Source organism: Malaclemys terrapin, chromosome 2 (genome assembly GCF_027887155.1).
Source record: "Malaclemys terrapin pileata isolate rMalTer1 chromosome 2, rMalTer1.hap1, whole genome shotgun sequence".
NCBI lineage: Eukaryota > Metazoa > Chordata > Testudines > Emydidae > Malaclemys > Malaclemys terrapin.
The window spans coordinates 55,188,859-55,333,037 of NC_071506.1; the positions used below are offsets into that span (position 1 = coordinate 55,188,859).

General features: G+C 42.1%; 1 protein-coding gene across 1 annotated transcript; it reads right to left on the reverse strand.

Moving 5' to 3' along the window:
* Window positions 1–32,030: 32,030 nt before the first annotated feature.
* On the reverse strand, window positions 32,031–91,716 carry CRISPLD1 (cysteine rich secretory protein LCCL domain containing 1). The gene is given in 16 exon segments (XM_054021030.1): window positions 32,031–33,527; window positions 33,530–33,546; window positions 35,736–35,866; window positions 45,132–45,207; window positions 47,459–47,531; window positions 47,620–47,663; window positions 52,550–52,680; window positions 53,677–53,743; window positions 53,867–53,927; window positions 54,029–54,208; window positions 56,121–56,221; window positions 56,925–57,040; window positions 61,107–61,239; window positions 61,389–61,507; window positions 89,699–90,021; window positions 91,398–91,716. Coding segments are annotated over 15 exon segments (1,560 nt in total). The 5' UTR covers window positions 89,957–90,021; window positions 91,398–91,716; the 3' UTR covers window positions 32,031–33,474.
* Window positions 91,717–144,179: the final 52,463 nt, after the last annotated feature.

Below are 144,179 nucleotides of genomic sequence, written 5' to 3' on the forward strand. Positions count from 1 at the left end.
AAGAAAGAAATCTAACAAAATGCCCCAGTTTGCTTCCATATATAAATAAAAAATGGAGAAAACTGTTCTGTATATTTATAGGGTCAAACCTTGAGATATACTGAGCATCCACAACTCCCACTGCGGATAACTTTTAGGATTTGACCCAAAGTCATTATCCAGACCCTTAACAGACTTACAAGAAAAGAACAAAAGTAGCCTTTGTGAGAGTAAAACTGCTATTAGCATTACTGAGGTTGTAGCAGTATGAAAATTTCAGTTTGATTCTCCGTCTGGTTCTGTGGGATGCCTGCATGGTAAGGAGCCCCTGTTGTTTAAAACACCAAGTAGAATGTAATGCATTCCAAAACCCTGGTTTTTTTAAAGTGAGCTATTTACATACAGTAAGATAAGCATTTTTATACACATTCCTCTAAAGAGGGGGATGACTTTGGCAGATCACCAGTGCAGAAAAACAATGTTAAAAAATGCCAGTGAAATGCATGCTCCCACTAAGTGTATTCCAACTCAAAATAGGACTAAGCCACATATGTGTCTATCTTACCAAATGCCTCATTCGCAATCAGACCACTGAAATATAAAAAGAAAACAAGAGACCACCCCCCAATATTACCCTCCCAAACAAAACACCGAAAAACAATGTTTAGTTTGCCATCAGAAATCTCACTTCATTTGAGATCCTCATTCTGTATCCCTTTCATAAATCTGAAAGTCTTAGAAACAACTAAAGTGTCATCTATTCCTAGAGGGAAAAAACAAAAAACATGAAGGTATGGACATAAGCAGATGAAATCAAAATAATGGCAGTAAGGAATTCAAGTGGAAAGCGCTGAGTGGAGTGAGGGCATGGCTAAGGTAACTGTGGATGTGTTCATTCAGTTCGTCGCCATTCTAGCCTCCACCAGTTGGGCTTTTATGCAGAAATTAAAGCTTCCTCCCTTAGGGAGAAATGCTGAAGAAGACTAGGAGACATAAATGTATCAGCCTCCCAGGTGATACAGGGAAATGCCATTTCAGCTTTCCTGTGTTCTGTAAAAGAGAATCTGACCTTAAGTCTTGCTTTTTCATGGCTAGAACGAGTGGGGGAAAGACTGTGTCTACTGGACAGTTGTGTACCAGAGTGAAAACAGTGCACATTTGATCTCATAAGAAACCCCTGAAAGTGTGGGGCATCTATTCTATGAAAATAGAAATGGTGTTAGCTTCTTAAAGAGATGCCAAATCCTTCATACAGAACACACTAATGAGAACAGTAAGTTAGCATGGACTAATAGTTGGACTTCAAAACAATGCATGAAGGTCATAATTACTTGTGGATTAACATTAGCTATAGGTCAGTTCATGCGAGGCAGCTTTCTCCATGATCACAAACAGCTGCCAGCTCTCTCTGAGTCCAGGCCAGATCTGCACACCCACTACTCTCCATTCAGCTACTGGATGAGGAATAGGCAAAGTCTTGGCAAGTCGGTGGAATGCAGTATTCTCTTACGGTCAAGGACCAGCAATAGACTATTACCCCACTGGAGCAAATGAGTTGCAAGGAAGGAATCATGCCTCTGAATCGTATAGTCTCATCAAGCTCCCCAGCCCTTTACCAGGGCAGATAGATTTGCTTAGGCTAGGTCTACACATTGTGGCGGGAGGGGGTTGACCTAAGATACGCAACTTCAGCTACACGAATATTGTAGCTGAAGTCGGCATATCTTAGGTCAATTTACCTGGCCGTGAGGACGGCAGTGAGTCGACCACTGCCACTCCCCCATCGACTCCGCTTCCACCTCTCGCCGTGGTGGAGTTCCGGAGTCGATGGCAGAGCAATCGGGGATCGATTTTATCACGGCTACACTAGACATGATAAATCGATCCCCGATAGATCGATCACCACCCGCCGATCCAGCGGGTAGTGTAGACATACCCTTAGACTATCCAACTTAAAAGATTCAGATAAATTGCCTCAGAGCTGTGCTAACAATAACATGCAAGTGATTGAGCTGCATCTAAGTTGGTTAATAAAAGTGAAAGGGGACAACTAAATATTTAAATGAAAAAGGGATATTGAAGCGGGAAAAGTTGACATAATGCATTTAAGCATTTAACAATAAATATAATAAATATACATACATGCAGCAGATTATTAATAATTAATATTTTAAATTCCTGTAATATATGTATCCCTTTAATATTGAAGTACAGATTCTCAGTTGTCCTAAGCACTGCTCCAGGGCAACTGGGGGGACTAAAAGGTGGCCTTTCATGACCTTTCCATCACTCTGATCTCTGGGAATGCAAAGGGAGGTGGTAAGTACAGCCTCCAGTCAACTTACAGCAGCCTGAGCCATAAAACAAGTGTGTTACAGAATGGGGAACCAGCATCCCTCTACTAGATTGGGGCACTGAACTTGAACTCAGGAGACCTGTGTTCGTTTCCTGATTATTCCACTAGAGACACCATTATAAAATGTAAAATTGTATATACAAAATAAATGACTTATGTATTTGGAAAAAAAAGAGTACATTGGTGAAATTATGCAGTTATCAACTGCCTACTTACATTAGTATCAGTCCTTAGCCCAGACAGAGACTAAGGACCTCACCATTTGAGCAACTGCTTGCAAAATTCCTAAGAAATAGGAAACGTGTAAGTCTTATTTATGTTGAAAGATGTAGCTTCCTGACACAATATAGAACAGAGGCCATGACTTTTTTGCTCTGTGGACCACTCAATTCAGAGAATAATTTCAGAATGCCTCTCAAGAAAGAGACTGCACTTTTGAACTAATACTTAAAATGAATTGCAGTTCTGTGAATTAGTTCTGTCTGTCCGTGCAGCCAGTTTTTTAATGTTTAGATCAGAGGTGGGTAAACTACAGCCCGCGGGCCACATCTGGCCTGCGGGACCATCCTGCCTGGCCCTTGAGCTCCCGGCCAGGGATGCTAGTCCCCGACTCCTCCCCTGCTGTCCCCCTTCCCCACAGCCACGCCAAGGGGGCAGGGAACGGGGGTGGGGGGGTGTTGGATAAGGGGCAGAGGGTCCTGAGGGGCAGTCAGGGGACAGGAAGCAGGGGGCAGTTGGATGGGGTGGAGGTTCTGGGAAGGGGAGGAGAGGGGACAGGGAGCAGGGGGCAGTTGAATAGGGTGGAGGTTCTGGGAGGGGGGGTCAGGGGATGGGGAATGGGGGGGTTGGATAAGCATGGGAGTCCCGGGGAGCCTGTCAGGGGGCGGGGATGTGGCTAGGGGTCAGGGCAGTCAGGGAACAGGGATTGGGGGGGTTGGATTGGGGGTTGGGTCGGGGGGGGGCAGTTAGGGGCGCGGGGTCCCGGGAGGGGGCAGTCAGGGGACAAGGAGAAGGGGGGGTTGGATGGGCTGGGGGTTCTGAGGGAGGCAGTCAGAGGGCAGGAAGTGGGAGGGGGCAAATAGGGGGCAGGGGCTAGGCTGTTTGGGGGGGCACAGCCTTCCCTACCCAGCCCTCCATACAGTTTCGCAACCCCGATATGGCCCTCAAGCTAAAAAGTTTGCCCATCCCTGGTTTAGATCAATTTAAATCAGAGTGCCATAACATGCCATGAGATTTTAAAAAGAACTCCTGTTGAAATTTTGTTTTTAATGCATGCCATGCTTCTTAGCCAGAAATCTAAGTAGTTTGCCCTATCAGACAATTATTTATTAACTGAAATTAAGTTGGCATCATCTGTTTGTCTAGAGCAATTTGTTTGGGATAGATCATACTACTATTTGCTTGTTTAAAAGAAAATATGAAATTGCCTTTTAAAAACAAGCTACAGAGTCTAATTTTACCAATGGGTACAGAGAGGGGCCAGGGCAAAGCTCTTGCACCATTTAAATCCCACTTAAGTTCTCAAACAACAACAAGAACAACAACCCAGCTTTAGTGGTCCATAACTCTTGTACCCTTGTAGGCAGGGGTGAATTTCACCCACTGAGTACTGAGCTGAAAATGAAGTAGTTTTCCCCAGTGAAAACATTGAACATAGCCTGGAAATATTCACCAAGAGACTCCCCAAAATCAAACAGCTTCTTCAGTTAAAGAACTTAATTTAATATCAGTATTTACTAGCAATCCAACTTGAGGCACAGGCATCCACTCCAGGAACATGCTGGTTTAGATATGAAAGAAAATAATATCAGAAACAAGCAAATGAAATGATGACAGGAGCTGAAAGACGGAAGTGGGTTTTTGTTTTTTCCTCCTCCCAGATAATACAAGTGTTTTGCGAACATCAAAAGCATGCAGATAAATGGGGTTTCAGGGATGGAGGAGTTATTGGTAAGGATTTATACTGGAAGACATAACCAGAGTCATAAAGAGTTTCAGATTAAAGGTGCTTGAATAAATAGGTTTAATATATTACTCCTAACATTTTTGCTTTTCCCCACTAAAATTTGTTTCCTTAATCAAAGTAATACAAAAAAGATCACTGGCAACTGATTTTGTACCATTGGGACTGCACGACAGGGAATCAAATATAGTTGTATTATGTGTTTTAGCATTACCATCAGTATATAAGGGGTCAAGAAGAAAGCAAAACATTTTACCTTCCTTCATAAGTACTCCAAAGTGGCCTTTCCCCACCTTTACATTCCTCCTTTGTAATCAGAGTTTTACAATTGCTCTTCCCATTGTAAAATGCTATCCAATTGCTATGGGACAAATTCTGTCACTGTTGCTCATATGGGGGTGAAATTCACCCCTGTGCAGAGGGTCAGCATGAAGCGTATGCATAATTCTCACTTACATCCTCAAAATAGGTGGTACAAGTGATACACATTTTATGTTTGCTGTCTTTCTAGGGCCATGAGTAACAGTGGCAGAATCTGGTTCTTTGTATTACTACATTTAAGAACAAGAAACACCTTAACTCAACCTAATTATACTAGCACCACTGAGTTGTGTTCAAAATCAGTCATTTCTAATAATGGTATCCACATGTCTTCTAGAAAAAACATCTTTAATTTCAGATCTGCATTAACCCTATGTAAGGTTAAGATTCTATCAGGGACAGGTCACAAGCAATAAATAAAGATTCACAGAAGCCAGTGACCTGTCCCTGACTTTTACTAAAAATACCCTGGGATGGGGGACAAATAGTCAGAGCTCTGCCAGGTGCTTTCAGGTGCTCCAGCCCCTCCGCTGCTCCTGTGTCAGAAGCTGACCTCACTCCAACTGCTGCTCCAACCATGGGGTCACTGCTTCGGTGGCCCCATGGCTGACAGCTACTCCAGTCTTGCCCCAGGAGTAGTCCTGGAGGTCCCTGAAAGTCACAGAATCCAAGACCTCCATGACAGAATCATATCTTTAACCATATGTAACATTTTGGAGTACAAGTCAGATGAATGAGAGGTTGTGTCACTGCCTGTCCTGTACCCCTGGGTGCCTTAAATGTTCTGCTGCTGGGGCTCACAGCTCAGATACCAACAGCCAGCAGATAAGTATGAAGTTCCCACAACACATATGCTATGCAGCCATGGTTCAGCACTCTGACCCCAGCAACCTGCCTACAACATAACCGCACCCTGGTCTCCATCAGCCTCAGTTACTACTTGCAGAATGATCAACATACCTGCAGTCCCAATTTCCCCCCAAATGATCTGCCCTGACATGTCCAGCCCTTTCCTGGAACAGAGAATTAATAAGGTTTGTTGCTCCTTTAGAGAGACAAAAAGCACAACTTATTACTTTAACTGGAGCATTGCATCAATTCAAACATAGCACTGGGTGGGTTTAGATTAAAAGCAAAACTTGTTGATTTAATCAGAGAGGTTAAGTGAATACAAGAGATAAAGACAAAAGTGGTTACGAGCAAATAAAAGTAAAATACACATTCTAGTGGCTAAGACTAACAAGCTACAGCCTTGGTTCAAGGTGAATTTCTTACCAATCTCTTTTTTTCTCCTGACTTAGTTAGGACCTTCTAGAGAAGCACAAGGTGCTGGTTTCCCTCCTCATCCTAAGTGAAAAGTTTTTGCCTAAGCAGGTTTCTCATATATATTTTCAGTTCCCAGAGATTCCAAACCCATTGGTTGAAGGGTCCCTCTTTCTCAGGCTGCAAGAACTCTGTTCCCTTGTATCTATCCCATGATGGATGCCAAGATTGCCTCTTCTTATATCTTCCCAAATTCAATATTTTGTCCCCAGATTCAGGATGGCCTCATGCTGTTCTTCCATTTCTGGGGGCTTCCCATCCCCCTGATGATTTGGACGTAAATAAGACTTCCATTATTTTTGGTCACACCTTGCCTTGCTTAATTTCATTATAGATAGCTCCCTTCCCTCCTGTTTGGGGGGAAAAACTGTTTATCTGTGTTTGGTCAAAGACTTTAAAGCATATATTATTAAATATCCATTATTTCTCAAATATATCTCACTGTAAAATGTGTACATTCGTACTATTAGTCACTAGTGTGTCATTAGCTTTCATAAAATACCTTACTCGATACATTTATAATATAGTAATATTGTATACAATCAGTTGATTCAGCCACTTATCACTTGAGGTTCAGACCCCCACAAGAGGCATCTCCCCCAACTCACTCAGTTGATGGGTTTGTTTACCTTTTATGTAAATATACCTTTGCTGTGTCTGCCCAACAACCAGCAGGCTACTCAGACAAATACATTCCATTGTCTAAAGGCAGACTGTGCATATGTATTGCTTGCCAAACACATTAAGATCATAATGCTAGCACATATTTATAACTTTGTAAACATGCTGTATACAAAGTCACACAAAGATACTAATGATCAGTGACTTAGTTTTCCAGGGATCTTACATAACACCTTTTATATAAAGATTATAACTGTCAGATATAGTGAATATATCAGGCCTCACAGGAGTTGCTGACAGTAGTAAACCACTAAAGGGCTTCTCTGCCACACTATAACACAATTTAAAGATATAGATGCCATAGAACTTAATTTGGAAACCATAATTTCTGTTAAATTTACCGTCCCCCTGCAGCTTTATATCAATGGCTTCAAAGTTTATGTAGCTTCCATTAAATTTTGTTACTTTCACCTGAAGTTTGCAAAGTAATGATACAGCTACTAAATGAAGCTCTCTACAAAACAAAGAACGTTCTAGATAGATGCTCTGCAATGAAGCATAGAGACACTTTAGGGAATAATACTTTCTATTTTCTAATAAAGTGTCAGAAGAATGAGACTCCTTCTATGGTTCTTTACCATTGTGAAATGACTTTTCACTAAGGGCAGGTCTTCACTACAGGGGGGGGTTCGATTTAATATACGCAAATTCAGCTACGCGAATAGTGTAGCTGAATTCGACCTATCGGAGCCGATTTACCCCGCTGTGAGGACAGCGGCAAAATCGACCTCCACGGCTCCCCGTCGACGGCGCTTACTCCCACCTCTGCTGGTGGAGTAAGAGCATTGATTCGGGGATCGATTGTCACGTCCTGACGAGACACGATAATTCGATCCCCGAGAGATCGATTTCTACCCGCCAAGTCAGGAGGGTAGTGTAGACCTAGCCTAAGATAGAATAGAAAGAATCAGTTTTCAAAGGCAGCCCCTTCCTTTGCTTCAGATTGATTTCCAGGGAGAGTGTGGGAAAGCAGCACCAGAGGGCACTGGAAAGAAAAAGTCCAACCAAGACAAAAGCTGCCAAACCTGTCCTCAAAACAAGGAAGTTTTTACACTAAGGGGTGGGGTTGCCTGCAATAGCAGGGGATTGGGCTCAGTGACCCAGGAGGTCCCTTTAATCCTATGTTCATTTAGAGCTAGTTGGAAAATGCCAATTATTCTTCCCACATGAACACTCAGAAAATAATTTTATTTTTCTGCAAAAAAAAAAAAAAAAAAAAAAGTGTTTCAGTTTTTCAATTCAGAACTGAAACACCAAACATTTTTCTTTTTGAAAAATTTTTGGTTAACATTTTTGTTTTTGAAGATTGAAAGTTACCCCCCAAAATTGGTTATTCATTGAAAAGCCAGAAAAAAATGTTAAAAATAAATTGTTGTTTTCCTGTAAACATTTTCATTTTGACAAAAAAACATTTTTCAGTCAATTAAAAACATTTCTACCAGCTGTAGGAGGTCTTTGGTGTTTACTTTACAGCCACTTGGGCTGCCCATCAGTGTGCCTACTATTCTGTGCACTCCAGCTTCCATCATAATCCCTTGTATAACATGCTGGGAAGCAAAATATGGCAACAGGGAATATGTTGCAAGGGAATAGAAGATGGCAGTAGCAGTCTCTTTGCCAGATGCCCATATAGTGGTAAGGTTCATCTACACGGGAAAGTTACACAAATATAAGGTAGGGTGTGAATTTAAAGTCACTATATTTACTGGTATAAGTCACCTTCTGGTTTAGTTTGTTGTTTTAAAGTAGTTTAAGGTAAGCTGAAAATGTCACTTTTTTCAGATTTTTTTTTAAAGTGTCCTCACACGTTATACCAATGTAACTATAGCTGTTTAACTATGCCAGTATAACTGGAAAAATCTCCTGAGAACCGCTATGCCAGAGAACAGCTACTCAAAAAGGTGGGTGAGAAGAGAGGCAGAACCACCAATAACTTGGAGGAGGAGTTTGGAGAAACAGGAAAGATGGAGAATCCAGAAACTTGGTGACAATAAGAAGAGGGCACATGGATGAGGATTGATATTTGGGAGAGTGAATGGTGTGGTGGGGCCATTCAAGTATTGTAATGTCACTTGGTGCTTAGAGTGCCATCTGAATACTGTTATGGTCTCTGGTATTCTACTACTTTGTCATGTTTCAGCTAATTAGTTAATCATACAGCACTTTTAGAATGTAAAGCATTATGTAAGTTTCAACTAGCAATACTAGTGCACTAACATTTTACTACTCTATTTTTAAATTGAGTCTCAAAGTTCTTTTCTTTGGACATAGAATTTTAAATTGAATAACCACTAATGCTATTTTAACTATAACAGATTTATTTTTTGTTCTATGAAAGATTTCAGCTTTTATACAGTTTGTAATAAAACAACCATATTTTTGGTTTCCTGAAACCTTTTTAGAGATTTATCTTGCCATATTGGCAAATGATTTTGCTTACATTGGAATATACTTATTTACTTTTACCATTCACATTAAGAAGGCTATTTTTGCTGTGTACACACAGTTTGTAGTTTTGATTATACTTTCATTGAGCCTGCCAAAAACAAAATCTAAATTAAATTAGATTGCTTCATATCTAAATAAAATATGGAAGTCTCACCTACAGGGACAGAAATAATTGCAAATAATTCAGACTAACCCTTTAAAAAGCCCCAAGCTATTCAGTGTGCTAACAGTCAAAGATGCACTCAAATGACTCCAAAGGAAGTGGTAAGCAGATGGATCTTTCAGATGAGGAAGGAGAGAGAGAGAGAGAGAGAGTGTGTGTGTACCATTCCTAAAGCACTGTTACCAAGCAGGAGTCTGTAATAGGAAGTATAGGACCTAAGTTTCTTTCATACCAGTGAAGATCAGTGAAGTCAATAGAATCACTTCACTGTAAAACCAATGTAAATGAGAGCAAGACCTCAAGAAGCAGAGTGCAAGGAAAAAGGGGAGTGGGGGTGGTCTCCTACATAGCAATTAATGCTACTGGTGTATCACATAGCAAGCTAAGAAGTCAGCCTGGCTTATATATGTTTAAATTATTCTTTGAGCCTTGAGAGCCCACTCAGGTCATATTTTTCTAAACAGCTAGAACTCCTCCTCACCCCTTTTGTTTTCCTAAAAAGAAAGCTGAGATTCACACAGTCACTTGACTTGAGAAGCTGGGGCTTAAGGAGAATGCCAAATACCAGAAGATTTGCAGTCAGATTGCTAGAACTGGCAACACTTAACCTACAAACTGTCAGCATTGGAATTACCTCCTGAAATTAGAGTAAGCTCCTGATTTCTAACTTGGGGCAATCTTCTGATTATAAAAAGCTTCCAGGATGTACTGAACTCTCAAATTGAAGAGAGTCTCTTAGGGCTGGAACCGGCTTCTGTCTCAGCTGAACTCCCAAACTGAAATGAGCGCCACCAGACTAGAATAGCAGGTGCTGTAGTCTCTTAGCCCCACCCCAGCCAGCCCCCTTCACTTGACTCAAAATAGAATCTCATCTCCAGCAGCAGACACTGCAGCTTCTCCTAGCTCCAAGATAACATCACTACTGTGTTCCCCAAACCTCTATCATTTCAAAACAAGTTCAACTCAAAAGAGGAAAATTGAGATCAACCCTGCACACATTGCAGTCAGCTTCTACTTTCCTGTCTCTCCTTGGGACTCAATAGAGAACCTTGATATAAATAACAGTCATACAGTTCAAGGCCAGGAAGGACCATCAGATCATCTAGTTTGACCTGCTATGTATCACAGGCCACCACCTAGTACCCACACACTTAAGCCCAACAGCTGAAGTTAGTCTGCTGTGGGCTGTAATACTTTGCTCTAAATCAGTGGTGGGCAACCTGTGGCCAATGGGCTGCACGTGGCCCATCAGGGTAATCCGCTGCCGGGCCATGAGAAAGTTCACATTGACCGTCCGCAGGCATGGCCACCTGCAGCCTGCCGCAGGTTGCCCACCACTGCTCTAAACTGTTCATGTGTGGCAGGCATAGAATAGGAGGAATAGAGGTGTACCAATGCTCTAACCCCCTTGCAATGGCAGGGAATTGATGATGAGAGATATACCCAGATAATCCCGGCAAGAAGCCTGCACTCCACCCAGCAGAGGAAGGCAAACCCCACTCTCTCAAGGTCACACCAATCTGATCCAGGGAAATTCCTTCCTGAACCCACATATGGGGATCAGTTAGATCTGAACATGTGAGCAAGAACCAGCCAGCCAAGCACCTGAGAGAGAGGAAATGCTCAGTACCGCTCCTGAGCGCCAGCCCACCCCATCCAGTGTCCCATCTCTGAGGAAAAAAAAAAACACAAAAAAACCCAGAAGACATTGGGGGCAGGAAGCAATTCCTTCCTGACCCCTGCAACGTGACTGGCTGAAGCATGAAATTTGAGGAATTTTAGACATGAACCAGAAGGGACTCTCAGGCTGACGAGCCCTGCCCACTACCATCACAAGCAACCCCATCATGCAACTCATAAATTTATTAATCTCTCTCAAAATATGTTAGATTTGTGAAAGGCTTAAATGGGTGTCAGTCAGAATAGCAAAACATGTCCAGATAATATCCATCTGCATTTTTTAAAGGAAGTGTATAAGGAATTCCATGAATTCATTACTATTTAAAAGTTCACTAGATTGAGGAAAGATGTGTGAGGATTGAGAACAGGCATCTCTCTTTTAAAACGGGATCAAGAAACAAGTCATGGGTTTATTCTACTCACCCTGATATCAATAGCAAATCTCCCAGTTTGATCTATAGTTTCCTGTTGTGTTCCTCATAAATATTCACTTCAGAGCACTCTCCTAGCATCTGGGATACTATTGGGCCAAGCAAAATACAATGAGAAACTCAAACATCAATCCCTTTTGTCTGTGAAATAATAAAAACAGTTCCAATTAGCTTGTTACATACTGCTCTAAACAATTGGCCTTCTACGTCATCCATGATTTTTATGCTTTGTAGGTTAAATCTTGGCCTAGTGATCAGAGCAAAAGAACCAGGCTCTATGCCAGGGGCACTGCAGGGACCAGCAAAAGGAATTCTTCGCCACAGGCAGAGAAAAGACAGCAGAATTGCTGCATTGTGCAGCCCTGATACTGCAGTAGTGCCTACAATTCCTGTCCCATATGCTGAAAATCCAATTCTCCGCCACTTCATTCCCAAACATCTCCACAGATGGAATTCTCAAAGAGCTGTCCTCCATGGCACTCTGTGTCCCCATACATTTATGCAGAAATCATTTGTTTCACCAACAACAAAATTTGAAAAATACTTACTGTCACGGTGCCAAGAGTGGTTTACAGCTGAGAAAGCCCCAGCTTGGGACAGACTGCCAGAAAATAGAGCAGACACCCCAAACTGGTGACATAGTCTATCATTAGATTTCACCATGCCAGTAATAAAAGGGTACTCTTAGATCACTATACTAATTTACCACAGAGTACAGACAGTCCCCTGGACATTCCGGCTCCTGCTTACCATCCAGACAAACTGGACTTCTGTGACATAAGGTTATTAAAACCAAAAACACCACACATTAGGTTCTTCCAGTCCCAAAAGATCAGTCACTCACTCCAGGTCACTGGATATTTCAGGATCTCACCAAAAATAACACTGTTAGCCAATCCATAGTATCTAAAAAGCTAAAGATTTATTAAGAAAATGAAAGTTAAGAGATTGAAGCAAACAACATATATTAGAGGTTGTAGTCCAGGTGATCACTCAGATGTAGAGTCTTTTCATAAATCCTTCAGGGGATTTCCCAAAGTAAACTTTTGGGGATCTCACTCCAATGGCTTGAAACTCTTCCTGTTTAGAGTTCAGCAGATTAGAGATTAAAAAAATAATCCTTCCCAAAACCCCTTTTATAGTTGAAACAGGCTTGGTGAGTGTTGCTAGCACAGCATGGGTTTTCCTCTGGGGAAGAATAAGTAATCCAGACAGTGTGTGATCTTCCATTGTTAGATAAAGGACCCTTGCTTTGAAGTAACTACCTACTTCCCATGCATACACAAATAATTCATTTATACTGATTTACATTAGGCAATTGCCAGTCCTTCATTAAAACTGGTTTGGACAATACAGGAAAGATTCTTTAGTTTCATGCAGTGTATACTCATCTTTGATCTTAAGACTAATTGAGTACAGGATACAGACAGAAGTCAACATACAAACAACATTTCCCTTGATTTCTTATCAACACAATGTGTGTTAATTGTCAGCCCAATGAACATCTCTTTAATATCCACACACAGTAAATTATGCTGATTGGAATTGCAGTGCCTCTCCATATGCCTGTAAGGGTCATATTCAGGTGACCTGGTCTGTTAGTTTTAACCTGAGCTGGTTTGCCAGCATCACACTTACACAATCTATTTAAAGAAAATCTCATTCACTGTTTGCATCCTATATCCCCACACTGAATGGGACAAGACAATAAGACCTGCTTACCTTGCAATGACTATGCATGATCAGTAAGTGAACCATGGAACCTGGGCACAAGAAATCACATAATCCGTAATTTGTAGATGACAGTTTATGAAGCCCAATGAAAGTTCCTATAACTGAGTCCACTCATCACTTGGTGCCCCCTCACGACCAGGGACAGAATAGTACCTCCTGTTGACAGTTGCCATGTTGGTTTCTCTTTCAGGTAACTTGGTCCTCCAACCTTTAGGCCACCCCTTCCGAGGTCCTAAATGTCTAAACTGAAGTCCAAAACTGCCTTTAACAGAAACAAAAAGATTGTCTCTCTGGGCTCTTTCTCAGCCTAATCCTCAGTTCAGTCTGCTGGGCTCAACTACCCTTGTATGGAGCCAGTAAGGGATCCCAGTCCCATCCTCAAGTCTGGGTTCAGCCCAGGGTCTTTCACTACACAGCTAGGTCAGATCCTTTAACCATATTTAAATTTTCCCTGGGCTACTTCCTACCTTGCCATTTTACTTCCCCTCCAGGTCTCCCAAACTCTTCTCCAGTTAGTCAGAGTCTCTACCAGGCCTCCCTGCCTCATCACTGTCTCCTTACATGGTCAGGGTGCCTACCTGGAGAACTTGCCTCCTAGCTCTTTGCTTGCTTGCGTGCTTGCCTCCCATTCCTGTTCCCATTCCACACTACTGACTCAGCGCCCTGCAACTTTTTCCCTAGCTGGACACTTGCAGCACTTAAATCTAGCTTCCTTTATACAGGAGTCACCTGATTCCTCACGGGAATGGCTTGTCCTGTAATCACGTTTGGCTTAGGCCCTTGCCAAACAAGGGCAAGCCATCCTGTTACAGTTCCTTTAAAGAGATCTTGTCGTTATTTGTTCTCTTTTGGAATGTTGTATTTTTAAAAACCAAGGGCCAGACCCTCAGCTGGTCTAAACGAGCCAATCTCCATGCCTGTTTACACCATCTGAAAATATGGCATCAGTTCTTGAGAAATTAATCAGTGTTTTTAAATTTAAACGAAAGCCAGGCTCCCTTATTAACATACAGACAATATGGAAGCAAATGTGCTGAATTAGAATGGTATTTTTAAATACTTCAGAGACCAATTCCATACTGTGTTCCTAGAAAAATTTCCTGGTCTTTTTCATGTGTCTTTGATCCATGCCAAGGATACAATTCCCCAATCATTCCACCACAGTGTCTGTCTAGTGTAATTTGCTCCATCAAGTGCTATCCAATAAATAAAGCAAAGTAAAGGGAATTTTGTTACATCAGTTCATTCACCATATTCCTGACGCTTTCATTGTATCTAAAATGGTTGTTTACAGAGCCAGTTTAGAAAGGGTTCACTCTCTGTGGATTTTCACCTCCTATCTTGGTGCTCCAAAGACTCCTCACTTTTACTCTGTCTTTTACTCCCTAAAGCCATTGGGCCAAATCTGCAACTGATGTAAATTAGCATAAATAAAGCTATGCAGGGTTTTAATTGGAGAAAATAGTAGTGGAAGTCTCCGAGGCTCTGGCCACTTGAAAAGTCAAAATGAGATGTCACTTATAGCAGATAGTGAAGATTTCCACACTACATGCTGGTCTTCACTGGGTTCTCCTTCAACAGGGTTCTGATAATCCAGCTGTGAATACCCATGTAAGGCACAGGCATGACCGGCACATGCTTAAGTCTCTTTGTGGTACATTGCAAAGCCTAAGTCCCTTTGTGGATCCCACGCCTACCCTCTCTGTGCCATCTCTAAAATGGGGATGATGATGCTTCCCTACCTCATAGGGGATAAATCCATTAAAGATTGTGAAGAGCTTTGAGATCTACTGATGAAGAAATAGGTATTCTGATTCTGCAGCCAGCCTCCAGCAGAAGGAAGAGCAGCAACCACTACTTCCAGGGATGAAACTCTCAGGCCCCACACTGACCACTATGGCAGACTAATCTAATGTAGGGGGATGACACTAAGATTCCAACAGGGTTGTACAGGATTAGAATATCCTTATAAAATGTGGATGCCCCTCTGGGCAATATGGGATTGGATCCTCCTTCAAAGAGTTCAGAGGTCCTCTGGGCTTCATTCCTCCCCTCAGGCCTTTTGAGTCCATGGGGGAAAAATGTTGGTCTTCTCCCAAATACCATCCATTTGTGGCAGCAAGATGAGATGCCACTCATGGTAGATAGTGCATATTTGTGATCCTCCCAGTCCTTTCTTACGTGCTTTGAAAACAGTGAAATGGTTAACAATATTGACATATTTGGGCACCTAAATTAATACTTATTGAGATGAATGGACAATTCACTCCCTCAGAGCTACAATACAGTATAATACGTGATTTGTTAAACTTCATTGTGCATGAACATTTCCATTTTCTTTAGTTGTTCTACTCTGCAGTAGGTTCCCCTTTTTATCACACTTTTTCATACCTGATCATGGAACTGAAGAGTTCCCCCCCCTCTTTTTGATGTCATATGAATATGACTGAGCCCTGCAAGGAGTCTGCCATCCCTCTAGCCCTGCTGAGCTGAGTAGTAACTCTTAAGATTTTCTTTCACTTTATAACTCCCACCTCTGACTAAGAGGAAGATAGGCATTTATGCTCTTGCTGAGACTCAAAGCAGATGGGCTAGGTGGGAGGAGGGACAGTACTGCTATTTCAGAGTCATATCTGTGAGGCCACATGAGGTATGAGAGTGACAGTAGGATAGCAGCTTCAACTGTATAGGTTTCAGAGTGGTAGCCGTATTACTGAGTAGCTCCAAGGTCAAACCCACAAGATATACTGCTTCACCACTTTGGTGCTGTTGTCAGCTGAATGATGCCATGTAGCCAGTAGATTTAGAGAAATTAAATTATTTCCTCTTCCTGAGTTTGCTGGGAGCACAAACTTGATTTCCCATCAATAGATTATCTTCCCAGTTGTGAGGTGAATGCAAAATTCACAAAAACTTACAATCTGTAAAATCTCTCAACTCTTGTTGCTAGCAAGCAATCTGATTTACACTACTGAAACCATCGCAGCTGGGAGTTTATACATGTGGGGCATATCATGGGTTTTTGCTAACTAATGAGCTGGTAGAAAAAATAGTGATCTGTGGCTTGTAAGGATGGCTTTTTTCATGAACATGGCTTGTAAAGGACAAACAAAGGGTACAGTGCTGAGTTTAGTGGACTAGTGGGCAATTAATTCATTTTTAATTCTTGAGAATTGAATAAAATAAAAATTACCTTGGCACCTTTATAGTTATCAAACTTATGTGGAGAACTATTTATGTCCTCCAGGCCGAAACAGACCCAGGTGACGGCCCTGTATAGAAAACCTCACAAAATAATTCAAGAAATATATTTATAACGGTCTAAACAACCCTGGTAACAACTGCGGCAAAAAAAACCCACCTTCAGTTTACTAGGGAATTTTGCCCCTTCCTCTGTGTGAGCATTTGTCCACATTGATCCACACATTCATCATCTCCAGACTGGGGTACTGTAACACTGTCCCTGGAGCTGAAAGAAGTCCAGCTGTTGCAGAATGCAGCTGGCCATTTCCACAGTGGCTTTGGTTGCATGAGCTGGTAGTGTAGTTCTAGATCAGTGGCAGCTCCCAAACATAGAGCTGCTCCTATGGGTATGTCTACACAGCAACTAGACACCCATGGCTGGCCTGTGCCAGCCGACTCAGGCCGGTGGGGCTCAGGATCTGGGGCTGTTTCATTGTTGTGTAGATTTCCAGACTTGGGCCAGAGCCGGCTCTAGGACTCTGGATTCCAGAGCTTGGGCTCCAGCCTGAGCCTAGAAGTCTACACAGCAATGAAACAGCCCCGCGGCCCAAACCCCATGAGCACGAGTTGGCTGGTACGGGCCAGTTGCAGGTTTTTCTTTGCTGTGTACATACCCTTAGAGACAAAATCCAACCATAAAGGTCCCGACTTATTATTTACAAAAGTGTATGTGTTATTGCAGGCTAGGATTATCCCCAATCAATGTTGTGAGCCATGTTTTCAAATCAGCCTTGACCCAGCCTCCTGACACTGTGCATAGAAAGGTTACATTTACACACAAGAATTGAATAGACATCCAGTTAAGTGATTTGCCTGCACAAATGACAAGTCTCCTGGACAAAATTTGCATATGGAGTATTGGTGCCTCTAATTGAAAGTTAAAATCACCTCAGCATAACATTCCAACATAACTAAAGTCCAACAATATCTTTCAATAAACTCATATCTGGCAACCCGGAAAATTACAGTTGAAAACCACCCTTCTACTACAACATTCAATTTCCACTTGATTCTCCTGTTTTCAAATATCTAGAAGAAAACCTGCATATTCCAGCATGCCCTGAAGGTCATTAGATTTGGACTAGTAGCCAGAAACTTTTAGCATCGTAAGATTCATCTTTTTTATTACTTATTATTTGAATTACAGTAACACCTAGGGGCCTCAGTCATGGATCAAGGTCCCATTGTACTAGGTGCTGTACAAACACAGAACATCTGTTTTCGAATACATCATAGCATCCTTCTCAGTAGATAAAAGGCATTTTTCTTATTCTTGGAGCCCCCAGTTAAATTAGCCTTCAGCATATGTTCTTGCCCTTCTAATTAAAGGCCTGATCCCATGACATGCACTAGGAATTAAGGATGATTAGTACACTGCAGGAGGTGCTCAGTACTTCACTGGAACATGCCTTATTTTCTTACATGAGTCAAATTAGCAGTCGGGGTAAAACAGATTTTCTGGGCATCATAGATCTCAGTTTATAGAGCTGGTTCTCAGTTGCAGCTTCGCCATAGTCTAACACAAAACTGCAGCTGAATGCCTTCCAAGAGTGGAGATTATGTTTTTCCTTCGTTAGATTATGACAGCATATTTGGGGGAGATGGGTGATTAGGATCCTCATGAAAACTACAATTTGAAATTGAAGTTTTGCTAGTGCTAAATTAAGCTGGAAATTTTAATAGTCATAAGAACATAAGAACGGTCGTACTGGATCAGATCAAAGGTCCATCCAACCCTGTATCTTGTCTACTGACAGTGGCCAATGCCAGGTGCTCCAGAGGGAGCGAACCTAACAGGTAATGATCAAGTGATCTCTCTCCTGCCATCCATCACCACCCTCTGACAAACAGAGTCTAGGGACACCATTCCTTACCCATCCTTATTGTTTACTAGGTGCCAAATAGCATATCCTCAGATCTTATGCTCATCATACTCTAGGTATGATTTCATCATTCCTAGCACAGGTCTTTCCACATTGCTGAAACAACTGACTTGAAACTAATGGGAAATTTCCCCTAAACCATGTTGACGTTGTACCGGGAAGCTTCCAATGACTAGTGCCAATTGATCTTACATCAGTGTTTAGCCATAATGTCAAATTTATTAAAATCATTGACAGATAATCCATAGACCATAGAATATATTTTACATACCATACTTGAACCCTGATGACAGGGCAAGGCTTTATCCTAACCCCACTGTCAAGTGATTGCTTTATAAAAAATGCAGAATGATCTAATTTAGCCCATAATTCTTACTAGATGAATGAGAGGGGATCAGAGTATTTCACTAAGCCATTTCTTTAGCTGTTGGATCAATTATAGCTGTGCCAGGGTAGGAATATCACCTCCAGTGCAGCAAGCACTAAATCAACTCATACAATACCAATCTTTGTGCACTGAATTGGGCTAAATCCAAAACTCTGAGATTAAGTCCTTTTGCATAAAACGATTGCTCTGTTTCTGTGCTTAGAGCAGCCTGCTGCCCAAAAAGGTTTTGGAGCTGTTCTGACACAATAATAGAAATGTTTTTTCAGAAGACATGATCTTTCAAAAGAAAACAAAAACTCAAAACCCCAGAAACAGATGGATTTTAACAGATAAACAAGGAATGAAGACTGGGGACTAAAGAGAGATTTATTTAGTGAATGCTTCTGATTTATCTTTGAGATGCCGTACAGTAGCAGCAATTCATGACAAATCAGAAACAACTTGCTATTTACAGTGTTGTGAGGGGGAAGTAACCTTAAGTAAATAATTAAACAACTGAAGTACTAGCTTTTCAAACTCTAGGTTAAATTTGAAAGGCTAGAAGTCTCTGCAGCAGTTTTTGTTTCTTTGCTAATGTTTGCAAAATATAACACCAAAACTTAAAATAAAGTAAGGGTTGTCTATACAATGCAGTACTGCATGTCAAGTGGGGTATGGATTCTAATGCACACCAATGTGTCAAACACCAACTAGCCCATGTAGACCCTGCTGGCATGCATGAGAAATTCCCTAGTGCATATTAACATAGTTCTGCTTGAAATGGTACTATGGTAAAGTGCACTAGGGAACTTTTTCTGCACATCAGCAAGGTCTACATGGGCCAGTTAGTGTGCAACACATTGGTGAGAACTAAAATTCACACCCCACTGATATGCACTATTGCACCAGGTAGACCAGCCCTAATATTGCTAAAAAACCTTGCAGAATCTTTCAATCCTTGCAAATGCTATATAATATATAGACGCAAGTTAATTTAATATAATTTGAATGAGTATTTAAGATATTTTCTCTGAAATCCATTTAAGTCTAGACCCTTATTGAGGACATTGTTTCATAAACAAAGTCTGTAGTACAGTATGTACAAATCCTCGTGATATCTGTGGTGAAGTAGATAAGCCGCTCACCGGCACGGAAGGAGTTAAAGTGAGCCTTTGGGCCCAGCTAGCCCCTCCCTGTTATACCTGCAGCCAATGCCAGGCCTGGAGGGGAGAGAAAAGGAGGGAGCCTGGCTCAGTTCAGGGCTGACTGGCAAAGAAGCAGGAGCTAGCTGCCTCCCTACCTGAGAGGAAGGATCACCAGGTCAGCAACCAGGAACCAAGCAGAATCCTCCTGGCCAAAGGAGACTGAGAAAGATGCCTAGGAACACCCAGCCTAGAAGGAACCCGGGTGATTGAAGCTCGGAGAACTTGTGAGGTTCCAACACTGCCAAACTTATGGCTGCCTTGCCTAGAGGAACCTGGGACTGTAGTAGAATGCAGACAAGCCACCACAGGAACTTGAACTATACAGGCCATGCCCAAACTACAACCATTAGGCTGCCTGGTCCTCCAAACCCCCATTACAATGTCATTTGTAGTGTTTCATGAATACAGCTTTGTTAGATATTGTCTAAAAACCAATCCACATGTAATTATTATCCAGGGTTTTCTGAACCCAAAGAAGTAGTAGCATAACTGTTTCTCTCCAGGTGGTGACAGGATTAAATCAATGAGGACACAGCTTCTCCGTCTGATAAATGATTGATACAAACCAGAATGCCTTACCTAAAACTACTTTTTATTAGGTCTTAAGCACACACGCATATATGCTGTAGCAGTAGGTTTAGAGCATTCCAAACATTTATATTTACCCAAAGTCTAAAATGGTTTTGAGTGATCAGCAACCGGCCTTCCAGGGCCCTCCTTTCATCCAGCTGCTGGGGAGTACAGGTGTCAGCTCCTTCCCCAAAGAAAAACTTCCTTGAATTGCTCCAAAGTGTATCCTTTTCCTTAATCTTTTATAGCTAACGTAAACAAAGCACCAGAGGGGTAGCCGTGTTCTTGCATCTGAAGAAGTGAGGTTCTTACCCACGAAAGCTTATGCTCCCAATACTTCTGTTAGTCTTAAAGGTGCCACAGGACCCTCTGTTGCTTTAAACAAAGCACATAATTCATAATGACTCCTATTGGGTCACCATTATAACCCCTAGTAGGCCATCAATTCTCCTAGTTTCAGCAAACTATTCATTATCTCTTATCATCAAAGCATTTCTAGTATTTCTAGTCATAACAACAATGATACTTATACGTCAGGTTGACTGTCCAAATATTCCTTCCATTATCATGGTACGTTAACTCTCTGTCCCAGCCTCCCATTCTGATTAGCAGAACTGCAAACATGCAGCCGCACAGCCTTGCCTCTCAGGTCCTAAGATTATTCCTAGCTATGGGGTATTTTGTTTCCAGCTAGCAGTGGCTATACACACAAAAACGGCTGACCTGGGGTTACATGCAGTAATATTACATATCAAGACCTGGGGTTACATGCAGTAACATTAAATTGTGGGGTTACACTCCCTTCCTTGCAGCTCACATATTTTTAATATTAAGATCTATACACATGTACACAACCAGTTTAGTGGGTTGCTAGTGAGGCCCAGCATGGGCTTAAGGTTCTCGACCGAGACTGAGAAATAATCTTCTCACTGGCACTCTCAGTTTTCATTTTGCCTTGTTAGAGACCAGACTTCATGTAAATTCCCTTGTAACTGATAAATTCCTCCTGCAACTGATTGATCTTCCTCCAGATCCAGCATGTCAGTGCCAGGAACAAAACAACCACCAATATCTGAAAGACCAAAACTACCACAATTGGATGTAAAGCCAGATTAAAAATCTGTGGGGGCCCATCCCAACATGACTCCTACCATTTGTGTTCCAAATCTTTGCTAACCCTCTCAATTACTTGTTTTAATTTTATTCGTAGAGTGATGGACAGTGATCAAGATTTTAAATGCTTTCTTTTTAGCAGCATGTAAATAATTCCTTAAAACAGAATGCTGAAGCAATATCTGTAAAACAATTACATTTATTACAATGGGTACAGGGATGATATTTGAATATAATGTGAATTTCACTTTTAATTGGCTATATTTCAGCTCAGGCACTTGAAATTTAAACTTGCATCCTTCAATAGCTACAATATGGCAAAAACATGTTGTGTTCATGGGGTTTATGAGGTACATGATATACTTAATTGTGAGCACTGGGCACCAGCTTTTAAGACATATGCGATTATCACCCACATATACAATCACAAATTTATTTTCAAATGGATTAATGGCATAATGACATTTTCCCTGTTATTTCTAAACACACATCCTGTGGCTGCAAGGTATTTTTGGTGCATTCATATCCAATCCCAGGTTCTTCTAAGCAGGCTCCCAATTCTACTCTCTTCTACCCCGGACCTCTTTTGTTACCCATACCCTGTGGCCTATGGGCTCCATCACTATTTGATTAACATAAAGGCCCAATGCTACAATGGGGGGAACCCACTTTATTTCTGCTTCTGACATTAGTAAGACAAACACAGTGATTTTTCCAGACTCTGATAAAATTTACCATTTTTCCAACAGGATTGCAAATCTCTTTCTGTCTGGGTGGAATTTTTCCAAATAATGCTCCTAATTTCCAATGGGAGTATCTCACTCATACTATCTCGAATCATGTCCTTTACCACATCAGTAATTCACATCTGCATTTGCATGCATGCCAGAGCCAAGGAAACATTACCCTTGAGAGCACCAATAACCTTCAAGAGGTGGAGGTGGTCCTTTTCTTGGGTTTGCTCCTATTCCACCCCATCCTGAATGGAGCTTAGCTGATCTAATGATACCTTTAGGTGTTGCTACACTGCATTCATTTTATTCTCAACCACCTCCTCATTGATACTATTAAAAACCCCTACCCCTGTGCCAAATGTTCCCAATATGTCCCTTTTTGCTCAGTCCTTGCGGGATCTGGGAGCATCATGAACATTAATTCAATTTTTCCAACCCTCATATAACTTTTCAAAGTGGGTTTTTATTGCCAAGATGTTTGCTAAAGTAAAATCTACAATAACCTTTTTCAGGGTGTGGGTTCGATTAATTACCAGTTGCTTCTTTACATTGGTTTGAACTACATATGCCTCAACCAAATTAATTACAGATGGTTCCAAAATCCACACTTCTATACCTTTTACTCCATGGGGTGGATCTCTGCTGGAGCCATTTTCCTGTTGGGCCTGGGGTGGAGGGAAGGGGTTGTCCCGGGCCCCGCACCCTCCTAGGGACGGCCTTGCTTATACAAATGGGAGCATTCTAATCAAGGAACTGAGGACCTTCCAACCTTTTGGAAGCAACCAGAGACTTGACTTAAGCCAGCAGTTTATTTAATCACTTCTTCAAGCCTAATACAAGAACTTTGCAATTATTGTATGTGTTTGTTTCCTCTGACCATTTTAACTCTCCTCTTTCTTTTCTCTTACAAATAAACTTTTAGATATTAGCTACTAAAGGATTAGCAACAGCGTGATTATTGGGTAAGATCTGGGTTATATATTGACCTGGGTATGTGTCTGGTCCTTTGGGATCAGAAGAACCCTTTAGTTGATGGAATTGGTTTTAAATAACCACTCATCATTGTCTAGTATCTTTAGCCAATGTGGTGAGACTGAAGTTTATTTTTGTTACTGGTATGATATATTTTATGGAAGAATAACCACCAGTTTTGGAGTATGTCTGCCCTATTTCTTAGCAGTTTGTCCTGAATCTGATCATCTCAGTTGTGATCCACCGAGGCACAGTGACACCTAGCAAAAAACATTCCAATCTGGGTAGCTTTCAATCCACTCCACTAACAAGTCTGCTCCCACCTCTAGCCCCTTGTGTATACATGAGCATGGTGATATTGCCACCAAAGTGACAGGGATTCCATAGCCACCAGCATAGACCATTTGCAACCCAAATAAGTATACATTGCCAGTTCTCACACACATTCCCACACTAATATTTATCAAGTCCAAGCCTTTCAATTTTACTGAAGTGAGATCATATCCCTCCAGGGGACCTAAAAGAGTGATTTGTTCTTCTGGGAGGTTGGGATAGGTAGTGATGTTGAGGGTATTGTTCACTTTACATTACACTGTTATCCATGGGAAGTTTCCCCATGCCTCGAACACAACAGGTTCCGGATTCACACCACCAAAGGAGCAGGTCTGCAATCAAAATTCCAGCAAAAGCAGCACACAGAAGTGGATCATCTCCAAGGTCTTCCAGCATCCACACAGTTAATAACCTAAAACGCAAAGCAGAACAAACCTTTCCTCTCTCTATATAGAAAGAGGTATCACTAGACATTTAAGCTAAACTTACTAACTTTTATTCCGAGCCATTAGGGTCTGAGTTCCTCCCCTCCCTCCCACTTTCTCTGGGAGGGGGCTCTTGAACTTTTAACTGAGCTTTGAGCAACCACTTCGGGCTCAGCAAATTCATCAGCCCTCATCTGCTCAGGACTTGCTGGGGCTGAACACATGGCCATTATTAATGTTGCCGGTGAGTACATATTTTACTGGAGAGTGGGCAGTTTTCAGTAACACAGGGGACAATCCAACCAGATACTCCCAGTGTTGCAAAGCTCAAACTTGTGCCAAAACTTCCTTTTCACACAGAGTAAATCCCCTCTCTATTTCACGTAAAGCTTGGAGGCATATGCCACAGGGAAGAGGCATGTGCCATTTTCCTGACTCAGTTCAGCTCCCATCTTAGTAGTTTCCAGTTGCAGCACAAACGGCTGTTGCAACCAGAGACATGCTAAAGCTGGAGCCTGAACTAAGGCCTGTTTTAACTGGACCATGGCTTGCTGCTATTGAGAGTCCCAGTCTCACTCAGCTCCCTCCTTCAACAATTCATGCAGTGGGGCTGCCTCCTCTAAAAATCCCTCAATGAGATCTTGGGAGAAATTAATCATTCCCAGAAAGGATCTAAGAGCAGTTACATCTGTGGGAGCTCGAGTTTAAGGATCAGCTACACAGCCTGTTGGTCGGGGGAACACCCCTCCTATCCCAGAGGCACTCCAAGATAATTTACTTGTTGGGAGCACAACTGGGTTTTCTTTGGGCTTACTTTAAATCCAGTTTCCTGAATCTTTTGTAACACCCTGTCCAACACCTCCAGATTCTCTTCCTGGTCTAAGGATATCATCCACATAAGAAATCACACTGTCTCTTTCTGGCATCTCATCCCATATCTTGACTACATGGGAATGACAATTAATAGAGGCATTGATCCAGCCCAGGGGGACCCTGGCAAAACACAAATGCTTCTTTTATAGATGAATGCACACTTATAGTAACTGTGCCAATGCAAAGGGATACCAAAAAACATTGGTCAAATCTCAGATTAAAAAACACTGGGCCCCTCCTACAATGGAGGCCATCAGCAGGCTCACCCGATTAAGGGAGTGGAAATCAATTACCAGCCTCAAAGTCCTGTCGTCACCTTTAAGGACCGGCCATAGGGCAGCATTATTGAGAATTGACTGTTCCACTAAAAGCCCTTGGATTAAGCACCCATCAATTGTTTCTTTCAGGCTGCTCCTGCCTCTTTTGAATACCTATACTGATTCTGGGGTGGGGGATCGGGGCTTGTAATTGGGATTTCTGCATCAATTTTACCACATTCTATTTTATTCTTGGTCCACACCTCCTGGTGTTTTCTCTGCAATTGCTAGAGCTTCTGGAGGTCACTTGTCACTCCAGTTCCTAAGATGCTTTAAGGGCTGCTAGCTGGTAATTCACTGAAATCTCCACTGGCTCCCAGGGTGTGCCAGGAAGCATTTTCCCAAGGACCTTGTTAGCAAAATGAACCAGCATTCTCAATTCCCTTAAAACATCAATTCCCAGGATCCCTTCTCCTCCCAAATCCCTTAAGCCAAATTGCCCTTTTATTTTCCTTTGCCCACCCAATACAAAATCCTTCTGCAAAAGGGAACAATTCCCCCTGCTTCATTAAATCCCTGTAAGGTCTTAACTCCAGCCGGAGATTCAAACCAGGTTCTTATTCTGGGTACTCATCAAGGAATAAGTGGCAATTGTATCTAACAACAAATTCTGAATCTGAACACCCCTCCTTGAAATTCCCCATAAACCGTGAACCTCCTGTGGGCATCAGTGTCCAAACGTGCCACTATGGGAGAGCTAGGGGCATCCAGCCTCCCTAAGGAGAGGTGGCAGGAGGTGCACTCAGGGTCTTCCCTATGTACTCAGCTAGCTTTAACAAACATTCCACAGTGGACAAGCCATCCATCTTTTCCTTCAGCTCATATCTTAGGAGCTGTCTCCAAATTTCCACCCACCAGGGATCAGAAGCTCTCCCCCGACTTTTGCAGAGCCTGTCTCCTGTCTCTTTCCTTTCTCCCCTTTAGTTCTCATCTTCCTTTAGAGTCTTATCTGGGAAGGCTATTGCTTTAAATGGGGTTGCTTCATGTCGAGACACAGATCCCCTTATGTCCATAAAAATAAAAGGCAATCTTTGGGCTCGATCCTTCTTTTGTTAATTTATCACTTTTCTCAAAACTGTTTTCAAGGCAGTAATTAGGATCAGTAGCAGAGTTAATATTCCTATTGCTTGGCAACCATATCTTCAAGGACAGTAAAATACTTCCAGCTGTGGCATTAACCCTTAACTTTTAAAGCAAAAAAATAAAACACAAAAGAAAAGAAAAAGTGTGTGTGTGGGGAGGAAATATAAGGGGGCATGTGAAGAAAGAAGAAGCGGAAGAGGAGGGGGGAGTGGGAGCGGGGTGTGAAGAACAACTTAGGAGGCAAGGGAAACCTAAGCCAAGAAAAACTACAGACAGCAATAAATCTAGAAGTGGAGTTCCCTTGGCCAAAGCATCTGGGAACCCATACTCCTGGCCCCTAACCTGGCTCTGAGAGGAGAGTGGGGGATGCCAACACATCTGCTGAAGTGAGATCTGCGGATCCTCACCAGCCACCCCAAGGCTGTGCTCCAATTTAACGGGTCAACCGATTTCCCTGCAACTCTGACCTGATCAGGAGAGAAGGGCCTGACATCTACTCATTTTTCCTCACCTTGATTAGCCCCTTGGGGACCAATCTCCTCTACTGGGTGTTTACTATGGAAGTTATGGGTGGGGGCTTCTGCAATTCTTCTAGTGTTTCAAGCAAGGGACCATATGGGGACTGCCCTGAAGGGCCCAAGATAAAAGGAAAGCTCATGGGGATCATCCCTCTCATAATCATGAGAAGAAGGATACAAGCTGGGGTCCTTTAACTCATCTCCCCTTCCCAGACTACAACTCCCTCGAATCATAGCCACTATGATGGCTTCACTCTTTCTGTTTGAATCAGGTTTGTCACCTAGAGCATGTCTGACTCTGCCTTCAGGTTGGATGTCTCTTGGTCTTTCTCAATTTTATCTTTCTTTAACTCCTTTATTTCCTTTTCTTTCTTGACCCCATCCTTCTCTGAGTCCTCCACTTTTGCCTTTAACTGATCTATCTGTTTATCTACTACCATTTGATTACAGAGCTGCAGGAATGCTCTGGGGCCAGTGAAGGCTCCAGGCTTCCAAAGACCATTACAATGCTCCTGTACAAAATTGGTCAGGCTGTTTCCCAACTTTCTTTCTTTCTTTCTTTCTTTCTTTCCAGGTGTTCTGTTTCCTCACTTGACCAACTACAAGCCTGAGCCTTGAGTCCCAGTAACAGAATGTATCCATAAATTGACCCAGGGACTACGTCACATAAAATTACATGTTTCTACCCTTCCCACCATCCCCCTCTATTGGCCAGCAAACAAACAGACAAACTGTTTTATACCAATTGTCCACTCCTTTTCACCACTCCTGGCTGGCTTGGAGAAAATCCAGGGTTTTCTGAACCCAAAGCAGTGGTAATTTAACTGTTTCTCTCCAATCACTCTCAAGAATAAATCAAAGGGGACACAGCCCCTCTGTCTGATAAATTATTGATACAAACCAGAGTGCTTTTACCTAAAATTATTTTTATTAGGTCTTAAGGATACACACATGTATGCTGTAGCAGTAGGTTTAGAGCATTCCAAACATTTATATTTACCCAAAGTCTGAATTGGGTTCGAGTAATCAACAACCAGCCTTCCGGGGCCTTCCATGGAAGTTCATGTGTCAGCTCCTTGCACAAAGAAAAGCTTCCTTGGACTGCTCTAAAGTGTATCCTTTTGCTTAATCTTTTATAGATAACTTAAATAAAGCACATAACTCACAATGACTCCTATTGGGTCACCAATTCTCCTAGTTTCAGCAAACTATTCATTATCTCTTATCAAAGCATTTCTGGTATTTCTAGTCATAACAACAATAAAACTTATATGTCAGGGGTACTTAAAACCCTGACCAAAGTCAGGCCATGTGCTGGCATGATTATTTTAATTTTTCAATTGAATATAATGGGTTTGAAAAGACCTCTGTGGATTTATTGAGAAAACTGAAGTCCTTTGTACATCCTTTAAACAAGTATGACAGCAATGCAAATTTCCCCATGTTGCTTTTGCCAGTGCACCTCAACTCTGACCATTCACAACATTTCTAAACATCCTTCAATATTTGGCCTCTGGGCTGATAAAGAGTAAAGTCATGAACAAGAGTAATAGAGTAAGTGTTGGCTAGATATGGAATCTGGGAACTAAAGTGGGACTGTGACATAAGTCATTAATTTTATTATCAGGAAAAATATTGGAAGTAATAAGGCCTATGCCTATCATGACTCTGACTTGTTTGTGTGTTCTTTTTCCTTCCACCCCGACCCCTCATATTTTTTGTGTCTGATCATATCTTGATACTCTCTCTTCCTATAGGTTTGTACACTGTCTAGCCTAACAGGGTCCCATGTCTTATTGGGGCCTTTGGGCACTGCTGCAATACAAATATTAAATAATATATACTAAATGGCTGGAAGCTGAAGCTGGACATCTTCAGACTGTAAATAGGTGCACATTTTCAACACTGAACAACTTACCACTGGGTATGATGGATTCTCCATCACTGGAAACATTTAGATCAAGATTAGATATTTTTCTAAAAGATATGCTGAAGTTCAAACAGGAATTAATTCAGGGAAGTCCAGTGGTCAATGTCATGCAAGAGGTCAGACTAGAAGATCAGAGTGGTTCTTCTGACCTTATAATCTATGAATAAATATAAAGTTTTTGTGCAAACAACAATGGTGGTATTTTGTGACATAGACACCAGACTTTTAGCACCCAGACTAACCCAACCAAATCATTTAACAGGGACTATTGAATAGTTGGTGACAACTTTCAGATGCTCTCACTATCAACCTGGGTCAGATTTAAACCAATGATCTAAAGGTGTTTATCATCACTGGTGCCTAGTAGCAGGAATATGCTATGGTTGAATGTATGGCTTTATATTATATTCCCATTATATTCATTTGAAAAATTAAAATAATCATGCCAGCACATGGCCTGACTTTGGTCAGGGTTTTAAATACCTTCATATGCATAATATATACATTGTAAGATGGTCCTGAATTACATAATCACATGCTATTTCCCAGTTAATAGAATATAATATCACAGTATTTTAGAAAAATTCTACAAGGTGCATCTTGCACAGTACACAGGCAATGAGACAAAGCTCTTCAGGCTCTTCATTCTCTGTATAGTTCCCTATAGGTTTTTAAGTGCTATAGAAAGCCCTAAGAGAGTTAGAAACTATAGGAATATGACAGCACAATATTTCAGTCTAAGCTATTACATAATCTTGCAAAAGCAGTATTGTACTATATGCATAATCTTTATAATTTCTAAATATTTATATTTCTAAATCTGTTCCTTTTTATGAATAGAGAAAATGCAGGAAGTAAATATCCTCTAGTGTGTTCACATGAATCTGGATTATTTTATATCTTCGCCAAATCCAAAGCATACTTCAAAAGCGATAGCCTCCCAGAAGACACTGTGTGTAAGGACATGAGTACATCTCAGCCATCTCAAGCTACACGGCATTCAAATTTTTCTGCATATGTATCAATACAGCCAAACAAACTAGGTTTTTTCATGCTTCAAAATCAGCTGATGTTCTCCACCCAAATGCCTATGATGTTTACCTAACCTGAAATTTAGCACTTTGCCTGTTCAAGAAATGACAAACTTCTACACAAAGTTATTCTTACCTGAGGATATATGGATCGCCTCCCTGGCTTAGCTACCCCATATACTGTACATAGAATTGACAGGCCAAATTGTCTCCTCTGCAGAAAGTACCCACCTAAAGGACTGGAAACTCCACCAGGCTCCCCGGCTTACAGTTTTCCTTGGCAGCATTCCCTGTGGGATAGTGGTGTGTGCTAGCTAGTGGAGCAAACAGAGGGGTTTCTTTTTGTATATTTTCACATTTTATAATAGCAAAAATGGGCTTTTTCTGATTACTAATGATTGTCTGGGGTAATACCCCCCACACCCTGTCATCAAATTCTGGGCACAGGGCCTTAGCTGGTGTAAATTGGTGTAGTGCTGTTGACTTCAACTATTGATGAACTGGCCCAAGGTTTGTAACTGCCTGGAAACACCTTCCTTGTCAGCCTCTCTGGCTTAATTTACAGTTCATTTATAGCAGAATTTTGCAACATGAAGGGGCTGACCAACCTGACTCAGACGATGGCTGGAGAAAGCTGAAGCAGCCCAGATCCACCAGGGTATGTGCTGCAAACATGCAGCCTCATCTACTGGAAAAGGTGCAGGCAGCTATAATGAGAGTTGTGTCATAAAGATAAGTCACCCACTCATCCTCCTTCCCTGCTCTCCTTCCAGTCACAGGGTGGCTGGCCCTTTAAGAGGAAATGTTGACAAGATCACCTCACCTCTTCAGATGGGTAATAACGAACAAGGTAATAAAATCATCATAGGCTTAATTCAGGCCAGGTGTGGGGATATAAGGGAGGATGGGACAGACTCCTGGAGTAGTCCCTGAGAGGGGGAGCTTGAATGGGAGCTGGTAACATGCCAGCTAAGAGAGTAGGGAGTGCTAAATATGACAGAAGGCTGGAGATCTACAGCTGGCTGGAATAAAACAGCTGTGGGTGAGTGCTACAGGGAATAACAGGACAAGTTTGAACTGAACCCAACTCCAGGAAGGAGGGCTCGGGGCTTCAGTTTCAAGGAGAGAACTGTGGAATCAGTGGCCAGCTGGGCAAAGCTGGTGTGGAGTATTAATGTGTGTAAAGACTAAATAAATTGGATCCCGGAAGGGGAGTGTTTTAACGGTCATTGGATTGTGATGGTGAATTATTGAGGAGCCCCCAGGAGAGAAGAGAAAAAGAGGAAGAGTGCTGCAGAGCCACCTGAGGCTGCAAGGGGTGGGAGGCAACTGCCCTGTTATAGAGCTACTCCTAAGGCTGGTTACAGGAGCCACTCCCATATACAGGGTGGCAGCCCCTCCCCCTGCAGCCCAAGCTTCTCTTCTCTGCTTCCTTGGTATTCAGCTCAGGCTTGGGTGCACTCAGTGGTGCCCTGCCTCACGTAGCCTTCTGCTGAACGGGGAGGGGGGTTAGAGAAAACAGAGGGGAGAGAAGAGTCAGCAACATCACACAGAAGAGCAAAAAGTTGACCAGAAGGAAAGTGACAGAAAGAACAGATAGAAAAAAGGAGGGGTGACAGCAACTGTGGGGGTTGGAGGAATTCACCTCACAATCCATCCCAAGGAGGGGCTCTAACAAAAATCCCACCAAAATTATTACAAATAATGACTTTTGCTAACTGTCAGCTCTTCAAACCAGAACCTTGAGTCTGAAAGCCAAGCTGAGTTCTTTGTGGCCTAGAGATCGCGATTATCATCAGTAAATATTGTGTAATCAGAACTTAGTGAACAATTTGCTGACGAAATGCAAGACAGAAAAGACTCCATTTCATTCTTCCATAGCTGTATGAGTTCTGTAGGATTTATGAGAATTAAAAAAAAAGTATTAAAACCTTAAATTTGTAAGAACTATAAACAGATATTACCAGGAATTTTCTTGTTTGGGCCTCTTTGCACTAGTGAAATTCCATTTAACCACATATAAAGGAAGTAGATGGATTGAGTAAAGTGGTGGCATTTTTTACAAAGTCAGTTTCCTGATACAGACTGTACTATAAAGAAGCCTAATCCCATATATCCTGATTGTGACTTTCCAAACCAACTAGTGGACTTATCCTTACAACTTCCAGTATAATTGATGGGAGCTATGCAGCTAAATGGCCTAGCCAGCTTTTAAAACCTCAACTTCTTTCTATAGCCATGTCATACAAACCACTTGCAATGTTTTGGTCAGCAACAAAAGTAAACTTTATGTAGCTGGTATTTTTTTTCTTGAGCTAGGACAAACATACATTTTCTGTGGGGAAAAAAATAAAGATTGCCAATTTTACAGTTACTATGTAAATTAATTTTATTCAAAACTGATTAAAAAACTAACAAGGCTTGCCTAACTACATGAGGTAGTACATGTAGCAAAACAAAGGACAGAAATTAATACTCTGAAATATGAAGAATACCAATAAGTTTACAAGTTAGAAAGAAATAATAAATCCATCAGCAGAAACAAAAACACCAAAAATAAAGTTCAACAGCTTTTCAGTCTTAAAGCACAATACACTTTTCATAGAAAGAAACATAGTATCACCATTATATTTTCTTCATATACCATAATATGGTAAAATTAATGCATAAGGCTATTCACCATAAATGAATTAAAAGGAAATGGTGAGGCAATAAATGAGTAAATCTTCATTAGGCTCCATACTGCTATACATCCTGGCCTGCAGGAGTATCCGCCAGGTTGTGAGAAGTAAGGGGGATTGGCCTTGTTACCATTTTCTTAACAGTGTAGAGATTGTGTTGACTGTTCACCCTCAAATCTATGTGTAGTACACAGATACCATGTACAGTTTAAGGCCTGAAATTTTCAATTACTTATGCATGTGGTTAACTTTATTCCCGTGAGGAAGGCCACTGAACTCAATGAAACTAGTCACAGGCTTAAAGTAAAGCTTGTGTGAGTTTGCAGAGTCGGGAACTTAATCATTTCAGTTTATTCCTCCTCTCAGTGTGAAAATGATCTTTCAGTGTCTGGTTATTTGAACTGACTGAGTTATCAACATCCAATAACAGTGTGTTTATTATCAAATTTAATTTAGAAAATAAAAAAAAAATGTAAATTGATCGTTCTTAACAAAAAATGTTTCTTTAAAGGAACACATTTTAATGGTCGTATCCATTTCCAATTTTTAAAAAAATCTTGATATTTGTCTAATAATTAGTGTAAACTATAAAACACTCCAGCTCTTCTTTTAGGTTGGTTATTGCTAGAGTAAATCATAAAAAGTGTTATACTTCTGACTTACAGGCATGATTTATTGTGTCAATTTATTGGGATGGCTATTTTTTAATGTAAATTGGATATAAAATCACTGGTCTATCCATGGTGTAGTTTTTAAGTTATTGTTAGTGGCATACATAAAGCACCATATAATAATGTATTCAGATAAAAAATGTAGAACATTTATGAGATTTGAATTAACTGTATAGGATAACTGCTAAGAAAATATAGCAATATTTAACACAGGATTCAAAAAATTGTTATATATCATTGTAGTTTTTCAAATGCATTTTCTCCCATGTTTAATTTTCCAGATTTTTCTCCATTAAGATTTACATGCAGCTGAAAGTCTTTTGGCGGAAAATAGTTGATATCTTCTGTACAATAATGTTACAGCTTTACACAAACTTTAGGAAGTATACTAAGTGATCTTTATTATCCTCTTCCAAGTGCTCTGGTTGCAGTTTATTTTGTTTTTTTTACTCTTTAGTAACTGGACTCAGACAACGGCAAATATTCTGAAAGCCTTGCCTCCTGGAGGATTCTGTAAACTGAAAAATAAAACCATCCCAGAGGTTATTTATAAGACCACAACACTCCAATTCACTCTTAGGAACTGATGCAAGCCCTCTGAGTCCAGAACTCTCATTGACTGGGCTCTTAGGCTCTGATCCTGCAAATTATTTTGTGCAGGAGGAATGTTGATTCAGGCCATATTTCGCTATATGACATATTGCAAGTAGGTTTTAGAGAATTCTGAGTAAGGGCCTACTTCTGTTCTTCTTGAAGTCAATGGCAAAGTTGCTATATAACTCTGCTATTCATTCCAATGGGAGCAGGATTGGGTTAATTTATCAGAACGATAGAACTTTCTGCCAGAAATAAAATAATTTATAGTAACAGCTCTACCACTGATGCTCTTTATTTCAAAAGAAATGCTTATTAACAAAACAAATAAAGTGAATACTAATATTTAGGGGAAAGCTTTGAATGTGTCAATTATTTCTAGTCAATTATTACAGAACTGGAGGGTACAATTTATGGAATTAATGCTGTTTTGTAAACATTAGTGATAGCAGAACTGCTTAGTTTTGCTGTTCTTTCAACCTCATAGCTGAACAGTGTCATGGTTCTGTAGGACAAACTGCAGGTTCTGTAGGACAACAGTCCCGAGTCAGATGGCACACTGGAGCCATTATCTTGGCTTCTTTCCATTTGAAACTGGTTGCACAACTGCTATACGTGCTTTGAAACATTAGTTTTTACTTTATAAATGCCTCTCGCCTGGGGATATGGATTAGCAATGCAGGTTCTTCTGTGTTATTAAATACCTGACGCATCGTTTACATGGACCACACAACTGATATCTATTTACTTTAATAAACTGTTAAAAGGCTGCAATGGGTTAATAGTGCCCATTAGCATTTTTTTCTGCACACATAAAATCCAGGCAATTAATCAAATACGAATCACAGTTAGACTGGGGCAAAATTTTTCAGACATATTGTTTATTTACCATAAAATGAAGTTTTGGTTGACCCCAAAATTGTCACTAATTTGACAAATTCACAGAATAGTTTTGGGCAAATTTATTTTTGGGGGGGACTTAGGTGCCAGTCATAAAATTAGAAGGGAGGCAGTACCCACCTTATAACCCAATGTTTAGGGCACTTAGCTGGGCTGTGGGAGACCTGAATTCAAACACCCTCCCCATGTGAAGAAGGGACTTGAACTTGGGTCTCCCACATCCCAAGTGAGTGGTATAGCTGAGAGCTGTAGTCCCTGGGCTATGGAAGATTCTTGCAGGGGAGGCTGTCTTAATCTCACCTTGCGGAGCTATTCCACTATGTATAAATAAATAGTGCTTGAAGCAGGGACATGAATTTGGGCCTCCCAATTGAGCACCCTTACCACTAGGCTATACAGTCATTCTCGCTTTTTCTTCTTTTCCACATGCATGTAATTCTTGTATAAGGGACGATCTGGCACAGTGTTTGCAACTCCAGAGTTCACAATTAGCTTCATGATTGTGAATGGGATGTACCAAGAATACTGTAAAGTCAAAATTTTGTTCTGATAGAACCCGGAAAAATATTTCAGAGCTTCAAATTAACTGGAAATATGCTGGCACATGTCATCACAGAAGGTACTATATAATGGTAAGTGATTTTAAAAGACTCAGATACACATCTGTATGTCTTAGGAAATCATGCTATACGTTAATCTGTTGTCTGTATCATTTGTAGACTATGCTTATTGACACAAAGATATGCAAAAAGTTAATGGCCATTCATATAATCCACCCTCAATAAGAGGGTGCCATATAAACAGCAAGTACTGGACCATTCCAAATCCCACTCACCTAAAATGAATGAATCACTTATCTAAAAAATGTAAAAGGAGGCAAAGGTAATTTTCTTAGCAAACATTGCATTATTTGCCACAGGATCAATAAACAAGAGTCGTTTTGATTTATAAGCAGCTTTTTAGGGTTATGATTTATGAGCTTAGAGGAGACAGGCAGTTCTGGTACCGCAGCTTCTCCAGTCATTGTGACTCTTACACAACCCTGTAAATCACCCATGTTAGCCTATTTATTTAGCTTTCAAGCACACACACACACACACACACACACACCTTAACCTCACCACACACAGAGACTTAGTGCAAGAATCTGAAAATGATGGCATGCATTACTAGGAGAAGGGAAAACAACAGTCTTTTAAACTGAGCTTTTTACCTTTCTGAAAATATTCCATTTTGAAAGGAGGCGATGTACACCTTCCTTTTATCTACTGGCATAACATCAACATAGCCTCCTTGGTTGCGAACTACTCCAGCATGTACTGCTGCCCGGCAGATACTAGACACCTGAGAAAAGAACAGAAGAGTTTTTGTTTGCATTAGTTCTATTATATTTTTCATTAACTTTTAGATTTACAAATAATAATAAATAAGCATATCTATGGCTCTAGATACCTTATCATAATTAGTCATATAATAAATGCAATTAAATTTATCCTCAGCAGCACTGAAATACATTCCACAGGAACTCAGCTGGCTGGCCAGCAGGCCACCAGTCCCCATTAGCTTTGTCCAGAGAACAAGGTATCTTTTTCACCACATGTCTGGAAAGTCACCAAATTCAGGATATTTAGGACCAAGGTGTGAAAGGAGGGGAGAAAAAGTTCCAGAGTCCTGCAGCCCTCACAGGGATGTCCTGTCAGCGCCCCCCCTCACTTTTATAATGAGGGGATCCAGCTCAAGTGCCCCTGCTGACTGCTGCAGTGGCAACATCGCACTCAGATAGTCTGTCCTCAATAAGAATTAATGGTTATGCCATAAAAAACAGCAAGACAGGTGGTCCCTTGGGTAGGCCAGTTCCAGGGCTTTAAAGTTTATAACCAATACCATAAACTCCAGCCAGAGACCAATGGACAGCAAGTCTCCCAGAAAGATGCCCCATTCAATAAGTGCCAGCTTCAGTCTCCAAATGTTTTTAAGGGGTAGCCCTATGTAGAGCATGTTGCAATAGTCAAACCTTGAGAGGTAACAAAAGCCTGGATAACAGTGGTAAGGTCTGCATCTGAAATCACTCCTAAATTGCAAACACTAATGACAGACATACTCCTTCCATCAAAGTGGATGATGTTCCTTCTGCCAGCTCCTCTTGCTCTTTCCCCAAACCGCCATTATCACCTCAGTCTTGTCTGGGTAGAGCTTCAGAGTGCTCTCATGCATGCCCAAATCTCCACTAGACATTGATTGAGGAGCTGAACTACTTCATCTCAATCAGATGATATAGAGACAGAGTTAGGTGCCATCCGCATATTGAAAACTCTGAACCAGAGGCCTCATCACTAATGTTCCTACCAGCCCCATTTTTACAGGAATGGAGGGGAGACAGAATGGTACTCTGCATTTGAGAACTCTTTGGGAAGAGGAGCAATTGCCTACAACTACCTGTAGAGAACGCCCTGAGAGAAAAAGAACAATGCCACTGAAGACCAGCTCCATCTACTGCCATGAGATTGGCAGGTGAGTTAACAGCACTTCAAGATCAATGGTATAGAATAATCTATACCCATCTGCATATACATCCTGGTGCTTTGCCAACACCAGGATGTACATAGATTAGTGAAGGACTGATGAAGGGAAACTGATGTGGTGTTTTGCAGGAGGAAGCTGAAGCCACCACCACATCGGTTTCCCTTCACCAGTCCTTCACTTCGTTTTAATGTCCCAAAGTGATATGAAACAGGATAATGCTAAAAAAGAGTAGTCAATTACTCAGAGAATTGGTAATCTCTCTTTTTAATTACTTAAAACTTTTAATAACTTAATGCTATTTTCAGCGAACTGCAGATCTAGTGAAACTCCATTTATACTGTAGAAGATGAGTCTTTATTTGTTTCAATGCACAGCACTGTGCAATTTGCAACTCCAGGTACAGGGAATCTCCATCTATAACCAAGCTGTTTTGTAAAGAAGAAAAAAAATGTCTTCACTGTAAGAGGATTCCACAGAATCAACATTAAAAACGTAACCAGTATAAATATCAACATTGAAAGACCAGTTTAAACAAGGCTTGCATTACCTTCCAGCTATAATTGGAACAACATATATCTGTAACTGTAGTTATTTTATAATCTAAATGCTATATAAAATACAGGAATTGAAAATAGCAATTATTTTCCAACTCCTATTCCAACCATTGAAGTTGCCAGTTTCACTGTTATATAGTCAGTCCATTAATGTCACAAAATTTCTGAGAATATAACTTTGACAAAGTTTATCCAAAGGCCCTTTTAAGTTTTCCTCCTCAGAATGACTGACTGCAGCTCTTAAACAAGCCAGAGGGGATACAGTTTATATTATTCAGTACCTTTCTTTCCTTCCTCCTTAACAGCCTTAGAATTTTGCTGTATTCCCAACCTGGCAGCCAGTAATCAAGAGACTAATTTAAATTATTTAGGGCTATTGCTGCTCTTAAATATTAATATTATGGTAGTTCCCAAAGACCCCAGTTAGGATTGGGGTCCCATTGTGCTCGGTGTCATACAAAAACAGAAGAGAGACAATCCTTGTACTGAAGGATTTACAATCTAAAGATACAAATGAAGGGTAGGGGATGTGAATGCAATGTACCACAATGAATATGGTGCAAATGAGTACGGTGAAGAATTGGCCCAGGTAGTTACATGTATTTTAAGGGGTTCATTTGCTTGTTTTGATTTTAATTGGCATTAGAGGAAGTGAGGAAGGGAGTAGGAAAAGGAAAGTAGAAGAAGAGGAAAGGCCACAGCTTGTCACCTGTCTAAGCATGACAAGCAGGATGGATTTTGTAGGTATCATGGCAGAGGTGAATGCTCCAGAAGGATCTGAAGGAAGATAATGGCTCCTTGGATTTTATCAGTGTGTTTTTCCCTAAGCAAAAGGGAGAGTGTGGGAGAAAGCTTGGAGGTGTTTAAGGGAGAAGCTGAAGGGTGGATGGTAAAGGTTAGGAACACTGGCAGAGCGGACATCACAATAGGTTACTAGATCAGTAAGGTGGAATGGGGATATGATATTTGGGGTGTTAAAAATATGGACAAGAAGCTTATACAGTGGGAAGAGAAAGCCAGTGGGAGACTCAAAGGTGGGGTTTATGTGGTCAGAATAATGAGTCAAGAAGTTGGTTTTAGCAGCAGCTAAAGCTGAATAGACTTGACGGATGCAAATATGCAGTAGTTAAGGCCAGAAAATAGGAGGTTACAGTAGTGAAGACATGGGATGAGGGCTTGAATGAGGAGCTTGATTACCCTGATGTCCTGGCCTGCTCTGTGGGCTGATGCAAGAGGTGAGGATATGGGACAAATTTATAAAGTTTTCTAAAGGAGGTGTCATTTAATTCTGGGTGTTAACTGGACCTTCAGTCTTAGTTCTTAACTAATTTTTGTATTGAAATAAATTTATTTTAAATAGGGGGATGTTTCCTATTTTGAAGGGTCAGATCATCTAACATCTTGTCCAGCCATTCTTGGGTAAACATTTTGGGTGAATTCCTGGCCATATTGAAGTCAATGGCAATATTCCCATTGATTTCAGTGGGGCCACGATTTCACCCCCACAGGTTTATTTTCTGTTTCTAAATATTACTTAGCAAAGTCATTTTATTAGCAGCTTTAAAGGCATACTTCTCCCTGGAAGTCTCCATCAGTAGCTTTGAGCTGTTGCTTTAATTCAGATATTATCTCAGCCCAAAACATATATAAGGCAACATCATGCATTTTTAAAGTAACAAACATTTCATACAGCATTATATGACCTTACTTCATCGGTGTGCAGTGAACTCTCTGATATTTGTCAGTTTTTAACAGGTCATAGAATCTGAATACCAAGCTGTTTAATCATTTTCCCTCTTTTGCTACTCAGCAAAATACCACAGCATAGCATTACTCTGCAAAGGCACTTTACCCACAAGCCTCCCTTTCACAAATGGCAATTGTTCCCAATGTCCTTTATAACAGATAGTATTGCTAACAGTTCTGTTTTTCTCTCGGCAGAATGCTATGGACAATTATTCGAAGATATTAGGAAAAGTATTTCCATGTAGTTAACTGAAGCAAAAACATTTATAAATATGAGCCAGACCCTGAGCTAGTGTAAATCGGCATAGCTCCTTTAATTTCTGTAGTCAATGGAGCTGGGCTGATTTACATCAGCTGAGGATCTAACCCACTTTTTAACATTTGTGATTGACTCAAAAATATTACCACAGGATTCTCTATCACAAGAGACTGTTCTCAGGGAAGTGATGCCTGGAATGAAAATAAGATGATGAAACAGGAATTTGCTAAGAGTTTATTTTGAGAGAAGATATGTGGGATGTAGCTAAGATCACACTGAGTCATCATTGTCAATGGAGTCATACCAGGCATGAACTGGGCCCATCAAATCTTTTATCAAAACAAATTCTAAGTGTGAAACAAGTGATAATTTGGCAACTTCAGAAGTCTCTCTTTATTCTGTAGGTGTATTTGGTGCTCGGAATCAGGGACTAACAGCAGTGACAAAAGCCAGTCACTGTACACGTAGGTGCTTCAAAAGCATCTCCAGAAAGCTTTGACAGTTCACCTCAGTCCTCATCTGACTCAATTTTCTGCAAATCTTACACCTTTTGCAAACACCAAAGTCAACATTGAACTGTTTGTTGAAGTGCAAATATTGTTAAAAAGTTCTGTGGCATAAGGCATAATATCAAAATGCCAGAAATAAGGCTCTGAGCCTTAGATAATTGGAATAGGGGAAACTGAAAGCATGGACTTCCTGCTCCCATGAGTGGAAAGCAGGAAGCTGTTGTGAGAGTGGCATATACTATAGTTATTTATTATCTACATTATGATAGTGCCCAGAGGCCCTATTTAGCATTGAACCTCACTGTCCTAGCACTGTACGTACACAGAGTAAGAGTCACTCCCTGCCTCAAAGCACTCATAATCTATTTTAAGATAAGACAAAACAAGAGGCTGCACAAACCAATGGAGGGTACAGGGGAAGGGAGGATGAGTAACAGTGACAGAAACACGCATGTGGTTACTGACAACTGTGCACAAGTACACGGTTTTATGTTAATTTGTGGGAAAAGCTGACAAATAGACTGGTACTGCTGGCAGAGCAGAGGGTAATGCAATGACTAGCAATCTCATCAAGATTAGGGGCAGTCACTGTAACCTCAGAGCTTGACGGAAATGGTAAGAGAAGAAAATAGCAAAAATTTTGTGGGGCACCATGGAGGATTCAGATTCGTCCCTGCTTAGATCCAGGGAGAATGGGATCAGAACCAAAATTTTCTAAATCAATTTAAGAATAAAACACTTTGCTCAGCCTGCTGTGTAGCAGTATTTTCAACCTTCTACCCTAGCTAGTATAAAAAAAAAGTCTTAATTAGAGCTTCACGAATGCTGCAAAAACAGGTTTGCAAAACCTTTTATTTCTTTTGCACAATGGATGCATTTTTCCCAGCAACATGGCTGCAAATATTTCTGTACAACATGGATGAATGTTGAGAAAGCAAATTGTTTAAAAGCAGAACTCTTAGGAGACTAATTAGAGGCTATTTGGGACTACTTCTGAGTAAAGCGCACAGGATTTGGCCTTTTGAGATCAATGGGACTTCTTGCTTGAATGAGGGAAGTAGAAATTAGTGTTTATCCTCTAACAGGATAATCTCCTGTAACTCATCTTGACCCCAGGGCATTGACTTCAGACTGCTACTGAGGAGCTGAAAGTAATTCCTTCCTCAAAAGGCACACACTTTTCCATTTCCCCTGTTGACATACATACTAATAAACATGCACATGAATAACTCAGTGAGATGTACTGAACTGAAGGGACTACTCCCATATGTAAAGTTACTCATGTACATCAGTGTTTGCAAGGTGGGAGCCCAAGTTATTTACTAAGTATTACTTCTTTCTCATAATAATGATTAGTACTTATATAGTGCTTTTCATCCATAGATTTCCAAGTGCTTTAAAGTGTTTGAGTATCATCACCTTGGTCAGCTATTTGTCATCACACTACTGAGGTCTGATTAAATATGCAGGCTAATGCCTCTTACTGGGAAAACGGTGAACTGCTTCCTCTGCAGCTAACCCATTGCTGCTCTCTGGACAGATGACAGAGGAACACAGTATCCTCCCTACTTCCCCCCTGCTGCCTGCTCCAAGACTAAGCATATCTCCTCCTATGTAAAAATCCTACACAGGTTAGAAACAGTGTGCAGTCTGTATCTAAAGTCCCCTGCATATTATAGCAAAACAACGCAACTCCGAGTAGCACCTCTGCTCTGCTGCAACAACTTTCTCCTCAAAATAGATAGATAAAGGAAAATCCATTGGTTTTCTTACTGAAAAATTGATGTTTTGGAAATGGATTTGGTTTGTTAGAAAGTCAAAAAGCAGTTCAGTTTAAAGGATCATAGACTAAGGTGAAGAAGAGTTCCCACCTATTTTTAAACAATTAACAATTAAACTGAAGGTAAAACTAGGAAAGTGTTGCCAGGTATCATAATTGGTAAAAATGTAGACAATTTTAATGCCTAATGAGTATAATCCAAATGATTAACTGAACAAAATTGGACTCGATAGATAAAGAGGAACTTTGTCAAAGTCAATTGGTCTAAAACTTGGTCTATCTTGTTTCTCTTGGAATGGTTTTCCAACTACTTATGCACCCACCTTATAGTGGTTCCATCTAGGCTATATTTCCCTAGTTTATTTATGAGATGGTCATGTGAGACAGTATCAAAAGCCTTACTAAAGTCAAGATATACCACATCTACTGCTTCCCCCCCATCCATGAGGCTTTTTACCCTGTCAAAGAAAGCTATTAGGTTGGTTTGACATGATTTGTTCTTGACAAATCCACGTTGACTGTTACTTATTACCTTGTTATCTTCTAGGTGTTTGCAAATTGATTGCTTGATTATTTGCTCTATTATCTTTCTGGTACTGAAGTTAAGCTGACTGGTCTGTAATTCCCGGAGTTGTCCTTATTCCCCCTTTTACAGATTGGCATTATATTTGCCCTCTTCCAGTCTACTGGAATCTCTCCAGCCTTCCATGAGTTTTCCATGGCTCAAATAACTCTTCAGCCAGCTCTGTGAGTATTCTAGGCCCTGCCAACTTGAAGATATCTAAGTTGTCTAAGTAATTTTTAACTTGTTCTTTCCCTATTTTAGCCTCAGATCCTATCTCATTTTCACTGGCATTCACTATGTTAGACATCTGATCACTAGTAACCTTTTTGGTGAAAAAAGAAAGAAAAAAAGTCATTTAGCACCTCTTCCATTTCCACATTTTCTGTTATTGTCTTTCCTTCTTAGTTGAGTTGAATAATGGGCCTACCCATCCTTGCATCCTTCCTCTTGCTTCTAATGTATTTATAGATTGTCTCTAGCTAGTTTAATATCATTTTGTGCCCTGGTCTTTCTAGTTTTGTCCCTACATGCTTGTATAGTTTTTTTTTTTAAATATTAATCCTTTGTAATTTGACCTCATTTCCACTTTTTGGAGAAGATTCATGCAATTCTTTTTAAGTGACATTCATGCCACAAAAGTTCTCTATCCAATATCCTGGGCCCAGATTTTCCCTCGTATTCAAATCCATGGAAGGGGACTTTTCATTAGATTTCCCATGAAGAATTCCTTGAGGAGACCCCCCTCCATTGTCCAATCAGTGGTGTTTGCTTCCATAGTAATACTACTCCAAAACACAGTTGATCTTGTGGATGGGCCTGCACTCATACTAGCTCCTTGCAGCTCTGCTGACTGCTTGCCATCATGGGTCTTCCCTTCCCTACACCATTTTTCAGTACCTCTAATCTCAATTAAAAAAAAATACTATACATGTGTATAATAAAGCCAGGCCAATCTTCACCAGGTCCATTTGTTTGCATGTTGTATGCTCTGGCCCTATCCATTGTCTGCATCTTAGACTGTAAGCACTTCAGGGCAAGAACTGCCTCTTTTCCATGTTTGTACAGCACCCAACACAATGTGGTCCTGCTTAGGGACCTTGGGCTCTACCTGGGGACCTTGGGCTCTCCCATAATATAAGATTGAATTATCATGGCTCAAACAGAGTTGCATTACCAGAGACCCCTCTGTGCCAAGGTGGCACCAAGTGACACTGCGAAGAATCAGGAGAAAACACAGTCTCGTGTCTGAACTAACTTTTTTGACTATTTTCTGCAGGACCAGAGGGAGGATCATGTGTGTCCCCATCCTCTGATTCAACCCCTAGTCCATTCACTGTGTGGGCCTAGCCCATTCAGAGATCCCATCGCTAGGTCCAGGAGGAAAAGTATCATAGAGAAATCCAATCCCCCTTTCCACACAAAGTAGGAGAGATCCTCACCTCAACCCTCTCATGAGCCCAGTGAGAAACAATATGAACCCCCAAGGGGAACGTATACGAGTGCAGGGGGTACAGTCATATAAGCACATTGTGAACAGAGAGGAGTGGAATCTGTGCCAGTTCCAGCTCTGCCATCAGGAGAGCTTTTGGGGGGATTGGAAGAGCAGTCACCATATACAGATTTTGTGACCAGGAACCCTACAGTGACAAGGGCTAAATAGTATTCAAAAAGGGGAAATGGAGCTGTGCTCTGCTTCTGGTGGATGAACTCCACCCACGCCAAGCATATATGTATGTGAGAGAGAGAGAGTGGGGGGAGCTGGGGGATGACTTTCATGCTGTATGTTTGAAAACATGCTTCAAACATTCTTTAAAAAGAATTAAACATGAATAACTGTCAGCATCTCAGTATTCAGGGGCCATTCTCCAACAACAATGAATGGGTACTGTACTCCCACTGGAGAAAAAGAGATGACAGAGAAATAGATTTCAGTTTCAGATTTCCAAAAATAGCTTTATGGTATTCTTTTGCTTTCCATCAGAAAGTCTTATTTATAATTTTGAAGACTGCTACAAATATGTGACTGTACATTACTGAGATACGTCCAAAATAATTGGATTATGTATATTTATTTTTATAATAACATGGTATTTTGTTTCACTGGAGTCTAGAAAATATGTTTGTATCTGGAAAGGGTCATTAAGGGTCTAACCCTTCATTCATTGCTCATGTCATACAAGTCAGTGGCAATTTTGACCAAAATTTTCAAGTTTGGGTGCCTATAGTAAGGCATGTAACTCTATACTTAGGCACCAAGTAATTGTCCTGATTTTTAGAAAAACACTTCTTCGGATGCATCCGAAGAAGTGAGGTTTTTACTCACGAAAGCTTATGCCCAAATAAATCTGTTAGTCTTTAAGGTGCCACCAGACTCCTTGTTGTTTTTGTAGATACAGACTAACACGGCTACCCCCTGATACTTGACACCATGCAAGGCACTGATTTTTAGAGGAGCTGAGTACCACTGAATTCTGTGGGAGCTGTGTGTGCTCAAATCAGGCCAGTAAACATGCCTAACACTAGGTATCCAAGTTTGAAAACTTTGGTCTTTGAGTGCATGAGGTACATAGGATCAGGCCTGAACTGTCACACTATATAATATCCTCTCATTGTATATTCCATTATTTCATCATCCACATTTATGAATATGCTTGAATAAATCATGCTACTTACATCAGAATAAATTTGAGTTCCAATTACACGAGCATAGTGTGGGTTTGCCTGCATACAGTTGCGAGGACAATACACTCTGAAAATTGAACACAAACATACATTTTAAGAATGTAACTACAATATTACAATACCACATGTTATTTCATTAAACTGGGCTTCAAGATTTGACACTCAATGAATTCAGTGATGGATAAAGATAAGGTATCCATACTGATGATATTAGATCGATCAGCTAGCATTGATGCTATGGACTAATAGGCGTTATTGATGCACTTCTGGTCCCTGGCAAGAGTGGGTGGTGGAGGACTTCAGTAGCTCTGGGCTTTTCTGACAAAGAACACCCAAAGGGCAATGCTGGGCAACTACTGCCTCTGCCCTGAGGAACCGTTACAGCTTTCCTTCCTCAAAATATTGAGACATAAGCTTCTTTTGATGAGTGAAAATGTTGGCTTCAAAGAAACAGCTTACACATTTTGCTGAAAGCTATAAATTGACTTATAAACAAGATACTCACCATGCCCTACTTTACCAATCTATTAATATTTCTTTGTAAACAAATATTTCCCTGACCTACTATCCTCCAACCCCAGACCTCCCCAATGAAACAACACAGAGTTGTGTCAGACCCCTTTATGATATATATTTGGAGTGCCACAAGGATCTGCTTGGTTCCCTCTTATTATTCAATGCGCGTGCAAGACCGTTAGGAAAGTGAGTTAAAAAAAAACAGCGGCTAAATTATTTTCACTGTGCTGATGACAGCCATCTCTATTGCATCCAATCCAGACAGAACAAACAAATGCCTTTCCCAGTGTCTAGGCACCTCTGGGGCCTGGGTAAGAGTGAGCTGGATGAAACTTTGCCATGAGACTATGGAGGTGATGTGGGGGTTGGAGGAAGGAAGCACAAAAGCTGGAAGTTATATCAGTTCCTCCAACATCTGTGACCAAAGGTTGTGATCTGGGGTTGTGGTTAGACTCCTAGCTGCTTCTGGATGATCAACTAGGAACAGAGACCAAGACTACCTTTCTCCAATCTGTGCCTGGCCATTCTGCTACAGCCTTTCCTCTTGAAGGCAGACCTTGCCATTGTGATTAATGCCTGTGTCACCTGTGATTAGTATATGAAGCGTGGTTGGGAGACCATGGAGGAGAAGTGCTGTTGCCACAATTTATTGCTGCTTGTAACTTGCTGGGTTGTGTTTTTTAGATGTGTGTCCAGGGCACCCAGACAGTGTTGGATCGGACTTTGCTTTGGAGTTTTTAAAACTGATCTCTTTGTCACTCTTTGACTTCAGGATTTTATTTTTAAATGTTTTCCTAAAAATGGCTTCTATTTTTTCACTTCAGAATGTATTATATTGTGTAGTAACAAGAGAGAAGAAAGATGGGTATAAGGATGGGATTTGCGCCATCCATTCCTGCATTTCATTCATTTACTTATTTCTACACCTTATCCAGCAAGACTATGCAGCTATAGCCAAACACCACATGAGTCCAAGGTCCCAAATGCTACATTATGGGATGTTTTCTTAGCAGTTCTAGCTTTGTGTTTGCTTCCTCTATTGACTGTAGGACAGCTATAAAACTACTCTTGTGGCTATCTCCAATCTCACGGTAAATCATGCTACACTGTATTTACCTCTGACTCATCTACGGTTTTAAGAACTGTTACAGGTTTCCTTCCTCAAACTAGTGAGGCACAGTCTTCTTTCAAAGAGTGAAAATGTTGATTTCAAATACACAGTTCAAATACACTGCTCACACATTTTGCTGAAAGCTATAAATTGGCTTATACACAGGATTCTCACCATGGGCTACTTTACCAATCTATTAATATTTCTTTGTAAACATAAATATTTTCCTGACCTACTATTCTCCAAAAAAACCCAACCAAACAAACAACACCTAAGACACAGGGCTGTGTCAGACCCTTTCATGATATCTATTTACAGAGGAGTAAACTGAGGCTCAGAAGTCCATTGCCCAAGGCACACAGCAAGTCCGTAATATAGAATGGAATACCACTAGGCCACACTTCTCAAAAGTGCAAAAAGACTCATGTGCTATAGAAAGTGTAAAAGATCCTTTATTTAAAATAAATAAAAGTATACAGATCCTCCTCTCCTCAGAATGTATTTACTAGCTGACAGTGTTCTTAAACCAGAGACTGAAAGACAAGCAAAACATTTGTGGCCAGATTTTTAAAGGTGCTGAGTACCAACAGCTCCCACTAACATCGGTAACGATAGTGGGTGCTCAATACCTTTGACAAAAAAAGACTATTTCTTTGTGCTTTGATATGACAGAAAGATTCAAGACTTTTACCTTGGGCAATGCGAGGCTGGTTTTTGAAATGGGCATAGCTGTTCCACTGTTGTTTCACAGGTGATCGCTTGAACTGAAGAAATAAAACACAAACTAATAGATATATGCAGTCAAAATACAGTCCAATGTATGATGAAGATAATATATAAATAAATGCTAACCTGTTACTTTGGAGACTGTGAAGGAATTAGCAGACTGATATTTGCTAACAGAAAGAAGAAATAAAAGAAAAAGTCAACAATCAAACAATGTATTTAATTGATTTCCAAACATAGGCCCAACAATGATTATGCTTCATTGGAATCCACTAGTTTAGACCCCAAGTATGGAATCCCTGCATGTTCACTACAATTACTACATTTAGTTTACATTCACAGTGAAATTCAGTATGAAATCAATGATTAGCACAAAGATGTGTTAAGCTCTGAATTTCCTACATTGTCAATGACTTCATTTGACAGTACAATAACAGCTAATGTAATCGGGTTCCGTGATTCTGTTTTAGTCAGAAGTGCCAATCAGCAGAAGCATCCATTGACTGTTTCCTCATTAAGGACCTAACCACAGCATTAGCATCATGCAGGCACAGGATGCCGTTCAGTCAAAACCAGTGTCAGAATCTGGAACATTGTTTTTCAGATTCATTTCTGCTTTTACATTCAGTTTGTTACTGGTATCATCAGGTCAGCAAAAAGGATACCAATTTTCTTTTTATTAATAATTACATGGTCATCAGAAATGTAAATTCCTTTTCCTGTCTCTGAACTTTTATCTAATAACTGGTCAGTACTTTCCTTCATTACTTCTTCATCTCAAGGGATCTAGTCCTAAAATCTTTGGGTTTTTTACAACACCCTTAACCAAGAAGTAAATGACCTTGTTTGACTTTGGTAAGTTTAATTACTAAAGGAGGGGATGAATCCTTAGTCATCTCCAGAATGGATTACTGTGATGTGTTTTTGTTGGGCTACATCCTGAACTTGGAATGGTTTGCCTGCTTATTTAATTTATTTATTCCTATTGGATGGTAATTGCACATGTGCTCTAAAGTCACCACCGTCTTCCAATTTGCCTCCAGTTGCAATACAAGATGTTGGTTTTAACCTATTATATGAATAGTTTGGATCCTTGCTCCCTTAGGGTACACCTAGACTAGGATAAAGGTGGTGGCATAGACAGGGAAAGTTGTATTTTAACATGTGCTAGCTCGTCAAGGTGAACCCCAATAGAGGGAAAAAATGGAAAAATTTAGTCTGATTTCAAGTCTAGCTTCATCTTGACCATCTAACACACTCAGGATGTGTCGACATTCAAGCTGGAAGGTATAATTTTCAGCTTGAGTAGACATACTGGTGCTTTGATTGAGTTAGAGCACTAAAAATAGAAGTGTAGCTGTAGTGGTGGAAGTGGCAGAAGGGGCTGCCTGCCCTAAGTATGGTCCTGTCCAAGACCCTAAGTACAGACTTGGGGCAGCTAGCCCCTCCTGCTGCCACAACTACACTTCTATTTTTGGCATGCTAGCTTGATCACCACTGGGCACAGCAGAGAGAGCAACAAGGGGCTGTTCATAGCTCCTATGGCTGTCTCTACCATGGCCCCTGCCCCGACATAGATTAGATAGACCTGGAGTCTGCTCTAATCTATACCATCTGGCTAGGGCATGCAAGGGGACTTCTGCCAGTTGGAGACTGACTGGGCAAAGTGCATTCTAACCATGCTCCCACCCTGCACATCAAGGGCTGAAGGAAAATTGGGTAACAGTCAGCTATGTTGGCTGTATGCTTGCTGGAGGTTCCTCCATACTGGGATAATCTCCACCTGTGAAGACGAAGCCAGTTTCTGTCCTCTTTATGCTGCATGGCTGATGCAAACTACAGAGTGAGCCAGACAAACGGGCCTTACCTCAGGAAACCTTTCCTCACATGACATTCTGTCCAATCCCTAGTTTAGCACTGTAACCCTGCTCTGGACTTTTCAATACTGCACACTATTCGATACACACAGAAGCATGTGAATAGCTGGACATTATTGCATTTTCCCTTACCAAGGTAGGGAAAGTAGTATTAGATTACATTCCCACATGCTATATAAAGTCAGTTATGGTTTGTAGGATTTTCTTTTCGATATCTTCTATGGTTAAAAATACCAGTATTGGGAGCGAGTTCAGTATTACAAATATTCACACTGCAAGTAATGTCTTCTGGCTAATCACATGCTGTTTCATCTTCTTTCAGGTTTGCATCACTGAGAAACAAACAACTAGATTTGCATGTGGCAATCCAGCCTGAGTAAGGAGCAGCACATTAGAGCAGGATGAGAACTCAGACCCAGTCTTGCCCCTGCTTCTCCTTGTATTAAGTGGAAAGTAAACTGGGATTTCTCCTCTGTGCTGGTTCAGCTGTACCAGCCTGTGTGCACCTCACTGGCCTGTTGTGGGGTCAGAGGCCAGGCTCAATCCACTCCACATCCCGGTTTATATAAGATAGACATGAACAAAAACAGCAACTGACAATTTATCATAATATGCTAGGGTGAACCCTACTTTGTTAATATTAACACTGAAGTAACATTAACCTCTTAGTATTCTAAAGAGTTAGTACTGATGTTGTGCCATAGTTGAACCCTGGCAGACTATATCCTCCATTCCCACCCACCACATTTTTTGTTTTCTTTTACAAGTTGAGAAGTAGTTGGACCTGCTTTCCTGTACAATCACTCCAACAAGTCTCCAGATAAGGATCCAAACTTTGCCACACATTTCTGAATCAGACCTCCAGAGTGTTTTAAGTTATCCTATCACTAGCAAATGTAAAAGGTTGTGCCAAGTACAGAATTGTAAATTTGCCTGAAGTTTCACATACAGATACTTAGCCTTGTAAGGAAACTGTTAAACATTTACTTAAATAGCTGTACTTTCGTGTTTTATGTGAGCACGTAGTAGGAGTGATTCACTTCTAAATACAATTTCTTATGGTTATTAAAGATCCCATAGCACTCTTCAGAACAGCAGAGAGGGATGTGCTCCAGTATCCTGGGAAAATTCCAGTTTAGCTAATTATTATAGAATATTCTGCCTACTGTAGCCCTACAGGGCTAGCCTGTTTGCTTGCTTATATAGCTTTTCTTATGGGTTTGATTATTTGTTTTATTATAATAGGTTTACAGATTTGTACTAGAGTATTTTTGGCCATAACTCAAAGAAACTACAGGCCACATCCTGTATGTTGAGTTAAGGCAAGTTAGCATCCATACGTTCGAGACCTTTAGCCTAGATAGGTGATGATGAGCTAAAGCAGAAAGGAGATATATATATTTGTGACCTTTAACATAGATAAGTGAGGTTGCTCAATCAAGTTGGTATAGGTAGGGGCTACCTAAGTTCATACCCTCTTTAAACTTTGCAGGTACAACCCAAAGAACATGGAAATAACCGGTTCAGCCAGAAATAACAGATGTGAGAATGAGTGAATGGTCATTAATAGGTATGAATATGTCATTAATATGTTCAAACATGCCAGCCTATAGAGTACATGTACCCTGATACTTTGTGGGTGAGGAAATTCAGTTTGGACATGGAAGGAGGACACATAGTGCTCAGGTTCTATATGAAGGGTAACCCCCATATTAAAGGGCAGTTCATCATTGTTCAGTTAGTTCATTAGTTTGTAGTTGTTTCTTAATTCCTAATTGTTAGTTCTTAATTCTTAGTTCTCAAGTTACTCAGTGGAGTCAAACTCTAAGTTAGCTTCTATAGTCTTTCTATAGCTTTTTAGCTCTAGCTTCTCCTAAGTTATTCACCACCCATTTGAGAACTGAGGAACCTGAACCATTGGACTCTCTTAGCATGCAAGAGGCAAGGCTGGTCCTTTGTCTCTTTCCACCAGGTTATCAAGGAAAGGTGTGAGTATGCTAATCTAGAAACCTTTCCAGTATATATCACATGTATCTCTAAAACAATATTATTGCCTTTGTAATTCTGATGATTTTCCATTTGATTTCTATTTGATTACTTTTATCTCAATAAAAGTCTTTAAGGCTGTATTTTGTTCTCAGTATGAGTGCCCTTGTCATACATCCCGAGGGTCCTTGCAAACTCTGTGTAGCCTGATTCAGGGACAAGAACCTTATTATCTTCTGATCAGATTATTTGGTGAGCCTGTAACCCATATTGTATAAACAATATTATTAATCTCCTAAAATTAGGCAGCACTGCCATGGTTAGTCCTTAAAAAAGCATTACAGTACCAGTGTTACACAGGATGAGCAGATCATTTCAACTCAGGCTATGTCTACACTACTGCGATAAGTCAACCTATGCTACGCAACTCCAGCTACGTGAATAACATAGCTGGAGTTGACCTACCTAGGTCAAGTTACTGCGGGGTCTGCATCTCCCGTTGATTTACCTTACTCTTCTCTTCAGGGGTAGAGTACAGGGGTTGATTGGAGAGCGATCTGCAGTCGATTTGGTCGGTCTTTACTAGACCTGATAAATCGACCGCCGATGGATCAATCTCAGAACGTCAATCCCAGCTGTAGCATAGACCTGCCTTAACTCAATTTCAGTATGCACTGTTCCTTTGTAGGTACATCTTTACATTTGTATCAGAAATAGATGAATGCTGCAAATATTGAGGTAATTTAATCATAAATATTAATTTAGCTATTTGAGAGACAAGAGGGAGGGGGTGAGTTAATATCTTTTATTGGGCCAACTTCTGTTGGTAAGAGAGACAAGCTTTAGTTTACACAGAGCTCTTCTTCAGGTCTGACTATCTGACATAATTGCCAAGGGCAACCATTATATATTTTCCCTGCCTCTTCTATTTGATATAGCATTTTTGTCACTTCCTAGCCGATAGCTGTTTTGTCATTTTGCAGTATGCTCTTAAGAATGGCTACACTTTCAGAATGATACCTATATTCCAGAATGTGTCATTTTTACGATGCTTTCAGATCCTTCAGGATGAAAAAAAGTATATGGGAAAACTATTATTGTGACTTATTTCAGGTGAAAAAAAAGTGCAATATATTGGAAACATCACACATTTTAGTTGTAAGCACTCAAAGTATCAGTAATCTTGGACTTACCCAATTGACTGAATGCCATTTCTATAAGATTTGATGAAATAGTTTTTCCTTCCTTGCCTAGTGATATCAACCCAACCACCATCGTTGTCTAGAATACCATAATGTATGGCAGCTCTACAAATGCTGGATTGCTAAAAAATGGAGCAAGAAAATCATTTCCACATCAGGTGAAACAATTATTTTCCATTATATTTTAAATGTGAAAAGGCAGTTCTTCATTACAACTGTGTCCAATATCCAATATTTGCATTTGTTAAAGCTACTCAATCTTATGCCTTGCAGTCCTCATGCCCATCAAGCTATTCCAAAAGCCAGGGATCAGTCACATATAGTAGCAAATCCACCATTTTTTTCCTGCCCACACCCTATGGGGACTGGGAGGGTGAGTGGTGAGTCACTACATGAGGCCTTCACCACTTGGGGATTCCCCTACACAGAGGTAGCCAGTGAAACCACTTTTTGGCTTCTTGTGCCCTCAAAGCGAGGCAAAGCGGTAGGAGCATGGTCCTGAATCCAGCCCTTACCAAACTTAGCATAGGTAGCATTACCGGCTGGGGCTGAAGCCTCCACAGACATTCCTATTGAGCTTAATGTAGTTGGGACAGCCACCACCCCACATGAAGAAAATGTCATTTTCCTATAACTCAGAATGAAAGCGTATGTTTTCATACTGTCTATTGTTTCCTCCCTTTTGTTTTAGTGCCCCACAATGATATGCAACAGAATAAAGCTGAAGGACCAGATATTTAAAACGAAGGATTAAATTTATACATCTAGACCCATAGTCCCAAAAGCAGCCTATAAATATACACCCACAAAATCGTAAACAGCATTTGTACAGATTTATAGCTGTCTAAATGATCTGCACACACAAATCCTGCTTATGTGGAAAAATGTGAGGTATTATATACCCAAAAATTACATGTTCAGAAGTGCAGGAACAAATCTAGAGCAGGTTGAGGCTACCTTAATTTGCAGTAGGCTTTTTACTTTTCTGAGTATAGACTTCTTCAGAATGCATTCTTGCTGATAACACATTTTAGCTAATATTCCAAATTAAAAAGACAGAATTTCATTAATTATATCTATACTAAACTCAATTTAAAAAAATATATATATATATTTACCATTTCATAATGAACACTTCCAATCACTTTGCCCTTACTATCCAAGCAGCCAGCAGGACATTCATACCTAGAGATTTAAAATACAAATTGGTTTCAGATCCTATGATTGCAACAGGGAAAATATTTTAGTTAACATACACACAACTGTTTAGAATAATCTCAGATAGACAAACTGTAGAATGTATCATACCTATTGCAAGTTGTCCCTTTGCACTGGTCTCTTAGCCTTACTTCACAAGAAACAATCTGAGCTAAATAACAAAAAGCCAGTTTAATTAAAATGTTTTAGAATGCTTTTTGTACCACTTGGTTCAAATTAGTTGGCATATGAAAAAAAATGCAAACTCCTTACACATTTGTTGTGTGCTTATTACTTCATTTCTCTCACTATCATCGCTCCTTGTAGAGCCTGCAGGTGAATGGGTCCTGGATCGACTCTGTGATGTTCTATCCTGTGCTTTGGATTGCTGCCGTTCAATCTCGTTGGTTTCCTCCTCTGGCTCATGAGGGGAGTAATGCCTGTCTGAACCCTCTGTTTTAGTGAATGAATGAGACAAATAATTTCTCAGAACAGCTTTTAGTCCGTTTTTGTAAACGGCACTGACATAAATGTGGCAACTTTTGTGAATATTCATGCTTTTAATATTTTGTTTTCATGGAACGGTTTAAAAAGAGATGAATAAAATGAAAAATTTGATCCTTCCATTGACTCATGGGATTCATCAGCTAGATGAATAGCTGATGTTTGGTAACATACACCATATACTTTACTGGTGTCTTACATGGATGTCTTGCTCACTTTGTAGCACTGACAGCATAGTTTTAAGTGTGAACGTGCTGGCAATATTTCTATTGCGGTAACTTCCCTCTGTCATGAGGGAATCCATATACCAATAGTGGTATTTCTTCACATGATGCTACCTAACCAACCTTTTAAGTGCAGCTTGCTATAATTAAAGAAATTGGGCTTCTAAATCTATGTCCACCTTAAATTAGGCCCTTTTCTAGGTAAGTTAATAAGGATCCTAATTTTCAAAGGTGTTCACATCTGAGCGTAAGTCCCTTATTTAGGTACCTAGATTTAGGCACTCAACTGTGACCCAGTTGAACAGCTGAAGAACTGTATTCAGTAATCTTACTTTTCAAAAGTATTAATGTAAGTAATTTTCAAAGTCACATATATATATATAAAAAAAGAAATATAAGCCCCATAATATGCTTCATTCTAATGTTACAAAATGTAATTAATACAATTTTGAAAAATACAGAAGATAATAATGATGCAAGCTGGCATTTTACTGGAATGAATATGTTCTTTTTGCTGACACTGTTTTTTTTCCTTTATAGAATCCCCTTTGGTATTTTGCTGAGATAGCAAGAATTTCCAGTTAAATAAATTATTACATAGACTTTTCAGTGACTCATCAGTAAGGCTACGATTTAATCACTGAGGTCACGGCAATCACAGATTCCGTGACTTTCTGGACCTCCATGACTTCTAGGTCTTCAGGAGGAGGAAGCAGGACTGTGAGCCCCTGCCCTGCAACTGGGGCTGGCTGGAGCCAGGACCTTGCAGCCCCAGCCGCGCTGTTTCCTCTGGAGGGCTGCAGCTGGGGCCGTGCACCCCAGGCCTGTGCTGTCCCGGGCTTGGCGGGACTGCAGCCAGGGCTGTGCGCCCCAGCCCCATGGCTTCCCAGGACCTGCAGCTGGGGGCCGTGCACCCCTCTTGCAGCTTCCCTGTGCCCCCCCCCCCGACCCACTAGAGACAGGGCTTGGCAGGAACTGCACTGGGGGCTGTGCACCCCTGTCCTGCACCTGGGCCAGTTGTAGAGCAGGGGCTGTGTGCATGGCTGTACCCCCGCTGCGGCCACTGGAGTCAGGGCTGTGCCCCCTGCCCTGGTGGGGGGCTCAGCCTGTCAGTCGTCCCCTCCTCGCCCCATGGGACTCCATTCCTCCCTGCCTTCCTAGCCCTGCCCCTGGTTATTTGTAGTAGGGTGACCAGATGTCCTGTTTTTATAGGGACAGTCCCGGTTTTGGTGACTTTTTCTTATATAAGCGCCTCTTACTCCCCACTCCCTGTCCTGGTTTTTCTTAGGGTGACCAGATAGCAACTAATTTGTAGTAAAGTAATGACCTGTTCGTGACTTTTACTAAAAATAACCAAATCTTAGCCTTACTCATCAGTAAGTGATGTAAACAGTATGCAGCTGCATTCTACACCTTCAACCACCACTGAAGTCAGTGGGAACTCAGCACACATAACTCTTCATAAAAAGGGTCCAGACTGTCACAACATCAGGCCTTTAATAGTTGCCTGAGCAAAATTATACTATAGTATACTCCACTGTCTTAGAGCATAATAAAGAGAGTAAACAAAAATGTTACATTTATGGTATCCAACCACAAAATCCAATTACAGCTGCATTTGTTGAAATGGTACATACCCCTGTAGCAAAGATTTTCTCTGCAGCCTCCTCCAAAACTAGGTGGACATGCAGAACAAGGGCGGCCATGTTTGTAAGGAGCATGACCCCACCAGTTGCCCCTTAAAAATAAAAATGCTAATTAAAAAATATGCATAAATGCATTCATCGTTAATATTAACATCATTTCAATATGTGGTCAAACAAAATGAGGAAAAAACGGTTTCTATTTATGTTGACATTTGAACTGTGATGTTGTTATAATAAACCAGGCCCCCAAAAGGGGTGTTTGACTTACAAGAGTCTGGGTTCAGTCACTGAGACACTCATGAAGGGGAAATTGAGGCAGTAGCATGATCCAGTGTTGGATCAGGTGAGACCCTGTTACTAGTATGCCACCTAAGCTAAATTCCTCCACAAGAACTGAATGGGACTCCTGCTGTCCTGGACTTCAGTCACCTGAAGGCACAATTTTACCCTAGGCATGGTAGGCTCTCTAAATGAGGAATCTATTGTTTATTTTGCTAATGTTATAAATCTGCTAAAATAACAATGGGGAGATAGCTTTATTGTGGTCTGATGTATCATTTTGTCTGGAAAATAAAGGTCTCTAACCCCAGAGCACTAAAAGAAAGGCCAGAAAACAAACAGCCTGTTTTTGCTTCATTCAGTTACGGCTTCATTAGAAACAAAGTATCTTTTTGTGACTGTACAGAAATAGAAAATTTAGCTTGATTTTCTGTGGGATTATCTCCTGGATTATGAAGTATTTTCCCCTTTCAAGATAAATTTTACAGAAAGTGTTAGCCTACTGTATATACTTACTTGGGAGAATAATTGCACACTAAATAGACTGCTTTTGGCCAGATCTGTCCCCAGATGTTCATATTATGACACAAGTTAATAGCACAACCTATCCTGCTACTTGTGGCCCATACCACCTAGATGACAGGAAACAAGAATACATGTGAAAATTAAATGAGTGATTAATACAAAACAAACATATCTATGAAACACTGAATTATAAAAATCAAATCACAAAAAAGCAGCAATATTTCGGTCTCTCTCATACTCTCACACACATACTTTTGGATAGGGGAAACACTCATGCATGGAATTCAACTATTATTTAATTTTTGAACATTCAATACCAAGGGTCATGTATATTGGTTGCTGCTGGTCAGATCTTTGGCTAGTATGAACCTGTGTTGTTCCAATGACATCAACTGAGTAATGCTGATTTTCACCAGCTGATGATATGGCCATTCAGTTATATCCCTTGTTATAAGGAACAATTTTATGCTGATGCATAAAGGTTTTACAAAAAAAACCCCTAAACTGTGATTGTTGCTTTTTACAGATCCAGACTAACACCGCTACCCCTCTGATACTTGTGAGAAGTTGGGCTCTTACATATCACAGTTATGAACACAATCTAAGAACACAGAAGAAATTCAGAATTAGGTAGGTAGACAGACAATACCCAATAATTGCTAGCAATTAACACAAGTAATTAAACTATTAACAAAAGGCTTCATTCACTGAAAATACTCATGTCTACTACAGACCACAGATTTTAAACAATTAGGGAATTCATGTCATTGCAGTTGAAAGGAAAGTTGTATTTCCTTCATTCAGCTGTTGAAACAACTCTCATTACAGAATTTTTAAAAGATTCTGAAAGACTAAGGGTGGGATTTTCAAAAGTGCTGAAGGTAGTTAGGTGCAGTGCAAATCTCATTCCCTTAGGCTCTTGCACCATCCCAGCCTAAAGGCTCAGATTGATTCTGTGCAGAACCACCAGCATATTAAAGGTATGTCTACACTGCACACTCCTTTCACTGGAGTATAGAGTACATACACTACATTCTCCCACACACACACACACCCACACCCAGACAAGTATAAATAGCAGTGTAGACAGTGAGGCATTGCTAAAGTGACTAAAGACATGCCTGAATACTGTGGGTGTATAACTTACATGGCTTTCTACATGCCCAAGCAGCACCTCTCCCATCTACATTGCTATTTTTAGCAGGATGGTGTCCCGCTGCCACCCTGCTGTGGAAGTCTTTCCTCACCACAGGGAAAGATCCTGGCAAGATCCTAGACATGCTGTGAAGGCAGGGGACTGGTCTCGATGACCTTCAAGGTCCCTTCCAGTTCTATGAGCTAGGTATATCTTCATATAATTACAGCACCTAGGTTCACTGCAGCAGTTCTTCAGTTTAATAAAAAAAAAAAGGGGGGGGGGAGGGGAGACCAGATAGCTCAGTGGTTTGAGCATTGGCCTAGTACTGTTCAATCCTTGAGGGGGCCATTTAGGGATCTGGGGCAAAATTCTGTCTGGGGATTGGTCCTGCTTTGAGCAGGGGGTTGGACTAGATGACCTCCTGAGGTCCCTTCCAACCCTATTCTATGATTCTATGAAAGACGCCAGCAGCTCCCTGGAGCCTTTCTCCACTGCAGAAAGTGCCAGAGCCTTCTCCCACTGCAGAGAAAGACTCCAGCAGCAGGGAAAGGCTCTGGAGACTTCCCACTGCCAGGATAGGCTCTTATCTTTGCTGCAATAAATGGTTTCAGCAGCAGGGAGCTGCCAGAATCTTTCCTCTATGCCTCCCCCACCTGAGCCTCTCTCTCACATGTGTAGCTACACACTAGGGTGGACACAGCCCATTTTTTATTGTGGTGTGTAGCTACACATACACTCTACACCCTACCATCAGGGGCTCACTGTGTAGATACAGCCTAAGAATACCCATGTGGTGGGGATCCTGCCTGTAATGGAGAAGGGTAATCTATGGAAGTTTCTAAAAGAACTTTAGTAGGAAACATGTCTTAATATTAGGTAAAATGGACTTATGCAAATTACTACTAGCAAAAAAATTGTAAGCCTTCCGTACAAATGTCCTTTACTGTGTGGGCATAACTTCAGGTAAGAAATAATTTTCAAGGCTTCTAGAAATCAGTCTAAAATTGTGTGTGCACATTGGTCCAATGTGAGGATCATGTATTTTGCTCTAGCTGGAAATATGATTTGGTTGTACTTAAGGGGAAAAAAATCAGAATTGGACATATTAGACTTTGGTAGAAGTTAGCAATACTTTTTTGTTTTCATTGCCAAATAACAGAGAAATTCCTAGGTCAGGACTTAGAACAAGGATGGGGAAAACTGTGGCCCGCGGGACCGTCCTGCCCGGCCCCCGAGCTCCCAGGAGACTCACCCTTGCCCCTCCCCTGCTGTCCCCCCCACAGCTTCAGCTCGCTTGCTCCACTGCTGGCGCAATGCTCTGGGCAGCGGTGCTGTGAGCTCCTGGAGCAGCACTGCTGCAGAGCCCGGCCTGGCCCGGTCTCTGTGCTGCATGGTGGCAGTGGCGGCGGCAGCGTGGCCTGGCTCGAGCCGGCCACGCCACCAGCCACCAGTGCTCCATGCAACACGGTAAGGGGGCAGGGAACAGGGGAGGGGGGTTGGATAGGTGGCAGGGGAGTTCGGGGTGGTGGTCAGGGGGCAGGAGTGTGGATAGGGGGTGGGGCGGTCGGGGGGAACAGGGGGTTGAATGGGGGCAGAGGTCTCGGGGGGCAGTCAGGAAGGAGAGGGGGGTTGGATGGAGGGGTGGGGGGCAGTGAGGGGCAGGGGTTCCAGGGGCAGTCAGGGGACAGTTAGAAGGGGTGGTTGGATGGGGCAGGGGTCCCAGGAGGGCCGTCAGGAATGAGAGGACGGGTTGGATGGGGAGACGGAAGTCTGGGGGCAGTCAGGGGATGGGGGTGTTGGATGGGGCAGGAGTCCCAGGGGGGCAGATAGGAGGTGGGGTCCGGGCCACAACCCCTTCTCCTAACCAGCCCTCCATACAATTTAGGAAACCCGATGCCCTCAGGCCAAAAAGTTTGCCCACCCCTGACTTAGAAGCATACAATACACAGCATTGGAGAAACATTCAGGCAAAGGAGACTTTGCGAACTGAAAAACATGTTCTAGATAGGAGGAGTTATTTGGGACAGTGTAGTGACTAAGTATAATTTTAACAATTTTTTGTTATCCTGTTTGGTTATTTCTGTGCAATCTGGTACTTTTCAAATCTTTTTATTTATCCATTTTTAACACCACTATGCTTAGGCTTCAAGTTAAATACTACTTTTACTGATACATGGCTGCAGTGGTTTGTGCCTGAAGTTGTCTGTCAATGCCAAGGCAATATGGTGGGAACTTCTCTGAAAGAGTTCACCCCACCCAGCCCACATGATAGTCAAGGTGCTGAGAGGACCCATACAGAAAACAGAAGATCCTATGCCACTTCAAAATATTGCTACAATAGCAGTAACATAAGTCCATTGCTATAATTCTTTATTATTATATAAAAGGTGGTTTATTTCCTATATGATGTTTGTTCCTGATTATTCATAGGACAAATCTCTTCTTTTTTTTCTGCACTATAAATCTCTACTGCGTATCTGCACATGAAACTTCCTTTGTTGTCAACTAGCTAAGTGAAGAATCTGCAATCTGCAAAGTGGACTTGAGAAGAGGATTTTGCAAGTAGTGGATGGAATTCACACAACCGCACCCCCATTATCCTTGAGAACTGGGCTTTGTAAGGAATCCCCGCATAGGTTGAGAAGGTGGAATTCTCACTCTCTCACTCGTAGGTCCCCAAGCTGCAGGAAGTCAATATATATGCAGCACAACCCCACTCCATACCACCTATTGTGTGGATTTACAGCCAGCGATGAATTCAGTAGACCCAAACATCCTTCAGTGGAACATATTTGGCTAACCTTAAACTTAACAATAAGTTAAATTCTAAGGTCCTTTCCCAACGTGAATGGATAAGAGTAGAAACTGAGTGAAAAGGTAGTAAGGACTATAGACTTTGGCTCCCAAGAATCATAGGAACATGGTGCTTCCACATTTTCTTTCAGGTATTTCCCTAATGCTGTCCTCCTGAGGCCCCATGGGATTACAACTTTGAAAAACAGGAATAACTTTGTGGTAAACCAAAACACACATACCTGTGTATAATGAGTGCAAACAGGACCAGAACATCTGTAAGGACAATAGGGATTGCATTCCTGAGGATAAGGGTAGGTAAAGTCTCTCACTTCATCATACCATGCTTGGACATGAAATGTTGGAGGTCTGTATCTATAAAAAAAATGACAACGTTTAATAAAATTATAACCACTATAGAACAACCCTAAAAAAAAAGTATCTTTCATCACTCTGATTTTAAATAAGAAATAGATTTCCTTATGATTCCAAATTGTTTGAGATAAAATGGTATTTTAAACTACCTTCCCCAATGTGCCCCCAAATTCTGCCCAATTGATGGAAGAAGGCTTGCAGGTCCATGTTCCCACAGACAAGTTTCAGCCCAGGATTCTGCAGATCTCTCCAGCTCTACATCCCACACCTACAGTTCAAGAGAAAAAAAAAGATAGCCACAAAATATATCTCAGGTCGTGCCTATTTCATGTATTTGAAAAGAATTTCACCAAAACTGCTTTTTCTTTTTTCTTTTTTTAAGTTTCTTGTTTTTTCAATTAAAAAGGCAGCTTTAAATAGCTTATCCCCCATTTGGGTTATGTAAGAAAAAACTTCTTTATAAAACCAGGATGTAACAGAAATATTTTCACAATATTAAAAAATGTCTTCCCCCCCCAATTTAAATAATTTCAGCAGCATTGTTCAGTGCAGGAAAGAGAAATTATGAAAGTGACAAGCTCAGTTCAACTTTCTGAGCTGAATTATATTTTCTGTTTTGTGAGATTTCTTGTATAGTAGAAGGCACAATTCTTAGCCAAAAGGGTATTATCCTTCACACTTTCAGCATAAGGGGTTCCCCCCCCCCAATCCAATAGTTTATCTGAAATGAAGGGGTTTTCTCCTCCTTTTTCATAATCAGCTTTTGTAGAAATAACATACAATGCAAACATCTACTTGAAGAATAGTGCAAGCTTCCAGAATATAAACAAAATGACTGTCTTGGCTGTATGGTTAGGCTGGTAAAATAGGTTATGTTCAGCATGTGAAGCAATTCACTATGCCACTAAGTGAAAAATATTTCTGTCCATTCCAAAATGTTTTAGAAAAGTAAAATGAACTGATATATGAATTATGGTCCGTTTATCACAATGTCCTTTAGAAGCAATTGTCGGAATAAGCTTATTGCTGAGAGGGAAACAGTAACTTGGAAGTTTCCCTCTCCTTCCAACCATATGTGAAAACCCACCTTTTCTCTGATGCACATCACCAGTAGAGACTACATCTTACCTATGTTTGTACTGTCTGTACGGCACTAACCATGCAATATTAATTTTAGAAGAGGCTTTTGTCAAAGTCGAGCAGGTATCTCCTTTTTTAGTTCAAGCACCATATTAATGCTGCCTGACTTCTATCTCTTAATTGGTAGTTACAGAAACTTCTTCCAAATATTTGAAAAGTTATCTTGGATTCACTGGAGCTGAAATTACTCAGGTCAGCAAACTGGAATATTTCTAGGAAGTAAATAGGTTTGTTGATGGAAAACAAAGTTATTCCTTTGTATGTTCGGTTTAGCAGTTTCTTAAAAATGAGTTTGTGTTATTAAAAAAAAAATATTCAGTGCTTCATAACCCCACTTCGCATGCAAAAGCTGGAGTTGCGATCTAAAATCTATAGCAGAGCTAAAATTTGAAAACTCTAAGCTAGAGCTGAAGAATATAGAAGAGTCTGGTTATTATGGTTACAGCCAGATGTGCAACATCATAGGAAGATGACATGTCCCATGAAATTCAGCCAAATTTCTTGAGTCATAATATATCTTCAGTCAATGTTTCATTGTTATCATATCTTCCTATGATGTTGCAGATCTGGTTGTTTGCAACCTTAGTAACCAGACACTTATTGTAAATTCAGTGTGCCTTTGCTTATGCAAACATTTTACCAAGAAGTTTAGAGACTTTAACTTTTATCTCCCCTTTCCAGTCTCCGAAAACTGTCTCTCAGAGTACAAAAACTTCTTTCAAGAAGTCTAACACAGTGGCTTCTATCTTATCTTTAACCATCATCATCATCATTGGGAATCTTTCAAAGTTGAGAATGATTGTCTTTCATGGATTGTCGATTTCAAATTATCAGTAGGTCTGCTGATGACTGACAAGGCCTATTCTGGAGTCGCAGACTGCCACATTGCAGACATATGTTTCTGAGCAGGGAGGGTGAACGTGGGGTACTGGTTTGGGCCAGAGCATGCTCTGTCACTTCCATTTTTCCGGTACATGTAATCACATCTGATTCTCAAAGAACTGAGTTTCTCCATTATTGTCAATCCTGGATTATACGTTCCCACGAGTTGATATCAGTGTTGCATTTCCTCATATTAGCCTTGAGGAGGTCCCTGTAGCATTTTTTCTGCTCCTCTGGCACATTTGCCTTGGCTGAGGTGAGAGTAGAAGACCACAGAGAGTTAGTTCTTTTAATCATGCCTTATAAATCAATGGCAGTACAGTTTATGTAGCATTCTGAGATGGCAGCATGACTTGGTAATGCTGCATCTTAAAAGTCACTACACTGTGCTTTTGCTATGTGCATTGTGACAATGCTACTCCATTCAAGTCTGCTCAGATTTTGCTATATTTAGATTTAGTTCAGTGAACGTGAACATGGCTGGTTCAAGCTGTTTCGTATATTTTCTGAACTCTGTGCCCTGTCCAAATTTAAATCCAAACTGCACTCTAAACAATTACCCATATGGATGGTCTTATTAAGTAGATCTTAGGGATGTGCTTTGCATTAATACAAAAACAAACTGTAATCTTCTTTCCTGCAAATCTCTAGAATATTCGGTCTCCAAGGCAAACTAAGCTTAATTTTATTCTTTAAAGAACCACCCAAACTATATTAACATTCTATTCCAAAGACCTCATTATGTCTTCTTCCTTAAAAGCAGTTAGTCACACAGAAAAGAATTTTACCATCTTCCTTTTCAGAAGTTTCAAATACTTTATACAGTTAATCCAAAATCAAATTCTGATTTACTGCTAGATCTAATCTAGTTAGTCTGTTTGTGTCTGCTGGCGAGCAAGACCTAAAGCTGATGCTTAAGTGACTTTTAATACATTTTCTGCAGAGAATGATGAAATGTATCCATCAAGAGAGCTGCAAGAACAGTCTCTGATGAAAACATTTTATTAATTGTCACTGCTGATGACAGATGAACAACTGTACTCCAGGGCACTGTTGAGATTGTATAGTCTTCAAAAAGTTTCTGAAATGTTTCCATTTTTCAAAATGCTTTCTGACCAGAAGGTATAGTGCAGTGTTCTCGTCTCTTCTTTGTCCACATTAAAAAATATCCTCTCTATTCCACCAAAAATAGGAATGTACAATTCTTCCTGCTCTTAGGCTACATCTTCAGCTGCAGTTGAGAAACACCCTGCATGGCTGAGTGGAGCAGGTGCAAAGGCGGCCTGTGCAGATTCCCTATCTTAGAACAGCTCTCTCCTGCTCCAGGCTCCTGGATTAGGTTGCTCTAACTTGCACCAGCTGCCAATGGATTCAAGGAAACATTCAAGTAGCAGTGGATTACTGAGGTTCAGGGATTCCTTAGGCATGCCTCCCAGCCACAGCCCATACTACAGCAGTAGGAGAGTAGTGGTTTATGAGCCAGTGTAGGAGCTCTATTCCAACTGAAGATCCCTCTATGCATGTGAGATCCTCTAGGGCCTGGGTCTACAGGGTTAGGGACGATCTGTTGTGGCAGAGCAGCTGAGAACAGCCAAAGTGTGTCATAGGACTGGGGCCTCAAAGTTTCATAATGGAACACATTCTGAGGACTATTGATACATAACTACTCTAGGTTTTAATGTTGCAGAGGTTAAAACTGTGGCCTTGGGGTAATCCCTGGATTATGGTTTTTATATTAGCAGATGGTGCTTCCAACTGGAACTCTCCAGGAAAACAAACAAAAGGGGAACACCACAATTCTGTAGTCAGATTGGGATTTTGAAGTTATCAAATGGTATATGCCACAAAGTAGCACATTTATTAGATACAGGCGGCGAGGATGAGGAATTTAGATCGGGAGGTTAAAAAAATATTCAGCAAATGAAACAGATAAACAAGAAGTCACTTAGAACAATCTACAGCCAATGTTAGTGAGTTTAGTGTGGCCCCATACTCCATTTACAAATAGAAAAATCTCAAAGAATCACTCCACTTTGGTGCCCAGCGTCTTTGCTGCTTAGGTTGCTTTGTTGGAGTGTCTGCAACCCAGGTGGGATTTTTACACAGGATTTCTCCTTTAGGGGTGCGGCAGCATTAGCAGTAAAGGTGAGCAAGGCCCAGTTGTGTAGGGGCTGCGACAGTATGGCTTCTCTCTTGGGTTTCCCTCTGCAGCGCCCAGTCTGGAGGATTATCTCTTTAAGATGGATGCCAGGAAATGATATCATCACCCCTCTTTGGCCGTTCCTTCTCTACCTACAAAAAAGGACTGTCACGCAAGAGAAGCTCAAAGATTCTTCAGTCCCTGATACAGTACATACTAGCAGCTGAGGAAAGGTGACAACCAGAGTTGAGCTGGTCAAAAATTGTTGGTCACTAATTTTTTTGACAAAAACATGGATGTTCATCTAAATGAAAAATTTAATGGAAAGCGTCTTCTCTCAAAGAGATACAATTTTTCGTAACAACAAATGCTAGAAATAAATTGTTTTTAAGCAGTTTTTAGCTAAAAAATGTCAACTTTCAGTTCTTTTGATAAAAAGTAAAAATCTTCTACAGGAAAAAAAAATCCAACCAGCTCTAAGTGAGAGGAAACAAATTACATTTAATTTTTTATTCTTTATTCTTTTCTCCTCAAGCAAGTTAATTGGAGTCAGGACATCAGCATTTGGCACAATAAAATAAACCTCTTTAATCTGTTTGATAAATTATATAATCCAATTATCAAATAATGTTTTATAATAGCTCTGATAACTTCGGTTACTTGTAAAACTTTGTAGAAAGAATTTGATGCCTAAAGTTCAGTCGGTTTCATTACAATCCATTTGCAAAACATTTGAGTTTCCTAATAGCTCATAGCAACTATCTCAAAAATCAGATCATCCATATCCACATTGAAAAGATCTATGAAAAATGTGTAATGAAAATTCCAGAAATTACTACACGCATTTAGTTTTGAATAAGTTTTATAAAACGAATAGGGTATAAAACAAACCTTTGTTAATCAACTGCTTAACTGATTACCTGTGCCACCTTTCTTAGGGTTCCTTTAATTTCAATTGCATAACTAAAGAAAAAGGATGCAATAGTTGAAACTAATTTCATAGAGTTTATTAAATATCTGTAACAATAGCAACTAATAGCATAGGATATAAAAAGGAAAAATGGTATTTGACTATGCTTTGGCTAACACTAACCAGAAAATTGGTTGATATAACCAGTCAGGTTTCAGAATGAAATTACACAATCACAATAGAAAATAACATATACTCAATTACTATCTTGGGAAGGTGACTTTGTTTAGATTTTTGATTAAGAGTCACTCAGAATAGGACCTCAGTTGTGCCAACTGATGATCAACTCCAGTGTTGCTGACACAAAGGAAAAACAATCCAAAGCTAGATCACAACACATTTTGATCAATTACTTACATGCCAATTCACCAAGTTGTTCTTCCCAATCTATAGTAATCAACCCTTTTAACCTATTTCCTAAGGAGTAAGATTAGCCCCAGGATCTGACTAAAATTCTTAACTACCTCAAATAAACTCCTACATTTATAACAGACTATACAGAATGAGTACAGGACAAGAAGCTTGCTCATTTGGTCTCATTTTATGTCTGTGTACACCTAGAACTTGAAAGGCAGTACAAAACCATAACCAATGGTACACAAAATGTACAGTTTTACAATCTTACTTAACAGTAACTTGTTCAGTTTTAAAACTAGTTTACAACCATCTTAATTAGAACCTGTTCCAGAATCTCTGACTATCTTTAGAGCACATGCAAAAGCATGTTTACTTCCTTACTAATCAGGTACTCCATTTCAGGAAGTGGTCAACTGACTGATTTGGGTCACCAACCAAGAGAAAGTCTACGTTACTTATCAGATCTTTATTCAGCTGCCAACCTTAAGCTCAGTTATTGTTTACAGCAGGCATCAACAATGCAAACAGGTGCAAAGAAGGATGATACGACTATCATAAGCTTTTAGTGACGTGGTAGGGGGCAAAATGAATTGCTGGAAAATAGAAAGAGAGACAGTTAAAGGTGCTTATCCAAGACAGGTACTTGATTTCATTAGGAGGACTCCACCAGTGACTAGCCCATGACCTCAGTCTTCTGTCTTAACAGGTGTCTTCTGCTTTCAGGAAGCAATGTGCTAAAGGAGACAAGCCACTTTATCCTATTTCTTGGTTCTTACCCAACTTGGTTTCTCTTCTTGGAAATGCTGGCATGGACCAATCAGATAGTGTCCCATACTTCTTGCTAAGATTTGAAATGTCCAGCGAAAATGAAAGTCATCCTCTCTCACCATCCAATTACGAAATGGGACATCAGCTTTTGAGTTCTTGAAACTGCAACTGGAATTTTCCAGTCTCTCTAAGTAACATCTTGTCACACCAGCTTGTGTAAGATAATCAGTTAGGCTCTAACTGTTGGTACAACCATCTTGGACATACCTTGAACAACGGCTGGCTTGCTTGGGTCAGCAATTTACCTCCACACGTTGCTTTTTGTGGGCCTGTTTGTGGAGCATACCTTGGCCAATTTTGCAGTTATTCTTGCTCAACTTGCAGTTTCTCCATCAACACTATGCTAGCTGATGAACTGTCCAGTTTAACATTCATATAATGTATACAAATTTCTCCATATTCTTTGATGCTCTTTAAACTTGTTTTAACAGTCCATTATATAATGCAAAGTCATTTCAAGAACTGTTGTTCTCCAGCAAGCCAGAACAGCTGGATAAATCTTCCACCTATGATCTCCTTGTTTTAACATCAATGGTAGAATCTTAGTATGTATGGATGAGCTGAGTCCATATATTATTAATAAAACAGTTAAATTTCTGATTATTACACTCTGTGGTCAAGTGTCTTTATACACACACTATTTGGTTTCAGTTCTTTTATTTATCGCCTCTTTCAGCACAAGTGTATTTCACTAACTTAATAGCAAAAACATGCTTGATTGCAAACATTAGCCTTACTTCTTCACTTTATCTCTTAAACTAAAAAAGCGAAACAAAAAACACAATATAAATGCAATCTCTTTCTTTCTTCACCGGTTTGCCTGTAAGGTCATTAAAGTTTACAATATTTTGTTCAAAGCTATATCACTTAGAGTTGATTTCCCTTTTATACACATTTTAATTATAAAATTAAATTCTATCAAGTTGCCCATTTTACTGCTATATCTGGCATATGATACAATATCAATGTTTGATATTAATTTAATATGATTTTAATTAATTCATTGACACGATAAAAGAGGAAATGAGCTGTCCTGATGAAAAGTCATGACTAAAATGTGTATTAAAAAAAATAGGCAATTGTTTGGCAGATAATCATTTTTGAAGTGAAACCTGGTCATAAAGAAAATGTAAGTGGCACTGAGCTGAGGAAAGATCTGGAGCCAACCAGAAAGCAGAGAGACTATGCATATAAACTTTGCTTCTGCAGCAAATAATGCCAAATTCCTTATCTTCTTCCCCTCCAAACACACACACCACTCATGAAGTTACTCCAGAGCATTCAGGAGTTCAAGTAATTCTCCTCTGTGGTTTTTATGGAAGAAGACCTCAGCCATCTGCTTCCATTGTGCTCCCATCTAAAATAAGTATTATAATATATCCCCCACATGATAAGTGGTCTGTGGGGATTGAACCTAAGTACCAAAAGCATCTGACTCTACCATCTGAGTTGAAAACTGACACACATACAGAATGGGAAGAGACTGTCTAGGAAGGAGTACGGCAGAAAGGGATCTAGGGGTTATAGTGGACCACAAGCTAAATATGAGTCAACAGTGTGATGCTGTTGCAAAAAAAGCAAACATGATTCTGGGATGTATTAACAGGTGTGTTGTGAGCAAGACACGAGAAGTCATTCTTCCGCTCTACTCTGTGCTGGTTAGGCCTCAACTGGAGTATTGTGTCCACTTCTGGGCACCACATTTCAAGAAAGATGTGGAGAAATTGGAGAGGGTCCAGAGAAGAGAAACAAGAATGATTAAAAGTCTTGAGAACATGACCTATGAAGGAAGGCTGAAAGAATTTGGTTTGTTTAGTTTGGAAAAGAGAAGACTGAGAGGGGACATGATAGCAGTTTTCAGGTATTTAAAAGGGTGTCATAAGGAGGAGGGGGAAAACTTGTTCACCTTAGCCTCTAAGGATAGAACAAGAAGCAATGGGCTTAAACTGCAGCAAGGGAGGTTTAGGTTGGACATTAGGAAAAAGTTCCTGTCAGGGTGGTTAAACACTGGAATAAATTGCCTAGGGAGGTTGTGGAATCTCCATCTCTGGAGATATTTAAGAGTAGGTTAGATAAATGTCTATCACGGATGGTCTTGACAGTATTTGGTCCTGCCATGAGGGCAGGGGACTGGACTCAATGACCTCTTGAGATCCCTTCCAGTCCTAGAATCTATGAATCTTATTCTCTGTATGGACCAACCAGTAGAAGAGGACAGTGCACTTAGCTACCATAGCATATTGACAGAAAAGTATGGTGATTTTCTTGTCTATCAGATGGTTTCATTCGGTTAATGGATTCTTTTGGAAAGGAGAGGGGGGGGGGAAATTGTGGAGAAATGGGTGGACAATACATTAAGACCGTGGCCCCTTCCTAGCTGAAACTGTGTTCTTGACATCAAGTAGAGCTATCCATCTACAGTGCAGTGAAAAATTACCTCTACCATCAAAACAAAAGGGATTAATAGGAAGGTGTTTTTTATTTCATTTATTCTTGCTCTGGGCACTATACAACAATTTCACATAAAATTATATTTTACGTGGACATATTATTACACATTCAGTGAAGTAAAATTATCCAGAAAACACAACAGAACTAAGCTTCTTAATAACAGTATCTATTGTCAATCTTTCTCTCGTATTTCTGGCATATAGGGAGGTGGTGGAATAAAGAGTTACAACCAGGAAAATGAATCCAAATTAACTAAAGGTGTGAATGTGAAGTAGATTAGGTCCCTGTGAAGATGTTATTGAAAATTAAAGTGGTCTAAATTTGGTTTAGCTTAATTTACTCTGGAATTGAATTAAACTAAACTGAATTAAGGCCGCTTTACTTTTGAATGAGGGTTTCCACACAGGGCTTTAATGCAGTTTAACTAATCCACTTCAAATTCACACTTTTAGTTAATTCAGATTAAGTTTTCTTGGGTGTCCCCCTGTAGACAAGCCTTCAGATTTTTTTTTTTTTTTCTGGTTCATGTCAGAACTCATGACATTCAGGAAGAAGACAATCATTATACTGACTCAGGCCAGGTCTACACTAGGAATTACATCGGTACAGCTATGTCTCTCAGGGATGTGAAAAATCCACACGCTGAAAAGACCACACAGGATCTTGTTCTTACATCTGTCTGGACAAGGCTCTTTTTAAGTGGATAAATATATATATTTGTTTGGGGGTTAATCAGAAAAACATAGCTTGCAAAGTTGCTGGTGGCTATTGATGCAAAGTCTACTTTAGTAATAGGTCTGCAAAGAGAATACAAATCTCAAAAATGTATATGACTGCAATGCATAAGAGCTCATCCTCAGAGTGGCATGCTTCTATGGAAATCAATTGTGTGAAGCAACTTCTCTATTCAAAATTAAGGTATTAAGAATATCAATTTAATCAGACTCTTGAGCTGGACCTTCAAAGCTTGTTAATAGCAAACGGATAGCTTGCCAAATTTTGCTTTTGTCTTTGACTAACATGAAGCCAAATCCAGATTCTGTTGAAGTCTATGGGAATTTTGCCATTGATTTCAATAGCATCAGGTGGAAAAGAGGAGCACCTTTTCATTACTACTATTCAGAACCCAAGATATGAATTTTAAAACCGACTGATGTAACTGAGAGGACAGGCATTAAAAGAGGATTGGACTTTAAAAATTAATTTCCAGAAGTTGGGACAGAGTCATTCAGCAATCCCAGTCAATCTGTTACCTGCTGTCTAAAGCCTAGGAGACCAAGCATTCGAGCTCTAACACCCCTAACATCGCCCTGGCTCAATATTCAACAATGAACTGTAATAATGACTCTCTTCACAGCAACTATTCTAAAGTCTGGCAGCTGTGTGTGCAGCCACTTGTTTTCATTTCTTCCTGTTGCTACCATGTGCTCATATATCTGTATAGGGCAGCCAGTGCTTAATTTGTGTCAGGGCTTGTCAGGGCTGACCCCAGTACCTCTAGGTTCAGCAGTTCAGAGCCCCAGCACATCTGAGCTCGCTGCATCAGTTATGAATGTAAAAAATTGCTTGAGCCCCAGCATCTAATTGCTTGAGCTCCGGCACCTCTTTCATTACACATTAAGCACTGAGGGCATCCTTTTTGTAGGCCAATGGGCAGAATCCCCAGCCAAAGAAGATGAATAATACTGACCAGTGGCAGAGTTTCAATCCCTTTCCTTAAGGCTTGCTTTTATTGATTTATAAAAAAAGGAGTTCCAAAAAACAAACAAAGACACTCAGAACAATGGGTCCTAATTGCCAGAGACCCTTCCAGCTTTTTAATCTGCTGAGAGAAGAAGAAAAACGTACCCTTCTTCCTAAGGAACCATTTACACAGCTACTTTTCCTCTGCAGTTATGCTCTCATCCTTGATCACCCATGTGACAAGCAGGGATCTGAGTTAATCTTTCATGCACTAGAACTGTGCAGCATCTCTCTACCTTGTAACACCTTCAAACAGAATCCCAAAGCACTTTCTAGCGGGAGATAGAATACTGAAATAACATTTTACATAGCTAGACAGAAATTCACATACTCTGGGTAAGGGGAAAAAAGGCATAAAGCAGTGTATTGAAGGCTGAGGTGTTTAATGCCTGTTTTGTTTCAGTCTTCACTAAAAAGACGGTGATCAGATACTCAGTTCTATTAATATTAACAACCAGGGTAAAGGAACACAAGCCAAAATAAGGAAAAAATTGGTTAAAGAATATTTAGGTAAGTTAGATGTATTAAACTCTGCAAAACCTGATTAAATTCACCCTAGGGTAATGAGGAGCTAGCAGAAGCAACCTAGTAACCATTAGCAAGTGTCTTTGAGAACTCATGGAGGACAGGTGAAGTCCCAGGGGACTGGAGAAAGGCAAACATAATACCTATCTTTAAATAGGGAAACAAAGGGGATCCAGGGAATTACAGATGAAATTCAATAAAGACAAGTGCAAAGTACTACACTTAGGGATCAACAATCAAATGCACAACTGCAAAATAGGGAATAATGGGGTAGGCAGTACTACTGACAAGGATCTGGGGGCTAAAGCATATCACACATTGAATCTGAGTCAACAACATGATAGAGTAGGAAATAAAAAGGCTAATGTCATTCTGGGATGCATTAACAGGAGCATCAAAGACAGGCGATAATTCTTCCACTGTACTCAGCACTCGTGAGGCCTCAGCTGGAATACTGTGTCTAATTCTGGGCACCACACTTTAGGAAAGATGTGGACAAACTAGGGAGTGGCCAGAGGAGAGCAACAAAAATGATCAAAGGTTTAGAAAACCTGACCTATGAGGAAAGGTAAAAAAAAAAGGGGGGGGGGCATGTTTAGTCTTGAGAAAAGAAGTGCTCAACTGTATTAAGGGCTGTTAAAAGAGGAATGTGATCAATTGTTCTTCATGTCCACTGAAGGTAGAACAAGTAGTAATGGGCTTAAATCTCCAGCAAGGGAGATTTAAATTAGATATTAGGAAAAGCTTTCTAACTACGCCTCTACCCCGATATAACGCTTTCCTCGGGAGCCAAAAAAAAAAAAATCTTACCGCGTTATAGGTGAAACCGCGTTATATTGAACTTGTTTTGATCCGCCAGAGTGCACAGCCCCGCCCCTCCGGAGCGCTGCTTTACCGCGTTTTATATAGATAGATATATCTATATCAATATCTCTCTATATCTATCTCAGGGCAGACGTGTATAAGAATTGTTAAGCACTGGAGCAGGCTTCCAAAGGAGCCAAATCCCTGTCACTGGAGGTTTTTAAGAACAGGTTGGACAAATACCTATAAGGGATGGTATAGATCCACCTCTACCCCCATATAACACAACCCGATATAACACAAATTCGGATATAACACGGTAAAGCAGTGCTCCGGGGGGGCGGGGCTGCGCACTACGGTGGATCAAAGCAAGTTCGATATAATGCGGTTTCACCTATAACGCGGTAAGATTTTTTGGCTCCCGAGGACAGCGTTATATCGAGGTAGAGGTGTAATACTCAGTCCTGCCTCAGCGCAGGGGCTGGACATGATAACCTCAAAGTCCTTCCAGCCTTACATTTCCGTGATTCTATGGAAGTAAATTTAAACTTGCTAAAGATGGAAATAAGTACAGTGAGTACCACTGAAAGTAAACATTTACCATGGCATGGTATAAATACCTCACAGCAGTATACATTCTAAATATTGGGAGTAGAGTTTTAACAAAAATACCATGGTACAGTATGGTATTTAAGTTTTAATAGTTTCCACTGTATTCTTTAAGACCAATTACATTGAGAGAGGGAAAAAAGGAAGGATGAAATATTGGATGAAAAATACCATGGTCAAATAAGCCAAAAATAAATAAAAATCACCAGCATATTATGCTAGTAAGAAAGACAAGGTGCCCAGAGCCTCACTTTATGATGACTATATGTTCCATGTAATAATAAGAAGTTGAATTTCATTGCACATCCCATCCAAAGATCTCAAAGCACTTTACAGACACTTAATCCTCTCAATATCATTTCAATATAGGTAAAAATTATTATACTGTTTAATACAGAGGAGTACACTGACACAATGAGTAGTTAAGGTCAAATTCTCCAATGCAGATGACTGAAGTTAGACATCTAAATTTATATTTAGGCACCTGAAAGAAATCAGTGGAAAGTGGTGATGCTCAGTACCTCTGAAAATCAGGTCACTTATTTAAACAGTTAAATATGGATCTAGCTCTTGAATTTAGCCATGACAACTTTGGACTTAGTGTCTTACTTAAGGCCACACAGAGAGTGACAGAAGTTGAGATCAAATGCTCCAGTTCTGCTCCAACCATTACATAACCCTCCTTCCAAATACAAAAACAACTATACCACCCTAAAGACTACCAGTTCCATTATTAATCAAGCATATTTAGGATAGTAAAAAAAGAGGGAATAGATGACATTATTATACTTTCCCTTACTGAGGAAAGTATGAACCCATTTTCAACTATAGCACTGAAAACTAACTGGAAGGAAAGTGGCAAGAACTTTGTCATCTTCCAGTTGTGACAGACTGATGTTTATAAAACTTTTTAAAAAGATCCCTGCACAGACCCAGAGGCTTCAGCTACTCTTTTGGAAAAGAGTAGAAAGCAGGAAAAACTGTGGCTTTTCCCTGGAAACAGCAGAGTGGTCTGAAGCCAAAAATATTGTTCCTGAACACTGAGTAAACCACACCAATTTCTGAAGTAACCCTTTATTGCAGTTTCATGCGTTTGCAGTTTTGGTGTTAGAAGAGTCAAAAACAAAAATAAGAACAGCACAAATGACGAATTACATTTCATTTTTAGTGTAATCTAAACATATTAAGATCTTGCTGAAATATTCAGATTTCTAAGGTGTCTTGTCTGCAATGTCAATGTTGCTGTTTTAAAACTAGATAAAATCCACAATATTTTAAAATCATCTAATTAACTGTATATTCTAAGAGCAATAATGTTATGGAGTAGCAAAAGAACTGCGATAATCTTAATTTCCCAACATCTTCTATCGACAAAGTTGTTTAGTCCACTTCTATTACAACTTATTCATATTTACATATATCCTCCTGTGTGAAGATCAGAGCCTTAAATATGCCTTTAATCACCTCCTACCACCATTACAAGCCAATTTTTAGCAACTGTTACCATATAATATATCAAGCGGTGTTGCGGGAAGTAATTGCAGTGTCTCAGATACTATGGTCTGATGAATATTAGCTTTTTAATGGTGACTCCTGTGAATCTGATTTTAATGCAGTAGAAATGGAATATTGGAAAGGACGACAGAGTAATAAGACATGATTTAGAACCCCTGTAAGAGATCTGCTTAAATATTTTCCATAAAAAAACAGAGTTGAGCCACTGTCTTCAAGTGAGAGTTGCTTGCCATTTTGATTTTGAAGGCCAACATGGGACCCAGGGCAAATATGGTGAGCTATTTAACGAATACTTGTCTTTCTTGTAAATGCACCCCAAAATTGGATATAATGACTGAAGTAAATTCATTTTATGTTACGAAATGGTATTGTTTTCACAAAATATGAAAAAAGGGTTCTCATTACGGACAAAAGCTGCTTTCTTTTAAGAGTGACTTTTGGCCTCACAAGCTACTTTGCTTCATGTAAAATCAAGGGTTGATGGCACCTCTTTTTGGATGAATTTGACCTGTCATCTACATAGTATTCAGGAGAGTTTCAGTCAATGTTTCTCAATAAACAAATCTTAAATTAAATCAGATTCCCAGTCGGATAACATGGAGAAGACATGTTAGAGTTACTCAGTGTAAATTAACAATTCTTTCTGTCTTCACTATAGATTTTACTGCTTAAGCTCTATGTTCTGCTACTGCAAATTAATAATTTGGCTAACAGTGGTGAAGAAATTCTCTGACAGCAAAATAAAAATGACAGATGAATTGCATCCCTCCTACTTTTGTAATTTTTATTTCGGTAAAGCTCTTTTAAATTTTGAAACAGTAAACCAATCTGCTGCTTTCCCACTTCCAGCTTCTGTTGCTGGAGCCACTTAGTTGCTACTGGCATTACATCAAAGTCATAACATGGACTTACCCACTTGTTCACTGGGCCACTTTCAAGCTGCAGAATCTTTTGCTGAAAAATGCCAGATAGAATAAGAGGACAAGTCAACGTCACAGTATTCTTTGAGGCAGCGTCAGTAGCCTCTTAGCACTGGGCAAAGAAGCTGAAGCACTTCCACCAGGCTTTGAAGTGAAGCAGGAAAGTGGAAAGCCGGAAAGGAAGCAGACAAGTTCGCTCTGAAAAGGGAGCTAGGTTGTTTTTTTAAGTGCCCTCCAGCCACTTAAAGGATTCCACAGACTATAGTTCTCAGCACTAAAGGAATGGGAATTGTGTTTTTTCAAGTGTCCCTGTGAAGCTTTGGAAAAACTGACAAGATGACAAAAAAACCAGACATGCCAGAGATGTTTCAGAAAGGCCTAGGAACTTAAATATGGGCATTGATGCACAGAATGGAGAAATTCACCAAAGTGTGGAAGGCCAGTGAAAGTCCTTGTACACTTTCTAAGCCCCCTTTTAGTTCTTCACAATACACCGACAGAGACTGGCTCCACCACACATATTCCTGGTCTAAACTGGGGGGGAAGGGAGGGGAGGAGAAATCAATCTAAGTTATGCAACTTCAGCTACGTGAATAATGTAGCTGAAGTTGACGTACTTAAATCGACTTACCGTGATGTCTTCACCATGGTGAGTCAACTGCTGCCGCTCCCCCATTGACTCTGCCTGCGCCTTTTGCAGCGCTGGAGTACAGGAGTCGACGGGAGAACGCTCAGGGATCGATTTATCGCATCTAGACTAGACACAATAAATTGATCCCTGCTGGATTGATCACTGCCCGCCAATCTGGCAGGTAGTATAGACATACCCATACTGACTCTGTAACTGGAGTGTGCCGTAAAATGGGGCTGATAAATAGTTTACCATAGATGGGGCTGACAGGAATGGGTAGGGAGGATGGGACTACTGGATCCAGACTTATATAGACCCTGTGGTCCAAAAGAACCTTATGGTGTCCGGGTAAGGTCTTTAGCCATGATCTCAGCCTGCCAACAGGTTGGTGGGCTGAATAACAGCTTACCATCACATTCACAGAACGGCTTTGTGTAGCAATGAGTCAGCATCACCCAAAGTTTTGTATTATGCTGTATTCTTAACTTCAAGGGGAATTTGCCTGAGTAGGGATTAAGTAAAAACAGAAAACTTGAGCAAGCATTTGGCCCCAAATGTGGGACTTTCAAGAACCACAAAATATCAAATGGCCATCTTTGAATTCTCTTCTTCTAAGGGGCCAGGCCTCAGGTGGTAACTATGAGATGGTGTGGTAAGGCTTCTTGGCTCTGAAACGTGAGGCTCCGTGAAAGCCATGGGTCAGCCACAGTCTTGAAAGGGACAGCATTGTGTCAGCATTGTCAATGTAATCACTTACCATTATGAAAAGCCACCAGAATGACGTGACCCACAGAGGACCAAATAGACACTACTACAATACAAATTAATAATAAATGTGCATAATTCTTTTATATCCTGTGTGGGCAGAAAAGAGTATAGTTCTGTAGATGTTAATTATTTATTTTTTCATTTTCTGTGACAAATAAACAAAATCAGGATCAAATGCTGCATTCATATACACATGTATAGTTGCCAATACCATAAGGCTACATCTGAAAATAGAACTGGGTCTGAGGCAAAAAAAAAAAAAAAAGTGTCATTGATTTTATCTCCTTCCCCAGGTTTGTGAAATAAAACATATTTTAAAAATTCTTAAGTTATAGATTTATGGTAATTTATATAGGAAGACTAAATAAATAAAACCTACCTTCAACTGTTACGGTAAATACAAAACATAGTACTCTCAAAAAATGGCAAAGTGCCAAGAAATTCAAAATTGCATTAAAGGGACTACTTATAATAGAATTAAATAGTGTTGAGAACTTAATTATGCAGCAGTACAATATTGGAATGAGGGTCTTATGTGAACTATACTTAATTCACGTAGTTCTTTTTATTCCAGAAAAGATACCTACTTCTGGCAAATGCAGGAATACATGGGAGGAGGCAAGTTTAAAAACAGAATTCATGGCTAACTCATGCTAAAGATGCCTTTGGAAGGTTTTATTTGTGGAAACCATTTTTGTGGTCTTACACAGTTGTTTAGGAATTAGGGTTGGCAACTTTCTGGTAGCAGAAAAACGAACAGCCTTGCCCCACCCCTTGCCCTGCTCCTTCTCTGAGGCCCCACCCCACCTCTCTCTCCACCGTTCACCCTCGCTCGCTCTCCCCCACTGTCACTCACTCATTTTCACTGGCCTGCAGCTGGAGGTTGGGGGGTAGAGAGCTCTGGCTGGGGGTGCAAGCTCTGGGATGAGGCTGGGGATGAGGGATTTGGGGAGCAGGAATGGGCTCTGGGATGGAGCTGAGGGGTTCAGAGTGTGGGAGGGGGCTCTGGGCTTGGCTCCCCACTGCCCCGGAAGGGGAAGAGCCTATCCGGAGGCTGGAGTGGGCGGAGCTAGGGAGTTTTGAGCCCGCCCCTCAGAGGGTCAGGCGGCGACCCGGAAGTATAAAACCGGGCCCCCAGAACTCAGTCTGGCTCCAGCAGCTAGAGAGGCCAGACATCTCCAGCCTAGCTTGGGGCTGGGAAACCTCCGTGGCCCGGAGTGACCGCCAGGAGCCGCCGGGCCTGCCCTGCGCCCACTACCCCGAGGAGCCGCTAGGCCTGCCCTGCGCCCGCTACCCTGATGAGCTGCCAGGCCTGACCGGAGCCTACTACCCAAAGCACCCGCCGGGCCTGCCCTGCACCTCCTATCTGGAAGAGCTCCCGGACTTGCCAAATGATCCCTGGCCCGATGAACCCATGGTCCAGGATTCCCCCCCCCCCCCCCCGAGGCCGATGCCAGCACCCAGGTAGGCCCAGAGGGGGAGTCTGGAAGTAGCCCGGGGGCAGCCGACCCCAGTCTAGCTGCAGCATTGCCAGAGCCGATGTCAGTGTGGTGCGGCCAGGATCCCCACTGACGAAGCAGCGGGTCTTCTGCCGCTGCTAGGTCCCCGGGCTGGGACACAGAGAAGTGGGAGGGCCTGCGTCCTCCCCTGCCACCCAACCTGTGGGTAGCAGTCTCCTCCTCTCCCAGGCCTGTTGAGGCTCAGGCCTATTACTGTGGCTCAGCCCTGCCTGAGGGCCTGAACTCTGCCTCAGTGTTTGTTGCCCCGCCCTGACCTAGGGATTGGGTTAAATACTTTGTTTACTGTTGCTCAACCCTAACTAAGGGTCTAAGCCCTGACCTAACACTGGTGCTCGCCCTGAGCCGGGGTCAGGCTTCCTGTATCTTTCAGGACTGCAAGGGCTGTCGGGCAAGACCCCGCAGCCAGACAAAGCACTCAAGCCCCAGCAGGTAGTGAGTCGGTGTGGCTCCCCGCCGCCCCGGAGTGGGTCAAGCCCCGGCCAACTCCTGTACAGTGCAAAGGGCTTTGGCTGGAGGTGTGGACTCTGGAGTGGGGCTGGGTCCGAGGGGTTCGGAGTGTGGGAGGGGGCTCCAGGCTGGGGTGCAGGAGGGGGTGAGGGCTCTGGATGGAGGTATGGGCTCTGGAGTGGGGCTGGGGATGAGGGGTTTGTGGTGCAAGATGGGTTTCTGGGCTGGGGCTGAGGGGTTCTGAGTATGGGAGGGGGCTCAGAATTGGGGTAGGAGATGAGGGTGCATAAGAGGGAGTGTGGGTGCAGGAAGGGGCTCAGGTCTGTGGATTGGGGTGCAGGAGGGGGCTCAAGTCTGAAGCAAGGGGTTGGGTGTGTGGGAAGCAGTCTTGGCTCCGGGAGGGAGTTTGGGTGCAGGAGGGGGCTCCATGCTGGGACAGGAAGCTGGGGTGCGGGCTCCAGGCCAATGGGAGCTGTGGAGCCAGCGCTCAAGGGCGGGAACAGCACATGGAGCTCCCCGACCACCTATTAGGAATACAGGAGTAAATAGCTTGTAGAAAGAGTTCCTTGTATTTTCCAAACAGTACAAATGTAAATATGGCTACCAGGCCTTTCTGATTTATAATACTTCCATGGTTTATTTGATTAAGTGTCCTTTTGATGCTACTTACTGAATTAGCTAAAGGATACCATTCATGGCAGATGAGTCTATAAGGCCATGAATGGTTTTCAAAAATGGTGAAATGCCAAATGAAGAATATAGCCACAAACACAGCATATTGCCTCATGTACTCCTGCACTATGAACTTCAACAAGATATTTAAAACTACACTCACTATAGAGTAAATCAGGTGTCCATTGAAGTAATGCAGAGTCTAGAATGCAAACACCATACTCAAGGGTGCAGGATCGGAAATGACAGTTTTAAAAATCTGCATGTTTTTAAAACAGATTAGCAAACACCTTAGATTAGTATATGCTACACACCAGAGTAACTGCTAGAGGCTGAATGGAGCACATTACACAACACATGCTGCTCCTCAGAGGGTGTAGACAGTCAGAAAGCAGAGTTGTTTCCTCGTTGTGCTTCCTTGAGTGCTAGTGAGACCTGACCTGCTCCTCCTGCACAGGTGCACAAGGGGGCAGTGGGGAACAAGAAGAGGATAAGCTCCTTATTCATGCTTCTTGCAGTAGCATACTTGTACAATGGAAGGCAGAATACGGGCCTACATTTACATAACATATGTACATTTCCCTTGAATGTAGTATTTTCATAATGCATGTTATGACTCTCTCATAACCTAAAGTGATGTATTGATTCTACTGCTGTCACATTGTGGGTGGGGTTCACGTGAATAACTATTTGAGGGTGGGTTCAAAAACTGCCTTACTGTTCAAGAGAGTGTCCTGTAAAAAAAGAAGCAATGTAACTATACACAGCTAGTGCTAATACAGATCTTATGGTAGCTTGTGATTTGATACATTTCTGGACTAAAACTTTTCTGTACATGACAGGAAAGGTAAGGTTCATAGCAAAAAAGAAAACTAGGATTTAAAGTGAAAGCTTATTTTATAAAATATCAGGGTCTAAATAATTAGTAGCCAGCCATAAACACCAACAGATGCAGTGGAATCTCCAAGAGCCATATCATATCATAATTACAGTTACTCCTGGGGGGAATTCTATGCCAAAAATTTTAAGTCTATAAAATTCTGCAAATTTTGTCAACACTATATAATCACACCAGTTTCAATTATTTTGGAAATTTATTTCAAAATACCTATCAGCAAGTATGTCTGTATCAATATCATCATCAAGTCCCATAACCGCATTGGTCGTTGGGGGAACCATCATTGATGAGCAACCAACCAATTGTCTCCACCCCTGACGATTGTGTGTCAGTGCTCAAGTCTCCCCGAAGTCCACTCCTGTCCACTCTTCTTCTGTCTACCTCTTCTCCTCTTTCCCTGAACTGTCCCTTGGAGGATGATCTTGGATAGGCCAGATGATCTTGTTACATGGCCGTACCACTTCAGCTTGTGCTTCTTCACGGTCATCAGGAGGTCTTCATATGACCCAGCGCATTGGGTGATTATGTTGTGGACCTCTTCATTAGTGACATGGTTGAAGTAGGAGATGCCCAGGATTTAACCAAAGTATCTCATCTCTACTACCTGTATTTTCTGTTCAAGTTCTGCATGCATACAGAAAAATGGAGATGACCAATGCATGCAGCAGTTTCAGTTTGGATTCTAGGGAGATGTTCTTATTCCTCCAAATTGGCTTTAGCTTTGCCAGTGCTGCTGTTTGCGCAGTTCTTGCCTGAATTTCTGCCTTGGATCCTTTATCAGTGATGATTGCCCCCAAATACTTGAACTGTTCCACTGTCTCCAGCTCTTGTCCACTGACCATGATATGTGAGCTGATCCCATCATGTTTATCAGTTTGGTTTTCTCTGCACTGATTTGCATGCCATTTTGCGGAGGTTTCATCCAATCGTTTCACAAGGTTGCCAAGTTCATCTTTGCTGCCTGCTAGGCCATCAATGTCCTCAGTGAACCGAAGATTTGAGATTGTTCACCCCCCCAAGTGCTGACTGTGCATGTGTGATCTTCTAGGGCATCAGTCATTATGTGCTCCAAGTAGATGTTGAACAGTGTGCGCAAAACAAGGCAGCCTTGCCGGACTCCAACAGTGGTGCAAAACCATTCCTGTTGTGCCATTGACGAGAACTGCACTGCTGGCCTTAACATACAATTGTTTAATGGTAAGAATAAGCTCACAACCAACATTGTACTTCTTCATGGTTGCCCAGAGAGCTTCATGCCATACTCTGTCAAATGCCTTCTTAAAGTCAACAATGATGTGGTAGATGTCCTGCTGGTGTTGTAAGTACTTCTCACATAGAACACAAAGGCTGAAAATCTGTTCTGTGGTACTTCTTCCAGCAGGCTGGCTTTTGGTGTTCTCCAGTGATGATATTCTACGCTTGCTGCGTCAATTTGTTCAATATGACTTTCAACATCACTTTGCTGGGATGGCTAATTAAGCTTATGGTCTGGTAATTTTGACAATTGCAGGTTGCCTTTCTTTAGCAGAGTGATGGTTAGTGACTGTGTCCAGATGGAGGGCCACTCACCAGTCTGCCAGATCTTGTTGCAGATCTTGGTGGGTACATCTATTACTATTTTATTTCTCCTCCAAATTTAATCAACAGTATAGACACAAATTCCCCCAGGAGTAGAAAGTTAAAGAAACCCCCATGACAACCCAGTTCCTGCTTCTCTGCCCCTTCCCCAACAGAGCCCAGCCAGGGGGCCAGACACTCAAATCCCCTATCCCCCAGAGGCCAGCTGCAGGGCCCCTGGCCCAGACACTCATAGACCCTACCCTCTTAGAGCCCAAGGTTTCCACAGAGTTTCCTGCACACTGCAGCATCCTTCCTCCAGGGAGTCCTGGGAATCCTCAAGATTCCTCCCTCTCCCACCTCACTGGCCTTGTCTATTTGCGAGCTGGGCTTTGCTGGGTCCAGTGACTCCTAGTGGCAGCCAACATCTCTGCAGTCCAATGGGGGTGTGGAGGGGAGGAAGAGAAAATTCTGCAGGCCCAGCCCAACATTACTGCAGAATTCTGTATTGCGCAGTGGCACAAAATTCTCACAGGGGTATTATAGTGTAACATCATCATATACAGTTGACATTGCGTCATTGCAAATCAACATCACAGGCTGAGGCAAAAATCAAAATCCAGTCATTGTAATGTCATCGGGAAATCATGCATGATTGTTCATTTATTTTATTATTCTTTCCCTCTGTCTGCCTCCTGAATCTTTATATTGGCTACTGCCAAAGAACAGAGGGTGTAAGAAGTCTCTCCCATGCACATCTCAAGTAAGGGCCAGTGTAACACGAGCGCCTCCTGTGGCGCCTCCTGCTGGTCTCTTGGGGAATTAGCTCGACCCAGCCTCCAGAGCGCCCCCTGCAGGCTGGTGATCTGCCTTGCTCTACTTCTGGGCCCCATGTCCCTCCCAGGACCCCGGTGCCCCTTGTCCAGGGTGCTGTGCCCTTGCAGTACCCACACTGCTAGGTCTCCCCTCCCAGGGGAACCCCACCCACTAACCCTACCTTGCCTCAGTATCCAGCTGCTGCCAGTCACTATCTAGTCCCACTCCCTGGGGCAGACTGCAGTATCAGCCTACTCATCACAGGCCAAGGCAGCAGGCCCAAACCCAACCTTGCCTATCTCCGGGCTGCCCTCTGCAACCCCTAGTACCTCCTGGCCTAACACTAGGCCGCAGTCTGGGGCTTTCCAGGCTGGAGCTCCCCAGCTCCTCAGCCTTTCCCCAGCCCTGCTCCACCCAGGTACTCTGCTCTAGTTCCCTGCAGCCAGGCTCTTGGGGAGGCGGGGGGGGAGGGGGTGAGTGAGTGAATGTGGACTGCTGAGCTTCTGGCTGCCCTGGCCTTTATAAGGCCAGCTGAGTCTGTTTGGGGCGTGGCCCCAGCTGCAGCCACTTCCCCCAATCAGCTCAGCCTAAAAGCTGCTTTCTCCAGCCACAGCCCCCTCTGGACCAGAGCGGGGTTACCACCCCGCTACAGCCAGCTATACTTTGTAGTCCCAGCAACCTGGATACACTCCCCTTGGGAATATCAAAGGGAGGGTAGGGAAGCACAGGATTCTTCTCCCTACCCCACTCCACTCAGGGAGCACACAAGAGAATAGGAGAACCTTTTAAACTTAGATTTTTTTTTCACCCTTTTGTTTTTATTAAATCCTGCTCAACTCCTGTCAAATTTGACAAAGTTTTAGGATAAAAGCTTTCTCTGTTAAAGAAAGAGCCTTTCTTCCTCCACAGCTTAGGGCTACTAAGGAACGGTGCAGCTCAACTTTCAATAAGACCTGATGTTCCTAATGTAAAATACTAGCAGAATTTTTTTTAATGGGCATAAAAATCTGCATGGGGTCTCTACAATTCATTTTTTATTGTTGCTTGTGCTTCAAATCAGAGTATAAAATTTGGTCCCCCACCTTTATTTTTCAATTAACAGCCAAGGCAGTTTTATTATCATCAATTTATTATTTGTATTATAGGCACATCTAGGAGCCCAGTCATAAACCAGCACCCAACTGTAATGCTAACAATATCTAAAAGCAGCCAACAAATCTTGCCTACTTTAATCTTAGTTTTGAAACCCAGATCCAGAAATCATAGGACCATACAACTCCTAAAACCAGACATTCTGCAAGTGGCTATTCCTTATTTTGAAAGGCAATATTTCTTTAAGAAAAATTGCTCTTTTCTATTACTAAAGTGTGTCTTGGACCATGAAAATGTGTACTGATGGTCTCAGCATTTAGTTCTCTTATATACTATATTACCTACTCCCCTCTTCCCCCCCCCCAGAATAATACCAGAATTAAGATTGCCTGTGCAACACTAGATGTTTATGCCTTACAATACAGTCATTACATGATCACATACGATTTTTTCCACAGGGCCCTGGCGTCATTCAGTGCACAGAATGGACGGAATTCAAATAATAAACAGCTATCCAAGTCTTTGTATTCATATTTTTCTTCAGTATGTACTCCCGTGCTTTACGTAATGCACTTAATTCAACTCTGCTCTGGAGATGGCATTATTAATTTCCTCAAGCTTTTCTCTGCTGCTCATCACCAGAGCCATCCTGTCCATAGGACAGACCGGGGCAACTGCCCCGGACCCTGCGCTTTGGGGGGCCCCCATGCTTTGGGACACTAGGTCCAGGGCAGCCTTGGTGGTTAGCGGGGGGGCCTGGTGCCAGCAGCAACAAACAACCCAGCCCCAGCCTGCTCCGATTGCCTGGCTCCTGGCATCGCTCGGGGGAGTGGGCGGAGGCTGGAAAGAGGCAGGATAGGGGTGGGGGCAGAGCAGGGGCAGGGACTTTGGAGAAGGGGTGGAGTGGGGGTGGGGCCTGGGCCAGAATTGGGGGTTATCCCGGGCCCCGCACCACCCTAGGGATGGTCCTGCTCATCACTATACTATCTAAGGGCTGAATGCTCAAAAGGAATTTGAGCCTAACTTTTACTGAAATCAGTGGACGTGAGAAGCCTAAATAGAAGTTAGGAGCCTAACTCATTTTGAGCATTTATTGTCACAACACCGCTGAGAGGTGGTATTTTCTCTATTGTACAGATGGGGAACTGAGGCATATAAAGATTAATTTCAGAAGTGTTCACTAAGTTTGGGTGCCCAATTTGAGACACACAGGCTCTGATTTTTCAGAGTACTTAACATTATATAACATTGTTTGTTCAAAACATAGGTCCCATGGACTTCCATTGCACTGTGAGTACCCAACACTTCCACGAATCAGACCCCATGGTGTCAAGTCAGGCACCCAGAAAATGAGGAAAACACAATTAGTGACCGCTATAAGAGTTTGGTTTAAATGCCTTGCTCAGAATCATACAGGAAACCTGTCTAAAGGGCAGGGACAGAATTCAGTTCGCCTGGGTATACTGTATTCAACTGCCCTAACCACGAGACTATCCTTTCTCTTCCTGCTATCTCCTGTCTCTTTCATTATATGCTTTCCAACTTGGACAACACAAAGCAGGGATGCCTACAGACAACAATGTCCCACACTAAACAACCCTGGTTAAGATGTTTTTTCTAGAAAAATATGCTCTAGTTCAAATAGGAATTAATTTGGGGAAGACATATTAGTATTACACAGGAGATCAAACTAAATGATCACAGTGGTCCCTTCTGGCCTTATAATCTATGAGCAAATCCATCCTGGCCAGTGAATTAGGCAGTGGTCCTGTAGAAAAGTTAGTATTTGACCATATAATTAAAGACTGTATCGTAACACATACACACAAGGGTTGGCATTAAGGTTGCATAGGCAATCTTAATTATATCAGAGGGGTAGCTGTGTTAGTCTGTATCCACAAAAACAACAAGAAGTCCGGTGGCACCTTAAAGACTAACAGATTTATTTGGGCATAAGCTTTCATAGGTAAAAAACCCCACTTCAGATGCATGGAGTGAAAATAACAGATACAGGCATAAATATATATTGGCACATGAAGAGAAGGGAGTTACTTTACAAGTGGAGAAGGTAATTAACCTTAATTATAGCATTTCCTAACTTTTGAGTGTTTGCTTCACTTTGCAACCTTATTTTCTTTTAACATTGTTTTTTGTTTGTAATTTCCTAGGTTATGAAAAAAGCAAACTGAAAAATCAGAAACCTCACTATGTAGCATTATATTGACACCCACGTGGGTCATCAGCAGGATTGGAACCTTTATATCCACTACACGCACCTCTGGCACTTGAGCTAACAGAGTAAGTGATAGCAGTAGTAAGTTGTTACCCTCTAAGTGGGCCAACACTAGAGGAGGATGAGAGGCTTTGCCAGTGGGTTTCACAAATATTTGTGGATAGCAGAGAAAGGATAGATGAGACTCAGGAAACCTGGGTTCCATTCCAGGCTCTTGGGGGGAAGTGTGTTCTAGTGGGAACAGACTCTGTCCATTTCACTCCAGCATAACCTCTTCCATTACTTCCTTCCCAACCTGTCCCTGACCCGGGCTTTGGAGCCGAGCCCGGAGCAGCTCCAGAGCAGGGGAACTGCAGGTTTTTGCCTGGAGCTGGAGTGGAGCCAGAGCACAGCTCCAAAGCCCTGCTGACCCATTCCTATATCTTCCCCATCCCTGGCACCACATCCCAGTCCCATTCTCCTTGTCCCAGTCTCTACTCTTCAAATTTTTTTCCATCCCAGTCCCAGCCTCCTGGCCCACCCAGTCCTAGTCTCAGCACTCTTGACTCTCTATCCCAGTCTCCCCCAATTTCCTAGTCTCAGTCTTCTTGACTAACCAGTCCTAGTTCCCTCCCACCCCTAGCACCATGTCCCAAGTCTCCTTGTTGAGTAAGTTTCAGGTCCCCATTTCCTGACTCCTCATCCAATCTGTTTCTTTTCCCCCACCCTGGCCTCCAGCTACCTCCCACCCACATTCCCTATCTTCAATACCTCCCTGTTCCAAACTCCTTCTTGGGGCTCTTGATCCAACCACAGCATCCACCTACATCTATCCCACCACTTCATTGTCACAGTTTATTTAACCAACCAGTTCCAGTCTCCTGCCAAGGTTCCTCATCCAGTATCTTCCCTCACCTGTTTCCTTTCCTGCCTTCCAATTTCTTTGCCTGGTGAGTCAGTCCCAGTCTTCCTGTCAAGTCCCAGTTCCTCCTGCCCCACCACCAACTAGCCTCTAGTCCCAGTCTCAATCCCTCTCTCAACTTCTTGTCCCATCTACCTCACCCCACCCTGCACAGGTCCGCCTATTGTTCCCTCTGCATTCAAATAAGGAAGGTTCTTCCTCCAGGCCTGAGCCCAGCACTGGGGTCATTGACAGCAAAGACGAAATTGTCTTCCTGCTTTCAATTCAGATGCCCAAACCTGGCCCACAGTAGGGCCTGCTCAGCCCCGCGCTGGAGAATGTTCAGCACAAATAGAATTGTCAGGAACTTTAGCTGCTAAAGTTCTAAGAAGTCTCTACTGAGCATGTGCAAACTGAGATTTTTTTCAAAGGCTTCTAACTGGTCTTAAACTTGGGTGGATTTCACATGGATAACAAAAGCACTGCCTTAACAATTTCCTGTTTGAAAGCATGCTTTTCAATGGTCATCAGAATTTTCTAGCAAGAACTAAACATTTTTTCCTAGCCTCATTTTTGCATATGGCTGAACTGTTGTGGCTGAAATTAACAAAAAACCCACTAGCCTGTGGCAGATACCTGGCATGGAAAATTTCAGCCTGAGCAGTTCAAGTTTGGCTAAATTATAAGCAACTGAAACAGGATCTTATGATGGGAACTGTTGGGCAACCTTAGTAAAAGGGGTGCAATCAGCCCTGCCTATAATAATGCAATCTCCTTGATATTTGTATAGTCAGAAAAATAAAACATGAACATTGTGACAAAAGTTTTAATTTTTCTGCAGATGTAAGAGTAATACAATTGCCCCATTCTTGTCAGGCCACTGGCCTTTTGAGGAGTTCCAAGGATAGAATTTTAGTATTCCCAATGTGCTCCAATAAGTTAGTAGGATCATAAATAGGGCCCTACCAATTTCCTGGCTGTGAAAAATGTGTCATGGACCACAAAAATCTGGCTATTGGAGCACAAGGGCAGGGCTGTGAGTGCCCCAGCCGGGGGCTCCTACCGTGCACCAGGCTCCAGCTGCTAATCCCGGCCCAAGCTGATTAAGGATGGGACTTCCTCTTCCCATGCAGGGGCCACTCATGAAGCCCCATCTCTGGGAACCTCCCCAGGCTGCAGGAAGCTCCGCAGCTGCTGGCTGGGAGCCCAGCTCTAAAGGCAGCGCAGAAGTGAGGGTGGCTGTCAGCCCTGGACTCTGACAGGAGGCTGCCAGGAAAACTGGAACATATGGTAACCAACTCCCCATGCCCTGTGACCCTCACTTCTGCACTGCTTCTGGCGGTGATGCTCGCTTTAGAGCTGCGCACCCAGCCAGCAGCCACTGCTCTCCGGCTGCCCAGCTCTGATAGCAGCATCCCTACCAGCAGCAGCACAGAAATAAAGGGTGGCAATCCCACAACCCCCCCCACAATGGCCTTGTGGCTACCCCCCACCTCTCCATGGCCTCCCTTTGGGTCAGGACCCCCACAATTACAACACCCTGAAATTCAGATATAAACATCTGAAACCATGAAATTGACTATTTTTAAAATCCTATGAGCTAGAAATTGACCAAAATGGACCCTGAATTTGGTAGGGCCCTAGTCATAGTGAAACCTAAATTATCCTATTAAAAAAAAAAACCCACACACAACAACACACCACAGAAGTTAAGAAAAGTGAAAGCTTTAGGTTCAACAAATACCAAATATACACTGAGGCAAAATAAATAAATAGGCCCAAAACTAAGGGAAATTATCACATACTAATATATTAAACATAGAAATATACCAGTTTAGGAGCTAGGAAGAACCTGTGTTATTTTGCAATGCAATGTTTCTAGTTTAGCACCCTGCTTATCTTTTAGCTCCTGAAGATAGTGTTGCATTTCATCCTTTTATAACAATGTTTTAAAACAGACAAAAATCAAGAAACAATGACTGAAAATATGCTATTTTACACAATGACAGCAACTACTGCATTAACATTTCTTTCTAGACACCACTATCAATTTATCCTTACCATATATTCCATATTGGAAGCTGGTGGATACACCTGACTCCGTAATTTATTATGAAGATCCAAGATACTTTGCATATCACTGTCTGTGATAGCCCTTTTCCCTCTTTGCTTGGCGATCCACCACTCACCATCCTCGTCCATGTACTTTTCCAAAAGTTCCTCTAATAATGTACCATTGGGAAGAACCATTGCAGAAACTGTTTGAGCTATGAATAGCAAGGCAGTTACTCTGAGCCATTCCTGTGCTACACACTTCATGATGAATGACCTCAAGACTCCCCAGGGTTAATTCCAGGACAAAATCTTTCTTCCAGGTCTGTTGGCTGCAAAGGCATAAGAGAGAGTAAAGTGATTCTGAGGTTAAAGTGTTGGCCTGAATTAATCTGTTAAATAACAAAAGTCAAACTGTAGTTGGGAGGGGAGTGTGCCAGTGTGGTTTTTAGGGATGCCAGAGAACATAGACACCCATCCTTTACAGTGTGGCTTTGACCTCATGAATTGAAGATCATTCAGGTAGTTATGTAAAGTACACTTAAGAGTCTGCATAAATAAAAGGAATTTTTTCATAAACTGCCTTCATCTGATAGTGCCTTTAAGCAATCTAAATTAGATGATTAAATGAATTAGGTCCTCTTATAATATCCCTATGTATAAATATAGTGGTTTTCAAGCTAAAGGGGCTTGCAGCAACTCCCAAAATGAAAACAACCCCAAAAAAGAATGTGAAATATGCTTTAAAAAAATCAGAACTATCAAAGCTTTTGTTTTATGATTTAAAAATATTTTGAGTCTCCAAACTTAACAACAAAACTTAGATTATTAAAACCTGTTAGTCAAACAGGGTTTATTTATTATGCTTGCAGAACAAAAGTGACGAATTATTTTAAGAAAAGGTTTTAAAATGCAGCTCTCCCATCAAGAATGTTCTTCTGATGCCTGCTACTGCTTGAAGGTTTACCGTTTGGAAAGCTGCAGTGCTCTCTATCTACAGTCGCTCCCTCATCCCAATTCAAAATATATTAACACTGTAACACCAATCCCCTAGCACTCCAGTTATCGACCTAGCTGTGGAGGGTAGACGGGGAAAGGAACATTTGGCATCTTGAAGAAAATGCACAGAGAAGCTGCCTAGGTGCCCAGTATACCCAATGTTCCAATAGGGAAGATATATCGTATTATTCTACTGGGCCAAATTGCACTTTCCACACCTGTTAGACATTAAATAAAGATGCTGAAATGAGAAAGTCTGGCTTTTTGGCTCCCGTTCCTATGAATATATCGCCATCCATCTGCCTTCCCTGGGCTGCATTTCAACCACACACCCGCCCGGCTTCTAAGGACAAATCAACTGCTGCTGCCCCAAAGTTGCTTCTCAGCAGCACGCGTCCTGTGAGCGCGCGATGGGGCAACAACTCTGCGGAGAGTTAAATCTTCCAGCAGGTCAGACCTGGAGCTCTCCCCCTGCTCCTCCCTCCTCAGGCCCTTTGTTACACGGCCCCGGCTGGGAAGGCGAGGCGAACTGGACAAAAAGCCAGGCGGGGAGCTGGGTCTCCCCGGGAAGTCCCCGACTCGTGCGTGGGAAGAACCGCAGGTCAGGGTGGGGGGCGCAGGGTCGCCGCTGGGGCGCTGCTGATTGTTGCGGGAGTCAGGGCTGAAAGGCGCGGAGCCGTTCCCAAGCGAGGCTGAGCCAAGCCCTTACCTCTCCCGGCCTTTCGGACACCCAGGTCCAGGCTGCAGCCACCCAGCCACAGCCGAGTTCGGTCCGCCGCGCGCCCGCGTCTCCTCCCCGCCTCGCAGAGCCGGGAGACGCGCCGGATTTGCCTGGGCAGCTGAGCAGGAGCCGGGGCGCGCTGGAGGCTGCGCCTGCAAACTCTGCGAGAAGTTTGTGCACCAGTCCCAGCCCCTCAGCGCAGACCCTTTCCCTGCCCTCCGCTCTGGACGTGGGAGTCCCCTTCCCGCGCTCGCTCCGGCCTCTCGAAGGCCCCCTCCTGCTTCCTGCAGCTGCCCGTGCCAGGAGCTCAGCGCTTGTTTCCCCTTTGCTCCCAGCCATTTATCCCGGGCCTAGAGCGCGCCCCCAGTGACGTGCCCTGGCCACCCCGCCCCACCAGCATCCCGCCCGGCAGGCCAGCACCGCTAGGAGACTCGGAAAGGGGCTCTGTTAGCGCCGCTCAAACCTTGCCTGCAGAGGGAAAAGCTGTCTCCCTCTGAGCTTCAGCTACCTGCCTCCGTCCTGCAGATTGTTTAGCCCCAAATTGTACCATCAGAATAGAGAACAAAGGTCCTCACTGGACCAAGCAAATCCAGAGCCGCAGCAAGGGCGCGTTAAAACCCCAGATCCTGCAGCTGCATCCAGCCAAGTTTTGGCCGTGAAGCTCCAAATCTTAAAAACCTCAAATCAGGTCAAGACAAATGCGGCTCCAACTGCAGCAAAGCATTCTAGATCCTAGCACATGCGTCCTGGAAAAACCCAAGTCAAACCCCTGGATCCAGCCAAATGTTGCCCCATCGGTCCCTACAGTTTAACCTAACAGCTAAAGGGATGGCGGGTCCAACTGCAACAACAACAAAACCCAACAACAAAAACTGGCCTAGGGCACAGCAGCACTGCAAAAACTCAGATCCAACACATGGAACCTGCTGGATCCATCCAGTTATCAGGGACCAGATAGAGTAGGAGCAGCTGCACTTGATCTCCCCGCAGTAGAATTTTGAAGTTTATCACCCAAAAGGGTGCTGAATGCAGCAAGACTTAGCTGTTAAATAGGTGGTTTTGCATTGTTCTTACACGGAGCTTTGTCAGAGCCTGGATTTTTCTAGCCAAGTCGGGAATGGTAACATGTTATCTATTTTGATGAATTAGGTGCTTGGGTCCAAAAAACGGTAGGATCCAGCTGACTTTGTGCCGGGTACATTTATCCATTGGTACTGCTGCCCCAGTTTGCAGCAGGGTCTGAGTTTTTCGGTGCCCTAGGAATTTTATATATATATATATATTTATATATATAAATATACACACACACACTATATAGACAACACAAGTTAAGGGATTGAGGTTAAAAATTGGCAGGATCCACCAGCTATGTGAGTTTTTTTCAGTGCTGTTGATCTGGGATCCATCAGAGTACATACAGATTTCTCCACTGAAACAGGAGCAGCTAAAGTTATTATCTACTTAGATTGTACAGTTTGGGGTTTGAGGCAAACAATTGCCAATATCCATCTGGATCCAGGTGTTGGACAGAAGCGACTTTGTCTGTACAAAGTGCAAGCTGGTCTCCATATTGGAAGAGAAGGTTCGAGGGCTGGAGAAACGAGTATCGACTCTGCGTTGCATGAGGGAAAATGAAGATTTCCTGGATAGACGTCAGGAGATGCTTCTACGGCCACAATGTTCTGAAGATTCAGAGCAGGCGCAGCAGGGACAGAAGGATTGTGAAGAGGTTTGGCAGCATGTGACCTCCAGAAGGAGAAAGAGGAGCGTCCATGCACCAGCAATGGAGATACAGGTGAGCAATCATTTCCATGTTCTCTCTACAGGTACTAATGCGGAGAGAGGACTAGATGACCCATTTGAGGGAAGGGAGCAGAAGGAGACTCCACCGATTGGAAGGCAAAAGATGCACTGTCCTAGGGATGGGGGTTCCACGACCACCACTCCCAAGAGGAGGAGGAGGGTGGTGGTGGTCGGGGACTCCCTCCTCAGGGGGACTGAGTCATCTATCTGCCGCCCTGACCAGGAAAACCGAGAGGTCTGCTGCTTGCCAGGAGCTAGGATACACGATGTGACGGAGAGACTGCCGAGACTCATCAAGCCCTCAGATCGCTACTCCTTCCTGCTTCTCCACGTGGGCACCAATGATACTGCCAAGAATGACCTTGAGTGGATCACTGCAGACTACGTGGCTCTGGGAAGAAGGATAAAGGAGTTTGAGGCGCAAGTGGTGTTCTCGTCCATCCTCCCTGTGCAAGGAAAAGGCCGGGGTAGAGACCGTCGAATCGTGGAAGTCAACGAATGGCTATGCAGGTGGTGTCGAAGAGAAGGCTTTGGATTCTTCAACCATGGGATGGTGTTCCAAGAAGGAGGAGTGCTAGGCAGAGACGGGCTCCACCTAACGAAGAGAGGGAAGAGCATCTTCGCCAGCAGGCTGGCTAACATAGTGAGGAGGGCTTTAAACTAGGTTCACCGGGGGAAGGAGACCAAAGCCCTGAGGTAAGTGGGGAAATGGGATCCTGGGAGGAAGCACAAGCAGGAGTGCGCAAGAGGGGAGGACTCCTGGCTCATGCTGAGAAAGAGGGACGATCAATGAGTTATCTTAAGTGCCTATACACAAATGCAAGAAGCCTGGGAAACAAGCAGGGAGAACTGGAAGTCCTGGCATAGTCAGGGAACTATGATGCGATTGGAATAACAGAGACTTGGTGGGATAACTCACATGACTGGAGTACTGTCATGGATGGATATAAACTGTTCAGGAAGGACAGGCAGGGCAGAAAAGGTGGGGGAGTTGCGTTGTATGTAAGAGAGGAGTATGACTGCTCAGAGCTCCGGTATGAAACTGCAGAAAAACCTGAGAGTCTCTGGATAAAGTTGAGAAGTGTGAGGAACAAGGGTGATGTCGTGGTTGGAGTCTGCTATAGACCACCAGACCAGGGGGATGAGGTGGATGAGGCTTTCTTCTGGCAACTAGCAGAAGTTGTTAGATTGCAGGCCCTGGTTCTCATGGGAGACTTTAATCACCCTGATATCTGCTGGGAGAGCAATACAGCGGTGCACAGACAATCCAGGAAGTTTTTGGAAAGCATAGGGGACAATTTCCTGGTGCAAGTGCTGGAGGAACCAACTAGGGGCAGAGCTTTTCTTGACCTGCTGCTCACAAACAGGGAAGAATTAGTAGGGGAAGCAAAAGTGGATGGGAACCTGGGAGGCAGTGACCATGAGATGGTCGAGTTCAGGATCCTGACACAAGGAAGAAGAGAGCAGCAGAATACGGACCCTGGACTTCAGAAAAGCAGACTTTGACTCCCTCAGGGAACAGATGGGCAGGATCCCCTGGGAGAATAACATGAAGGGCAAAGGGGTCCAGGAGAGCTGGGTGTATTTTAAAGAATCCTTATTGCGGTTGCAGGAACAAACCATCCCGATGTGTAGAAAGAATAGTAAATATGGCAGGCGACCAGCTTGGCTAAACAGTGAAATCCTTGCTGATCTTAAATGCAAAAAAGAAGCTTACTAGAAGTGGAAGATTGGACAAATGACCAGGGAGGAGTATAAAAATATTGCTCAGGCATGCAGGAGTGAAATCAGGAAGGCCAAATCACACTTGGAGTTGCAGTTAGCAAGAGATGTTAAGAGTAACAAGAAGGGTTTCTTCAGGTATGTTAGCAACAAGAAGAAAATCAAGGAAAGTTTGGGCCCCTTACTGAATGAGGGAGGCAACCTAGTGACCAAGGATGTGGAAAAAGCTAATGTACTCAATGATTTTTTTGCCTCTGTCTTCACGCACAAGGTCAGCTCCCAGATTGCTGCACTGGGCAGCACAGTATGGGGAGGAGGTGACCAGCCCTCTGTGGAGAAAGAAGTGGTTCAGGACTATTTAGAAAAACTGGATGTGCACAAGTCCATGGGGCCGGATGCGCTGCATCCGAGGGTGCTAAAGGAGTTGGCGGGTGAGATTGCAGAGCCATTAGCCATTATTTTTGAAAACTCATGGCGATCAGGGGAGGTCCCAGATGACTGGAAAAAGGCTAATGTAGTGCCCATCTTTAAAAAAGGGAAGAAGGAGGATCCAGGGAACTACAGGCCAGTCAGCCTCACCTCAGTCCCTGGAAAAATCATGGAGCAGGTCCTCAAGGAATCAATTATGAAACATTTAGAGGAGAGGAAAGTGATCAGGAACAGTCAGCATGGATTCACGAAGGGGAAGTCGTGCCTGACTAACCTAATTGCTTTCTATGATGAGATAACTGGCTCTGTGGATGAGGGGAAAGCAGTGGATGTGTTATTCCTTGACTTTAGCAAAGCTTTTGATACGGTCTCCCACAGTATTCTTGCTGCCAAGTTAAAGAAGTATGGGCTGGATGAATGGACTGTAAGGTGGATAGAAAGCTGGCTAGATCGTCAGGCTCAACGGGTAGTGATCAATGGCTCCATGTCTAGTTGGCAGCCGGTTTCAAGCGGAGTGCCCCAAGGGTCGGTCCTGGGGCCAGTTTTGTTTAGTATCTTTATTAATGATCTGGAGGATGGTGTGGACTGCACTCTCAGCAAGTTTGCAGATGACACTAAACTAGGAGGCGTGGTAGATACACTAGAGGGAAGGGATCGGATACAGAGGGACCTAGACAAATTAGAGGATTGGGCCAAAAAAAACCTGATGAGGTTCAACAAGGACAAGTGCAGAGTCCTGTACTTAGGACGGAAGAATCCCATGCACTGCTACAGACTAGGGACCGAATGGCTAGGTAGCAGTTCTGCAGAAAAGGACCTAGGGGTCACAGTGGACGAGAAGCTGGATATGAGTCAACAGTGTGCTCTTGTTGCCAAGAAGGCTAACGGCATTTTCGGCTGTATAAGTAGGGGCATTGCCAGCAGATCGAGGAACATGATCGTTCCCCTTTATTCGACATTGGTGAGGCCTCATCTGGAATACTGTGTCCAGTTTTGGGCCCCACACTACAAGAAGGATGTGGAAAAATTGGAAAGAGTACAACGGAGGGCAACAAAAATGATTAGGGGTCTGGAGCACATGAGTTATGAGGAGAGGCTGAGGGAACTGGGATTGTTTAGTCTCCAGAAGAGAAGAACGAGGGGGGATTTGATATCAGCCTTCAACTACCTGAAGTGGGGTTCCAAAGAGGATGGAGCTCGGCTGTTCTCAGTGGTGGCAGATGACAGAACAAGGAGCAATGGTCTCAAGTTGCAGTGGGGGAGGTCCAGGTTGGATATTAGGAAAAACTATTTCACTAGGAGGGTGGTGAAACACTGGAATGTGTTACCTAGGGAGGTGGTGGAGTCTCCTTCCTTGGAGGTTTTTAAGGCCCGGCTTGACAAAGCCCTGGCTGGGATGATTTACTTGGGAATTGGTCCTGCTTTTGAGCAGGGGGTTGGACTAGATGACCTCTTGAGGTCCCTTCCAACCCTGATATTCTATGATATAGTAGGATTTACAAAAGTGCCTAGGCAGTCTTGGCCCCTAGGAGTCAATGGGAGTTATCTTTAGGTGCCAAAATACCTTTGCAATCTGCCCTTTTGAAAATGGGACTTAGGCAACTTTGAAAATGTTACAGCTTTGAAAATGTAATTGCTTTGAAAATTAGGACCAAGGCATTAGACTGTCAGCAGACAGGAAATCAATGGAAGGACTGGAGCACAGAACTGATCATAGAATCATAGAATCATAGAATCATAGAATATCAGAGTTGGAAGGGACCTCAAGAGGTCATCTAGTCCAACCCCCTGCTCAAAGCAGGACCAATTCCCAGCTAAATCATCCCAGCCAGGGCTTTGTCAAGCCGGGCCTTAAAAACCTCCAAGGAAGGAGACTCCACCACCTCCCTAGGTAACGCATTCCAGTGTTTCACCACCCTCCTAGTGAAATAAAGAGTGCTCACAGAAACCTAAACTGCATCTTGTATCTGCTGGGAGTCTTTGCATTGTTTTCATATTTGGTTTCAGGAGCAGTGAATTACAGTACTCCAGTCTGGAGATAACCCATGCATGGATCACTGTGGACAGGTCTTCATCTGGGAAGAAAAGGTGAAGTTTCTTAGTGAGCTGGAGGTGACATATGACATTTTAAGTTGCTGATGCTACCTGATTATCCAAGCTCATTGATGGGTCAAACTGGACCCTGAGGCATCACACAGCTTTGAGAAATGGTGGCTCTATGGTTTAAGGACAAGTGAGGGCAGAGGCCTGGCTAATTCTTCCAACCATTTCCCTTTGCCAACAAGTAGGGTGACCAGATGTCCCATTTTTAAAGGGACAGTCCCATATTTAAGCCCTCCTGCAGGTGTCCTGACTTTTTCTTAAAAACGGGCAAATTGCCCTGTATTTTCTGTCTCCTCCCATCAGTACTGGCGGATCCTGCTGCTGGCCTGATCCCTGCTCACCAGCCGCCTGCCCACCAGCAGTGAGTGTGGGGGTCCCGTGGCTGACGATGGGTGTGGGTGTGCAAGACTGGTGGCGGGGCATAGCTGCAGCACACTGGGTCCGGCCACTGGTCTGCTGGTCTGTCAGCGCACCATGTACTGCGTGCCTGCTCTCAGCCAGCAGGGCCCCGTCCTGCGTCCAGTTTCTGGCCAGCACTGGCTGCTCGCTGGTTGGTGAGTGTGGACAGGCGCCAGGTGGCGGCCAGTTGAATGTTGCCTCTGCTGCCCACCCATCGGCCCTTTACATGCTCCCCTTCTCGCTGTCCTCTCCCTGCTTTACCCCTTTGCCCCCCCAGCCCGGCTGCTCCTCCATATTGCCCCCAGCAGGGCGTTTTCCACTCCCAGGGCTGTGCAGAAATCCAGCTCCTGATCAGAGAGCTGAGGTCACTAACAGCCTGGCCGGCAGGCTCCTTCCTTCCCCCACTGCCTCTGGCTGGACCAAGAGCCTCCTGCATGGGGCGCTGGCCATGAGGAGCCAAGCCCTGCATGTGCCAAAGCCCCACACAGCATTGGCACGGGGAAGCCTCTCCACCCCTCAGCCTGTTCATGCCCCTGGGCAGGGGCTTAGCACCCTTTTCACCTCCCCACCCCCCCTGCCCTGGGTCCTGCCCCCAGGGAGTGCAGGGCTAGGGCTGCTCCATCCCCTAGGCACCCACCCCTGTTGTGAGCCACCTCTCTGGCCAGGTTAGTTGAAGGCCCTGCAGTCAGGTTCCCTGGGCCCTGGTGCACAATGCATCCTTAGGGCTTAACCCCTTCCTGCCCATGCTATAGCCAGGGTACAGGAGGTGGCTGGGTTATGTCGGTGGCCAGCAGTAGTCTGGAGGTGTTAGCTGCCTTTCGACACTGTGCGGGCAGGAAGGGACAAGCAGCTTCCAGCCACAGGGGAGGTTGTGTGAGGGAGAGAAGAGATAAGCTCTGCAAAGGTGCATGGCAGGTCATCCCTTCCCCTCTCTTCCTCCCCTGCGACTGGAAGCAGCTCCTGTCTCTTCCCTCCCGCCCAATGAGGAAAGGCTGCTGCTGGCCACATTCTGGTATGAACTCTGGCAGGAATCGGGGGTGGGAGGTCAAGTGACCCTGTGTGCCCCTCCATGTTTTGCCTTCGAAGATGCAGCACCAGGTACAAGGACAGGCGGGTCCATGGGGGGGGGGGGCGGGCCCAGCCAGGCCTGGAGGGCAGAGAGCAACTGCAGGGAGGATCAAGTTGATGGGTCACCCCTCTGTGTGAGAGAGGTGTACCAGAATGTGTGTGTGTGTGTGTGTGACCTCTCCCCATGTGAACCCTAGAGCCTTAAAGATAACAAGGTAAATAAAAAGAATCCAACTACGCAGTATTTCTTTTTAACAGGGGCTCAGTCAACTTGATGTTAATTTGAACGTTTGTACGATTAATTGCCATTGAACTCACTTGAATATGAGTAATTTTACCAGGTGTCCTATATTCAGCATAGGGAAATATGGCCATCCTACCAACAAGCATCACTTAGACCTTACCTAGGTGGAGCTTATGCTAGCTGCTCCAGGAACTGATTTTCTCTAGGCATTGTGATAATGAGATATACAGCTGGGTGTTTCTCAGCATACCGCTCACAGTGGAGCACATGACATCTCACTCTCTCTCTCAGAATAGCCTCTTAGAGTATGTCTACATTGCAGTTAAAAACCTGTGGCTGGTCCATGCTGACGACTGTTTCTCTGGCTTTCTGCTCACTTTCTCCTGGCATTCTTGTTGGCATTCTGGTTGTTTTCTGCCTCTGACACATACAATGTGGGTGAGGTAATACCTTTTATTGGACCAACTTCTGTTGGTGAAAGAGACAAGCTTTCAAGTCACACAGAGCTCTTCATACACATTTCCAGCCAATCAATGCCCCAGCCCCTGCATCTGCATTCAATTCGCACGGAAACCCCTCAGCTCACATGGCTTTACAGCTGCCAGGCCTTGCATGTGACGTAGTGTCTTTGCCTAAGGTTTCCACTGTCTCCAGCTATTTTACTCCATATTTTACAAAATAGCTGGCATGCCCATCAGCTTTCTCAAGGTCTGTGATTGCCTGCAGATCAAAGACATACTTGATATCAGCCATAGAACACAAAATATGAGTTAAAAATTAGAAACTTTGTGAAACCCCATGTTTCAGCCTGAAGACAGTTTTTAGCTAGACTTCTGGAAATTCTCCAAGCATGCACATATTAACAATTAATGTACACCACTTTATACATCACCTATTCATTTTTCTTAATATTGCATCCTTGGTGGCAAAAAACAACAAAGCATTTAAAACAAAGATGGCCTAAGATTTGTTATTACATTTTCTAGATAAATTTAATTAAATGTCTGATTCAGACTCATGAAAGGAAAAAATTGTTTTAAAAACTGATTGATAAAGAAAACTTAATTAGAATTATAAAGCACAACTAAACTAGACCAGTGAACTTTGTCAGTTGGAATGTGGCTCTTTCATACATCTCTTTGAAAAAGGTAGTCATTAGCATACTTCTGTTTTTGCCTACCAACACTTTGGCCAGATTTATTCAAGTTTTATTAATATTTTAAAATTTACAGCAAAATGTAACTTTAATTATAGAGTTGGATTATTTGAAAATTAAAATACTGCCTCTAGCTATATTATAGGAGCACTCCAACAAGACCTTTTGAGAATCCTATAAGATGGATTCAATTTCTATTTTAATTAATAGCTTATTTGCTAGTCATTTACAATTCAGCATACAGCCTGGACTATTAACACTACTTAACTGCTTCCTTGTACCTATTGAGATCCAGGAAGTGAGTGGACGGAAGCCCACCCTCCTCCAGCCTAAGAGGAGGATCTACAAGACCCAAAAAACCAACTAAGTTCAGGGGACAACTAATGTAATAACAGGGACAAGAGTGTGGTCAAAGGGTCAAAAGAAGGGAACCTGACGGGGACACCGAGCAGAGAACCCCGGACAGCGCCCACTGCTCCTCAAAGGTGTCAAGGGAGCCAGTGGACGCTGCCCAGAGGAACTCTACCCGGATACATGAACAGACAGAGGATTGGAAACAGGCCCCACAGTCACAGGAGCCTCCATCAGCCAACCTCCTCTCCCTGGTTTTATAGATGGCCAGTTTAGTCAGGCCAAGAGGAAGTTGACCAGGAAGTCCTGTGACTTTGTGGGGCCACGAATAGGGAGTGCGTAAATAAGAAGGTGAGGGGAAAAGTGCAGCCAGAAACGCAACATAATATTGGTGAGGAGCCGGTATAGAGGCTGCAACCTGGCGCACTCCAAGTAAATGTGAGCCAGGGTCTCCCTCACACCACAGAAAGGGTAGGTGTCTGGGACGGGTAAACCGCGCCAAGTACACGCCTGTGCTCACAGCCCCATGAAGGAGCCGCCAGCCGATAAGTGCTTCCTTGTGCTGGGCAAATTGTCTTAGGAGTGTCAGGTGAGGACCCATTCTTGATGTGTTACAGGCACTGTGTATCTTGCCATGTGACTTTTCTTGTTGAATCAAGTGGACAAGAATATGGTTACAGAAAGATGAGACTGAAAATAGCATGTAGCATTAATACACACTGTAACGTTACACAGGTGTTTTTGCTATTGTTAATAGGTTTATTTTATTGTATTTTATTTTATTTTTTACTTTTTCCATTTGTTAAGTCTTATTTGTCCAAGTCTGTGTCTGAAGATACAGGCCAGAGAGATGTCTTCTTTCACTTTTTGGAAAGCCTAGAGATTGTGCCTTTTCAGTTGTTGGGTTTAGTGTTCAGCTGCTAGGTGGTATTGGTGGCCTGTGAGATACAGGAAGTCAGACTAGATGATCTGGTGGTCCCTTCTGGTGCTGAACTCTCTAACTCTTTCATCTTAAATGCTGACCAAGTCACAGTACTGAAAGGCTTGATCACCTTCAGGCTAGGAAGACCATACCAAAACTTCAGCTGGTGATTCAACATGAAGTGATCTTATAACTTAGCCCCAAGCTGTCCAGCTTGTCCATTAACTCATTGTGACATCAATCCCTATCCAAACTCCACCAACATTCTCAGCTTCCACGGCATTTCAGCTTTTTCAAAATGCTTTCATTCTTTCACCTATGTGCCTTCTTAACTGTAGGAAAAACTCTCCAACAAAATCCACCTAGGCATTACCTCATCCATCATATGTTTTCGAGACATTGAGAGTCAACAATGGCTAGGCAGGTAGTGAACTAATGCTCATTGTGCTGAGATACACTTGTTTAACTGTTATCTCATTCTCCACTTCTATCTCTCCTCCATCCCACCCACTCATTGCTTTGTCCACCTGTTGTGTCCTGATGTAATTTAGATTGTAAACTCTTTGGGGCAGGAACTATCTTTTAAAGATGTGTATGTACAGTGCCTACCACAATGGAGTCCCAATCCACGATTTCTGTAAAAAAATAATAATTACAATAGTACAAAAATTCAGCTATCTTCAGAGCACAATTCCATTATAAAGCTTTATACAGCTCAAGGCATGAAACAGTTCAGCCACATTCCTCCTGAAGATATTTTAGGACATCATTCATGCTATATAAATAAACAATATTGTGATGGGGTGGACTAGGCCCAAAGGCTAGAAGCCTCAGGGTTCTGCCACACCCATCCCAGGAAAGGAGCAGTGGAGAGGTCCCCCAAGTGGCCTAGAGTGGTTGCAAGGAAGCAACCAATCAGAGGGGCTGCCGGAACGACCAATCAGGGGCCAGGAGGACTATATAAAAGGAGCTGTAGAATAGTGCAACAGTTAGTTGATGCTTGGAGCTGGAGAAGAAAGGACTGTGTGCTTGGCTGGAAGAGCAGTAGTACCAAAGACAGTCTGCTGTCAGGGACCGGGAGAGTGAGAGGCTGCTGCTAGGACTGTGCCTAAGACAGTTTGGTAGCAGGGACCGGGAGAGCATTGAGGAAGCTCATGGCTGGCTGTGGGGACTGAGTAGGGACTGAGCCTGGGGAGGGCTGCAGGAATATAGTGTCTCCAGGGAGAAAGCCCTGGGGATATGGCCCCATACCAGGGCTGGGACTACTTACTGAAAGAATGCAGATACACCCAACCAGAGTAGGCGCTCGCAAGAGGAGGGTGCTAACCCTGTTACAAATATTATATATAAAATTATAAAAGTAATAACAACAAATTACTGAGGCTGCTGCAACTCAGAAAGCAGCCTAAAATGAGGGTAAGGAATAGTTTTGATCCTTTAATAACAGAATAGATGTATACTAATTTCTGTACAGGATACTTAGATTAGATTAAAATACTATTCTCTGAACACCATGTTAATGAAAACTAAAAGTGAGAATTAATAAATTGGTAGATTGTTGAGGCCCCAGAAGAAGTGGAATCAAGCAAGTTATATATTAAATGTTTTGCAAAATGGCTGTAAGAGTTACGAAGCCTATAAAGACTTTCTGAAAATGTGTCACCAATATCAGTTAGGAGGGTAAAAAACCTTATGGGTAAATATTCAAAGTCAATTTCCCTTTTGGGGGGAATCTTTGGTATATGCTCTTGAACACTCATACTTTAAACAGACTAACACATGTATGTGCAGAACTGTTAGAATATATACATTCACAAAACCCATTGGGCCCAGTGTCTCGCTTTCCTGAAGAAACAGTATTCTAAAGGTTTTCAAATCTGCAGACAACATACAGACAAAGACACCTTTGATGATGTCAAAAAGAGCTTTGGTACCTTGGCATCGCTACAGCAGTATGGTACCTGGCCAAGTTGAAAGTAAATTTTGTGGGACATACATATTTTTGTGATCAGTTCTCCTGAGGATGTTATGAAACTTACTGAAGCCAAGAAAGTGGAGGCTACAAAGTTTACTTAGGCTGCCTTTGAGAAAGAGATTGAAGCAGATTTATTTTCATAATTATGAACCATGGGAGAAATCCACCTTGCTGGAGAAGAGGTGTGAAAGGTCCGAAATGCAGCAGAACTTCTGTAACTGCACTGGAGGCCAGACTTAGCAGAGGCCAGTTAGAAGGACTATTCAGCTTCTTGTGCATCTTGAATCAAGGCTCCATGGCAGCCCACTCTGAAGGAGGATGGAGGGGAACTTGTGGATCCTAGAGGAGAATGGTGGGGGCATGGCCACTGGGGTCAGCAACCTGAACAGATCTACCAGCCATTATTTCTACATATAGATGGAGAGGCACAGCTGCCTGCTTCTTCTACAGCAGCTTATAGTGGTACTTGTGGACTAGCTGCACTGTTACCCTATATCCTGACTCCTGGTTGGAAGGGGGAGAATTTCATTCCCCTACAATCATCTTCGTTCCTGAGCTCAAATTCCATTACTCAGTCTTTCTGCAGGAGCCAAGAATCTCTCCCACAAGTGTTACTCCTGTTTTCTAAACAGTGACAATTGAAAGTCATGCTGTTATTTATTTCTCTGCTGCTGTAAATGAAGTTGCATGTAGTTTTTGGTCTGTTAAAATATTGTCTAGTGTGATTGTTTGAGAAGTTCATGTTTTAATGCTGGGTTGTTAATTTTCCTATACAATGTCATGTTTTTTCATGTTTAATAATTTATTTCAAAGGTGTTATTTGGATTCTATTCAGGTTCTTGCACCACATCTATCACCACAGCATGGAGTGCTTACTGCATTATTTCCAGGTGAAGTAAGATTTGAGGAATATTTCAGGTTTCAGCTATGCTAGTCAGGCCCTCAGTGTGGTTTAGGCAATTGGCAACAGTGTCTCCTGGAGCAGAGGGAGAGTGTGTGTGCTGTTTGCCCACATCATGTATTGCAGGCTGAGCCTACAAGCAACTTTTAATAGAAGTCAGAGGCATGCGGCTGTCTACATGTCCTAAAGTAGAACCTTACACACTCACTAATAAACGAGAGCTCCACTGTGAATTACTGAATTTTGTGACTTACTCAAGGAACAAACAAAAAAGAAAGGATGCTGCATCAGAAAAGTTACTTTATTCATTTTATTCTGCAATGAGCCCTGATCCTCTAAAGATTTAAGCCTGTGCATACTTTGCTCAGTTGAGGCTTGATACCGCACCCCTGGAAGTCAATGCTAAGAATATGATTGCCTTGATAGGCACTGAATCAGGTTCTTGATTAGCCCCACTGAAGTCATTGGAACTACACATGTGCATATAGCTACACACATGCTTACATCTGCAGAATCAGAGCCTATAGCTTGGTTTTAATTACTTATGAGAACATTTAATGATGTATTAGTAAACATGATATAATATAACATAAAAATAATCTAATCTTAAATAAAACTCACTGCAGCACTCTGGGGAATATGTAGTGAGAAGTGGGAGAGATTAGAATTTTCACAAAAAATGGCAAAGTGTGCATATTAGTGAAGTTTTGCTGTATTATGTGTGTATATACTTGGTGGAAGTAGTAGCCCAAGAGGGTATTTCACTTAGATTAGAAGTTGTTGGAGAGCCTATATAATGTAAAATGACCCTTATAGTTTTTGTGAAAATTATTGGATGTTATTCATGTGTGTGAGGGGGATCTGCTAAATATTTCCTATAGTATGAATTATAACTGAATTATTACTTATATCACACACACACACAAAATGACAATAACATAATAAAAAGCCCCATAGGATTTGTGTAGTAACCTACCTGATATTGGACAAATCTATCAACTCTATGTACCTCTTCCCTTCAACTGCAGCCCTCTCCAAATTCTCTTTCTGACTAGGGGACCACCCACCCAGTGACATAGCATAAGGTTTTGAAAAATGACTTGTCAGCAAGACTTGCATATATACTTAACTAATCTCAATAAAAGGTTTTGAAATTTGTTAGGTTCCCAAAATAGATAGTAGAAAACAAATGCTGCAAGAAAGCTATATAATGCATTTATTTCCAGATGTACAATAAATGGTATGTTTCTTTTAAAAATACTAGAAAAGCCATTTCTTCCAACATTAAGACAGTTTACATGACAATGGTACATGAAGGAAACACCATTAAAGAAGACAGAGGATAATTTGGCAGAGAGCTGCAGTGGTTACGTTAAATGAGAGCAAAGGTCAGAATCTGTTCTTTTTTTAAGTTATTTTTTAAAATAAGAATTTCAAGCTATAACTAATATTTCTATGTACTGTACTGTAGGAGATCTGAATGAAATTCTTTCTACTATACTTAACCCCATATTTAGCCCCATTACAGGAGAGCACGATCTTCCAACACTCATGTGTGTGGATTGAAAACATTCCCCACTACAACTCACATAGGAATTTTAGGTTCCCCAACATTTCCTGTAACATTACCACTTGTTATTTTTGCCGTTGTTTGACTTATGAATGACCAGACTTTATTTCCTCTAAACTATACTTTTCAATATACAACTCACTCAATGCAGTATTTACAAAATCACAATAAATTAACTGACTTGAGGAATAGACTATCAGTTACTCCAGAGTTATCTGGAGATTATTCTGCCCAAATAGTCCCTGTAATGCTCAGTTTCCGTAATTACTCTACCTGTGTGAGTTTTGAACACTGGGCTTGAAAAAGAATCAATCATTGTTGACTCTTTCTGATGATCTAGACAATTTGGCAAAATTGTTGCTTTATTGTTTCTGAATGTTTTCTGAGTAGCAGACCTCTCCATTTCTGCAGGCAACTTTGAGTCTGGAACCGTTAATTGTTGAGGACCATTTCTATGTTCTGGGAAGAACTGCAAATGTCACCAATCCCTGCTGAATATTATTCTATTCTTGTCCGTGTACCACCTTCAGATCTGGCATTTTTCCTCCCAGTCTTTTTATTTCTTTTTTCCTATTTCCTCCTTCCCTCTCTACTTTTCCTACTTCCATTCTGCCCCTGAAGCTAGAACGTCCTTCCAGAATCTATTTGCCAGGTCTCCACCTTTCCATGCACCAAAAAAATTCTTCAAACTGGGCCTTAAGCACTGGTGATTCAGCATTTCCATAATCTACTAGTACATTTTGGAGTGCAAGCTATATCACATTGTAGAAGTTTATTTTTATTTTTTGTCTAAATAGAAAGGGTTGTTTTCCAGTAGAATTTTCCAGAGAGCAAGCTGATATTCCAGATCTGGTGAACATCCAACTGCTCTTTATAGGCCCTCAGAAATGTCTGACCAAGGTTGATGTAGTTTAAAGCACTTTCAGAATGCTTGTTCAAATGTCCCATGAACAATTACATACCATCTGTTGAATATAATGAATCTACTGTTTCACTGGTGTGTAATGCACCTGTGTATAAGAATAAAATGTTCAACCCTATACTTTGTGCTATTAGACACATATTGTACCAAATTCAGGGATTTTTCTCCAGTTACTAAAAAAATAGTTTCCACAGTGTGTCCACCCCAAAATTGTTCCCATGATTCTTTGTCTGCCAGAATTAATTTTCTCATTCTCTCTTTAAATTTCTAGTTTCCCCTTCCTCTTTTCTTTCTGAATTCCTCTCCTCTACATTCCCTCTCATCTATGTTGTTTCTTTCCTTGGGTCTTTTTTTTTTTTTTTCTTTTCAGGGTGCGTTGCATTTGTTCTTAACCCTAGTTATTTGCTGTTCTTTCCTCATCTCCATTCATTGTATGTCTGTCCTTTTTCTGCCTTTATAACCTCACAATTCTCCTTCTTGCTCCATCTGCCTGACATGCTAGTAAGCTGTACTTACCTAAGAGGAGTTCCTGCACTGCATTTGAACTTAGCAGAGCACAGCCTCTCTAACTGTAAGTACCAAATGTAATAAGGGTGTGACACACAAGTGCTGGTAATTTTTCTTCCCAGTTACATGACCTGGATCAAGGTTTACAAAAAGTTAAGACCCTTGTCAAACGATTGGGGTCAGTATCCGCTGAGTTGGGTGGTTAATGTTATGTCTTCCCCTTCTAAAAAAGTCAAATACAAAAACAATAATATCAATCAAAATAAACTAATTAATAAAACAGAAATAAAGTTGTCTAAGATGGGAAGCAGAGTATTGAGTATCTGACAATAATTACCATTTTGCTGAACCTCAGTGGCTTTCTGACCACATGCCAGTTTTTGCTCTTTTTCCTTCTTCAGTGGCCTGTTTGGCAGCTGAGGTGGGTCCACCCTAGATCCTGTGTTTGCTGCTCTGGGTTTTTATTGTCAGTGGCTGGATATGCTTGTGTTACTTCTGTGAGTGCAGGGGGACTGTAAGTAGCATTATACCTAATGATTTTGGTTGACATTTTATAGATGTTACTTTGGCAGGTGACCAACCACTTCGTGTGTGAATACTAACATCTCTTCCACTTGCGGAGGGGGGGAGGGAATAACTGTGTGGCATTCTTGTTACATTTCATCTGTTCTAATTTCATAACTGCTTCAGAGCTAATTGTCTTTGGTTTCAAAGGCTCTTAGATTTCTCACTAAGGGACGTAGGTTTTTTTGTCCCGCTTCCAAATCTCTGGTGATCTTTTAAATCCATCTGACGTGCCTACTAAGAGCTTGATGTGATATGTATAAATTGATGTATCAATAAGAATGGTTTCAAAAAGCCACTAGTGAATTAGTGGGACACTACTTTGGAATCCCATGTGAGCAAACTGAGTTAAAATGTATTAGTGCATTATTACTTCCTTTTTTGCAATGTCTCAATGTAAAAAGAAATCTGATTAGTATTCCACTAATAAGAGGAAACCCTCCCTATTTCATAGCTATGTAAAAACCTAAGACCAACAGTGAACAGGAATCCCATGTGGTTCAAGCAGTTTTTTTACATCTTGCTTTGTGTATTCATTACAGATTTCACACTTGATCCTTTTTCTTGGATGGCAGCATTCATGCCTCAGAGCACACCTCAAACTCTGTTCTTGTACTTCTCCATACCCAGATGAGCACTGTGGGTTATGATATAATGTCCTTTGTACAGAGTCACATTATGTGCAGCACTATCATTGCCATATTTCCAATGATTTTTTCTGTGGTTTGAGGTGCCTGGGCTTTTTCTGTAAATCATCCATCTAGAAATGCTCTCAAGCTATTGTGATGTTGGATCATTTTGTGTTTCTTATTAGAGCTTGTCAGATTTTGAAATAGAAGTAAATATGACTCAACCAGTTCCTTGTCTTGTGTCTCCTTACTTTCACTATTTATAGGCACTATTGAAAGAATCTCTATAATAATTCCTTGTTTTGGAGTCTGCCCATTTGTTCAAAGCATTCTATCTTCCTTGGGCCTAGCTGAATTCCTTGTTGCTGTGTACATGCTCTATATGACTAATTTCCTTCAAGACTTCGTTCAGTGAGTTGAGGGTGCAGAATTTTGCACTTGCAATATCAGGTAGGACCTGACAAAACCCTTCTCTTGCATCCAAGGATGAAAAGCATCTTTTCATTTTGAATTGTATACATGTGTGACGGGGTGTACTTTCCCCACACGCAAGCAGAAGGGGTTAAAGCAGCACTCTTAGCAGTGGAAGCCACACTCCCTTGACTCTGCTGGGCATGCTCCAACTGCTGCTGCAGTATAAAAGAGAGCAGCCTAGCTCAGTCTGGGCTGACTGCTGAGGAGGAAGGATGCACCTCACTGATTCCAGTGGAGGAGCAGAGAGGATCCTGGACTACAGCAGCAGGAGACACCGAGGCCCAGGCAGGTGCCCAGGTACCTGCGAACACCCCAGGAAGATTGCAGCAGCTGCCCGAGGAGCCCTGAAATGCTGAAGATACCCCGACCTCAACTGCAGGAGTCATGGTAGGAAGTAGCCCATGGAGGGACTAGCCAGTGTCCCTGCAGCAGTCAGTGTGTTGTGGGTGGATTTCCTGCTGACTTAGTGGCAAACCCATTTGTCACTACCAAAGCCCTAGGCTGGGACCTGGTGGAGCAAGGAGGGCCTGGGTCCCCCTACTCTGGCTGCCCCTTTGGGGGGCTGGCCCTCTAAACCCCCACCTATTGACTCTGGCTATTAGGTTGTGCTTCCCTACAGCCAAGGGGAGTCCTATTGACTCTGGCCATTGGGCCATGCAGCCCTGAGGCTGAGGGCAGCCATATTGACTTAACTGCAGGGCTGTCATGCCCTTGTCCCACCCCCAGGGTGATGGGATGTACTTGCCCTGGGACAACATGACTGTCCTCAACAACTGTCTTCATGTGGTAGCATTCGCATTGGATGGCCTTATTCAAATCTCTTGGATCTTGACTAAAATGTATTTGGTGTTACTTTGGCAAGCATACTGTTAACCCAATCATTTACTGTTTGTATTTGTTCAATAGCATCTAATTTTATAATCTAATCAAATTAGTCTCTTACTTTATTTCTCAGTTCTAATATGGGGCATGTATTTTTTTGTGGTATACTGGTTCTACACCATTGCAAGATATTGTAAATATCATCTCTTCCACATGTATTGCAATCAGTTTGGTCTTTGCCATTTATCTTTCTTTTTAGTCTGTCTTAATACCCTAGTATGCATTTTTAGTTAGATATTCTCCTGTTATTGCATTGCTTTCATTTGGGAAGCACATTTTTCACTAGCCCTGAAAATCTACTGTTCTTTGGAAAGTTAAGCCCTTTGCTTACAATAACTGTATTTGGACCTAGCTGTCCGTTATATCCAAAATAATCCATGTGTTAACAGTTCAGATGAATATGATTTAGGATTAGGACACATGTATGTAACATCATGGTAAATGGTTTCACCTGGTAACTGGTTTCTTGTAAAGAAAATGTGCCTTTCCCAAGTTGCAGTCTTAAGTATCTACTTATTCTTGACACTTCTGAAGGTCTTTGTCTACCAATGTGCAGTTCCCTTCATGCTCCCAGTGGAACTGCAGTGTGCTGCAGATTTCCAGTGTCTCTGGGCCGACCTATTGTAGCAATGTGGAAGATGTTAACTTTTCCAATTTCTCTGCAATACTACTTGCTCTAGGAGAATTCGGGAGGACTGTAGCTACCTCTTACAGTTCTCTTAGAGGATACTTTCCAGACAGGGGTTTGAATGGCTTCATTTGCTCAATTTTTTGACAAAGCCTACTTTACTTCTGACACCATGTAATAAGGATGTAACACACAGGAGTGCTGGTATCTTTTCATGGCCTCAATCACATGACATGGGTCATGGCACAAAAGATCATACCACTATCACATGGCTAATATTCATTGATTCCAGTGGCTATTGTTACACTAATCTCTGTGTGGCTCACCAGCACATTAGTCAGAAGGGGAAGAAATCGCACAGGACTGTCTGCAAGTAATCAAACCCTGCTTCCAGGCAGGCCATATTACAAGTCTCTGCAGGCTGTATGCAGACCATGAAGTGCATGGGTGACCAAGTTGTGCACTGAATTCAAATAATATCAGCGGGCTTGAAATTCTAAAATAGGACAAAACAGGCAGTGGAGTGAAATATAGAAATTTGCATCTCAGCTGTTAAAAGTTGCTGAGTATGATTGAAATAGATGAATAGATGGGCACAAAAGGATCACATTGATTTAAAAAATAAAAGATTTAATCCCTGTATGAAGTGCAATAACTATTTAGATGAGGTTACTGAAGTTGCGTACTGTCCTCTTCATTTCACTCACAACTCTGTTTTAAGGCTTCTCTTCATCTCTAGCTTACTGACTCTTGCCTAATAATAGCTTAATATGCTAAAAAGCAGTTGCACAGAATTGCTTTCTGTATATTGGATTTAGCTTACTACCCTTTGGCTGCTAGCCTCACCGCAACATCAGGCTGCTTGTCTAAGTGGTAAAAGAGGCACACTGGGCAGTGAAGAGAAATAGTAATTGCCACTGCAACCACAGTGCCACAGTGGCACAACCACATAACTACTATTCATAAAACATTTGCTGTTCTACAAGAAAGTTCCACATGGAAAAAGCATAGACCTTTAAAATGCATTAAATATAAGCAGAAGTGAGCACGCTTTGCCAGAAACCTAAATAAACTGGCAATATCTTAAAGTGCCGTGAAGCAACTGTGATATTACACTGTAAGGGGACACTTTGCTTTCATTAGTTTTAGTTGTTCAAGAACTGATGAAGAAAAGTGAATACTAAAAAGAAATAGAGCAGAAACTGCATTGTCCTCCATAGAATCTCACTACTGTTGAGACCCTTCTCCTCTGCAGTGGCTTCTATGTAGTACAGCCTTCTTGTTCCTTTACTTTATCCATTACTCATCTATTTTCAAATGTGTACAATGCCCAGCACAATGGGGCCCAGTTGTGAGTAGGCCTTTAGGTAGTACTGGAATAATAATAATTTGAAAACATATGTCCTCTTGTGTCCTTTTCTCACCTGCAGTTATGCCTACTTAACTCTGCGTTATCTAACTCTCTAAATTGTTTTGGGATACATTTTACAGGAAAGACACTACAGGGGCATATTTTCCAGAGCCACCACTGATTTTCAAAATAACTGTTTTCAGTAAACGCTGGTTCATAGATTCTAAAGCCAGGAGGGACCACTGTGATCATCTAGTCCAGGAGTCGGCAACCTTTCAGAAGTGGTGTGCCGAGCCTTCATTTATTCATTCTAATTTAAGGTTTCGCGTGCCAGTAATACATTTTAACGTTTTTAGAAGATCTCTTTCTATTAGTCTATAATATATAACTAAACTATTGTTATGTAAAGTAAATAAGGTTTTTAAAATGGTTAAGAAGCTTCATTTAAAATTAAATTAAAATGCAGAGCCCCCCGGACCAGTGGCCAGGACCCGGGCAGTGTGAGTACCACTGAAAATCAGCTCATATGCCGCCTTCAGCACACGTGCCTACCCCTGATCTATTCTGACTTCCTGTATAACACAGGCAATAGAACTTCCCCAATATAATTCCTAGAGCAGCTTTTTAGAATAGCATGCAATCTTGATTTAAAAGTGATGGAGAATCCACCAACACCCTCTTTGAAAATTGTTCCAATGGTTAATTACTATCACTGTTAAAAACTCATGCCTTTCTTCCAGTCTGAATTTGTTTAGTTTCAACTTCCAATAATTAAATGTTATACCTTTCTCTGCTAGATTGAAGAGCCCATTATTAAATATTTTGTTCTATTTATAGACACCAATCAAGTCATCCCTTCATCTTCACTTTAAGCTAAATAGATTGGGCTTGTCGAGTCTGTTACCACAAGACATGTTTTCTAATTCTTTAAATCATTCTTGTGGCTCTTTTCTGAACCCTTTCCAATGTATCAACATCCTTCTTTAATTATGGGCACCACAAACTGGACACAGTATTCCACCAGCGGTCGCACCACTGCCAAGTACAGAGGAAAAATGACCTTTATACTCAAGATTCTCCTGTTTGTGCATCCCAGGATTGCATTAGCTCTTTTGGCCACAGTGCTAGAAGCTCATTTTCAGTTGATTATCTGCTTCCATCCCCAAACTTTTTTCAGAGTCTTTGCTTCCCAGGATAGAGTCCCCCATCCTGTACGTATGGCCTACATTCTTAGTTTCTAGATGTATACACTTACATTTAGCAGTATTAAAAGACATTATTTGCTTTCACCCAAATTTACCAAGTGATCCAGATCACTCTAAATCAGTGATCTGTCCTCTTTATTGTTTACCACTCCCCCAAAAAACTTTATTGTTGATGATTTTGTTTTCTACCAGATCACTAATAAAAATGTTACAAAGCGTAGGGCCAAAAACTGATCTCTGTGGAACCCCATTGGAAACTGACACACCTGATGATGATCCCCCATTTAGTTACATTTTAGTTACATTTTGAGACCTATCATTTAACCAGCTTTAATCCATTTTATGTGTCCATGTTCATTTTATATTCTAGTTTTTAATCAAAATGTCAGATGGTACCAAGTCAAATGCCTTACAGAAGTCTAAGTATATTACATCAACACTATTACCTTTATCAGCCAAAACTGTAATAATATAAAACAAAGATATCAAGTTAGACAGGATCTATTTTCCACAAACCCATGTTATCTGCATTAATTACATTACCCTCCTGTTTCAGAGTAGCAGCCATGTTAGTCTGTATCCGCAAAAAGAACAGGAGTACTTGTGGCACTTTAGAGACTAACAAATTTATTAGAGCATAAGCTTTCGTGGACTACAGCCCACATCTGAAGAAGTGGGCTGTAGTCCACGAAAGCTTATGCTCTAATAAATTTGTTAGTCTCTAAGGTGCCACAAGTACTCCTGTTCTTTTTCCAAATAAATCCATTACTCTATATAAAGCTTATACAGGGTAAACTCATGAATTGTCCACCCTCTATAACCCTGATAGTGAGATATGCACAGCTGTTTGCTCCCCTAGGTATTAATCACTTACTCTGGGTTTGTTAATAAACAAAAGTGATTTTTATTAAGTATAAAAAGTAGGATTTAAGTGGTTTTAAGTAATAACAGACAGAACAAAGTAAGTTACCAAGCAAAATAAAACAAAACACACAAGTCTAAGCCTAATACATTTAAGAAACTGAATACAGGTAAATCTCACCCTCAGATGTTCCAATAAGCTTCTTTCACAGACTAAACTCCTTCATAATCTGGGCCCAATCCTTTCCCCTGGCACAACCTGAGCTGGAACTATCAAGAACTGTAACTGGGTTTTCTCATGACTGGCAGCCCCCTTTGTTCTGTTCCACCGCCTTTTATAGCTTTGGCCCAAGGTGGGATTCTTTTGTCTCCCTGGGTCAGCACCCCTCCTTCTAAATGGAAAAGCACCAGGTTTAAGATGGATTCCAGTTCAGGTGACATGATCACATACATAGGAAGGCTTGCAAGTAAACAAACCCATTCACAGTTCATTGATTCTGAAGCACCCTTAATGGCTTCCACTTAACATGTTTACATCAGTAATACAAGTTTATATCTTATTCTCCTAACTCCAGACATAGAAATAATACATGCAAACAAATAGGATGAACACACTCAGATTATAAGCTTTGTAATGATACCTTACAAGAGACCTTTTGCATGAAGCATATTCCAGTTACATTATATTCACATTCATTAGCATATTTCCATAAAACAGAGTGCAACGTCACAATTGTAGCCTTGCATATGTATGTAGTGAGAAGTATTGTTTAATGCAGTGATGTAAGTGACAAAGCAGGCCCAGAGCCTGTATGATAGGTTGTTTAACATAACTAAAGTCTAGCTTGACATGAGTAGCTTGATATAAGGAATTAATAGGAGATTGACAGTAAATCACAAGATTGAGCACCGTGGAAAGTGAGACTGGCAATATGAAGGTTATTGATAATTTAGGATAAGTTTAAGGAATAAGTATAAATGAAACTGAACACATTAACCACAAATACCATGGCAACTAATTGACCTAAATGATAAGGTAAATGGATAAGTAACCAATAGTGTATACTCCCAAAGATGTGGAGTGCAGAAGTTTAAAAAAGGGAAAAGGACTGAAACCATCATAAATATGCATAATATACAGAGCACATCAGCCTAACACATTATAAACGACTGTTACCCAGTCTGTGTGCTGTGGGAGATCCGGGATGACTACCACTGGTGATGATGATAGTGAAAATGAGGAGGTTTAGGATAATGACTCACATTTTGGGGTTCCCTGCAAGGGATGATATGAGTAAGATAAGGGCTGGGTATTTTGTATTCTCTCTCTCATTTGCTATATTGCAGGGTGTGTGATCCTGTTTGGCTTGTTAAATAAAATATTTAGTAGTGAAGATTTTGAATTGTTTCTCATGCGCTCCTCGGGTCTTCTCTTTAATGACAATCTCATTGCTGTAGTTGATCTGGGGAACAAACCCTCTGAGGCCACTGAATCTTAAATTAAAGTGAACTTCCAAATTATAGATTAGGCTTCATTATTATAGTACCATATAAAAGACTGATCACTGCAAGACCCCACTAGATACATCCTCCCATTTTGACAGTGAACCATTGATAACTACTGAGTGATTTTTTTTTTTAAACCAGTTATGTACTTCATAGTAATTTCATCTAGCCCACATTTCCATAGCTTGCTTATGAAAACAGCTTGTGGGACTGTCATGGGGTCTACTCACCACTGGTGGCACCTCCTCCTGGCCATCCTGGGAATTAGCTTTGCCAGGTATCACACCCTCCTTTTGTGGTGTCTTCACCCATCCTGCCTTACCCTGTGGCTATTCTCACTCAAAGAACTGCAGCCTCCTTTTCATGTCTCAGCCCTCTATCTGGGTCACCATACATGTTCTCCCTCTTTCAGGTATCAAAATCACTCTTGACAGATTAGCTCAGGCAGTCTTCCTACTCACTGCCCTGCTGGTGCCACTTCATCTGTGGCGGTAGAGGGATCTGAGACCCTCTGCTCTGCGTCCTTGCTCAGGAGTCCTCTTATTAGCAGCCAAGGTTTGACCTATCTCTGCCTTTCCGCTGAGACTTGCCTACCTCTCTGGCTCTCCCCCTTCTCCTGGCTTGTCCTGACTTATATAGGCCCCACCTGTTCCTGCCCAGCTGAGCCTCTTCTACTTGAATGCGTGCTCCCTGTCTCCTTCTTCATGTGCAGTCTGGGCAGTTAATAGGCCTACTTAGCCATTTTAACCCTTTCAGGCCTTGTGTGGGTTGAACACCCCATCACAGAGACAATGTTAAATGCTTTACTAAAATCAAGATAGATCACATCATCTGCTTCCTCCCTTAACCACTAGGCCAGTGGTCTATAATTACTGCTCTATAATTCTTTTTCCTCCCTGCTTTGTAAAGATAGGCACTATGTTCACCCTTCTCCAATCCTCTGGGACCTCACCCGTCCTCCATGAGTTCTCAAAGCTACCAGCTAATGACTCCAAGATTGTTTCAGCTAGTTCCTTACTGACTTGAATACATTTAACTTATCTAACTATTCTTTAACCTTACTAGTTAGCCTTCCAAACACTCACAAACAAGGAATAATATTGTAATTATTAAGACTACTCAGTATGTCAGGCTAGGGTGCCAGTAGCATGCCGGGTGTACCATGACTCAAAGGTAAGCACTGTAAGTGCTTCAGCAGGTAGGCCTGGTAGGTCCCAATAACTATTCGGGCATGTGACTAAGTGAAAGGATATTTTATTAGGGCCAGCAGGACAGAGAAAGGTGGCAGATACCTAATTAGAGTGGCTTAAACAATTACAGTTGAAAGTGAGCAATAGTGGCTCTTGTCTGGGCCCCTGGGGCAGTCCAATCAAAAGTTGGGTCTCTTCAGGCTTAGTGCCTGGGGTGCCCTCTCTAGTTCACATTCTATTCCAAGCAAGTTAACACTTTCAAGTTTCCAACACAGCCTCAGTTAGTGTCTCTCATTGGGACCCTTCTTCCCTTGCTCCCTGCCCAGCCACTGCTGCTCCCCCATATGTCCCACCCAGACCAGCGCTCATTTGTAATGTCCATCACTCACATCCTGTTCCACATGTGGCCCTATGTTCAGTTCCTGGTGGTTCATCTCTGACTTCAGCTTCTCTCCAGCACCCTGCTTGCCATATGGCTGCACTTTCAGTTTTCCTGCAGCTTCTGCTTGCCATGTGGCTGTCAATTCCAAACAGAGTCCAGCCACTTCCTGTTTTAGGACATCCCCCTTAACTGGCAAGGAAGAAAGGGATGTGCAATGGGGAGGAGGTTGATGGGAGTTGTAGTCCCCTGCTTAACAGATCCCTCACACTGTTGATCTCACAAATCAGAGTGAACCAGACACTCCACTTTTAATTTCAAAAATATTCACAGCTCTTTTCATATTATTCAAAGAGTACTAGCTAAACATCATGCCAGCCTATTAGTGCTCTGGGATGGCTTGCAGTGGAATTTTGATGTTCAGTCACATGACCTAGAGATTCAGCACTTATGCTGTTTTCAGTGCTTTCTAGAAGAGAGGTTTCAGTTTTGTAAATGTTTCAGATCTGTCATTTGAAGAAGGCCATTTGGTATGAAGTGATTTGAGGAGCTCTTATACAGATTCTGCCTGGCACAGAGAAGAAGATCAAAATGGCTGTTTCATTGCCAAACTTTGAGGATATGCCTTTGAATTGACTTAATGCCCCTGAGTTGCAAATGGGTCTCATTCCTGCAGAGCTTCCAGACTAGAGAAGCGATGAGGCGTTTTTGCTTTATTTGCAGTGGAGCTCACAAGAAGCATGCTTTCCTCCTGAATTAACTGGATTTGCCCCCAGAATTTCTAAAATTCAGTGATGAAAGAATATTAAGTGAGGTGGCAAAAATTGTCCAAATTCTATAGGGAAGTGTGAGGAACTCCAGAGAACCTAACAAATCTAAGTAGCAGGGTGACACAATACAGGTAAAATACAGGATAGACAAGTACGGGGTAATCTGCATTGGGACGGATGGCTGAAGTACTTGCACACATGGATGGATTCTAAATTAAGTTTAATAACTCAGATAAAAATTGAGTGTCATTCTGGACAACTCAATAAAAGTACCTGCTCATTTTGCACTGGTGGTCTCCAAGTATACAAGATGTCACAGCTCACTAACAAAGGTTTCAAGAATAGTACTGCAACCATAATGCCATTATATAAATTACTGCTATGTCCTTGCCTTGGATATTGTGTTATTTTGTGTCGCTCCCTCTCAAAAAGAATATAGAAATAAAACCAGTTTACAGGAGGCCCATTAAAATGATTAAGGCATGGCAATATTTCTATATGAGGAGGCAATAGGACTGAGGTATATAAAAAGTGAATGTATTAAAGATCAGTTACACTCTTAATTATCTTTTCTCATAATACAAAGACAAAGGAACAGCCAATAGATTTTAAGGATAGCACATTTAAAACAAAAGGAAAAATGTGTTTACACACTGCATTCTTAACGTGTGGAACTCACTGTCTCAAGATTTTTTGAGGCAAAGAGCCCAGTAGGACTCCAAGAAAGATTAGACATTTATATGAATAATAAGAATATCTGCAATTTATTCAATAAAATACATATTTCTCAGGGATATAATCCATCATGTTTCTGGACATTAACCAGCCATTAACTTTCCGTGTTAAAAAACTACCCGATGGCATGTTATTGCATTCCATTATGTGGATTTTACACCTTCCTCTGAAGAATCTGGGGCTGGTATTTTATTCAAGAAAAGGTATTGGAATAGATGGACCATTGGTCTGATCTAGTGTGGCAGTTCATTTGTTCCTTTCTTAGTGTTATTTCATATGAAATAAATATTAGAGTTTTGGCTGTCGCATCTGTAACTACTGTGATTGAGGTAAAAGGACAAAAGGTGATCTTTGGATCTTGCTATAGATCACATGAACAGCATAAGAAGGTAGACCAGGAAATAATTCTGCAGATAAATGAGACTTGTGAAAATGCCAGAGCATGGTTAATGTGGGATTAAAATTTCCTAAATATTGACTTGAAAAACGATAGCAGGAAAAACTAAGGAAGGAAGTATGTTCATAGAGCAAATGTAGGATTGCTTTCTTATTCATTTTATTATTTCTATGTGTTAAACAGCCAAATAAATTTACAGGTCAGTTTCAACCTAACAACTAAATGAGTCCGGTATTAAAAATAGTGTTGGAAGACACCTAAGATCTAGTAATTATAAAGAATTTAATATACTGATTTTAAAGTCTGTGGAAAGGGGAGTAATTTAGTACTATTGGACTTTAAAAAGGAAGCCTTGACAGAATGTAAAATAATTTAAATAAAATTAGCTGGCATTCAAAAATGCATAGGAAATCCACAATGGAAAAATAAAAGTATACAGTGAGGGAGATAAAAATCAAATTTCTCTGCAGTAAAATCCAAGAAAGCAAAAGGGACAATAGAAATTAATATAGTTAAGAGGGATTATGAAGAATAGTGTAAGAGGGCATTTAAACTACAAATGTAATGACTGAAAAAAGTTATAAAAAACAATCAGAAAAAAATTGAGGATCAAAGGCAAATAAGTAAAATGCTGAAAACATTTCAAATAAGAATGATTTTTTTCAAATGCAGTAATATATGTGTGACCCGAAGGACCTCTCAGTGCCAACTGAGAAGGGGGTTACAAGAATATCCCAATCCTGGTATATTCTGGTTCACCAAAGAATATCATGTAAGGTCTTAAATGAAAACCATGATCATGCTGGTCATTAATATCACTGTGCAATGTATGTACAGATACAATGTATGAAGTTATGTTTGAATACTGAAAATATGACAAGAGGATTTTCTGTCAGACAAAAGATGTTTATTCACCTGTCTCTCTGGCATGTAAATTAAGCATTATAAATTAACATAATGGAGCACAGGCACTGACTTTCTAATGTGCCAGGGGGTGCTCAACCCCTGGCTCTGGCCCAGGCCCTGTCCCCACTCCACTCCACCCCACTCCACCCCACCCCCTCCCCTGAGCATGCTACATCCTTGCTCTTCCCCCTGCCCCCAGAGCCACCTGCACATCATAAAACAGCTGACTGCGGCGGGCGGGAGGCATGGAGAGGGAGGAAGAGGCACTGATCGATTGGGGCCTACCACCAGGCAGGAGGCGCTGGGGGAAGGAGGAAAGAGCTGATGGGGGGGCTGCCAGTGGGTGCTCAGCCCCCACCATTTTTTTCCCCCATGGGTGCTCCAGCCCCCGAGCACCCACTGAGTCAGCACCAATGCACTGGAGAGACATTAACATACTAAGTCAACAGGGGGATGTGAAATCAACAGGGAGGCAGCACACTGGAGAATAAGCAATGTGGGGATTATCCTGATTTTGGGGACAGACAATGAACTTCGAGGGTAGAAGGAGAAGGCAAGGAAGACATCTTTTTATCCTGCACCTTGGAAGTAATCAGGCAGTGTGATTACATTCATGAAAACAGGATCCCAATCTACGCTGGTTAAAATGTTGCAAAGATAAACTGCTTTAGAAAAGGTTAGCCTGTTTAGTCTCTGGAGATCATGTTATGACTTTGCTTTCATTATCCTGTCTCACTCTATTTCTCAGATCTTGAACCTGTGGTAATAAACTTCTTGTTTTCACTATACGTATATCTCCGTGCTGTGATAGTATGCATGGAGCTGGTCCTGAGTTGAATCATCCAAGCAGGTGTGTACACTGTTCCTTTGGGGACAGCAGACCTGGTGTTACTATGCATGTTAGTGGCTAAGGGGCAGGACACCACAGGGGAATGCTTCAAAGGGGCTTGGAGACTGGAGTGCACCTATTGTTAACTTGCAAGACAAAATAAAGGCTGGTATAGCCCAGAGAAGATCGTGTGGGTGGCTCACAGGGAGGAGGGCAGACGGTAGCAAGGCGACTCTCAGTCCTGAGTACCCTGAGAACCATGACATCATGTAACAAACAATTGATAAAAGGAACCATTGACACTTTAGGGACCATCATGTGAGAGACTGAGCATCTCCTGGGAAGCTGTGAGTGCCATCAACTCATAGACTCTAAGGTCAGAAGGGACCATTATGATCATCTAGTCTGACCTCCCGCATGATGCGGGCCACAAAGCCTGACCCACCCACTCCTGGAAGAATTCTCTCCCTTGACTCAGCTGTTGAAGTCCCCAAATCATGATTTAAAGACTTCAAATCGCTGAGAATCCTCCAGCAAGCGACCCCTGCCCCATGCTGCGGAGGAAGGTGAAAAACTTCCAGGGCCTCTGCCAATCTACCCTGGAGGAAAATTCCTTCCTGACCCCAAATATGGCGATCAGCTGAACCCTGAGCATGCGGGCAAGATTCTCTAGCCAGACCCTCTGGAAAAGTTCTCTGTAGTAACTTTTAATATCCCATCGTTGACCATTGTTACTAATTACCAGCGATTGCACGTTATTGGCCTATTGACTAAAATCACTTTATCCCATCAAACAATCCCCTCCATAAACTTATCAAGCTTAATCTTAAAGCCAGAGAGGTCTTTCGCCCCCACTGTTTCCCTCGGAAGGCTGTTCCAAAACTTCACCCCTCTGATGGTTAGAAACCTTCGTCTAATTTCAAGACTAAACTTCCCGACGGCCAGTTTATATCCATTTGTTCTCGTGTCCACATTAGTACTGAGCTGAAATAATTCCTCTCCCATCCTGGTATTTATCCCTCTGATATATTTAAAGAGAGCAATCATATCCCCCCTCAGCCTTTTGGTTAAGGTAAATAAACCAAGCTCCTCGAGTCTCCTTTCATATGACAGATTTTCCATTCCTCGGATCATCCTAGTGGCCCTTCTCTGTACCCATTCCAGTTTGATTTCATCCTTTTTAAACATGGGAGACCAGAACTGCACACAGTACTCCAAATGAGGTCTCACCAGTGCCTTGCCTCTGAAAGTTGAGGACACTTCACTATCTCCTGTTAGACAGAATTAAACTCTATCATTAGTTGTTGGAGTAGCAAATCCAGATGCATGAAATGCTGCAGGATTACTGTTGACTGGTTACTTCTTGATCTACCATAGTTGAGTTGCAGGCAACAGCACCAAAATAATATTTAATTATGTGACAGCTGTTCAAAGATAGCTATTTACAGCACCTCAATGTCTTTCCTTCAAGGAAGCTTTGCCCCTGCTTTTAATATGAATGTAGTGCTCCTGGAAGCTGCTGGAGTAAAGGCCTGTAGAGTAAAGCCCTCTAGCCACAGAAATAGTAAAGCCGAGGTAGCCATGGTGCAAACTTCCCTGCCTCTAACACAGTTTTCTCTACCTTAACTTGCACTGAGAGGATAGTACCCTCTGCCTGCCTTCTGATATGCATATTTTAGTGTGCCAGTTACCATAGTTATCTATGCAACAATAAATCTTCAGCAACATCCTAGTGGGATTATATCTTCAGAGGGATTGTACTCCATAAAGTTCCATGATGACAGATACATTTGAAGATCTTGATCTTTGGCAGAAAGGGCCTCTTCTGCTTTTGAGGTTGGAAAGATATATGGTGGCCAGTCCAGCTTCCTTGCTACCTTGGGACTCATGGTGTGCTGTGTATCCTGCTGACACGAGCTGTGACAGAAGGGGGTAATGAGTCATCAAGTCAGGTTGTGGTGATTTGGGCCAGATCAGGTGCTCCATCCACAGTCGTATACAGCTGGGGTTTATTTTTAATTTGTCTTGCACTCAGGAGTTTGAGGCTATTGTAACTGGTCTAATTACCCCAGCCAGTGTCGGAACATTTGGGTTTGTGTGAATATGCAGTAAGGTTACAATTAAGTTAAGCGTGTATTTAAGTGTAACCACACTCCTCCTGGGTGTGGTGTTCTGTCCCATCTAGTGGCACAGAGACGAGAGAGAGAGAGAGAGTAATAGTAATGAGTCTGCTCTAGAGCCTTAGCTAAAGGCCATGGGGCTTTTAGCTCATGCGCTAAGTTCCAGAGGTCCCATGTTCAATCCCAACAACCAGGGTCTCTCAGTGTTACATAGCACCTTCTTGAATCAGCTAAAGTTTCTATTCTTGAGGTCATTCACCCCCAAAAGGGTCTCCCCCTCCCCCCCCATGCATGCTCAAACTTGTCAGGAACAAGATCAAAGAGGGTGTAGGGAATTATGCTGGGTTCCTTTTTCCTCATTTTTTGGCTTTAGTGTCTTTGGGTCACCATATTCCCAGTTCTATGACAGATTCTTCTTACTTTTTAAGGTCTGCTGTTGGCATGGTCATACCCTCTGAAAGGGTGTGTCTGGCATAGTCAAGTACATTCCTCCAATAATTACTTATTTTTAGTTCAACTTTCCTTGTTCATTTAATTTAGTCTCTCTCTCTCTCTCTCTCTCCTGAGACTGCAAACAAAGGTACCAATTACGACAGACTCTTCATAGCCCTCATGCTTCCTCCACCCAAAGAATAGCTTCTTTTGATCCATTTTCCAACCACATGTTGACTATATATAGTACTATATAAGCAGACTTAGTTAATCCAAATCTTCTCAGGCTCACAAGGTGACTCCTCTGTGCTATCTGAAACATCTCAGAAAGATTCATAAGAATAGACGGCTCTTTTCATGAATGTGTTGTAATTTATGGCTATCTTCTTTTTCTTTAATTGGTTAGATAAAATATTTACCTTTGCCAATTATAATTTTAAGTGCTTTGAAGTTTTACTGATGCAAGTTTCTGCAATTATGATAGACAATCAGTAGCAGCTGGTGCCGAAAATAAATGTCTGCAATCTTGGCATCCTACCCCACATGTTGATCAAATTTTCAATGGGAAAAACTGGAACACTGTAGTTGGGTGTCTTGGGAAACATTTTCCAAAGGGATAAGGGAGATTGGTGGGAAACTGGGAGGAAAATATGTGCCCTCTTCTCTCCCCCCATGCTCTTCCCCTTTCTGTAAAGTGCATTGTGTGAGAAAAAAGATACGTTGCCCTCTGTGACCCCTTTACTGTTCTTTCCAGTCTCAACCTCTCCTCTTCCAACACACAAAACACAGAGGTAAATTATGGTTTTGTGAGGCCCTGGCCAGAGCAAGTGGAGGCCCCTCCTTACCCCTTCTGCCTGCAGCTCCTTGCTCCTGCTGGGGAGCAGGGTCAGGGCACGGGGGGGGGTTGTCTTGCTCCGCTCACCCAGTGTTATGACCCTGCTCCCTAGAAGGAGCACCAGGTAGGTGGGCAGAGCGGGTCAGGGTGCAGGGGCACCCATTTTTCTGGGGCCCCTGTGACAAGTGGGTGATTTTTCTTGTTTTTGGTGGGGTTTCAATGGTTTGCATGCGGAGGGAGTGGGACTCAGTTTCCCTGGGTGTTACTGGTTTAATGAGGTGAGGGGAGAGGGAGTTTGTTTCAGAAGACCAGAGACGAAAGTTGGGACCCCAGCCAAAGGCCTGGACGATGGATACCCCAGAGACCGGTGACCTGAGACCCTGACCCGGAGACCCAGCTCAGGAGTTGCAGCCAGTTCTGGCCAGTGGGAGAACAATGGGCTGCAGAGTTAGGACCCAGTGACCTAACCAGCCAGTTCCAGCCAGAGGACAGAAGCAAGGAGAGGAGGCCCCAGTTTATGACCCTGTTTACCTGGAGAGAAGACAATGGACAGAGGCGGGGCTTGGGGCCGGGGACCTCAGATGCCAAGCAGGGGGGCTCGGGGCTGGAGAGGGGAATCAGGCAGAGCCCACCTGGATGCAGGGAGACTGGGATGTGCTGGGCTGAGGGAGGCCAGGCCTGAGGCCTGAGAGTTTCCTGTGCTGTGTTCAACTCTCAATAAACCCTCCTGTTTTACGCTGGCTGGGAGTCACTCCGGTCTAGAGAACAGGGTTGCATCAACCCCTTCGGGGGTGGAGGCCTGGGGGGTCCAGAGCAAGTGGACTCCCTGAGGGGACCCACGGCGAGAAACAGGTGTGCTAAGGCTCAGAGAGGTGCAGCTCCAGGAGGTGGTGGGGCTTAACCCCGAGAGAGAGTGGACTCCCAAGAAGGGCTGTCGCACTGAAAGGGGCACCCCCCGCCCCCATGGACCGCATGGGGCCAAGAGTGGGCACGATCTGTGAGTCCGTGACACCCCCCAATTGGTCAGGGCCCCTGGCCCTGGGCGCCGGTGGCTAATCTGTCACTGACAACACAACCGCAATATCATTCACCAAGTAATCCTTTCTCCCTCTGGTTTCAAGCGTCCCCCTCCCAGGGCTCATGACTGTCAGGGGGAAGGGGGGTTGGTGGCCATGCCTGGCAGTGCTGCCCAGCAGCAAGGGTCAGTGGCCACGTCGCCCAGTGGCAAGGGTTGGTAGCTGGGGGTAGGGGAAACCAGGCCCAGGGCCCAATGGGACAATAATTCAAAATATACAGCCTAGGGAGTAGGCACACCTACACCAGCTTCTGAATCCACCTCCTATTCCTTCTTTGGCTCCTCTGCAGGTGCCACTGGTTCACTTCTCAGTTCCCCCTGGAATCCATTCTGACCATAGTCTGGAGGGTCTTCCTCCCTCGGTCAGTCAGGACTTGTCATTGTCGTCCAGTCCCTCTGAGTCTGAAGGGCCTGTGGCAACTTGGCAATGAGTCCTGGCAGCCTGGTTCCTGGCAGCTTCTTGGCAGCAGCCTGCATCGCACAGCTGCTGTCCTGCTCAGTCCACCTAGATTGAGCTGAACTGCTCCCTTTTGAGCTCAGCCTCCATTGTGAGCATGCCTAGCAGGGTTGGCTGGGCATTGCTTTCTGGGCCCACAGCTGCTCCTTAACCCTCCGCTCACCAGTGTACAGCCTGTACACCCCATCACAAGGACCCTTTCTCCTTTTACCTGACCTGCACCACTACCAATCTGAAGAGGAGCCACACTCCTTCTTTCAGCTCAGACCCCTTTTCATACCCTTCAAATCCCCTCCTGACACACACTTATTGTTGGGTCTGAGGCTTCAGGGACCATGTGCTCACGTCTCTACACTCTGAGGCTGAACAAAAATCCCTCACAGAAGTTAAAACAACGAGGAGTCCTTGTGGCACCTTAAAGACTAACAAATTTATTAGAGCATAAGCTTTCGTGGGCTATGACCCACTTCAGATGTATCACAGGATACTCTCTCACAGAAGTTAGTATTCCAGGCTGCCTGCAGTCTATATGCTGCAGGGCTGGAAGTCCCCCAGAGGAAGTAGATGGCACTGCACCCCGCAGTACTTCACAGTTTTGACATTTTGGCTGAGGCTTAGACCTATTGGCCCTTAATGACTGACTACCTCTGTTAATGCTGCAGAACTAACTTCTGGACTTCAAAGTCTCTTGAGGGAGAAGAAAAGTGATCCTGGTGCAGACTTGAACCAGAGCTCATGAACTAGTTTTCAGGATGCCCTCAACATTTGATGAAAGTCCTCTTCTGCTGCAAGGTATCTGATATTAGCTCTTGCTTCAGAAGAGGCAGCATTTGATCATTTTCAGTAAATAACAGTTTAAGGTTAAGAGCCCAATCCTGCAAGGTGCTGAGAGCCCTCATCCCACAGAAGTCAGAGGCGTTCTCAGCACCTCCTCATAGGTCTAGTCCCATAATAGCACCAGCTATCGAACTTACTTTAAAAAATCAAATGAGGGCCACATCCTGCCAACACTTACCTACCTGAGTAGTCCCATTGTATTCAATGAGAATACCTGATTCAAGTGGGGTCTACTCACATGAGCAAGGATTGGCAAAATTGGGCCTTTAGTATTTAAATGGTATAGGGATCTAAAATGCAACATTTACTCAAGTGAGTAATTCTCACTTAGGTGAACATATTTACTGAGCACTACTGCCATGAGTAAGGATGACAGGCCATTAGTTATCAGGAAAAAAATCAATAACTAAATGTTAACATATAAATGCACCAATAGAAAAGGTGGGTGGGGCACTATCTTGTATTGGACCAACTTCTGCTGGTGAGAGACATGCTCTCAAGTTTATACGGAGCTCTTCTAGCTTGAAAGTTTGTCTCTCTCACCAACAGAAGTTGCTCTAATAAAATGTATTACAGGGGTGGCCAAACTTGCAGACCCTCCGAGCTGCGTATAACAATCTTCAGAAGTTCGAGAGCCGGGGCACACCTGCCAGAGCTTCAGCACCCTGGGGAGCACCTGCCAGGGCTCGGGGCTTCAGCCCTGTGGGGAGGGGAGTTTCGGGGCTGAAGTCCCACTCCTGCTGATGCCCTGGCAGGTGCACTCTATGGGGCTGAGCCCTGAGACCCCCTCCCCAGTAGGCAGAAGCCAGGGGCAACATGGGGAGTCACGTAGGGTCATGTTCCCTCCCTCAGATTTTTTTTCTAGGGTTTGCTGGCCCCGCTTGGTCACATGGTGCTGCAGGGCCCCCTCTCTGCACAGCAGCTGCTGGAGCCAGCAAACTGAGAGCACGGGCCGTGGGGAGATGCTACAGCCACAGGGCGAGCCACTGCTTTTGCTGCTACCTCTCCCCATGGAGCTAAAGTGGCAGGTCCCAGTTATTTGCTGCTGCCTCTCCATGCTAACACTTGGAAGCTGCAGGGAGGAGCGTGTGTGTGTGTGTGTGTGTGTGTGTGTGTGTGTGGTGGGCTTAACCTTTAAATTGTGCCTCCCCCAGCGCCCTAGGCAAAACGCCCTATTTTGCACCATAGGCAAAACTTCCACCTTGCGCCCCCCTCCGCCCCTCCCCTCACAGCCTCCGAAAACTAGTAAACTTAGCATTATAAACAGCCTGTCACAATGGGTAACGGCTGTGGCAATGTTTCTTTTTTACCTTTAAAGCGTTTCAGTTGTTTGCTACTGCCTCTGATGGTGTCCCATTCAAAGTCTTATTATTTGTGCAAAGCTAAACAATTGAGTCTTGCATTGCATCACCAGCCAGGTTAGGCAGGGTGACAAATGCCCCTTGCCCCAAAGGGCCATTATTCCTGGTGACTAATTTCTACTCCAAATCTATAAAGCAGACTTTTAAGGTAATTACATTATTCCTTCAATATTACCCATGCACACATCTCACAAAGATTCTCACTCTTGATAAGTTACCAGCAGGGCTGGCTCTGTTTTTTTTTTTTTTTTGCTGCCCCAGGCAAAAAAGCCTCTGGCCACCCCCCCACCCTGCAGCGCGGCAGGGGAGGGCGCGGGGGGGAGGGCAGCTGGAGCCCCAGCCGGGGTTCCACTCTCCCTAGCGGCCAGAGCGCTGGGGGGAGGGCGGCGAGCCCTGGCACTTGCCCAGGGGCCGCTCCTCCTCTCAGGCTCCCCGTCAGCTGTCGCCCCTACCGCCCAGGAAGACACAGGCGGGGAGCACTGCCGCAGAGGAGACGCAAGGGGCCGGGCTTGGCTGGGGCTCGCACCTGCCGGCCGAGAGCAGCAGGAACCGGGCGCTGCTCAGGGAGCGTAGCCCATCATGGGGCAGGAGAGGCCACGCTGCTGCTGCTGTTTCCTGCCTACTGTTGTCCTTTGCACCATGTGGCAGGGCCGAGAAACAGTAGCCGCAGCGCGGCCTCTCCTGCCTCATGGCGGGCTACACTCCCTGCCTGCCCCTGCTGCCATGGAGGCTGCCGCCACCCTGGGCTCGGGCCGAGCAATGGAGACTGACAGGTACCTGCCCCTAAAGAATAGTGTAAAAAATTTGGGGCACCGCTTTTTGGTGCCCCCAAATCTTGGCACCCCATGCGGCTGCCTATTTGGCCTAGTGGTTACACCGGCCCTGGGCACCGGTCATCTCTAGCAGATGCCTCTAGTCCCACCACCCTGACACAGGGCAGAAGCCTCAAGCTCCCCTCCCCACAGTCTGTTAGGCAGAGAATGGGAAGGGGATAATGTGGGGCTCTACAAGCAGCACTTTAACTGTAAAAGAGCTGCATGCAGCTCACAAGCCACAGTTTGGCCACACCTGAGATATTACATCACCCACCTCGTCTCGCTAATATCCTGGGATGAACACAGCTACAACAACACTGCATAGAAGTACATAGGCATATACTTAATGCTCTGAAATAGTTATATTTTTAAAAGCTTACTAATATTTTAGCCTTGCCAGCAAATGTGTTTAATGAAACTCTTCAGACTAGTGCTGGAAGAATTTTTGCCTGAAACAAGTGGAAAAACTGTGACTATTACCTTGATACAGGGGTCACTCAAGGCAATGTACTTTATGTCCTTTTAAAAAGTCTCTTTTATATACAGTAGGATTTTTACAAAGAGGAGAATAAAAATAGTTTATCAAAATACAAAATTGCAAAGCAAAAAATAGTGTCTAAAGCATTTTGCCAAAACATTCTAATACTTTATCTTCACTTTTTTTTACACATTCTTCCATCTGAATGAGTGATGTGCACAGTCAGAGACTGTCTGTCGCAGTGAATATAATTAAGGGGGGGAGGGATAGTTCAGTGGTTTGAGCATTGGCCTGCTAAACCCATGGTTGTAAGTTCAATCCTTGAGCAGGGCCACTTAAAGATCTGGGGCAAAAATCAGTACTTGGTCCTGCTAGTGAAGACAGGGGGCTGGACTCAATGATCTTTCAAGGTCCCTTCCAGTTCTAGGAGATAGGATATCTCCATTAATTTATTTTTCCCTTTTAATAACCGTTTTTATAGTTAGTGTGATCAAAATGCTAAGTAAAAATCTTTCATAAATATTTTCATGCCCTACCCACATGAAGCCAATTGAACTACTCCTGTGAGTAAGAACTACCAATATGACTAGGGATTACTCACATGAATGAGGATTACAGGGATCCGGTTTTAACATTCTCTTCCCTTCTGTCACTTTTAGAACACCCTCATAGCCTGGATCCTGCAAGGTCCTGAGGGTTCCCTATAAAGTGCCATGTACCCTCAGCTCCCACTAACTTCAGCTCACAAGATTAGGCCCTGTATCCCTTAAAGACATCAAAAATATGTTTACTTTCTCCAGCAATGCAGTTAAAACTCACAGGCTATCTCATAAAGTGCTTTCTTCACCTGCGTAAATACTCTTCCTTTCTCTTCCCACTATGCTGTTAGTGTTACACTTAAATGCACTGGACCATACTGCAAAAGATATTGTCATAACTGTCTGATACTTAAAAGCATCACTGTGAAAGGGAAAAACTCTTTTCCCCCTAATTTCTTAAAAAATATAATTTTAAAAATGTAAGCAATGAATTTTTGCTGAAGTAAGGGCAGGTGAGTCTGTAGGTAAATTGCTCCCTCTTCTGGTAAATCAATGTATTGCAAGGCTGTTTAACATCTACCAACAAATTGTCATTGATAAAATCATTGGGTTAGAAGGGACTTGCAGGGGTCATCTAGTCTAACCCCCTGCCAAAATTTCTTGCAGTATTAATGGCATCTCTTTTTTTTAACCACAGGTGAGATTTAAGATCTGTGTGACAAAATTGTGGATCTTTGATCAGATAATTCTCTCTGCACAATTTCTCAGAAATTACTAAAGGAGGCTCAATTTAATACATTTTGTGGAGTTATCCTATTTGCCATCATCAGGATGGTGGGATGTTGACATGATCTGGATCTCTTTTAAAAAGCTCAGTGGAAAGGATATAAATTCAAAGAACATAAATATCAATGGTCAAGACTATTTTTTCTTTATGCCTGGTTCCTTTTTTATGCACATGCTGAATTTATAATCCCAAATCTCATTATATTGGGTGTGTTTACTAAAGACCCCAATCCTGGACTATTGTGATCACATGAAAATCTCAGCTTTCATGAGAGGAAAAAAAAGAGAGGAAAAAGTATGTTTCTCGTCATGTTTCAGGGTGGGGGAATTAAAATGTGAACCCTAAAGACTCAACAACTAGAAGGCAAATAAACAGACCCCAAAATGTATTCTTTTAAAGAATCCTTTTTGCAAGCCAATTCTGTACATTTGGGGTGTGACCCATGATTTTTGAACATTTTGGGTTGGCAATATTACATTGTAACAACTAGCAAAAATATGCTTAAATATATCTTGCCATTCTAAAACAGACACACTGTTATTCTAAAATAAATCAGGAAGAAGGGTCAGATTTGTAAGGATAGGAAAACAATTTTTTTTGGTTAATTTAAATGGAAAAGGGAGTCTGTGAATTCTGTACCCCTTTTACAGAATTATGATGGATTTTGTACAAAGTATGCTTTGTCAGGTATCATTTGAAAACTCATAATTTACTGATCATTATTTTTCTGGTAAAATATGTGGGGCAACATTATATGTAAAGTTGTAAGTTTCCTCTGCATGGTATTACCAAGACATGTTTCAAGTCTGGGGGAACAGCCACAAACAGAGACAAAAGACTAGCTAACGCCTCAGCCAGATGTCAACAATTAAGTGGCCATTCTTCAGCAGGAAAAAAGAGGATGTGGGCAAAAATCTACATCCTAACAAAGAAACAGCTGTCTCCTGAACCTCAGCTGAACTATAAGAAAGGAGAGCAGATGCCCCAAAGTATCTCTCCCTTTCTCTCTATTTAGCCAGTAAGACTGCTGGAACATGTGGTGAGAGAGAATTTGCTTTGAATTCACTTAGCTTGCTAAGTTAGGCATTAGTTGCGTTTTACTTTTATTGTCTTGTAACCAATTCTGAGTTTTATGCCCCGCTACTGGTAGTCACTTAAATTCTGGACTGGGAATCTGTTGGTGTTGCCCTGAAGTGTAATTCAAGGATGGCTGGCTATAGCACTCATACAGCGTAACTGGGTGTAACTTACATGTTTGGAGGCTGTTTGTGATCAGACTAGGAGTGGTTGCTCTCACAGTGAAGCAGTGTAAAAGGCACTCCAGTTTGGAGAACTGAGGGGACACAGCTATTCACCCATCCAGATTGTACCCTGGGTAAGTGCTTAATTTGTTATGAAAGAGGCACTTGGGATCAAGCAATTTTTTTTTACTTTCAGAACTGACATGGCAAACCCAGAGGCATGGGGACTATGAACTGCCAAGTCTCGCAATGCTGGACCTCAGCCCTGGCAAGTCCTGGCACAAATTAAGCCCTGCTTGGGTAATGTCACAGTGTTTGGTGGAGCAAAACGGTGCTTATAAAATTGTTTGTCTTAACAGGTAAATAGAACCCTGAAGAAACAGTTCCCCCTTGTAATTCAGCCCTATGGACCTCATTTCTAGGAGTTCATTTTGGTAGACAGTTGTGACCGGGGTCCCAGTGGGGGCCAGCTGAGGTTACCCAATTAGGGTGAACTGCAAAGAATGGGGCAGACAAACCCCAAAGCTGGTGGATAATTCAATACTCAAGAGACTTAACACAGCACTAAACAGCTTCTGTTATACCTTACTGGTTACTCAGAAGTCCAAACAACACAGTTCCCTTGAAGTAACCGAGCCTCAGGCCTCCATCCAGGTACCCAAGTCAAATATGATGAGGATTTTCAGAAATCTTCATTTCATCATATAAAAGAAAAGGTTCTACCAGTCCCAAAGGATCAGACACCTTTGTGTCTCCCAAGTTATTGAATATTCCAGATCTTACCCAAATACACACATACAACCAATTCTTAACTAAACTAAAATTTATTAAAAAAGAAAAGAGCGAGTATGGGTTAAAAGATCAATATACATACAGGCATGAGTTCAATTCTTGAGGTTCAGATTCATAGCAGAGATGGTGAGCTTTGTAGTTGCAAAGAGTTCCTTTAGAATTTAGTTCATAGGTTATAGTCCAATATCCAATATTATTTCAGAGTGGTCCAGTTAGAAGTGGGATCTCAGTCCTTGTGGCTTAGGCTTCCCCTGCATGAAACCTCAAGCAGATCTGAGATAAATAGGACCCAAGGATCTTTTTCTACAGAGTTCTAGCATCCACTTTACCATACAGTCCTGGGTAAACAATAGACTTTTGATGTAACCTTCTGTTTTCTAAACACCACCAGTAATCAGTTACACAAATTAACATAGCGCAATTTATCCATTAGGCAGTCTATCACAAACTTCAAAGAGACATATAGACAATGACATTATTTCACCCAAGATTAATCTAAATGTTAATATTCTGCTTTGATCTCTGAATTAGTAGCTATAGTGACAGTCAGGAACTGTCTGTTTATCTGGGTAGCATCTAAGATACACATCATTAGTATCACTTCTAACAATATAGGTTTGCATTTCAAAGTTCTCACCTACCTACCATGAATGTCCCTAATCACCATTTGCAGACCTTTCTAACATGACTTTAAAGGTTGGCTTTGGGTCATTCAGCCTGCAAGGTGTTTAACCCTTTCTGACCATGAGTTATATTTTGTATAAGATTCATTGCAATTACATAACAGTGGTAGAAATAATGATTTGCATGATTATATTTTAATTAGAGAATGTCACAGCAGTAAAAGGTCATCTCCCTTCTCCTGGCTAGAGCCTAGGCCCCTCTTAGTGGAGCTAAGTCATGCCACTTTAACCCTACTCCATTCCACAGTGTTTTGGTCTTTCTCCAAGAAGAGGCAGGCAGTTAGCAGGGTATCAGCTGGCATCAAGGAGGAAAGTGGTAATGGAGGGGAGGGAACACTGTTTATTAGTATTACAGCAATGCTATTTGACACAGCTTCTTCCTTTGTTTCAAAAATAACATGAAAAATGTTTCAGAGTTAGAGATTATGCCTGCAAAATAACTGAGTACTTTCTGCAAGAGGCTAAGAATCCTCATCTCCCATTGGCTTCTGTTGGGGGGGAAGGAGGGGTTTCCCTTCACCCCTTCTCCTGGTTCTTGTCACGCAGACAGAAAGCAGAAGACCAGAAGTCCAAAGTGCAGGCAATGCAATGTTTGTTGGGATTAGTTTCAAGCAAGCACGTCCAAAACCCTGATGCTTCAGAGCTTTGTTCCCCAGTGTCCCGTTCTCCCCCCCCCCCCCCCCTTAGCAGGCATAATTATATCTGAAATGCACATCCTCTGTCCCAACCCTTACAATTTATAATCATGTTCCGTTCTGGGGGATCGTGAGTCTGGGGTCTTTGTCCCACCTCTTTTGTACCCCCGGGAGTGGTAAGGAGTGAGCTTGTGCTATGGTCAGGGACAGGCATTTCTTTGGCCTTTTACTATTTTATACCCCTGCCCCCCACAGTCCTCCCTTGCCCCTCCCAACTGGTTGCTTGACCTTGCCTTGAGATAGGAGATGAGGCAGTCTTGAAGTGTGAGCTCGTACATTATACTCCCACCATGCCCAGTAACACTTTAACTGTTCTTATCTGTTCCCATTATACTAACAAACCCATCTGGCTAGGCAGAAGCAACATACACAGTGTCTTTGTCCTTTGTTTACACATATTAGTATAAAGAAGAACAGGAGTACTTGTGGCACCTTAGAGACTAACAAATTTATTAGAGCATAAGCTTTCGTGGACTACAGCCCACTTCTTCGGATGCATATAGAATGGAACATATAATGAGGAGATATATATACACACATACAGAGAGCATAAACAGGTGGGAGTTGTCTTACCAACTCTGAGAGGCCAATTAATTAAGAGAAAATTAATTGGCCTCTCAGAGTTGGTAAGACAACTCCCACCTGTTTATGCTCTCTGTATGTGTGTATATATATCTCCTCATTATATGTTCCATTCTATATGCATCCGAAGAAGTGGGCTGTAGTCCACGAAAGCTTATGCTCTAATAAATTTGTTAGTCTCTAAGGTGCCACAAGTACTCCTGTTCTTCTTTTTGCGGATACAGACTAACACAGCTGTTACTCTGAAACTTGACATATTAGTATGGATCCCTCTGTTCACAAATACTAATAAGAATATAGGTGTATCAAGAATCAAATAGGCAAACAAGACCTAAAATTCTATCTCAGGTGAAAATACAGGCCTGAATCCTACAATATCACTAGCACTCCTAACAGCTTCTATGAGAATGAATGGCAGTGGCTCACAGAAGATACCCAGTACTGTGCCCAGGCCCTTTCTATTGTGCAGGGAAAGAAATCCCCAAAGGGAGAAGTTTTCATTTGATGCACATTGGCTAAAGAGCATATCAGTCATATCTTTTAAAACAAGATGAAATGTTAAAAGCACTAGTAGTTCAGAAAAATGAACTTTCTTTTCCTCTGCCTGAGTCTGCAAAGTTGCCATGAGACAGCTGGGTCCAAGTTTATTTTGGTTTTGTGGTTTTTGTTTATTTTTCCTCTTACTTGCTCTCAGGGGGTCTTCTGAATCAAAACCAAACACAGACCTTGTCCTCTTTTATAATTAAATTTAAATAACTTTAGCTGGGTGTTTATGTTGTACAGGTTGTTTAAAATTAGTTAGCATCAAAATAGACTTTGAAGTTAACACCAATTAAGATGAAAGGATGGAATTTCACACCTCCGTGGGTGTTATTCTTTCTCTCTCCAGACTGGCAATTGCTGAATCCTTTGTCCCCTGAACACAAGAGACTCAACAAACATTAAAATAAAATCAAAACAACTAGACATGTTTTGTATTCTGGAGGATACAGTGAAATCAATGCCACCAATATTTTTGATGTGCTTGTGAGTTTAGATTGCTTGTTCTTATGGAGTTCATAAGAGAAGCTCTGAAGACTTCATTTTTCTTCACTCTAGAGTGTAGCCAATGATTTTAGTTTATTATCCATGTATTGTGTGGTGTTATGATTAATCAATATGTTATATTACATATATTCATTGTATGTTAATTAGAGTTAATTTGTAGGATTATAAAAGTATAAGATTGATCAGTATTTAGAGGAACCACATATTAGACATGAGTAAGACAAGCTGAAACACAAGAACCTGTAGGTTGAGGCCTGCAACACTTTAGCTTAGCTATTTTAGGCCTTGGAGACAAGAAATGAAGACATAAGTGACTGGAAAATAACCCAATACCCTAAGATTATGGGAACAGAGGTATCAACTGGTAAGATTGTGAAAAATTACTCAGAAGATTAATATTAGATCATAAAAACACTGTAAAGGCGCATCTGTCTCTGACATGTCTGAACCACAGGATACAGGTTGTGCATCAATGCTAATGAAAATAAAGGGAACTTACACAGCCTATAGAAAATTGGGGTCCCTTAAGTTTCCAGGAGACACAGACCAACAAGAGAAAAGAGGGTTGACACTTTTATGGACATGTGCAGAATGTAGGTATAGACAGAATCACATTATAAAAGGGGGATGCCCAGAATGGGAAAATTTTGCTCCCTATGGGAGACTCCAGCAGGCACCATCCCTCTACTGATGATCAAGCCACGAGAGACCCATCAGACCCTAACACTATTATTAAGAATGTGAGTATAACTGTATTTGTAACTTGTGCATAGGTCTGTATAGAATTTCTATATGCTTGAGTAATCATAACTTTAACTGTAACTTTAATAAAATGTGTAAAATAAACTAGACCTTGTACCTGTGAATGTATGTGTGGTCACTACTTTTGATTCCTAGAGACTCTAACTCTGAAGCAAGTAGCAGAGGTGATTTTCACTGTGTTAAGCTTGAAACTGTAGCCGCCAGAGCCAAACCCATGGTGGTGTAATACCACATTGCAAAATTCACTTTAAATAAAATAAAAGGCTACAAGAGAATGCCCTTCAGTGGCAGCATCAAGGAAGTAGCATCAAGGAAGGAGGTATTTGGAGGAGAAAACAGGTAGCTGGAGCCCTGAACAACTCCCAGATGACCTGCATTTTCCAAATGATCTGCATTTTGCAGCACACGTCAGATGACCTATAAGAGGCACTCCAACCCATGACTGGATCAAATAGTGGCAGTCTCATAAAAGGCATGTTTAGGAGAAGACCCTTACAGATGAACTGAGCAGGAGTTAATTGTGGTGTCCCACTCAGCTGTTCAGTTTTCTTAGCTAAATATTTGATCCATTGAGCAGCAGACTAATGGGTGTTGCAAGAACAGAGGAGTACCCTGAAAGCTTGCACTACCATCACCTACAAGAAGAAGCCTTCACTGCTACAGAAGAAGTGTTTCATTCCGCTGATCCTGATCCTACAAGGTGCTGAGTGCCCCCTGACATGTGCTTCACAGCTTCAACTTCCATTGACTACAACTGAAAGTTAAGGTCACTCAGCACCCCCAAAGGATTGGGCCCTGTCAAAGGCAGTTCAGTTGCAAAGCAACATTGTAGGGAGATCATGACAAGGCTCCATCTTCTGCATCAAAGGTGAACCCACTACTCCCAGATTCCAAAATAAGATCTTTTTAATCTCAATTGCCAGAGGGGAACCTAAGTGAAGAGGGGAGAGTTTTGGGTTGCTTCTTATCTTGGCCTCATTCAAAAGGGAACATAGATAAGGGGAAGCAGAGAAACCGAGACAAAACTGAGGCAGAAGCACAACATATTTGTGAGTATCACAGTATTTTGAACGTTGTCCCCCACATTGGTGCTATATTAGTGGAAGGCTCTTCTTAAAGGTTAGTGAAATATATTTAGTTGCTTGGTGAACATGACGATGCATCTCCCTAGCTTTCCCAATATTTACTTGGTTCCTGCAGCACTCACCAGAACCAGCTGTGGATGCTCTGAGTTAGACCTACTTTGCTGAAATGGTTCTGTTACATGACTGTGCTGCCTTTCAAGAAGGTGATCAGCAGCTACTGAAAATGGACAACAGACATTTCCTGTGCTAAACACATTATTTTACTTTACATGGAGGGGCCCTAGTGTACCCACTGTATGGAAAACTTAGTGGTACTTGAAGGTCTGATATGTGAAGAACTGGCTTGGTTACAAGAATCTCCATGGATGAAGATTCTAGATCTTTGGAAGAAGTGATTAATATCTTTTAATGTGGAGGTGATCCTAAACATTAAAAGGGGTCAGTGGTAGCAGCCTCTGCTATTAATTTTGCCTAATACTTCCCTGCATAACTGCATGGTTTCAATTGTTTATAACAATGTCCAACTTTAATTGTTTGCAATCCTTTTTGCTGCCTTGGGTTAAATGTTTTTGGGAAAGTTTCAGGAAAAAAAAAAAAAAAAACAATTCAGCTGTTTTTTGAAAATGAGGGTAAAAGTATACTTCTAGCAATCTTCCTTAAAATCTAGCACTTAGAAACTTGAAACTTGGCAGAGAATAGTCTTGGCATGAGACTGAAAAGCCTCAGATTTGGTCAAATTGAGGTACAGAAAACTGCCATTTCTACAAGCACAGGAGAACTTACAAGAGGCTTGCTCTGTAATTTTCTGAATGTTTTATTTTCACTTTTCATGCTCCCATGCCCTTTGAGGCCCCCTGCATCATGCTGAAGCAGCCAGACAATAAAAACATCTGGAAGGAACAAGACAAAATGGGTTCTCTTCCTCCTCCAGGCAAAAATTGACACATACTGAACTTCGGGGATCAGGTGACATTCTTCAATGTTTATCCTTTCTCTAAGCTATGTGAATATTTTTTTCTGTCTTATGACCCTGATATTTAGGTCACTTGAAAACCTCATTTGACCTCACCAGAATATGAGTCCAATTTTTCCATTCATGTTGGTATTACTGTGGTCTATTTTTCCCCAGCAACAATAATGTTCCTGACATAGGGCTGAGTTCTGGAAAAGAACTGAAGTAGTTTTCCAGTGGCTCTCAGTTGCAAAATCAGATGGTATATTGAAAAATTATCAGTTAAACTCTAATAGCTCTTTACTGGTAATAGCTGGATCTCAAAGGGTCCTGAGGTTCCATTGTATTCAGATGAGAACAAAAGTTTGGATATTTATCTGAGCTTTATACAAATTATCTGAATCTCTTGAGTCTGAAAAGCTGTGCTGAAATTCTTGCAAGAAGAAGTACTTTTTACTTTTGAACAGATCAGGCTGAAAATATGCTGCGAACAGATTTTTTTTGTTTCAAAAGCATTTCAGCACTTTGGCTTTTGTTAGCAGAGGGTAGAATCATAGGATTGGAAGGGACCTCAAGAGGTCATCTAGTCTAGTCCCCTGCACTCAAAGGAGAACTAAGTATTATTCTAGACCTGTGGTTCTTAACCTTTACTCCAGCCTGCACCCCTTTGGTTCTCAAAATATGTTCTCGCACCCCTTATCAAAAATCAAAATATGTTCTCGCACGCCTTACAAAATCTCCAGTGACAGAGATTCCAAACGTCCCTATGCAATTTATTCCAATTTATTTTGCTTAACCACCCTTAGGAAGTTTTTCCTAATGTCCAACACTTCCTGCAATTTAAGCCCATTGCTTCTTGTCCTATCCTCAGAGGTTAAAGAGAACAATTTTTCTCCCTCCTCATTATAATGATCTTTTATGACCTTGAAAACGGTTATCATGTCCCCCCTTCCATCTTCTCTTCTCCAGACTAAACAAACCCAATTTTATCAATCTTACCTCGTAGGTCATGTTTTCTAGATCTTTAGTCATTTTTGTTGCTCTTCTCTTGACTTTCTCCAACTTGTCCACATCATTTCTGAAATGTGGCACCCAGAACTGGACACAATATTCCAGTTGAGGCCTAATCATCATGGAATAGAACGGAAAAATTACTTCTCATGTCTTGTTTACAACACTCCTGCTAATAGATTTCAAAATGATGTTTGCATTTTTTTGCAGCCGTGTTACACTGTTGACTCATATTTAGCTTGTTATCCACTATGACCCCCAGATCCATTGCTGCAGGAGTCCTTCCTAGGCAGGCATTTCCCATTTTGTATGTGTGCAACTGATTGTTCCTTCCTACGTGGAGTACTTTGCATTTGTCCTTATTGAATTTCATCCTATTTATGTCAGTCCATTTCTCCAGTTTGTTCAAATCACTTTGAATTTTAATCCTATCCTCCAAAGCACTTGCAACCCCTCCCAGCTTAGTATCATCCACAAACTTTATAAGTGTACTCTCTATGCCATTATTTAAATCATTGATGAAGATATTGAACAGAACTGGACCCAGAACTGATCCCTATGGGATACCACTTGATATGTCCTTCCAGCTTGACTGTGAACCACTGATAACTACTCTCTGAGAACGGTTTTCCAAACAGTTTTGCACCCACTTTATAATAGGTCCATCTAGGTTGTATTTCCCTAGTTTGTTTATGTGAAGGTCAGTACCAAAAGCTTTACTAAAGTCAAGATATACCCCGTCTACCAGTTCCCCCCATCCACAAGGCTTGTTACCCTGTCAAAGAAAGCTATTAGGTTGGTTTGACATGATTTGTTCTTGACAAATCCATGCTGACTATTACTTATCACCTTATTATCTTCTAGGTGTCTGCAAATTACTTAATTATTTGCTCCATTATCTTTCCAAGTACTCAAGTTAAGCTGATTGGTAGAGCCCTGCACAGATACAAATTAATATCCACAGATGAGGATATCCACGGATATAAATCAGTTTTCACGGAACCGCAGGGCTCTCCCGGGAACCGCAGTGGCAAAAGGAGCAGAATGTGGGGCCACTGCTCCCAGGAGCCAGCACCCCACGCCAGCAGCTCCTGCAGCAGAGCTGTACCGCCCCCAGCCCCGCCCATTGGGGCGGACACCAGGCTCACAGGCATATCTCTCTGGTCTCGCTTTTGTGTTCAAGCGGCACGCATGCCCTCAGACAGGAGATGTAGAAAGCTGTGTGGAAGGGACGGGGACAGGGAGAGGGGAGGGTGTTCACTTCTTGGCCTGGGGGAGCAACAGCAGCACACAGCTTCCTTATATGGCGAAGTTTTGTGCACTAATATCAGAATATAAAGCAGTGGCTGCTTCACTGAAAGGAGTAGCTCCCTGCCCAGCAGCTTGACCACTCCTAAGGCACAGTGCAGCAGCACTCCACCTATCCCTTCCCTGTTCCTGCCGATTGGACGCTGTATGGGGTATGTTGCAGAGACTTAATAGCCTGCTCCACACCACCTATTAATTCCCCTAAGTCAGAAGAATCCTCATCTGGCCAGTAAATACAGCGTTATAATCCCTATACCTCACCTCAGCAGTGCAAAGAAGACCTCATGGACCAAGAAAATCTGGTCTGTACAATATATCTAGAGAGAGGGATAGGTCGGATTTCATTGTTTGATCAAAAATATTGGCTAAACTCACTATTTTTAAAATGTAATTTTTTTTTCTCAAACTTGCATACATGCATGAAATCGAGAGTGTGTTTTTGCAATCATGACATCATTAGAAAAAAGCACCATTTCAGAGCTCGTAGACAGCACAATGCATGAATAACTGAGGGAAAGGCCACGGCTGGATTTATTGAAACAAATATTTATGAACATATTTCTACGCATTGCTTCACATGAGCACTAGCTATTACTCCTTAAGGGACAAATTCTGCTATCCTTACTCGCAGCGAGCAGTCTCTTACTCAGGGAGTGCAAGATTTATTGCAAGCATGACAGAATCTGGCCCTACATGTGGATAGAAAGGTATTAAGTCATACAGTGACTTTGACAATAGTGAGAACTACTCACATATGTGAGTCCTGAATGATCTCTGGGGATGTCGAGAACAGGGACTACAGCAAAGCTGGTCTTACCAATGAACAGACTCCAGCAGAAAATTATAAGAATCAAATGGATAACATTTGAAAAAACGGTGCTGGATCTATTCCAGGCTCCCGGAGATGTAAATAGACATAGTGTTGCTGCTAGGGAGGACATGGGTAATACAGGCTGTAATGTTTAATCTTTTTTGAATGAACCATTTAGAGAGGGCCAAAGTATAGTTTAAAAAATTTAAAAGCTGTTTGCTCCTTCAATAGAAGAACCAGTAATATGGGGAAGGCCAGGGGAAACCTTTCATCTCTCTATTATCACATACTGCTTGTTTCTGTTCTGGACCTAAAGGCTAAAATGTTTAAAGAACTTTCTTTTCCAGATCTGAATGTTGTCTGCGCAAAACATTATTTTTAAGTGTTCCTTGGGTATGTTCAAAATATATTATCCAAAGTCAATATTTATTCTTAAATTAAGTTCTGTTTAGCAGTGTAGATACGTCTATGTATGTGATACATTTGAAGGCTTGTCCTTTCTGTTGGAATGAGTCTGACTTCAGTGGAGCATGTAGGGATGGGGCATCAGGGTTCGAATAAGTACACCATGAGAAAACATTTGTTTGCTTCTTGGTGCATGAAGTCTTTGTATGAGTCTCCTGTTCAATGCATGGGACTTGATACATAGGTTATTTCCCCTGGAGCTTTAAGGGCATCTAATTCTGTCACTTTGAATCCTGTGTCCCAGCAATGAGCTCAAATCTTTGTGCAGCTCTAGCATGACTACCACTATACAATCCATCTTAGTGGCTCCCAAGCCTTTTAGGTGCTATCTAACCCATAATGGAGCTTGGGCTGCTCCAAGCCTCTGTCTTGCAACCACAAGACTGGGGCTTGGACCAGCACAAGCTACATTGCAGATGCAAGTGTGTACAAACGAATGAGTGGCTGGTAGCACTGGTGCACTTGGGCCCAGTACAAAGGCTGATAATTAAGGTAGGAAGAGGGAATCTACCTGGCACCGGTACACACACCAGCAGCTGGGAACCAATTCTCTAATGCTATCCAGTAAGTTTATTTTTAAGATGCTGCCTTAATCTTGCTACCCTTTGCTCCAGCTCCCCACCAATTTCTCTCCCGGTCCCTCTGACTAAAGGATATGCATCTTTGCCCAAATCAACTCTCTGTTGCTCTCAGTAGTAAGCCCTACCCCTACTGCTTCTTCAGATGCATGGAGTGAAAATTAATTTTCACTCCATGCATCTGAAGAAGTGAGTTTTTTTTACCCACGAAAGCTTATACCCAAATAAATCTGTTAGTCTTTAAGGTGCCACCAGACTCCTTGTTGTTTTTTTTGGATACAGACTAACACGGCTACCTCCTGATACTACCCCTACTGCATATCCTGGATGAAGTAAGCACTCAGATAACTGTGGGAATATCTGACTGTGGGCAAACTTGTAAGCCAGGGGATATGCTCACTCCCCCTGCATGTGAAGCACTTACCATCAATCATCAGCTTCAGATCTGGGACTAGTTTCCAGTCCATTGTTCAAAAGAGCTAGGCAAGAACTGGATTTTCCATTTCATGGACAATTCTATGAATTTGAAAAAAAATTCTATTCCAAAAGAGAATGAAAACAAAAATTATGAAGTTCCTTCCAAAGCCAAATTCTGGGGGGGAAAACTGTTTGGCGTTGATCAAAATGTTTCTTTTTGATTACATCAGAACAGTTTGTTTTGATTTTTGACATTTTAATTTTTTAAACAAATGTTATAGTAAAAGAAATTTTTAAATGAAGAGCCATTTTTAAAATGAAAATCAAAATATTCTATTCCGATCATGCCAAAACTTAATGTTTTGACATTAACAAATCTCTTCATGTAGGGTTTTTTCTAGATGAAATTCCATCAATTTTGATGTTTGCACCAAACTTTTCACTGTCAGAACATTTTTCTTTTGGAAAATGTTGATTAACTAATAGAAGTTTTCCAACCAGTTCTACCATTCTATAAGTCAGGCCAACTCACGAGCCCTGTGACTTAAAGAAAATGCTTCATACATTTTCAAGGATTCAGCCAGTAGGACTGTGGTGAGAGAGAGCTTTAATTTTAATCCACTTAGTTTGTTAAGTTAAGCATTAGTTTTGTTTTACTTTTATTTTCTTGTAACCAATTCTGAATTTTATGCCTCATTATTAGTAGTCACTTAAAATCTATCTTTCTGTAGTTAATAAACTTGTATTGTTTTATCTAAACCAGTGTGTTTGGATTAAAGTGTTTGGGAAACTCATTTGGGATAACAGGATTTGTGCATATCATTTTCTATTATTGAAATGATAGACTTTATATGACATTGTATTGTCCAGGAGGGTGCTGGGCAGTACAAGATGCACATTTCTGGGGGAAAATCTGGGAACAGGAGTTTGTTGATATTGCTCTGCAGTATAATTCATGAGTGACTGGCAATAGCACTCATATAGCATAACTGGGAGTAACTTACATGTTTGGAGGCTGTGTGTGAGCAGATCACGAGTGGTTGCTGTCATGGCCAAACAATGTAAAAGGCTTCTCTCCAAGCACTTTCTTTATTACTTATGGTTCAAGGGTGAGATAAAAACAATCCAAGTTCCATTGCTGCCAAACTTTTCTAGGCTTCTCTTTAAACGCGAATTTCTTGGAAAGAAAAGGAAAGCCAGTGTTAGTCATTCTTTCCCAAACGGAGC